This window comes from Anabrus simplex, chromosome 13, assembly GCF_040414725.1.
Source record: "Anabrus simplex isolate iqAnaSimp1 chromosome 13, ASM4041472v1, whole genome shotgun sequence".
In the NCBI taxonomy this organism is placed as follows: Eukaryota; Metazoa; Arthropoda; class Insecta; order Orthoptera; family Tettigoniidae; genus Anabrus; species Anabrus simplex.
In genome coordinates, this window is record NC_090277.1 from 92,667,852 (window position 1) to 92,812,030 (window position 144,179).

Here is a 144,179-nt window from a genome sequence, read left to right on the forward strand (position 1 = left end):
CGTTGTGTGCTCACTAGCCGCTAGATGGCACCATTTACTACGTTGTCAAATCAGTAGAGCTTGCGCTGTTGCAACGTAAACCTGGCCGCACCACTCTCCGTTTGTACCAAGAAAGAACAGCGTTCCGTAACCCATCTTTTGTCGTCTGAGGTTGTACCAGGAGCGAAAATTCATAGAAGACTTTCAGCACAATATGAGGATAATGTTTTGCCACAGCGAAGTGTTTACCAGTGAATTTAACGGTTAAAAAGGGGTCACACGAGCGTGAAGGGTGAGGAAAGATCCGGGCGCCCATCTGCAGCCGTAACTATTGCCATCATTGAACAAATGATCCTGAATAATAGGCGAGTGACTGTTCTATGAATTTCCGCTCCTGGTACACCCTCAGACCACAAAAAAAACTATTACAGAACGCTGTCCTTCCTTGGTGCAAACAGACAGTGGCGCGGCAAAATTAAACACCGCAACAGCGCAAGCTCTACTGATCTGATAACGCTGAAACCTACCACAGACGTAGACAGCGGTGCCATCTAGCGGCTGGTGAGCACACAACGCCATAGAACCAACCTAAAGACAATTAGGACAAATATTCAGATACGTATTGACTTGCCTACGTCATAATAATAATAACAATAATAAATATGTATTTTGAATTTTTTCAGGGTTGTCGAGGAGAAAGCATATTTATCAGCCCGTGAATGAACTACCTCGACAGTGGCGTATCTGAACGCCTATAATTCCCAGCACACTGAACCAGAATTGAAACCGCCAATTCGGGGTCAAAAGGCCAGCGCTCGACCGTCTGTGGCGCTCAGCATGGCAGGTACGTTCAAATAATATTGCTCAGTAAGTTAATTCCATAATTCCCATCATCTTTAATTCTATCCATTACTGTGAATAAAACGGAAATAGATAAATGATATGGGCAACCCCAGAAAATTATATAATGGTGTAATAGACGATGATGTCAATATTTGTACTGCTGGTGATTTGCAAAGAGGAAATGTGTATCCTTTTCAAGTTCTATAATGTTCACTAGAGCCCGGATTTTTATGCATTAATTGGTTAGAATGCAAAATTACTGAAGGGAGTAGCAAGTATAGTCTGCCTTCACAACGATTATGCTATGGGGTTTGCACAAACATGAGGGGTACGGCCTATCAGAACCCCTATAATTTATGTTACTCTTGCTATATTATGGAAGAGTGGGTGGCCGACACTTCCTACTAACCAAATTAGTTTGCAATCTAACCTGTTACTGCATAAAAATCCGGGCTTTAATGATCACATTTGCTGTCTACACCTTTGGCTTCTCGTAGGAGAATAAAATGTTTTGTATATTTTATTGAGTCTGACAGTTTATAATTAAGAAATTTAGATGATATTTAGTGGAATATATCACAGGTCGCTCATGCGGATCACTCTGCAAACACAATATAAGTTCACAGCAATAAAGGCCTCTTGAATTATCAGGCGTTGTGAGAGTGTGTGTGCTCAGTGTTTCGCTCATACATTGAACCAGGGGTCGTCAGTTAAATAAGTAAACTTGTATTAGTAAATGAATTAATCAGTACAGATTAAAATATGACAAATTATTTAACATATAATAAAACACTGGATAGTTCTTATCTGAACCTTCTCTACAAAGTAGGAATTGAAGCACTTTTCCACATCACTTTGCACGGTTCTAACCTCTTCACTTTAAATGTTACCTTTTCACGTCCCTCTAACTACTTTTCATGGGTTTCGGAAACGCCGAGGTGCTGGATTTTAGTCCCGCAGGGGATCATTTACGTGCAAGTAAATCAACCGAAACGTGGCTGACGTATTTGAACACATTCAAATACCACCGGACTTAGCCAGGATCGAACCTACCAAGTTGGGGTCAGAAGGCCAGCGCCTCAACCCTCTGAGCCACTCAGCCCTGCATTGGAAAACTCAAATGAGAAGCAAGCTAAATAAAATAATCAAAACTTCATTAAATATTTCATATATCTTAAATAAATGTAATTTTTTTTTAAATATTGCACAGTCGGCAGTCCTGGAGGTAGCTCTCGGTGGTTTCCAGTTTTGACATTAGAAAAAATCTACGGATGTATCTTAATTACGGCCTTGGTGGCGTTACTCCCAGGATCAGCCATTTTACATCTAATCATCACCTTAGGACTTATCCCTGACTTTGCAAATTCAAGAAAAATGTCATTCACTTCATTGCTATTATAAACTGAAAAACATTATCAATGGTAGGTTCTTCAAACTTTCCAAACTAATTATACATTAATTTATAAACTAACTGTAAGAAGAAACATCGTAATTAAACATTTTAATTACATGTTCTTGAAAGAACATCGACCTATTCTGTCAAATCTAATTCAAAAATAGTTTTAAATTTATAAATAATTGTATTTAAATACTGTCTAAATCCTTAATTACCGGTACTTGTAATTAGCTACTTAAGGAAGTCCTCACTTTTCTCCACATTCCAGATAGTGTCATGTTCAGCGTTCTCCTCCGGCACCACATTTCGAAAGCTGTAAGATTTTTTAAATAAATTGAATAACACCACACTCCTGCTGGAGTGTAGAATGAGCTCTTCAAGTTCCATATTTCAAGTATTTAGCCAGAATATAAACACAAATATTTATATATTTCTGAATATTTTAGAGTGGAATTTGATAGAGCCTGATGATGTCCTTTTATGAAAGAAACATGTCGTTTTATTTTTAATTACGTTGTATTTTTTCTGGTATAATCTATTACCATATCTTTCCTTTTTCGGAGAGTTTATAAATGTATTTATTCATTAATTAGTTTGGATAGACAGAAGAACCTAACAATTATAAATTATTCGAAATTTAAAAGCGATGACTTCAGCTGTCACAAATGATATGATACATGCAAAACGTATTTGTATATACCATGTTTGTTGTTATAAAAATTGAACCATAAAGATTATCATTCATTCACTGTTCTATATTCGTAGTTCTTTTTAGACAGTAATAGGTTAGACTGCAAACTAATTTGGCTATTACATGAAATGTCATTTAGCCAGCTATTGAATAATGTAGTGACAGTAACACGAATTCTAGGGGTTCCGATGGGGCGTACCCCTAATGTTTATGCAAGCCTTATAGCATAACTGTTGTGCAGAGTATACTTGTTACTCGCTTCAGTAAATTTGTATTCTAGTTATCATATTGTTTTCACCTTCCTCCTCATCTCTTGGCCTGGAAATATTTTGCACCATGGTTAAAGGAAGAAGTTGAATGTATTAAACTTCCTCTCGTTACTGCCAAATATACATCTCTCATGACCAAGTCAACATATCAAAATGGACGGGGCAGGAACGCACTTGTGAAGCGATATGGCTACCTGACGTACATCCAGAGAGTCCTGTGACCGAATCCCGATTACTTTACGATCGTTGAGGAGTTGACTACGTGGTACAGGCAACGTACTTGCGTGCTCGTATTCAGGAATCAGTGGGTTCGTGTCACACTCTTGTTACTCCTGAAGATGGTTTTTCGTGGTTTCCAACTTTCATAGCAGGCAAATGCTGGGCTTGCACCGTCCCGAAGAGAAATAAAAGAGTCAGCGAAACGATGAAATCACTTGAAAATTAAAAGCCTGATTAAACTGTACGAAGCCTGCCTGTTCAATCAATCACTTGATTCTATGGATTTCTCGCAATAAAATTCACACCCAAAAGAATAATTAATCCAGCCCAGGACCTGAAATTTGCCTATATTTAGGCTTAAATACCGCACACATGGATATTTCCTAAATAAATTAATTAAAGAGATTCCGGTACAATAATCTACATATTACTAAATCAGAATGTCTGTCCGTCTGTCTGTCTACCCGTCCGTTCCTTATACAAATTCATACCTCGGCCGATGATCTTAGATCTTAGGCCCCTTTAAACAACAAGCATCATCATCATCAACAACATCATCATAAATTCATACCGTTCCACTAATCTGAACCAAATTTTGTACACTTATATTTTAGGACCCAGCAGGTGACCCCATCTACTAGAAATATTAACATCCCTCTCCATTCCCTAGATTTAGGCCCTTTGGCTCATTAATATATGCTAATAAAGGCTAAATATTGTTTTTATCGTACAAGAACCAGACAAAGATTATTTTAAGCCTCACGACATGAAGACCAAAACTCTGCAGGGCACTACGGGCCCCGGAAAACGGGTTTTAAGGGCCTAAAACCAAACGTTATTGAGATATTGGCATCGCACTATGCCGCTCTAGGAATCGGCTCAAGAAATAAACAACCGTAACCATGGCAACGTCAGATCAAGAGTTGTGCAATAGTTGAGAGATTCTGATACACGTATGACTGTCAGAAAGATCACTTCGGGATTAATCCACCCCTAGGGGCGGAGGTGAGGAGAGAGTGGCATAAAAATAATCGAAAATAGTGTCGAATCCATAATTTTGGGGGTCGCTGAGGTGAATAGTGACCCTCCAAGATTTCCTTTAAATCCAAGTTCAGCCACATCAATACGGGGTGGCAATGGATGAAAAAGAAAATATAAAAATTAATCGAGATTACAGATGAATGTATGTATGTTTCAGCGTAGCTCTCAAATAACATAGCACACATACGGCTTACTATCTGAAGAAATGGCTGTAGGGGCTGGACTCCCATAACTGGGTGACACTCTGGATGCCGTTTAAGTCATAGTTCTACCCCAGTCGGAATGGAAGTTAAGAAGGGGTGAAAAATAAAGTCCAAAATAGCCGAGATTATGGATGTATGAGTTATATTCCAGCATATCTGTCAACTAATCTTGGTGAACACATGACTTACTATACTATCTGGAAACGTATTATGTAAGGTATGACAGCTCTGGCACTCCTAGTGCAAGGTATGACATTAAAGATAATGGAAAACGACGAATATTACTGTTGATTCCATAGTTTTCAGGATAAGTGCTGCCCGGGCAGCGCCGGGTAATATAGCTAGTTAGTCTATAATTAATATTAATTAATACTGAGAAAACGTAATCTTCTTCAGTAACATACAGAGCGGGTGTAGATCTTTAAGAATTGGTTCGATTGGAATCACATACATAAATATGCTACTTCCCCTTGGGTACGATCGTACTAAAGATCATTCAAGAATTTTGACACTCACCAGCAACCTTTCTCTGAGGAGAGTTACATCTTAACTGTTATGAATAAATAATCATGCAAACAAATTCAGTAATCCAACATTGTAAATATCAAATTATTATAGGTCATTGTATAAAAATGAGTTCAAGTTTGAAACTATGACTTGGAAACTAAGTATGTGGAATAAGTGATATGGGATACTGATGAAATGTCGACTGTCTAAGAGGACACAGAGGGGTTGCTATATAAAAATCGTAGGCATAGGAAAAAACAACCTCCCAAATTTACTCCGTACTATCAGGGATCGTTCAGGTCACGCCTTTTGGTCTTGAAATAAGTATCATCCAGATCTCCCTGAGTCACCAGAGAGGGTAGGTAGCTGGTCTTCCTCTGTGATCTTAGTGTCCTTATACCATATAATTGTCCTTCCATTCAGACGGACCTGCATGACACACCATCTTCCCTTAAACGGCTTTCCCCATACCATTTCATCCAAAATCAGGATAATCCAAGGACTGAGGGGTCAAATTTGTAGCTACAAACTTAGAAAACGAATCAATTGTGAAATACCTGCGCCTAAATCATTTCTAGAATTTACAAAAATGTTATAAGACGTAAGATTTTGAAAAATCATTTCAGAAACATTCCTTTTACGTATTGTGTCATGACTAGAGGCCGGATTTATATGCATTAGTAGGTTAGAATGCAAACTTACTGAAGCGAGTAGCAAGTATAGTCTACCTTCACAACCATTATCCTGTGGGGATTGCATAGACATTAGGGGTACGCTCCATCAGAACCCCTATAATTTATGTTACTCTTGCTACATTATGGAAGAGCGGGTGGCCGACACTTCCTACTAACCAAATTAGTTTGCAATCTAACCTGTTACTGCATAAAAATCTGGGCTTTAGTCATGATAATGTTCGGATTCGAATACCTGTACATCTAAGGAATTAAATGCATCACAGAGTACTGGATCATAATTCAACTATCTTCGTTAGATTGACCATAAAGGTCCATGGTAAGGAAAGCAGTGTACACGGTCATTCAAGTCAATCAGTGTGACAGAATCTGTAGATCATGTGAAAGGACGCCAGTTGTCTTGGAAGGACCTCCATAGGTCTCAGGGCAGAAATATAATTTGCTACGGTTTCCCCTTTCACCTATTCTTTCAGAACACAGTTCACAATGAGTTTCGTACAATGTTATGTTTAATTATTTTCGTCATGTAATCACTTTTTCAGTTTTATTTACTTAATACAAGGTTGTTGTTTTAGTTAACACTCCATAAATTGGTTTAAAGGTGTTTTACATGACACCGTATATCGTGCTAAACTTTTAATTTATATGTAACTAACACATCCCGCATTTGTTCTAGCATCTTTGTAACTTTCTTGTTATGGTCTACCCCTCCTGTTCTTACCCACTACACTTCTCTCAAAAGTTAACTGATAAACCCTTGGGTTCCTCAAGGTGTATCCTATCAAGGTTTATCGTATTCCTTTCGAATTCCACCAAATGGTTCTCCTCTCACAAACCCAACTTCAAGATTCTTCTCCACCCCCACATTTCAAAGGCACACATAATCTCCCATTCTGAGCCAGTTATTGACTAAGTTTCACCCATAAAGTCACACTCCGAAGTGAAAAACATATTTCTAGGTTGCATGTCCATGCTGCCAGCCTAGCTTGCTTATGCTAGTCTGGATTTTATATCCTCCTTACTTTTGCCATCCTCTAAGTGTCAAGCAATGTAAAACAACAAATTTGAATCAAGGAAATTGTGGGTTCGGAGCCCAACATCGATATCCGTGGTTTCCCATTTTCACACCACACAAATTCTGGGACTGTATATTAATTAACTCACCAACACACAACACAAGAGTCCTCATGGACACTGGCTTTCCATGTGACCATTAATCAGTACGAAGGCTTGCAGACTAGAAGCTGTCGCGTGTTCAGCGCAACGAATCCCCTCACTCGCTATTCTTGACTTTATGAACCGGGAGCGCTCCGTAAACCGCCTGTCAACTATTGAATTGTTCCTTCGCAGGCTTAGTGAACCTAAAACAAACCTCAGATTCAGACAAAACCCGAACACTCCGGAAGGGATAGATCAAGGTTCCTGATTCCTTAATTAATGGAAAGATTTCCTCGCTCCTAGCCCTTTCTTATGCCATCTTATCAAACTATCTCTTCCTTCAGTCGAATTACGGCACATTTTTGTCCTCTCACAAACTCACTTTCAGTATTCTTCTGTAACACCACATTTCAAAGACTCACATTCTCCCTCTTTCTGCGCTATCTATTGCCCACGAAAGTATTTAGTACATGCGAAGTTAAACTGTTATCAAAATAACACCTTCTGCCATCGTTAATATGAAAGTGTTCAACAACAATTATTTAAAGGAATTCATATCCCTAAACCGTATTGTTTTATACAATATAGATCTTAGGGTAAAGGGGGGGGGGGGGTAGTTGGTGGTACTGGTAATTTTGTGATAAATCTTCGAATAAGTATCCTATGACCGTCCCCCTTTCGGTGGGGGCGGTAGAATAACATCCACGGTTTCCCCTGCCTGGAGTAAGAGGCGACTAAAAGGGGCTCCAGGGGCTATGAACTTTGGAGCGTAGCTTGGTGACCACGGGGCCCTTAGCTGATTCATGGCATTGCTTCCATTTACTTGTGCCAGGTCCTCACATTCATCCATCCTATCCGATCTTCCTTGGTCAACTCTTGTTCTTTACCGACCCCGACACTATTAGGTTTCCGAGAACTATGAAGTCTTTCATTTTCACACCCTTCACGTCCCTTGTCTTTCTTTGGCCGATAGCTTCATTTTTCGAAGTGTCGAATCCTTTCCATTTTTTCGTCTGATTAGTGTTATGTAGAAGATTGTTGCCTAGTTGTTCAACCTCTTAAATCATTAATCACCAACACCACCACTACCACCACCACCATACTGTGGCCGCTAGAGTGATGAAGACCAATGGAAATAGCTACAGACATGTGTTGAGAACTCAGGAAATTAAATTATCAGTAATGTTGAAATGCTTAGTCTGCATTAGGAAAGTTCTTGATATGTATTCAAAGATTTATCATGAGCTTACCTGTATCAAGAATATACCTCCCTTCATTCTATCTAGTCAAACAGCATTTAGACCTCACTCACTTGAATACATAAGAAGAAATGTTACAGTGCTAAAAAGTCCAATGTAGAAAACCAGACAGTAATGTCCTTATCTTAAAGCATACGTATTGTGATCCGTGGTCAGCACGACGAATCATCTCGTCCGTTATCCTTGTCTCGTAAAGTCATGTTCAGCGTTCTTCTGCAACACCACATTTCAAAGGCTCGCATTCTCCTCATTTTTGCGCTAGTTATTATCCATGTTTCACTTCCATACAACGTCCCGCTCATCACAGAAATCTGTAAAACATATTTCTAGTGTACTTATGTATGATGCGAGCCTACATTGCTTGTGCTAGATTTTATATGCAAATGCTGAGGCGGTTTTTTTTAGAGTTTTGCAGTCATCCAGGAGTTTCCTCTTTAAGTCTGTACGAATTTCAGGACACAGCTCCGCAGTTAATTCTACGTAATCCCTCGTAGCACTAACACAACATAGTAGCAGTAACTAACGGCAGTACACGCAGTAGAGTAGCAATAGTTACGTGAGAGCCTTCACGCATATTAAATGTATAGGACAACCCTCTATCCCTGCAGTAAATGTAGGTAATTCACAGAATCAGCGATGAATTCCTAAGTTATTGTGATGTCACTACGTATGCTCATGAAATGAATGCCTGCAATCCAGTATCTTGGATATTTGAAGGGTATTCGGGGCGTATAACATGAAAATTGGCTGTCCCAAAACTAAACTGATGCCAGTAGTTTCGAATGCCAGGTAGAGAAGTCAAAACTGGAACTGGTGCATCGATTCAAGTATTTAGGATATTTATTCTCTAGGTTGGTACTATAGTAAGTGAAACAGAATCTAGGAGAATCAAGGTGCTGAATGCTAATGGAGTGAGTTCGCAGTTGCGATCAACAGTATATTCTGAGAAAGAAATAAGTTTTTCAGTCAAATGTGCATGTACGGGAGTGAAAGCTGCGTGGCACTGGACATCTTATTCATAACATAAAAGTAGCACACACTAAGATAGCGAAAATTATTTATGGGGCAAGGAGGAGGGAATAATGAGAGAAGGTTACTCGTAATGAAGAAGTTAGGACTAAGTTTGGAATAAAATCGGCGGATGAAACTGTACTTATAAACCAGGTTTTGTAGTGAGGTGAATGGAGGAGCAGAATTTACTTGAACATAAATGATAAGAGAAAATACTCTTATTATGTTATGATTTAATGACGGAAGGTATGATGTAAACTTGATGGTGCTACTCACAAACATTGTACTGTATTGTCACGGATACCCTGGTAGGAGATTAGTTTAAAATCCTTAATCGTTACAATTTTTAAATGTTATTCACTTTTATGCACCAACTATTTTTTTACACGTAGAGTATTATTTTTTACAATTATTCCTCTAATTTTATTTATTTGATTTTAATTAAATATTATCTTATCTGGAGATAGTGGGTTTGAGCCCCACTGTCGGCAGCCCTGAAGATGGTTTTCCATGGTTTCCCATTTTCACACCAGGCAAATGCCTTAATTAAGGCCACGGCCGCTTCCTTCCAATTCCTAGACCTTTTCTGTCCCATCGTCGCCATAAGACATATCTGTGTCGGTGCGACGTTAAGCAAATTAGCAAAAAAAAAAATTATATTTCATTTAATTATTGTCATATATTACAATGTAATACACGTGTATTTCAGTGCCTGGTTAGATGGAAGAGAAGGCCTAAAGGGCTTCATCGTGCCACGTAAAGTAAAATATTGCTTGGTTACTTACTAACTAACCGAGATCACACGCTGGCGACAAACATTAGTTTACTGAGAGAGGCATGCAGACTGAACGTTGAAAAGTATGAGATTCCTTTATGAAGATATAGAAATGAACTTATCAGAAACTTCCTCTTTAAGCTCGGACGAAATTCAGGATACACCTACACAGTAAATTCCATGAAATCTCTCGTAACACTAACGCCACATAGTAGCAATAACTAACTGCTTTACACGTAGTAGACTAGCAATAGTTATGTGACAGCCCTCGCACACAAATTAAGTGACTAGGAGTAATGATTATAGCAACCATCCATCCCTACAGCAGCTCGAAGCAATCCACAGAGGCAATAACGTACATTTAGATTTTAATCAAGCTTTTGATGTCTAGAGCCCCGATTTTTATGCAGTAACAGGTTAGATTACAAACTAATTTGGTTCGTAGGAAGTGTCGGCCAGCCGCTCTTCCATAATTTAGCAAGAGTAACATAAATTATAGGGGTTCTGATGGACCGTACCCCTAATGTCTATGCAATCCCCACAGCACAATGGTTGTGAAGGTAGACTATACTTACTACTCGCTTCAGTAAGTTTGCATTCTAACCTAACAATGCATAAAAATCCGGCCTCTATTGATGTCACTACCTAGGCACATAATAAAGACAGTAAATCGACGTACGGAATGTAGAAATATGTCTATTACTTCATGCAAGAACATATTAAGATATACATCCGGGATGTTTAGGCGGTAATAGGTTAGAATGCACGGTAATTTGCCTAGTAGGCTCGTTGCCCCCTTTTCAAAATGTAGTTGAGTAACATAACTTACAGGGGTTCTAACAGGCCTAGCCCCTAATGTTTATGCAAACCTCAAAGCAGCGCTGTTGTCGGGGCTAGGATAAACTTGTCATTCTAACCTATGAATAATGAATAATAATATTGGCTTTACTTCCCCTAACAACTTTTTGCGGTTTTCGGAGACGACGAGGTTCCCGAATTTAGTCCCGGAGGAGTATTTTACGTGCCACTAAGTCTACGTGTTTGAGCATCTTGAAATACCACCGTACTGAGCCAGGAGCTCTCACATTAACCATTACAGTGAAGTGGGGGAATATATCATCGCTTACCGGCGAGGAACTTAAGGCGAGTCTGACAAAGAGGAAATACCGTAAAACTAGAACAGAAAGGGGGGGAATTGTTTTAACTCTGGATAGCACTGTTGTTGAAGTCCATCAGTTATGGAACTTTGATTGCTAAATCACCTCATAGTTACACATAATCCTGTATTAATTAATATGGGTCCCGCAGGGCTGTGTTGTAGGGCCATTGTATTTTCTTATTATAAGTAAAGAACTGGAATCACAGATCGGGATATTTGCGGATGATGTAACACTATATAGAGTAGTAAATGGGTTGAAGGATTGTGAACGACAAATGTTATTTAATATCTGGAGGTTGAGACTGGCATGAAGACAGGGAAGTGTTAAGTTTCTTTAGTTTACATAATCTGTTATGCTAAATATTCATCAATCAGCATTTTACGCAATCACCTTGACTGAGACTCTTTGTCGTTGTTGATTCCTTTCTAATCTTTTGAATATTCTTAAATATTATCCTTGTTTTGTTATACTTTGTCTTTCAAGCAACCATAAAGTATGGGAATTGTTTGCTAAATTTCCTTATTAAATATATATATTGACTGCGTGAATTAGAATTATCCCCAACATGTACAATTTAAATTATTAAACAATCGAATCCTATTGATTTTACTAGATTTATCCATACTGATGCTGCAACGGGAATAATATCGTACTTCCCGACAATGTATCACGTTCCAAAACTGTGAACATTATTTTATGCTATTGATTCTATGTCACACGAACTCAGATCTCATGGGGATGAAGCGATGGACAAGAGCTAGGAAAGGGAAGGAGGCGACCGTGGCCTTAATAAGAGGCAGATCCAGCATTTTCTGAGGTGAAAATAGGAAGCCACAGAAAACCATCTTTATGGATGCCAACATTGAGGTTCGAATTCACAATTTCCAGAATTCAAGCTCACAACTACGTGACCTGCATCGCGTACTGAAGTAGCTCCTTTGAAATATTCTAAAAGTGCAAGGGTGGCACGTATCAATTTGCGGTCAACATACAAGTACTGACCACGCCCAATATTTCTAAACGTCAGACATTTCAGAGAATAGGGTGTTTCAACAAGACATGCATTTACTTTCATATATGATATATTAATTGTTTTAATCCATATCTAGTTCCTAGATACCGAATGAGTGATGAGCGATTCAGGTATTGGCGACTTGATGGGTGCCAACTCCCACAACTGAAGTTCTGAATACGGTTTTCCGTGATTTCCGGTTTCCATCGCAGGTGAATGGTGGGAGTGTACCTCAGTTAAAGACACGGTTGCTTCTTTCCTATTCGATCGTCCACAAAAATCCAGCCTGAGGTGGTTCGATGTTTGTTAATTAGAAAACATATTCCCGGTTTGAAATTATATCAACGTAATAAATTCAGATTGCATCAAAAATCTTCCAAGGTTTGGGTGATTAATTACGTGATTTATCTCCCGAGTTTCTAACCTGGTGACCTTTTATCGAATCCTGGCCACCTAAAGAGAACACACAGCGTCAGTTTTGGATTCAAACCCAGAATGAACATAGAGACGTACCATAATACCAGAAATAAGAAATATTACTTGACGATCTCTTTTAGGTTCCTAAATATTTATTGGCATTAATATTTAGAATTGACGCTCAAATCTCTTTTCACTTCGCATATCCTGAGTTGAAAGTTTTCAACTATATCCTTCAGGTGTGATGTTTTACGAACAGTGAAATGTCGATAAATCTAATATCTCGATCACTTACTGTACCAGTAATGGAAAAATTATAAGTTGCTATACATAATACTTCAGAGTTGAGTAGTTAGTGGCCCGTGGGTAACGAAGAAGAATATTATGGTCGCTAGAAAATTTTAAAGACTAGCCAAATTGGATGCCAAAATCAGGCGGTCTTGATATGGTATATAGAATAAGTAGTAGAGTATTTTGAATAATAGGTCTCCTTTACTTTCAGTACTCAGCTAGTTCATATAAATTATTATTAGTAACGATCAGACTGCGAATGTGAGATAATTCATTGGCGATATCGACAAAAAGAACCACCGATCCAGAAAGGATTGAGGCAAGTTTGCAGTTTGCTTCCCCTCCTTTTCAATGTTTATATAGAACAGGTGATAATGGAAATCGAAGAGAAATTTGAGAAGGAAATCACAATCCAAGCAGACGAAATCAAAACCCTGAGAGTTTCCGATGATATTGTTATTTTATCCGAGTATACAGCAGATCTGGAGAAATTTCTGAATGGGTAAGGAGTATAAGATGAAAATATATAAGTCCAGAACAAAAGTATGGTGTGCAGTCGAACGAAGTCAGGGGATGCAGGAAATATTAGATTAGGAAATGAACTCTTGAAGGAAGTAGATGAATATTGTCACTTGGGTAGTAAAATAACTAACGACGGCATAAGTAAGGAGGACATAAAATGCAGACTAGCGCAAGCAAGGAAGGTCTTTCTTAAGTGAAGGAAATTCCTAAGTTCAAACATTGATATAGGATCTGAAATTATGTTTCTGAAGACAATCGCCTGGAGCGTGACATTGTATAGAAATGAAACGTGGATGATAACTAACCCAGAAAGAAAGTTAATAGAACCTTTTTGAAATATGGTGTTACAGAAGAATGCTGAAGGCTGGATTGATATATCGAATCACGAATGGAGAGATACTGAATTTTAACAAGAAGAGGAGACAGAATGGATGGGCACAACTTAAGACCCCCAGGAATTGTTCAGTTGGTTTTTGAGGGAATTGTAGGCGGTAAGAACGGCAGAGGTAGACCAAAGTATGTATGACAAGCAGATTAGAGCAGATGTAGGATGCAGCAGTTAGGTAGTAAAATGGATATTTAGCCCAGGATAGCGTAGCATGGAAAGCTGCTTCAAACCAATCTATCAAATGATGACTTAAACAAAAACAAAAACAACCTCAATTAAATTCAGTGAAAGCATACAATTATATTATCCATATTTTACTAAATGATTTGAAAATATATATTTTATCACAAGAAGAGAAGAATGAAAAGTGAAACTGGAAACCAAGAAAAAATTACATGAGAGTTCAACGGTACTTTGGGCGGTGTATACGATCAAGTACACAGGAATATTATTATTGAGATTTACGTCCAAAATGAAGACATGAATTTACTTTATAAAATACTCAGTTATTCGTACTTACCATTAATACTACGAAGAAGCATAGAATATTGCAACTTGCAACAACAGTCTATTTAACACAAGACCACAACACACATTAATATTGAAGAAAAGACTAAGTTTCGTGACTCGATAGCTCAGTAACTGTCAGTTAGTAAAAAATACTAACAGATCTCTAGAGAAGTCATAACTTTATTTTATAAACATTAAATCGTTTTAGAGAAATTTTGACCGCTACTTTTTAAATTTCCATAACATATGAGGAGGTTTTTAATTTTTAAAGATTATACTATGAAAATTATGAAATTTAGTTTGATTTAAGAAACTGGAATGTTCTATAAACACATGAAATAATTTCTTACTAATCTAGATAATAGGAATTGAAATTTTCGAGGAAAAACAAAGTTCACTGCACTTGCTTGGTGTGGTGGGGGGATGGAGACAAGAGGGAGGCTTGCGCGAGTTTAAACAGACCGCCAGACGTAAAGGAAAGTCCGCGGAGATGTCGATAATATAACCGGTACCGCGATGTTACCAGCCCGACGAGGGTACGACGACTGCAGCTCTCCGCCGGCCAGAATCCAGATGCGTCTCAACCACTGCGCATCCGCCGCTCTTACACCCTCTCACAACCCTTCACTACCACACACTGGCAGGGTAGAGCTGTCTGGAAATCATTTACAAATTGGACGTAAGGAAAAAGCACAGACGTACGTGTGTATGACGCCACGATCTACGTAATGTAACGAATGATCAGTCCACACAAGGAAAAAATTTAATAATAATAATAATAATAATAAATATAGAAGAGGCTGCCTGGCCGAGGCGGTAAAGGCGTGCTTGGTTCGCCCGGAAGGACGTGGGTTCGAATCCCCGTCAGGAAGTCGCAACATTTAAGAATCGAGATTTCCACTCCCGGAGGTGCATATGGCCCTGAGATTCACTCAGCCTACACCAAAAATGAGTACCAGGTTAATTCCTGGGGGCAAAGGCGGCCGGGCGTAGAGCTAACCACTGTACCCCATCACGTGCCGAGGTTAACAATGGTGGAAGCCTTTACCTTCCACTCCTCCAAGGGCCTTCATGGCCTGTACGGAGGTGACAAAAAATAATTAATATAATCAATCAATTAATTACCATTAATACTACGAAGGAGAAGCATAGAATATTACAACTGGCAACAACAGTGTATTTAACACAAGACCACAACACACATTAATATCGAAGAAAAGACTAAGTTTCGTGACTCGATAACTCGGTAACTGTCAGTCAGTCATTTTATAAATATTAAATAGTTTTAGAGAAATTTTGACCCCTACTTTTTAAACAATTAGTATGATTATTATTATTTTATAAATATTAAATATTAAATAGTTTTGGAGAAATTTTGACTGCTACTTTTTAAATTCACATAACATATGTGAAAATTATGAAACTTAATAATTTAATAATTTAAATTAGTATATCAAAGCAAAGCAAAATCATCTCCGCAAAGGACATGAAGGCTCTGGAGTGGTGGAAGGTAAAGGTTTCCACTATTCGTAACCTCGGCACTTGTTGGGGTAGATTGCTTAGCTCTACGCCCGACCGCCTTTGCCCGCAGAATTAACCTGGTACTCATTTTTGGTGTAGGCTTAGGGAACCTCAAAACCATATGCACCTCCGGAAGTGGAAATGTCGTTTATTAAATTTTCGACTTCCTGACGGGAAATCGAACCCACGTCCTTCCGAGTGGAAAGATTACGCCTTTACCGCCTCGGCCAGGCAGCCTCTAATAAATAATAATAATAATAATAATAATAATAATAATAATAATAATAATAATAATAATAATAATAATAATGATGATGTTTGGCCTTCGGAGATGATCTAGCTCTTCTTTCTAACAACAGACAGGAAGCAGTTCAGGCCCTTGCAAAACTGCACGAAACTGCAGCTAAGACTGGGTGGCTGAGCTCCAAATATTGTATGAAAAATCTCAGTACATAGAAGGATACGCTCGTTATCTAGATGGCAAACCTCTGAAGATTAAACTCGGCAAAATTAATCAAGTAATGTAATGTCGTATGGCTTTTAGTGCCGGGATATCCTAGGACTGGTTCGGCTCGCCAGGTGCAAGTCTTTCTATTTGACACCCGTAGGTGACCTGCGCGTCGTGATGAGGATGAAATGATGATGAAGACAACACATACACCCAGCCCCCGTGCCATTGGAGTTAACCAATTAAGGTTAAATTCCCCGACCCAGCCGGGAATCGAACCCGGGACCCTCTGAACCGAAGGCCAGTACGCTCACCGCTCAGCCAACGAGTCGGACAATTCATCCAGTGAATTAATTCAAGTACCTAGGAGAAGTAATTCAGCCATCAGGCTTAAATCGTGAAACAAATAAGGAGAGGATCTCAAAATTAGAGGAGGCATATACCAGACTCACCTGGAACAGATAAAACAAAAAGTCAATATACAAGAATGCAAAATTAAGACATTACAACTCAGTTATCAAACCTGAAGCACTATACGCTTCGAAACCTTCATCATTGGAGGCAGGTCACTTACTGAAGACATAGAGAAACAGGGGAGGAAAATATTGAGGAAAATCTTAGGTCCAGTCTACTCAGAGGGAATCTGGAATAAAGGGAAGTCTCAGGAGCTTTATCAGCATTCTCAAAAGATCACCGACACGATCAGGAAAAGGAGATTAAAGTTCTAGGGCCACATTCTCAGGATGAACAACGCAAGGCTCACTAAAAGGATTCTCGACTTCGCTCTCTCAATGAAAGTGGAGAACAACTGGCAGAGTGAAATTGAATAAGACCCTTAGATTATTGGCATCCTACAAGAAATTGCTCAAGATTAAATCCAGTTCAAGAAAGTAGTCAGTAAAAATTACTTTTCTGTGAAAATGAATACCAGGACTGAAGAACGGCGGAAAATGTTCAGTGCCCAGATGAAGAGATTTGGGAGAAGAAAGAGTCAAGGTCAACTAAATAAGTTCTATCGCACTCCACAGATGCGAATAACGCTGTAAAAAGTATACCTGCATACATATGTCACATATCTTCATTATAGACTGTTGTACCTTACAGCGTTCAGTCTGAAAACCTCTGTGATTTTACTAAACGCCGTCACAACCGTCTATTTGTAACTAGTTCTGTGCCTCGTTTAGTTTTATACCTCTTATCTCTTAATCGTTAGGAACTGAGTCTAACCGCGGCCGTCTTTGTTTCCTTCTACTCCTCCTACCATCCGTAACATAGTCTATTATTCTCCTGGGTAACCTATCCTCCTCCATTCGCCTCACATGACCCCCCCACCGAAGTCGGTTTATACGTATCGAATTCATTCCGAACTTAGCCTTTATTTTCTCATTCGGAGTACTCTCTTGCCATTGTTCCCACCTGTTTGCTCCAGCAATCATTCTCGCTACGTTCGTGTCTGTTACTTCTAACTTATGAACAAGATACCCTAAGTCCACCCATCTTTCACTCCCATAAAGCAAAGTTCGTCTGAAAACACACCGATGTAAAGAGACTTTCTTCTGGGAGCTGACTTTCTTCTTCCAGAATACTGTTGATCGCCACTGCGAGCTCACTGCATTAGATTTACTGCACCTTCACCTTGGAAATGCTAATTTTAAAACCGGGCCTATGACCTAGATGTTAGGCCCCTATAAATAAAAAGCAAACAAGCTATGTTTCAAACCATACTCATTGTACCTATGAAATAATAATAATGTCTCGGAAGTTGAAGTACTATAAATTGCCTAAATATGTAGACCTCTAAATAGACCTAGGTATATCCAAAAGGGAGTAAAAACGCGATCCAAATTGATACACAATTTACTCTTAATTACAGTACATGTTTAATGTTTTTGAAGGTATAATTCTGGTGGTATGCCTCTGCTTATATGTATTGTTTCTGTATTGTAAATACTAGAAAAAGTTTGGGTGTGTCATAAAATACAGTGTGATCTTCGTATATTCCAGGATTTTAAATGCAGATAAGTGAAAAGTAAAATCCAGGCTCAATATGAATTTGTGAATATCCTAATCATAAGTCTATGAACTCCACATATGGCAATAAAACTAGCTTGTGGGTTCAAGCGCAGTGTGACCCTTTAGTGGTGCTCAATCAGGTATAAACAAAGCATTGAACGAACCGTAGCACCACAGAGCTACCGATATTATCGAGACGCGCCCTGCAGTACAAAGAGACTAAATTATGAACATGATGCATGTGTAGCGCAAGTTAAAAAGTAGTAAACCTAAATAATAGTACACCACTAAACGTTCGAGGGAAACTAGAAATGAACAAATTGGGGAAAAATGCTACAGTTTTTATACCTCATTGTTCTGATAAACGTTCCTAAAACAGAAGAGAAATACGTAACGCTACAAAAGCTACAGAACGGGGAAAGATTCCTTCACTGTCCAATAAGTTTCAAAACTATGTTTTATACTTGCTATTGTTTTTTTAATATAAAGGGATTAAAGTTTTAGATACAGCAACTTAATTATAGGCTGTTATGCCTTTCAGTGTTCAGTCTGCAAGCCTCTGTGAATTTACTAAATGCTGCCGTAATCCTCTATTTTCTGTGGCCAGGTTTCTTTTCATGCCCCTTGCTCTTTAAATAGTTAGAAACTCTGTCATGTTGTTCTCCCTCTACTTCTATTACCCATCATAGTCGAGTCCATTATTCTCAAAGGTAACCTATCCACCTCCATTTTCCTCACATGACCCCACCACCGTAACTTGTTAATTCGTACAGCTCCAGCAATCGAATTCATTCCTATCTTCGTCTTTATTTCCACAGATTTGTTTGCACAGGCGATCATTCTCGCAACCTTCAAGTCTGTTAGTAGTTACGGATGAATAAGCTACCTGAGTCCACCCAGCTTTCGCTTTCGTAAAGCAAATTTGACCTATGTAAAGGCAGTTTAATCCGGGAGCTGACTTCCATCTTACAGAATACTGTTGATCGCAACTGCGAGATCACTCCATTAACTTTGCTGCACCTCCATTCAATCTCACTTACTATTCTACCATGCCGCGAAAACACTAACTAAATACCTGAAATTATCTACATGCTCCAATTTTTGTATTCCCTACGTGATATTCAGTTTTCTTAGGTTTCCTACCTACTGACACCACTCTATTCTTGGACAGGATAATTTCCATATGATACTCATTACACCTAGTTTTTAAGTTTCAAAATGTTTGACAGTACGCTTTCAGCGCAGTCTGCCATTATCCATGTAAACTATGAATAATAAAGGTGATAGAATGGAGCCTTGTGGAACCCCTGTAAGTAACTTGAAACAAGAACTCATCCTTTATTTAGGATATTTTTTACGTCGCATCGACAGAGATAGGTCTTATGGCAACCATGGGATAGGAAAGGCTTAGGAGTGGAAAGGATCCGGCTATGGCCATAAATAAGACACAGGCCCAGCATTTTCCTGGTGTGAAAATTGGAAACCACTGAAAGGCATCTTGAGGGTTGCCGACACTTGGGTTTGAACCCTTTATCTCCAGGATTCAGCTCACAGCTGCGCGCCCCTAACTTCACGGCCAGCTCGAAGGGCAGAACTCATTCTACCATAAATTCTCACTGCAGCCCAATTGTCAACATACGTTGTAAATGCATTTGATTGCTTTTAATAAGCTACCCTTAACCCCATAATCACTCATTACGACTAACACCTTCTCCTTCAGTACTCTGTCATACGCCCTCTCTATATCTACTGTATGAAACAAACATAACTGGCTATTCCCTTCATAGAATTTTTCAAATACGTGGCGCTTAAACCAAAGCAAAATGCAGAAGTCAGTATTGCCTCACTAGAGAAGGATAGGGCTTTCAGGTAACCAATTTTGTTCACACGTTGAGACTTTGAACTGTGTAAAAGAATAAGCATATAACCGGGCGAGTTGGCCGTGCGCGTAGAGGCGCGCGGCTGTGAAGCTTGCATCCGGGAGATAGTAGGTTCGAATCCCACTATCGGCAGCCCTGAAAATGGTTTTCCGTGGTTTCCCATTTTCACACCAGGCAAATGCTGGGGCTGTACCTTAATTAAGGCCACGGCCGCTTCCTTCCAACTCCTAGGCCTTTCCTATCCCATCGTCGCCATAAGACCTATCTGTGTCGGTGCGACGTAAAGCCCATAGCAAAAAAAAAAGCATATAATTGCCGGAGGGATTATGCCAGTGGTCCTTATTTAAAGATAAAATGGCCCATTAAGTTCAAAAGACAGGAAATATATTGGTATTTTGCTTGTAAATACCTAGAGCACTGCTCGTCTAGCTGTCAGCATCCCTTAATTTCACGCAGTTGCGTCTGTTGTGAGGATTGTCAGACTCTCATTTTTCGGTTTACATCCCATAAGGAAATTACTTGTGTGGGAGGTCGCAACAACTCGAGAGAGTCAGCATTGGCACTAACAAAGGTGATGGTAAATTAACAACTCACCATATGCAGAGGCATGTGACAGTAAATGAATATACGGAAGATGCAGAGTACAAATTTCTATGGAACGTATCTTTTTAAATTATTTATTTAAAAAATAACTGAGCCAAGGTTGAAAACGGTAGAGTACAATTAATTACATTTTGCCGCAGGAACTAAATTACAGAACGTTAGTATAGGATAAAATAATTTGCTTTATGCTGAACTCTGATGCTAAAATAATATATCCAATATTCGATTTCGCTAGTCCGACTCGTTGGCTAAATGGTCAGCGTAGTGGCCTTCGGTTCAGCGGGTCTCGGGTTCGATTCTGATTAATTCTTCTGGCTCGGGGACTGGGTGTTTGTGTTCGTCCCAACACTCTCCTCTCCATATTCAGACAACATGCCACACTACCAACCAGGACAGGAACACGCAATAGTGATTACATCCTCCATATAGGGTTGGCGTCAGGAAGGGCATCCGGCCGTAAAACAGGGCCAAATCCACATGTGCGACGCGGTTCGCACCCGCGACCCCACAGATGTAGGAAAAGGCGGTAGAAAAAGAAATAATTCGATTTCGCTATCTGACAGGAGCTCGACAGAATAAACAAACATATATACTAGGCAGTAACTTCTTCTTTCAAAGATCATATAACGTGGACACAATCACCGTAAAGTGGAAGAGAACAAGCAAATTGATAAAAAACAACTTCAAGGTAAGCTCGCAGCAATTATTATAACATTTTTAGTAGTTATAGTTAGAAACCATCTGTGTGGACGTCGCAGCAATTGAAACTTACACTGAGTGTCCAAAAATCACGCGAAGGGGTGTTCCATTAGAAAATGTGACGTGTATGGTGGTTAGCTGCGGTGTAGCTGAGCAGTCTGTCACAGACACCAGTGTGGTGAAGACAGCAACAAGTCGCGAGTTAACCGACTTTGAATGTGGGATGATCATCAGCGCACGGCGCATAGGTAATACCATTGCGGAGATCACAAGCGAATTCGTGTTTCCGAGGTCAACAGTGTCAAGCGTGGATCTAAAATATCGCACACAGAATGTTACCACCCGCGTAAACCACCGCACGGGAAGGCCACACGTCTTGTGGCGACGATGGGACAGGAAAGGCCTAGGAGTTGGAAGGAAGTGGCCGTGGCCTTAGTTAAGGTACAGCCCCAGCTTTTGCCTGATGTGAAAATGGGAAACCACGGAAAACCATCTTCAGGGCTGCTGACAGTGGGGTTCGAACCCACTATATCCCAGATGTGAGCTCACAGCTGCACGCTCCTAACCGCACGGCCAACTCGCCCGGTTAGTTCATGATTATGCCGACGTCCATATTTACCTTTGTCTTTAATTGGTCCAATAATTTTTCTTAAAATATTTCTTTAATTTCCAATGTTTCTATCATACCTTTCTTATTCATAGCAAAGCATTCCGCCTCTGGTCCTATGATATTATTATTATTATTATTATTATTATTATTATTATTATTATTATTATTATTATTATTATTATTATTATTATTATTCATATCTCCCTCCAAGAAACTGTAGTACCTACGCCACTCTCACCATATGTATCATAAAAGGAAGCGAGTAACCACAGTTTGAACTTGTTGAGCTTAATAGAAATTTAGTTTGAAGATATCTGCTTGTATTTAACGAGAAGTCGACTGTGAATCTGCATTTTAAAACATGATAGTACGTGCTGAGGAGTCTCAAGACGGAATTACATAATAGTGACCATGAACTGATAAAGATCCTTGCATTCAAGTATCAACTTGAAAATATTTTAGAAGCAATGAATGAGTCTTCAAATTGTATCTGTCTCTTAGATATTTACTTTAAAATGAGGTTTCTTCTGAGGTCCAGAATGTTCTTGAAGATGTTTCTGAAAGAGGAGAGAATTCAGAGGATGGTTTTGTGCTTCGACCAAACGATGTATGGTCTACAAGAAAACAGTACCACAATTCGTGTTCAAGTATATGATGTTGTTGTTGTTGTTGTTGCTTGAGTCATCAGTCCATAGACTGGTTTGATTCAGATCTCGTTGCCACCCTATTCTGTGCTAAAATTTTAATTTTTACGTAACTGCTCTAATCTGCTTGCCATATTCATAATTTCGTCTAGCCCTACGTTTCTTACCACCTACGCTTCCATCAAAGACCAAATGAAAAAGTTTGGGGTGTCTTAAGGTGTGTCCTGTCATCCTTCCACTTCTTCCCTCGTCAAGTTTAGCCAAATTGTTCTCCTCTCTGCATTCGTCATTCGATCCACCCATCTCATCTTCAGCATTATTCTGTAACCCCACATTTCATAACCTTCTATTTTCCTTCTTCCTAAGCTAGTTATCGTCCATGTTTCATATCCATACAATGCCACACTCCATACTAAAGTCTTCAAAAACATCTTTTCTAATTCAAAAATTATTGTCTGAAGTGAGCAAATTTATTTCCTTAAGAAAGGGCTTCCTTGTTTGTGCTAGCCAGAATATTATGTCCTCCTTACTTCTGCCATAGTAATTTATTTTGATACCAAAATAAAAAGTATGTGTAATGAACAGATATTCCGGGGCTTACATTTATCATCCTTTATAATTATATCTGAAATAATATGTATTAAAATTGATCTTTCCTTTATCTTTCTTTCATTCTTTCCTAACCCATTTACCTTCCAGGGTTGGTTTTTCCCTCGGACTCAGCGAAATGTTCCATCTCTACGGCCTCAAGGGAAGTGTGTTGGAGCTTGAGACTTTGAGTCAAGGAGATACAACTGAGAAGCAGGACTAGTACCTAGGCTGAACAGAGGCCTTGTGGGAGGATTGAAAGACAGGAAGGGATAGACAAGGAAAAGGGAAGGAAACGACCGTGGCCTTAAGTTAGATACTATCCCGGCATTTCCATGGAGGAGAATTGGGAAACCACGGAAAACCACTTCGAGGATGGCTGAGGTGGGAATCAAATCCCCTTTACTCAGTTCACCTCCCGAGGCTGAGAAACCCGTTCCGGCCTTCGTACAACTTTCCAAATTTCATGCCAGAGTCGGGAATCGAACCCGTACCTACGGGGGTCGCAGTTAATCACACTACCCACTACACCACAGACGCGGATTTCCCTTTATCCTAATAAATAAAATTTTAATCCACGAAATCCCTGTGATTTCTATGTAAATCCCGCTTGGGTATTGGTGATTAACCAAAAGTCATCAACAATTCACCAGAAATTTTGTGTTTATCGGCTGAGTACAGTACACTCCGTCACGAAGTGATTCTCCCACGCTAGCCATTCAACTATGGTAAGTCCTGGGAAGTTGGTCGTTTTAACTCGAGGTACCACTTGGTGATAATCTAAAAAAAAAATTCACCTTAGACGTTTAAATAATGTTCGAAACGAACTTTAACATATGGTCATAAACAGTAAATGAAAATTGATGTGCACCAGGCGAGTTGGCTGTGCGGTTATGGGCGCGCAACTGTAACCTTGCACCTGGAAGGTAGCGGGTTCGAATCCCACTGTCGGCAGCCCTGAAGAAGGTTTTCCGTGGTTTCCCATTTTCGTACCTGGCAAATTCTGGGGCTAAACCTTTTCTAATCCACGGCAGCTTCCTTCCCATTCCTAAACCTTTCCTCTCCCATCGTCGCCATAAGACCTATCTGTGTCGGTGCGACGTAAAGCAACTTGTGAAAAAAGCTAACCTACGTCCACAGTCTGTCTGGAGAAGTCCGGCTCCATGGATAAATAGTTAGCATGCTGGCCTTTGGTCCCAGGGGTCCCGGGTTCTATTCCCGGCCGGGTCAGGAATTTAAACCATCATTGGTTAATTCCGCACGCACGGGGGCTGGGAGTATGTGTCGTCATCATTTCATCCTAATTACTACGCTCAGGTCGTTTACGGATGTCAAATCAAGAGATCTGCACCTGGCAAACTTAACACTTCGCCTGAAGTAGCCCCATTGGTCAAGTTAGAGAGACTGGGGGTAGAGATATTTTCCCATGGATCATTGCCCAGTCCAGAAACGTTAGGGGTAGAGGCCTCCACAGAAGCAGCGATGTTTTTGGTGGTCCGCGAGGGACAACCCTCGCACTTCCAATCTTGGTCGCTAAACGGACCGATAGCACTCCTCCATAGGAGCCTGTGGCGTCATAATCTTGCTAGAGGCCATTGACCTTGCTGATAAAACTCGAGGAAGTGGTAAGGTGGAACGAATTACTAAGAAAGTCAAGAGAAAACGCTACAAAACGAGTTGTATCTCACTTAATGCGGTAAATTTGTGGGCACATTATCAGAAGGGAGGAAGACTAATTTATTTTTAAAAATTCAGAAAAACGGTCGGCCGGAAACAAGATTGTGTGCATTGTGTGCAAAAGGACTTGACTGAGAATGGGCTGATGGTAGGAGATTTGTGGGTCAGAGGGAGATGTAAACGAATCTCCAAAAATGTCGATTTCATCTGAGCGAAAGGAAACAAGGAAGAAGAAGAAAAATAAGGATTTAAGTCTGTGCAAATCTATTCTAAACTGGCGAATGTAAATCACTGGGCATTTAAAGAGGCTTGAAGGGCACCTAAGATAATAATATAAAAATGGAAAATGTTACATGGGCAGAACAGGACCATACTACATGGAAGAGATTATAAAGAATTAAAACAGAAGGAAGGAAACCATCGGGACTGTTGAAATGCCGCCAATCGAACTACTGATAATCAGTCTTAGGAATGATCACCAACGAAAGAGAGTAGAACAGTGTTATAACTTTTCGAATGTGTTCTATGTAGTTCCATCACAAAACGAGTTGTATCTCACTTAATGCGGTAAATTCGTATGTTCGCTTCGCACTCATTAAATAGGCAAGAGAATTGGAGCCATTGTTCGTCATGACCTTGAGTGTTCTCGAGAAACTTACAAATTGACGGACGTAAAAACACTTGCTTTGCATAATGCTCAGATCGACCGTACTGCCCGCAGTTTACATTTTATACCGTTTTAAAATCCTCACTATTTTAGTCTTGTTCAATTTTTCAAACTGTTACCTCTATTATAAAGAGGTAACACTTTGTAATGCAAACTAATTTGGTTATTAAGAAGTGTTGACTAAACTGCTCTTCCATAATGTAGCGAGAGTAACAAATTCTAGGCGTTCTGCTGGGCCGTACTCCTAATGATTATGCAAATCTCATGGCATGGTTGTTATACAGACTAGGCTATATGTGTTATTCGCTTCAGTAAGTTTGCATTCTAACCTATTACTACATAATAATCTTGACTCTAAATTACAAAATATACTCACGTCAAAATACCTTTTCGAATCGAGCTTCAGTCTAAACCTTCCCAAAAGTCGAATGAATATCGCGTTATTCAAAGTGGACAGGAAAACATTATACTTGTCATAATGATATCACACGCATTGCCCGTCCTACAGTTTAGTATCACATTACTCAGAAATAATATGGTCATGTTAAATCTGTTAGCAAATAGAGAATTCGTCGTCAACTCTGGTAATCACCATTCCGACGACCAATTAACAGAATATCTCCCCGAGGACAGCGCTCATCAAGCACATAACTGTAGAACACACTGCCCCTCGGGGGAGGACGGAATTAAAACTAATTCACTTCTCTGTACTTGAGAAAACAAAAAATAACACTCCACCATGGGATGTTTCAGTGCAATCAGTAGTCTGGCTTTGAAGATATTTCCAGGTTTATTCTCAGGGGTAACAGTTTGAGGAATGAAATATATGGGATCGTATACTCGGTAAAGATTTCTCAAAGATCATTAGTATTCAATATCTTTGTTTCGTTCAGTAGTGTTCGCTTTGTATATTCCAATAAAAATCATGTCAGTTTATTAGCAAGATCGTTGAATTCTGATGATGCTGATAATGACGATGATTATATTTGTTGTTTGGAGGGGCTTGAAATCTAGGTCATCGGTCCGTAATGGTACGAGATGAAACAAAATACAATGATAAGTAAAATTTTAAAATTTATCCACTGACTAGAATTTTAAAAAGTGATGGTGAAAAATGAATATGAAATTAGAATAATCAGTGGATCTCATTATCAATGCCTCATTTTCTTAAAAAAATTATTTAAAACAGATTATAATGATAATTTATTGACTTTGAAGTGAAATCATATATTTCATGCGAATTAAATCTAAAAACACATCAAAAATAACTAAAGCAGAGTTAATAGAATAAACCCTCAGTTAACAATAAAATAAAAACGAATACAAAATTCACTTTTAAACAGGATAAAACAGGCCACTATCCCTCATAAAACGCATGACGTCGTCTCGTAGAAAGAGGGACGTGGTACTCGCAAGTTTTAGACTTCAGGGCATCTTTAATTATTTATCTGTTTTTCCGTAGGTTAGTGAGAGTGTGTCAGCCTCCGGATGTCAGGATGTCTGGTGGTCGCAGAATAGTGGCACAGATGGTCGGAGGCTGAAGAAAGAGCGTCCATGACTTCATATCATATGATATCGGAATGTAAATGACTCTGGTAATACAGTTAGTGTTTTGCCGAAAAAAGTATTTCAAATTCAACCACAGAGCGCCCAAGAGACATCCTGTTTCACTGTCATCTACTGGTATAAAACGGAACGTCAAAATTTATAGGCAGCCAAACTGGAAAACGTGAAATGGGAATGTGTGAACACGATTGATAAGATCATAGGGCGATGTGGAGTAACTTAATGGTTTTTTTCTCCCCTTGTCTTTCTTAATTCTTTGACTATGTTCCCTCTTTTCCTCCATCCAGACAGATTTCCGTTCCTTCATGTACTTCTCCTGAAACTCCCCAAAACTGCTTAATCATTTTCTTGAAAATAGCTTTATCCAATTTCTCGTATTTTGTGAGAACCAGCTCAAAATTATCCTGCTTAACTTCGATGATCCATCGTATGTGTATTTTGAGATTTTTGTCGAAATTAAAAAAACTATCCTCTTTCGTTAGCCTCTTCGGACCACATTGCCATAAATGGCATTCCTCCTTTTTCTAACAATGTCCGAAAGCTGCTTCTTATACTTCATCAAGGTTATCATCCCTGAGGACGGTTGGCAGCACTTCTCCAAGAGTAGCAGTCTTTCTCCGATCTGTTATTCGCCACGTGGAAACCGGCACCCAAGCTCCTCCATTAGTTGTCCGAAGTAGTTCATTCTAGGCCTGCCTCTATAATTACTTCCGTCCACGAAACCCTCCAATTTCTAGGCCAGTAGACTTCCATGCCTTATTATGAGTTCAATCCAGATATTCCTTCATAACAACTCATAGAATGGGTGTCAATGAATTCAAAGTTAAATGTAATTTAATTTCAATTTAAGGTACATGTTTGATTAATTGTTGGTAAATATATCTACTGATTAGGTAAGATAGTCCTTCAATCTATAGGTCTAACTGTTAGTCTTTTTGAATGTTAATTTGCTAGCAAATTGCTAGTATGAAGACGGTTGTCCTTTTACAGTTTAGATATTGGATGAGATGACATCGCGTAACGTATTCTGTTGTAGGTGATTTTCCAAGTTTAGTAATTGTTTCGTTACTCCCTTATTCATTTCATTCCTCACGCTGTGGGAAATGGGATAGAAAAATTCACACAAAGTGAGGCGACTGGTATTCACATCGTTGGGAACGCATTGTGGAATATCCAGAGGACTACCTTGAAGGTTTACCGTAAATCCTTTGGCAAACAATATGTGGCAATATGTGGTAATCCTACTCGGTATTATTCGTATATTCACCGCACCTTACAATCTCCACGCTGACTTCTATATTCCCATTTGTCTGACAGATCCCGCATTCGTGATAAAATATATATTGGTCAAGAAATATTCTCCAATGCTCGTATTATATACTTCACATGGCAAACTGCATGTGAATATCAGTTGTGAATATTTTCTTTTTATGTACTTCCTTGGGAGCCTACCACTCACCTTCACGTTCTTTTACACGTTTTAAAGCCGTCTTATAGACATTACTCTTTGTTCCAATGGGAATTACGAGAAAAACAATAATTAAATTATTTGACGTATCTATAACTAAAATCAATCAATCAATAAATCAATCAATCAATCAATCAATCAATCAATCAATCAATAAATCAATCAATCAATCAATCAATCAAACAATCAACCAATCAATCAATCAGTCAATCAATCAATCACCACCGATCTGCATTTAGAGCAGTCACCCAGGTGGCAGATACCCTAACTGTTGTTCTTCTAGCCTTTTCTTAAATGATTGGAAAGAAATTCCAAAGTTATTGAACAACGCCCATGGTCAATTATTTCAATCCCTAACTCCCCTACCTATAAACGAATATTTGCTCCAATTTGTTCTCTTGAATTCCATCTTTATCTTCATATTATGATCTGTCCTACTTTTAAAGACACCACTCAAACTTATTCGTCTACTGATGTCGCTCCACGCCATCTCTCCACTGACAGCTCGGAACATACCACTTAGTCGAACAGCTCGTCTCCTTTCTCCCAAGTCTTCCCAGTCCAAACTTTGCAACATATTTGTAACGCTATTTGTCGGAAATCACCCAAAACAAATCGAGCTGCATATCTTTGAATTGTTTGCAGTTCTTGAATCAAGTAATCATGGTGAGAGTCCCTACACTGGAACCATACTCTAGATGGGGTCTTAACAGAGACTTATTTTCCCTCTCCTTTACATCCTTACTACAACCCGTAAATATCCTCATAGCCATGTGCAGAGATCTGTATCTTTTATTTACAATCGTATTATTTATGTTATTACCCCAAAGAAGATCTTTACTTATATTAACACCTGGGTACTTACAATGATCCCCTACAGGAACTTTCACCCCATCAATGCAGTAATTAAAACGGAGTGGTCTTTTACAATTTGTGAAACTCTGTTATCGTTATAGTTTTCAGAGACTGTGAAATGCACAAATTTTATCTTGCAGAAGATCTTCTGAGTGTTCTAGCTGTGAGAAAACCCGTCAACCTAAACTCAGAATTGTATGAGATATTCAGCCCAGTAATGAGCATAGGATCTCAAAAAAGATGAGCCACTTACGTCATGATTTATTTACGCTGCAAGTAATGTTAGCGTTGATTAAAACCACCACCAACAGTGACAGACAACGAATACGCGAAACTTGACAAGTGTGAGCACAGCATTTCATGTATGATTTTATGTATGTAAACAGGATCCTCCTCCGTAACGTAACGGTTGGTGTTATTATCCGGCGTCCTCGGGAGCCCGAGCTCCATTCCCGGTACTGCCACCGATTTAAGAATGGCAGTGGGCTGGTATGTGATGAAAATTGTACATCTCCATTGAAGTTGTGCCTGATATGTCCTGGTTGAGAACACGAGTTTACTTTGCTATATGATTAGGGACATATAACTTTTAAAATTTCACAGTCTTATATTTCCTTCACAACACCAAAAAACGTAAAATCATGAATAAATTTCGGAGTTAAAAGAGATAGGGGTAGTAGGTACGGCTTGTTTGGTTGCTCCCATATTTAATAGCCTCTCACAATATGTAGAGCGTACAGATAATGCACCCTTTCACTTTAATCACAGGGGAGATAGAATATTCTGATAAATTGAAAAAAAATATTGCAGGGTTCATTAATTACGAGAAAATGAAATGCATTCTAGACTTCGGAAATAAACCAACCAATAAAGTAACAAGTTGAAGATAGTGGAGAGTGCGACCGAAGTCGATCTCAGGGATACAAACAAAGATATTGAGCCTTAGAGGTTGCTTCAAAATGTTTTCTGGCTGTTATTTTATGGCTTTAACCATCTTCCAATCACTGGATATGGAAAAATATCCCATATATATAAATTCGAATCCCCCAAACCAAACCCCATTGTACTACAGCCCTTGAAGGGCCTTAGTCTACCAAGTGACCGCTGCTCAGCCCGAAGGCCTGCAGATTACGAGGTGTCGTGTGGTCAGCACGACGAATCCTCTCGGTCGTTATTCTTGCTTTCTAGACCGGGGCCGCTATCTCACCGTCAGATAGCTCCTCAATTCTAATCACGTAGGCTGAGTGGACCTCGAACCAGCCCTCAGGTCCAGGTAAAAATCCCTGACCTGGCCGGGAATCGAACCCGGGGCCTCCGGGTAAGAGGCAGGCACGCTACCCCTACACCACGGGGCCGGCTATAAATTCAAATACCTAGGCAAAATTATACAACCAAACTGGATAAATCAGCAAGCAAACAAAGAAAGAATTACAAAATTACAAAAAGCATACTAAATTACCTGGAGCAGAGACAACAAAAAATCGATATCGCAAAACGCAAAATTGCGACACTACAACACACTTGTCAAAGCAGAAGTCTTTTATGCATCAGAAACTCTGATAATTGGTGGCATATCACAAATTAAGAAAAATATCAAAAACAAGAGAGTGAAATTCATAGAAAAATTCTAGAACCTAAATCCCAAATGGTATTTGGATGTAAAAGTAATCACGGGAAATCTATCAAGTGACATAAAAAATCACAGACACCATAAAAAAGAATATTAAAATTCTATGGTCACCCTATTAGGATGGATAAGAATAGGACAACAAAGAAATAAAGAAAAATCTTCAGGAAATTGGTATAAATCTTTCAAGAGAGAAAAAACAGCAATCTCATAAACAAATACAAATTTGTTGATCAATCTAAAATACAAGGTAGAAGATGGAAGGAAGAATGCAAAAGGAAGCAAATCGAAAGGATGAAGATATTTTGGTAATACAAGAAGAAACGTTGTGTTAAATAAGTTCACACGCGCTCCTTGGTTGGGAATTTGAAAACCAATAAATAAACTAATCAAATTATTATTATTATTATTATTATTATTATTATTATTATTATTATTATTATTATTATTATTATTATTATTATTATTATTATTATGCAGACCTGTGATGTAGCGGTAGCGTGTTTACCACTTATTCCAAGGGCACGTCAAGTATTTTAATTTTGCACTCAGTAGCAGAACGTGGTTCATTTGACACGAGATGTTCTCAAGTTCTTAGTTAAAGGAAGAAAGTGCACAGTGATAAGAGGACGCTAATGGCCGAGTATACAGTGGTTGTCATGGTTATAATGGTGTCATATAACTGATAACGCTATCTCAATATAGATCTCCAGCTGGAACACGTATCCATGATCAAACACTGTACACTGATGATATGCAAAATTACATTTACAGTAACTGCTATTTACAGAGAATAAGAAGACTTTTTGTAGAGAAGGTAATATATTTAGAACATGCAACAATTTGGAGATGGAATAACTAATGATGACTAGCACCCCGATGTTTATGACATTTCATATTTTTTCCTTTGTATTATTTCCAATGAAAATACAAGTTAAGCACGATTTTATATACGGATACGAAAATTATGCAATTTTCACGCGTCCTATAAAATCATATTTTGGCTCCTTTAAGGTTTTCTGTCATTTTTCGGTAATTTTTCATATTATGGTCATATTTCACCATGATTTTTCGTTTTTAGGCATCTTATTACTCCATTTACGCATATCTTATTTCGGTCGTCTCAAAGACGGATTTTTCACATCTCTATTTTTTGTCCGTAATTTCTTACAATTATCTTTCTTAGAAATATATATGTATGTGAATTAGGAGGGTAAGCTGTACAGAAAGAAACAGACGCCTAGAAAGCTCCAGACAGGTCAGCCTCAATTGAACTGTAATGATTTAACGTATTTCAAATATGTTTGACGATCCTGCGATGTTGACCGGTCTTATTTTCGTTATAAGTCAATGTTGCATGAAAATAGAAGATTGTTCGTAATTGGAAACTTTAAAATATATGTAATTTGCTATTGTAATTCTTTCGGGTCGCCCATCAAATGTAACATTTATTTTATTCTGTGCAGAGTCGGGAGTTACCTCTTGATTGAATAATTAAATAAATTCGAAATATAATAATAACAATAATATTACTACTTATTTACTATTATTGAATTTTCTACATTTAAAAAGTATGTTTTCAATATAATGGCATTTCAACAGCGGCAATATTTTGAAAATTTCTAAAATGTGACCAAAAACTTTTAAGTCATATTTATTGTCATATTTTAATACATTCCAGGTCATAAATGCTTACATACTTCTAACATTAATGATGACCAAACATGGCGATAATGCAAACCGCTATCGTGTGTAAATAATCTAGAGGTATGATATTAAATGTGATAATATGTTATAGTGCAGCATTAATTAACGAGCAACAGGTGTACCCCTGCCTGCAATACGGTGAAGTTAAAATATTTGCATAAACATTTGGTGAATACCTTACACATGCAAAACTTCCCACAGAACCACTTTGAGGTTAGAGGAGCATTCGAAATAGAACATTTCATCATATTATTAATAAATGTTCACTCTCAAACGCTAACAAGGTTTGAAACGTCAAAACTGAATGTCTTACCAACTAATGCAAGACCACCTTTAGAAAACTTTCCATCCTGTTATTTTCAATGAAGAGCACTTCAGAAATTTTGACGGGAATTTATTATAACAACGAATCAATGGTGTTTTCTTAGACATTCCCCCAAGGTGTGGCCCTTTGAAGTTGGCCAGAATTTATATTTCAGCCTAGGTCATTGTAACCATAGCCAAGGATCTAAGGCTGTAATAGAAACAGCCAGACGGAATTATTATTATTAATAGGTTAGAACGCCAACTTACTCTAAACTGCACGACGTTCATGTTATGAGGTTTGCATAAACATTTGGGGTACGGCACGTCAGAATCCCTAGAATTCGTTACTGTCACTATATTAATTTCCATTCAAACCTATTACTGACAAAAATTCCGGGTTCTAATGATTTACAAATAATTCCTTGCGTCGTTTCTTCACGTAAACTTTTTTTCACGCTCTACGTTGATATCTATATTTAAATATTCGTGAGGTAATCCCGTCACTAACTTTGTACAAAGAGTTCAGATAGAACATCAAATTTTACGGAAAATACCTTGTATGGGAGCACAATGGTGTAGTGGTTTAGTCGCTCGTCTTCCAAACCAAGAGTTGAACGATCGAATTTCTACGTTTTCTGACCGATGTATGACATAAAGAGCATCCATTTCAAGACCTAGACTGAGCCTGGTTGTCCCACCGATATCAAGAATATGTAGCAAAGCAGCATTAATAATAATAATAATAATAATAATAATAATAATAATAATAATAATAATATAATAATAATAATAATAATAAAAACAGTGTATATACAACTCCGATAGGTTGAATCATCTCATCTCTATTTGGGTCCCCTACTTTTGGGAATACAATTAATTGCCTTAGGATACGTTTAATTTAGTGATTTCTCTGTTATGTACTACCTTTTCCCTGTATTTATTTATTTATTTATTTATTTATTTATTTATTTATTTATTTATTTATTTATTTATTTATTTATTTATTTATTTATTTATTTATTTATTTATTTATTTATTTATTTAATTATTTCTCTCCACATTTTGCAAGATTATGCTTCATTTCCAGTGATTCTAAAACAGCAAATCGTGTTGATTTAATCATATGTCAATAGTTGGCACAGTGGTTTTGGGAAGACATCATTAACGATCAAAGAGTTAATATCCAGGAAATATTTATGTATTTTAAACGAACCCTTACGTTTTTCAATACCTTGGCCTTTCATAGAGAAGACTACCCTTCCGAATTTCGGAGAAGCCTAAGTGTCAGAATTTTGCCCTGTCACATTTTAGCACCTTCAACTTTCACTGGCCTGAGCAACGAACGACGCCGTCAAACTGAGCTCATAAGGACAACATTCTACCATGTAAGCCGTAGAGTCTGGCTAGACTGTTTAAGGTGTTCGTAATTTGGTATTGCCTTTATCAAATTAGAGTTATTGGAATGGATTCTATACGTTTGGGTAAAATTAGAAAAATCCACAATAATTATAAAATATACCCCCATCCTTCCTTGATAACACTTTACGTTATATAGAAATCCATGTAGGGTTTTTTAACTCAGAAATTATCATACGAACAACACTCGCCGTCACGAAGCGATTTCTCCAAGTAAAAATTAAAGAAAAAACATTCTTGTGATTTTACCAACAATGTATAGCTTATTTCGATCTCTGCAACCCGGAAAGTGATGCAACAAAAATCTAATATATTCATGCCAGGAAGCACTTTTAATGACTTTTCGCTTTGCTGAATTCTTTTGGGTCATTTTGTGGAGTAACTCTTCTCCAGATTATAATAAATGGTGTAAAACTATGTACACACCAATTTTCAAAAATCAAACGTGTAACAAGTGCATGTTTCAGAGGCAATATTGAAAAATCCTAAAACTTTAAATACTTCTCCTAAAAATCATGGAATTTGAAATGTAAACTTTTCGTTTTCGGCCACCGATTTAATGTACTGAAACTCAGAACGGAATCTGCCATCCAGAAATTGTGGTGAGATCTGTGATACGCATGAAGTATATTTTAAGGTTCACTGTTTCTGACTCTCATAACTACAGTTCATGTAAATGGCAAACTAGTAACGAATAATGTTCCGGATTCTGAAACGGAAGGCGTTGAAATTTCTCGGGTTATGTTATGTGACAGAGGCGACACTCGTGTGGCCCGGGCAAGCCTACCACCCAGGCGGAATATACGAGCTTGGGCGAGCTGCAGCAACGATGCTGCAGCTGCGTTAGACCACGTCATAGCCCCCTTCAGCCAATCACAAGACAGCTTCAAGCTAGAGAGACCTCCCTATCGATATAACACGTACTGAAGCAACTTAAAGTTGCTGATATATCTCGATTTCACTCTTATTTGTGATTTTATTTATTTAAAGACTCCTTAGTCACAATGTGTGTCTTAGAGTAGAGGTAGGGAGGAATAAATGATGTGAAGAATGCATTGAAATGGGAATAAATAAATATACATTTCGCATGTAGGATAACTTCTAAAAAGCAAATATGGCCTGTGAAATTAGGCATATTAACCAAAACGAAAAGTAGCATACGTTTAGAAAGCTTCACAATTACTTGATAAAACTTTCATTGAACCTTTCTATCCGATATTATAACTACGATTGTTATCATAATTGTACTCTGTGTGGTTTGCACTACAATGACTCGATGTGATTCTCATAGTACGTTGTTTTCCTCAGTCAATCAGGTACTAATTTTCCTTCGATCGAGCGTACATTTATTTATTTACTTTATTGTTCAACAGGCATTTCTGACCATTTACGGAAATTTTCCATTTATTAATCATCATGTTTTTAATAATATGCAACAAAATTAAAGTATGAAACTATTACTATACCCATCAAAAACATGGACAGTGGTGTGTGTTTCGAGTTTACATTTTAATGTCTCCTAAAATATAAATTAATCTAAGGAATAAAGTTATTTATACCGAAGGTACACAAGTATGATGCTCTATTTAACTTATGCCTTCTCTGCATTTGAGTAGCTTTCTGACTGACATTAAGCAGACACTTTACTCGTCGAATATGCCCACGTTTGGCATTTTATTTACTGCTTGGCATATTATTTTTATATTAATTTGTGTTTGTGTTTGACCTTTTAATTAAAAATGTTAAATTATTATTTCTTTTACTTCCAAATGGTGCGTACAGGTTTATTTGGCGAAGTAATTGTCGGTTATCTGTGTTATCTTTGAGCATTCTGTGTATATATTTTAGATTGGTTAATATTTTCTTAGTACGAAAATTTGTTGTTAAATCATTTTATGCCATATATTTTGAACTAGTTTTACAGATACAGAAATACAGATATCTTATAAATTTATCTTGAACAATTTTCCTTTCTTGTATATAATTATTACATGTATATTACGTATGTTTATTATTATGTATTATTATATGTATTATATTATTAGGGTGTGATCTAGAATAACTTGATAGTTACACAGTGCAAGGTAATTCTGTCATTGGATGTGAACACACTTGAGAACAGAAGAGTAGAATTTCAATGTCTCTAATTAGAAAAAAGTTTCGTTATTTATTGTATTTAAGTAGAGGCTTATGATGGTGCTTCTATCATGCACAGCGGACATAAGGGGATTCTGCAATTCATTGGGGAAACTTTAACTAGAAAGGAAAATAAATCACAAATAATCTCCTAAATTCCTACTCTGAGGGGGGGGGGGACGCAGAAGAAGACGGTATCCCCTGTCTGTCATTTGAGGCTACTGAAAAGGAGCAATCTCAGTGGGAAATGGATTTCAGGTTTCGATGCACCCCTGTGTATTACATCCACCGGTAATCCCTGCCTGTCGTACAAGGCGACAACAAGGGTCACGTGGTCATCGGTCTAATCTTCATTTTCTGATTTTCTTGAGGGTTGGTTGCAGATCGAATCACAATTTGGTGTTCATGCTGCTTCGGGAGGGGCTTCTTACGCGTGCGATTACGTTCCAAAGCCCAGCAAGTATCCCTAGTCCGTCCGATGGGAGCGCCATGTACTCAGTTGTAGTATCCACTTGACAACGCAGGTCCCCACACAACCGAATGCCAGAAGAGCATATTATTATCAATTTATTTTTGGTTAGGCTACGGAGGCCCCTGATAGGAGTGGGTGGCATTCGGGGACGATGATATCTGGCATGGCATTAAAATGTCCGAAGAATGTCCAGGATGTTCACCCATCCAAATATTTAAATTAAAGGTTTCGACGACCTGGGAACAAGCTCAGTGTGAAAGCTTGAAATCAACATCCATTAAATCACACATCTTGGTTTAGCAGGCTGACAACACAAACAGAAAACGAATGAAACCATCATATGACATAAATAACATGGATAATAATTATGCCTTGGGTCGTGCAGAAATCTCTCATGTCCTGGACATGAAGTGTTTATGAAATACGTAAAAGCTTAACTGTTCCATATTTAGGCTCAGATGGTCTGGACATACCGTGTTCCTGCTCAGCGTATGCGTCTTCATACACTAAGCTCAATTCTTGAGGAAAAAAGTGTACATAGGGGGTTTCTGCATTTTTTGATTCGTTTAATGAACATGTTGATTTACATGCATCAACTATATAGTGGTCTGCCAAATTAATTTACTCACAGGTAGGTATTCTATTTTTAAGGACTTCTGTATATTGTTCAAGGAACAGTGGAGACAGACCAGAACGAGTTAGTTTTAACTAACTAACTCCTATCTCAAAAATATTTATATTATCGTACTTGATGCTGCACCATGGCACTAGGTAAATATGATGCAGCTATCGCATTGAATGTGTAAATGAATACTAAATACTGGCCAGCAAGTTCGATGGCACAGAAGAAAGAAATTAAGAAAGAAGGAGATATTAGCAACTTAGAATATGCTCATATAAAGAGCAAATGAGGACTGGAAAGTCCAAGAAACTGATAGGAAAATGCATTTCAATGACTGCAACTGCGGCTCACGTCGGTGATGATTATCAAATTGTTTTTTCTAGGAAATTTATTATAAACCACGTAAAATGTGCATCCAATTCAGGAAGCGTAATTTTTAACCATTCCGTATGTAGTATATACTCCAAACATCATAAAATACATCACTATCCTTGTGAGTGTAATAATTTGGCAGACAAATGTACATATTGCAAATTTGTCATGTTTTGTTATGACTCACTCAGAATGTCCTAGAATTTTCTACTCCTTATTCCTCACCATTTCTTCAATTTATACTTTCCACTGAATAGAAAACGTTATGTTTCGTGTGGTTTCTTAATTTCTACTAAATTATTTTAATCTGCGTGGGAGGAAATATTGTACAATTATATAAGAGATCATAAAACTCAGACGGTGACTGTACGTGTATAATTTTGAAGGGCGGGGGGAGAATTTTCTGTATTTGAGTGTGTATTAGGTTCAATTAGGTCTTTCTACTACAATACCATTCTTGCCAGCTTCTCTTATGCTTACACATTGGACATAGCAGTAAATGTTTCCCTGGCGCCAGCATAACCATTTTTCAGTACCTTAATGCACAAATGCTCAAACCTCGAAAGTAGACCTAGACAGCTCAGTCGGGAATTCCTCGTTAGGGCGGAAACCGCAGTGCATTAGTAGGACAGTGTGCCTCTCCACTTTCACCGCACATGTATTATCCACTAGAGGGCACTATCCTGCACCCATCAGGTAGCAAACGTTGGCAGGACGTCACTTTGACTAAAGGGTGAGACCCAGTTTAACAGATGGAAAAAGGCTAATATTCATTCTATTGTTAAATATGCTACAATTGTTGTTGACAATTGTTGCACATATCCCACTATTGGCATGCTTCCAAGCAACAATACGCAACTTTAATAATTTCAAAATTTTAATTTTCAAATTTATAAGAATTTTCGTACTCTTCCTTTTTTAAAGTGTGTATCAAAGTTCCACCTACAAAATGAAACTCAATTACTAACATACACTGTGATTTAGATATTTTTGTCGCATTTTTATTTAAAGCACATGAAAATATTAATATTTTCACAAATAAGCATGTTATATAGAATCTAATGTAAATAATAAGACCCTGGATGACGTACAGATTGTAGAACAATACTATGGGAGCAAACCCTGAAAAATCATAATTATCCGTGGAACAGTAAGGGAGTTATGAAGGAAACAGTGATTTCTTGTTAAAAAGGCGGGAAATTTTGAATACTTTATTTCAATATGTTATAATTAGAATTTTGAAATTATTGAAGTTGCTTCTGATTGCTAGGAAGCATGCCAATACTTGGGTATGTGCGGCACTTTTTAACAACATTTGTAGCATATTTAACAATCGAATGAATATTGGCCTATTTTCCCCGGGTTAAGCTGCGTCTCACCCTTTTTGAATTTCATGTGAAACGATGAAACTACGTCAAAAATGTGCACAGTAGTGTCAAAATATATATTATGTAAAATGAAGTTATCAGTTCCAACATAGAATTAATTCTCTTAAAGAATACATTAAATTGAATTATTACTTGGATTCTAAAATATTATTTTCGAAAAATAGTTAATCATAAAAATAAGTACCATATATATTGACAGCTTACAAATTTATTCTCCAAATTTTCAAATGTATAATTCCTATCTCCTCAAATATATTGAGATATCATAATTATAATATGAGACGTGCATAAATAAAATCAAACTTCAGGTATTAATTTATTCAAATAAAGGTCTATTTTTACGTATATTTGCTGAATGTCTATAAACAAACTTTTCGCACTTAGTTCCATCACATTTTAATTCTACAAACACCAATCTATTTGTAACTATTAATTAGTAATCTCTTTTTTTACAATTTTCTTTGTGTCGTATCGAAACAGATACGTCTTACGACAATGATGGGATTGGGAAGGGTCGTATCCTTAATTAAGGTACAGCTCCAGCATTTGCCTGAAAAACCATCTGTCGACGGTGGGGTTCGGATCCACTATCTCCCGAATCCAAGCTGACAGCTACGTGACTAAAATGGCGCAATCACTCTCTCGGCAGTAGTCGTTCATTCTTGTTGTTGAGCATGGACATTCCCAAAAACTGCCGTGTGGTTGCAACTCTCTGAATTTAAATTTTCTTAAACGCAAAACTATTGATATATTGATTTTGAATTGACTAATGATTTTTAAATAATTTTCTGATGGCTCTACATTATTTTGGAGTGAAAAAAGTCAATTTTTAAAAAGAATATACAATTGTGCCCGCAAGGGTTAAAAGTGGTGGTACCTAGGCTATGATGGTGATAACAGTCACGTAAAATCACAATTCTTCAGTGTAAATGTTTTCGTTTTCGAAGTAACAGGTTCGATTCAACGCACTGTCAAATATGTAATGTTGTCAGGAGGGATGGTATATGGTTACAAATGTACATACAGCTCATTCCTGTTGGGGGATGTGCCTGAACAGAACCACAACAAAGAAATGACTCCGTAGCTCCGTGGCCAGAGACTTGGCTTTCTGTTCTCGGGTTACCGGATTCGATTCCCAATAAGGTCACGGGATATTAATCTGAAAGTATTAATTCTCTCTGCTCGGCGACTGGAGAGTTTGTGCTATGCCTTACATCCCTGAAACTGACATACAGCACTACACAAACATACAGTTTGCCATACATGGCAGACACTGCCCATTCTCGTAGGAATATCTGACTTATGATCCTTATATAAGCTTTCTTTCACATTCAATCCGTCTCAACATGCACTGGCGTAGGTAAGGGCGGAGGATAAGGGCGATATATCACCCCCCCCCCATGATGCGCTTGTACTCATTATTATAAATAGACACATATTATTTTTAGGAAAGTTATAATAAATTGTATAATAATGTTATAATGTTACGTCCCACTAACTACTTTCACGCTTTTCGAAGACGCCGAGGTGCTGGAAGTTTATCCCTCCGGAGTTCTTTTACGTGTCGCTAAAATCTACAGACGCGGGTCTGACGTCTTAGCACTCTCAAATACCACCGGAAAGAGCCAGGATCGAAATTGACAAGCTGGGCTCACAAAGCCAGTGCCTTACCCGTCTGAGCCACTGAGCCCAGCAATAATAAAAATATCAATTTAAAATGTGTTTTATTATTATTATTCGTATCGGCCTACTAAGGACCATGTTATTTCTGCTCTCTTCTTTGGGCTTTGATCTTTGCTCAGTGCCCATTCATCCCTTGCCTGTGTTGCTCATTTCTTTCCTGCATCCACGTCTTTCCCATCTTCATCTTTGGCCTTTCTTGAAAACCTTGGTGGTCATTTAGTTTCCTCCTGAGTGGGTTGCGGTCTTGTGTTCCCCATCTCGGGGAGGTCACTTTCCACCTCCCTGAACCAATCTGGCTGTCTCTTCTTGTCTTTAAAATAGTGGCCATAAAATGCAATTATCCTTCTCCGCATGACAGCAGAGATCATTGGGACATGGTAATGATGATGATGTTTTCTGCTTAAAGGGGTATAACAGCTAGGTCATCGGCCCCTAATAATACGAGGTGCAACGAAACGATAATAATTAAAACTTCAAAATGTTCCATGTACTGGAATCTAAAACAAATAATAAAAAATTGATCATATAATCCAAAACCATCAGTGGATCCGTTTCACCCTGCCTTATTTTCTGGGATGATGCTCGTTGTCCAAAGGCGTCCAAGACCCAGGTTACCGGCCTCTCATAACAGTTCTAATTGCTGATAAAGCAGAACGATGATGTTTCTCCTGTAGTAGTACTAATCACAGGTTATGCAGACCTAGCGTATGTTACACATATTGGCACTACACACAAGCGATCGTAGACCCATGGTGTTCCTCACACAGAGGTACTAATCATGAACACCGGCTAGATCCGTGGTATTCCTCATATAGTGATACTCATCACTATACCTCGGATTTGTACGTGGTAATAGGTTAGAATGCAAAGTAATTTGGTTTGTAGGAAGTGTTATGCAACCCGTTGTACCAAAATGTGGGAAGAGTAGCATAAATTCAAGATCTTTAGGCTGTACCCCTCATATCTATGCAAATCTCATAGCATGACCGTTGTACAGTGTAGGGTGTACTTGTTACTGGCTCAAGTAAGTTTGCATTCTAACCTATCAGCACCTAATAATCCGGAATCTACTCATCACAGGCGACGTATACTCATGGTGTTCCTCATATAACGGTACTACTCCCAGCTGGAAGCAGTGGCGGTACGAGTTCCTCAGGTAGTAGTGATTTTTGATCTAAGAGGGAGAACAACTAGTCAAATGAATTTGTACTAGTCGCAAGTAAGGTCCACCCATGGTGTTCCTCGTGTGATGTTACTAATCACAGGTAATCTCACGGTTCAAGATCCACCATTCCTTGGTCGACCCTTTTAGTCGCCCCTTACGACAGGCAGGTGATAACGTGGGTGTTATTCTTCACCTGCGTCCCGCATCCACCGGGGGTTTCTGGACATGAGTATACAGCTCATGATTATGCCGACGTCCATATTTATCTTTGTCTTTAATTGCGCCGAGAATTTTTCTCAAAATATTTCTCTAATTTCGAATGCGTCTATCAGACCTTTCTTATTCATAGCAAGACATTCCGCCTCTGGTCTTATGACATTATTACTATTACTATTTTTTTTTTTGCTATTTTGTTTTACGTCGCACCGACACAGACATGTCTCATGGCGACGATGGGTGAGAAAAGGCCTAGGAAGTGGAAGGAAACGGCCGTGGCCTTAATTAAGGTACAGCCCCAGCATTTGCCTGATGTGAAAATGGGAAACCACGGAAAACCATCTTCAGGGTTGCCGACAGTGTGGCTCGAACCCACTATCTCCCGATTACTGGATACTGGTCGCACTTAAGCGACTGTTGCTATCGAGCTCCGTTTTTACGATTATTATTATTATTATTATTATTATTATTATTATTATTATTATTATTATTATTATTATTATTGTTATTGACTTTACATCGCACCGACACAGATATGTCTTATGGCGACGATGGGCCAGGAAAGGGCTAGGACTGGGAAGGAAGAGGCCGTGGCTTCAATGAAGGTACAGCCCCAACATTTGCCTGGTGTGAAAATGGGAAACCACAGAAAACCACCTTCAGGGCTGCCGACAGTGGTGTTCGAACCTAATATCTCCCGAATACTGGATACTGGCCGCACTTAAGCGACTGCAGCTATCGAGCTCGGTATTATTATTATTATTATTATTATTATTATTATTATTATTATTATTATTATTATTATTATTATTCATATCTCCCTCCAAGGAACTGTCGTTATCTACGCCACTCTCACCATATGTATCATTAAAGCAAGCGAGTAGCCACAGTTTGAACTTGTTGAGCTTAATAGAAATTTAGCTTGAAGATATCTGCCTGTATTTAACGAGAAGTCGACTGTTAAGATGCATTTTAAAACATGATAGTACGTGCTGAGGAGTCTGAAGACGGGATTACTGCTCCGAGAGACGTGTTGAATGGAGCAAACTGAAACTTAACATACCTAATATTTTCACGTGCGTTCTTTCCTTCCACATCTGCCTCGACCTCAGAAGAGAAGGAACTAAATCCCTGTCTTTTACTCTTCTCTGTCACTCCATAAAGGGAACTCTGCCTAGAATTTAAGTGACAGCATTACCGCTCAAGTACAGTTCACCGACAGTCAGGCCATGCTACAGTACGTTGCTAAGCAACAGGATACAGATTGAAATCGTGAGCGGTCTAGCTTATATTTTTAGCGGTATATACTGCTTGTAAGACAGAGATTTCCTCTGTCATCAGTTCTTCATATCCGCCTCTGCGGTGTGGTGGTTATCATGATTAGCTGCCACGTCTGCAGGCCCGGGTTCGATTCCCGGCTCTGCCACGAAATTTGAAAAGTGTTCCGAGGGCTGAAACGGAGTCTACTCAGCCTCGGCAGGTCAACTGAGTAGAGCGGGGTTCGATTCTCACCCCGGCCAACCTTGAAGTGGTATTCCGTGGTTTCCCAATTCTCCTCCAGGCAAATGCCGGGAGAGTACCTAACTTAAGGCCACGGCCGCTTCCTTCCCTCTTCCTTGTCTATCCCTTCCGATCTTCCCATCCCACCACAAGGCCACTACTCAGCATAGCAGGTGAGGTCACTAGGGCAAGGTACTGGTCCTCATCCCCAGTGAGTTTCTATTAAGAAGAATTGTTGTCCAGTATGTAACATCATCTTTTCCTGTTATGGTCCAAAACCGTTCAGAAAGGTAAATCTTCATCACTAATTTTAATACGTATTCATTAGCGCTGTGTAGTGCATCACTATTAGAGTATACTACTTATAATTCATCTGCACTCTCACTAAAACTTCTTCCTCTTTCACAGATTGTAAAAGACATAAAAACCGTTGCCTCATATACTTCATAACTCATTTCAGCAATAAGCGACTGACATACTGAATTTCTAACATGATTACACAAGTAATTCATTGGGTACACTCAACAATGCTGCTGGTGGTCTGACGAACGTGACTTGGGACGTGGGGTCTAACGAGACAATTTATTACACCGCTTGACAATACTCCCTCTTTCCAAGAATCAACAACCTTCACTACAATGCCACTGACCTCAAGAAAAGAGCGAGGAATGTGGAGAGAGGTATGTGTCAGCCGAGGTCTCCAAGTTTATAAATAATTGCAATCGAACAAAATAAATTTGCGCCACGAAATACCCCCCGCGCCACCACTCTCAGGTTAAGGTACAGTCCCAGCATTTGCCTGGTGTGATAATGGGATACCACAGAAAACCGTCTTCAGGGCTGCCAACAGTTGGGTTCGAACACAAAATCTCCCGAATTCAAGCTCACAACTGCGTGACGCTAACCGCACAGCCAAGTCACTCGGTAAACGATCTGAAATTCGTTGACGTGTCTTAAGGTGCAAAACGTCTGAAGTACTAATTTACGATGTCGAAAGATGCTCACGAAAGGCCGACTACATGGCTTTGAAATATGTATGTACCGCAGAATTATAAGATTCCGTGCGTAGGCAACGCCACCAGCAAGGAGGTAGTTAGTTCAACCCTGAAATAATGGCAAGTCCTAACACTATTCTAACTAATTGGATCAATTGGACACGATTAAGTACATGTCTCATACTTTCATAAAGTCATTACAAATATCAATATCTGCGATAATTACTCACATTCGAGGTATATCACCCGTTTATAAGGGCAACGTAATACATCTCATCGTTTCCGACAGATCAGGCAATTTATTTCAAACACCCAAACAGATCATCCATTCTGAACCAGCAATAAATAACGAGATTATCTGTTTCTGGACACTTCTTATACATATTACTTGAGATTTTAGCTAAATGATAATGCAACAGTGGACACTAACTGACAGTGAGTTAAGTATTTAAGCAAGAATTGCGTTTTTTAGAACGATGAAAAAGTGAACGTAATCTGACAGTGAAATATTCTGTCTGGTGGGGGGTATAAGTCCTTTAGCATTGTAATCCATTCAGCAGGAATATTCAGCCTGTGGAGGCCACGACCCGCTCTACAGCAGCGAGAACATAAATAGGTGTCCTTGCACTTGAAAGACTAGGAGTTAAGCCGGCAACTTGTCCGTCCACGCCGTTAAATGGCAATGCATACCTTCCAGGCGTTCCAAATGACAATACGAACTGACATTTTTCCCCTCCAGGTAGCTGTATCAACAAAAGCGCCCTCAACCTAAGTGTAGATCTCGTAGATATTTACGTGAAATGAGGTCCAGAAACATTTTGAAGGTGATTCTCATGAGGGTGACAATTTGTCCTAACTAGGAAACAATAATATAAAGACATTTTTTTTCTTGGCTAGTTGCTTTACGTCGCACTGACACAGATAGGTCTTATGGCGCCGATGGGACAGGGAAGGGCTGGGAGTGGGAAGGAAGCGGCCGTGGCCTTAATTAAGGTACAGCCCCAGCATTTGCCTGGTGTGAAAATGGGAAACCACGGGAAACCATCTTCAGGGCTGCCGACAGTGGGGTTCGAACCTACTATCTCCCGAATACTGGATACTGGCCGCACTTAAGCGACTGCAGCTATCGAGCTCGGTAATATAAAGACTAATACGAAACACTACGTTTATAAGCGATAAAACAAACCACTATCCCTCATGAAACAGATGACGAGGTCTGCTGAATGCTCGTCATCTCGCAGAATGGGGGGAGATGGTACTCGGGAGTTTTGGACCACGACGCAGATCGATCAGGTCCACGCACTCCGTAAGGTGTGTACCACGGTAAGATTATCGCCGCAAGTATACACCGGAGGGGGTTCTCCTTTCGGTAAATAGGAGTGCATTGCTATTCCGTGGCCGATCCGAAGACGGTATAATACTACTGGTTCCCTCCGAGAAGCCCGAAGAGAAGTCCTCCATACTTTATTTGTCCCTTTTATCGCTCTCAGCTTATTTGTAAGTGCAGTGGCCTGCCACTCCATCTCCCAATGGAACATAACCAAATATCTCATCTGAGAGTGAATATCACTTGCTGGAGCCTTGTAAGGCAATGGGAGCAATGTAACAGCCTCCTTGACAGCCTTACCAGATAACTCGTTTCCCTCTACACCCATGTGGCTTGGGAGCCACATAACGTGATTCTGGTGCCGGCATACGAACACTTGGCCAGCAGGTCGCACCAAAGGGTGCCCAGCAACCTTTTGGTGCTGACTGGGATTATAATGCCAGATGAGGTCACGTAATATTTCACGTGAATCTACAAACCTGGGATGAATCAAAATTTGAATGTAAACCAGCTGACTTAAAAGCTGTGTTACTTACATCTCCATGTCCTTCGGCTTCTTCTTATATTAGTTTTATCTTCATTATTATTTACCATTAATGATGAAACGTGAGGTTTGCATCGCCAGTAACAGAATCTCCAGAGCGAGTTCTCAGGTACCAGGTTATATTGTCGGCTCTCAGATCCAGTCACGACTGCCCCTGCCCTCCATGACGATCCCGCTTATATACCCTTGTGGGGTGCGCATGTAAAAGAAGAGCGCAGTCAGGAGCAGACGAGGTTGGCCCACCGAAACGGGTTACTAACCTTTTTACCATCATGTGAGGGTAGCATCATCAGAACCATTGCTTCGGGATTAAAGGTGAACGACTGAATATTCAACGAGATACTGGTGCTGTCATGTCACAAAACATTAAAGAAAAACGTTTTCTTAGGTTTTACTGCAGTAAAAAGGTCAGCAGTTATATGAATCTATTGTCTTATATGATGATGATGATGATGATAATAATACGCAAGTGAATGTCTACACTGAAATACAAGCTAAATCATTTAGAAGAACTCGAAAGGAAAATTATACAGAAAATACTCAGTCCGCTAAAAACTACGTAACTCCGGAAGTAAAGAAGTAATATTGAAATATACCGGAACATAGAAACAATAAAACAAACAATGCGGAAGAGGTGATTGTTACTTTTTGGATAAAGATACAGAATGGATGAGAACAGATTAACCAAACAGATCTTCAAACATGTTTGGAACAAGAAGTCAACAGCAACCTGGATTCATTAAGCGAAAAAAGATTTGGAAGCAACAATATAAGCCATGAAGGAGCAACAGAGAGAGATTTTTAGAAACAAAGTGTGTTAAAAATTCGAAGGATTTGAAGGCCGGGAGGCAAATAGAATAGGCTGAAAATGATCCGAGGAGAGGAAAAGGAGACATAGTGAGCAGGTGAAGGAATTTTGGAGGAAGAAGAAGGAACAACAAAGGATGAAACACTGAAATTGTCACGTGGTCCCTGGAACACCCTAACAGAGAAATTAATTAATTCATTAATTAAATAATAATTATAATAACAATGCGGATGTCCAATACTTGCCCATTCCTTTGCGGGTTCGGCTATCATGTGCTATGAATCTTCGTAGCGAGTATTTTACGTCCAGATGTCCTTTCTGACATCAACCTCATCAGGTGAGTTAGTGAGATGAAATGATTGACGTGACATATGGTAGTAGGAAGGGTGAGGGTAAAACACGACGCCGGCTCATATTCTACCCCTGTCGAATAGCACCGACAAGGCTTAACGTTCCCATCCGACGGACGAACGACCATCAACAGCAACCTCTGCCCTCACACCACATGAGCACTGCGGAGAGGTTTTTGAATTGAATCCAGGCTTTTGGCAAGCAATCAAGTGATTATAAATTATATACCACCACCTCGTCTACCCTGCCGGCCAACGTTCAGATTTTACCCTTAACGAACATGGCTACTAGGAGAGATAATAATATTGATAATAATAATATAATGTGTAGCCGGATGGTTAAACGAACACAAAACCGGTAGTGTTTACACTCTAAGATTTATTGACTAGCACTAACTACTTATACAACTCTCTCTCTCCCCCTGTTTTCACTGTTCACTCACAGTAGGCATTCATTCTGATACTTACTTGCTAACAAATTAACACTGCGAGGACTTCTGCAGCTTCACATGCAATCTAGGGCAGTTCATGATCACACTCACTGTACAGCCGTTAGCGGCCACAGGGTCCACAGTTAGCGCGCACGCAATACAGTCTCACACGTCCATATTAACTGACCATCATCGCTCAGTTGCGCTTTTGAACACACTACGGCACTCCCAACGGCCCACAGCATTCGCTCACTGAAATGAACTGAGCTGTCTGAACTACTGTAGCTCGTCCACCCTGCCTTAAATAGGGAAGCCGAACTGGAGCTATATGGAATTTCAAAACACTGGTTTCACCATTTCTGCTGTTTCTGGTGTCGTTAGGGAGGCCTAAAAGGAGATCACGGAGTAGTAGCAAAAGGATCTGGCCTTGCGGGCATATGTCATCCTGATTGGTTGTTGCTATCGCGAGAGAGCGGTAACATCACTCCCTACCAGTCCAGGCCAGATCGCCTTTCCCAAGGCCTTACATTAAGATGATGGTCACCGTCACAATAATAATATTGGTTTTACGTCCTTAAACCTAACTGTAAGGTTTTCGGAGAGACGAACATTTTGGGAATGTGGTCCCATTGAGTCGTTTCACATACTGGTATACTGACCGACAAGAGAATGGGGGTATAATTCAGCTCTTACGAACACCGTCCTACTGACGGGAGATTCAACAACAAATCTAGATTCAAGAAGCCATTACTTAATCGTCTACTAAGTATGGAGCACTGAACATTGCGCTAGCGATCATAAGACACTTAGACATTTTAAATTGGACCACAATATAACATATTAGGCATAAAATCCCGGTATCTACTAACAGAAGAAAGGACGGACAAGAGCTTGATATTGCGGGATTATAAGCATTACAAATAATTTTAACACAAATGTACGTTTTACCGTAATCTTTGTAGAGATTGAAGTATACTTCTTATTTCATGTTCAGTGCAAACAATACATGGTGAGAGATTTTTATGTACGGAATAAGAAAGGCCAAACGGACACCGTTGGGTTCTCATCACATCTGATTCTTTACCAATTGAGCTATGACGGCCTACGTCATAATTGGGTCCATCATTGCAGAAAATGCATGAGTCAACATTTTGTGCGGAAAAATGTTTCAAATTTCTGCTATGAGCCATTCACTGAAGCCCGGATGGTTAGGCGGTAATAGGTTATAACGAAAACCTATTTATCTGATAGGAACTGTCGTCCACCCGCTCTTCCATAATGTAGTGAGAGTAACATACTGTACATTATAGGGCTTCTAATACGCCGTGACCCTAACGTGTATGCAAATCTCAAAGCAGCACTGTAGTCCGGGCTAGTATACTGTACTTGTTATTTCCTTCAATATGTCTCGATTCTGACCTATTAGACCCTAACCATCTGAGATCTAGGTAAAAGTCATGGAATTCTGTATTTTTGTGAACTAATAGAGTACCCTTTCAACAGTGAAAGCATGGTTTCGTATAAAATGCTAACTCATAGCCTTTCTTCAAGGACAGATTCATTTGTTCTGATGAAAATCATCTCACCTACAGTTCTGCCACTACCGCCAGATAAACTGTACAGTGCGTGTTCGTACCCCACTCGAGACCAATTGAAATGCGTATTTAATTATTATGACCGTATTAAACTTTAAGATACAAAGTCAGCTTATTATGTCGTATTCAGTGCATGCAGTAAATACCGAAAATATAGTAGGTATAGGATGAAAAACAGCCAACCGTAAACCATTGCGATCCGAAGCCACTCATTCGCTTATACGTACACCAAATTCCTCTACGAGCTGGTTTTATACATTTCACTTCTATATAAAATAATAGCTGTGAAGGATCAAGAGAACTAGCACACGTGTTCGGTAACTAAATAACGAGGCAGACATACAACGATGCAAGCTCTGTTTACGACTGAATGCAAATTACGAGTAGAGATTTATTTTAACTAGATGAAATTGTAGACCGTGGGATTTCTAGCTGATGGTACAAACAACTCTAGCCAATCAACAGTGTGGCTCTGTGGGGAGTCTCGCAATCACAAGGATGTCTCCTAGAGTAAACAATCCAGCCGGTAATTCCTAAGAAATAGATTCTATTTACTCCAAAGCGACATAACCTACTTACGTTGAATAATCTTCTCATCGTTATAAACACGCCTGAGAGTACAAACAGATCATTTACAAGGAAACAGAACACGAGGACAAATCTGTTGTCGTATGGAACTGTATCTACACAAACAAGTTATTAAGTGAAAATTATCGTACATGCGCCGGAGATTTCAATGCAGTCTGATTGTATGGCAGAGTAGGTGTTTTATTTTTAATATTTCTCGCACGGGTTTTGTTGCGAAAATATTGCAAACTTTCTGCTGGGAAGTAAGGAGACAATCAGTCAGTCACTAAGACAGTTTCCATTTAGGGCTGTCACTGAGGTGGCAGTTTCCCTATCAGTTGTTTAGCCACTCTTTCTTAAATTATTTTACTCCATAATATGAAAGAAAACTCATCGACTAAACGGCCCCAATCACGCTTGATGCCAATAAGTGTCATATCCCATGGGATGAATTTAAAAAAATGTAACGTATTGCTGCAGCCAATCAGGAGCCATTTCTGACGCACTTGACCAGGAGCAACAGAACACCTTGTTTAATTTATATTGTTGTGTTCTTTGCTTAATCTGTGGATTCGGTATAAATAATATAAATGTGACCATTGTATATTTAAAAACAGCCAGCAGTTTTATGACGACTGTAGTGACATTTATGCCTTTCAGATGGAAGTCTTTAGAGCTTCAGTACCAAAAAATACCACTTCCATACTTTTACATGAATATTTACGAAATTGCCGATGTTTTGATTGAAATATTTCGTATGATAGTCCATTTGGTCCATCTGAAAGTCATAACATTTGTAAAATGAATTTTCAGTTGAAATTTTCCTCTGTAAAATTATCGATCTGGACGTGTTTTTTTGTTTTGGAAACGAAATTCACATTTCTCCTCTTGAATTTCAAAATTATATTCATTTTAAGATCTTTCCCCCCTTTTAAAACTCTTATTTTAGTCAATTAATATCATTCGAAACCGTCCCTACACTGACACCTCAAAACATGCTGCTTAGTCGAGCTGTCTCCATGTCTTCCCAGCGCAAACTTTGCAACATTTTCGTAACACTATTATTTTGTCGGAAATCACCCAAAACAAATTATGTTACTTTCCTTTCAATCGTTATCAGTTCTTCGTTCAAGTATTATTGATGAGGCTCCCATAGATTAGAACCATACCCTAATTGGCGTCTTTCCTGTTGAGCATCAGGCACTCAAAAACCTATATAAGGCCTCCTAGCGGATGACTACATGGCATTGTCTGATATTGGCATTTCAAGCGAGGCACCATTTGTTGAATGTATTTTTGGTTAGTTGGTATGTTAGTGCTATACCCTTTGAGAGATTTTGTTCCATATTATTATTCATTCATCGATTTGACAGTCTTGTCCTGTATATCTTCCTCCTTGCCACCCACTTCTGATACGTCCTCGTGCATCTTGGTAAGAGCCCGAAGCTGTGATTTCCAATTTCCTTGTCGAAAAAAAAGTCAATGAAGAACAATATGAACTAAATCTCTCAAAAAGAGAAGTACGACTGTCGTACCAACTAACTGAAACATACACAAAAAGAGGTTCCTCTTTCACAAAACCAAACTCAAGCACTACTATGCAGTCATCCGCCTGGAGGCCATACACGTTTTTGAGTGTCTGGTCTGATCCTCTCTTGATTCATCCTTTTAATATGTCCATGAAAAGTCACTCACCTTTTCCTTATCGTCGTCGTAATGATTTCGATGTTCGCTTAGAGTTCTTGGTTTAATCTCACACGAAAAGCATGTTGGTCCTTTTGCGACATTGTTGGACCCAAGAATTCTCGAAGGGATATTCTGCTTCCATTTTAAAGACTGAGTCTACCACCCTTGTCGGCGTTTCCGCTCCATAAAATCACTGAGTTCTGACCCTTATGCACGAAAATTTGGCTCGAATGGAGATGGACTTGTGCGTGTGTTATGACATAATTTGAACCCTTTCTTTTAATTCCTCCTTTGCATATCTATTGGGAGTGAAAATTTTTCCCAGGTATTTAAATTTATGAACGCGATATATGTCCCTAAATTGATTTACACTATTTTCTGTGTCTATGAATATTATTATTATTATTATTATTATTATTATTATTATTATTATTATTATTATTATTATTATTATTAGTATAATATATTATTATTATTATTATTATTATTATTATTATTATTATTATTATTATTATTATTATTATTATTATTATTATCTCAAAACTTACGTGGAGTCAGGAGGCATCCGGACGAAACCAAAATGAGCCTCGGTGGTTCCAGCCACTCCAGAAGTAGCTGGGTCAAGCTGAAGAAATGTAGGTAGGCGTGTGTGTGCTTGTTTCCTTGTTTGTTTGTTTCTTTCTTTCTTGTTTCTTTCCTTCACCGTTTGCGTCTTCTAGGGACCACGTGCCAATTTCAAAACTTCATACTTTGTTGTACCTTCTTCCTCCAATACTCCTTCGTCTACTCACTATGTCGTCTCTTTCTCTCCTTGGAACGCTTCCATTTATAACACTTTATTTCTAAAATGCTCTAAAACCTCTTTCTATTGCTTCTTCGTCCCTTATAATCTTTCCTTCCAAATCTTTCTTGATTTGATGAATTCCAGGTTTTGTTGACTTCTTGTTTCAATGATATTTGATGATATGTTTGGTTAACCTGTTGTAATTCCTTCTGTGTAAGTGTCCAAAAGGTAGCAAACATCTCTTCAGTATTGCATCTGTTATATTTTATATATGCTGATATATTTAATTATTACTTCTCGATTTCCAGATTTCTGTAGTTCTTAGCGGACCAAATATTATTCGTATAATTATTTTCTCAAGCACTTCCAATTTATTCAGGTTGTACTAGACATTCATTCGCGTATGGGCATTCCGGATTGACTACAAAATTGTAGTTTTGTATTTTGAATTTTTTAGATAAACACCTTCGGTTGTATGCCTACATATACCCAGTTATACCGTACGCTCTTTCCATCTTCTGTATCCTTTCTTCTAAATTGTTTTCTTGAATCTTTTCTCCCAAATATTTGAATTTCATTACATTCTTTATTAGAACAATTTATTATTAGAAATACTGGGGATTTCTTATGTTTGTCATAAATTTGTCTTTTTCTACAGACATTTTTAGCATATGTTTAATAATAATATGTATTATTTATTCTGGCAAACCCTTTCTTACACTTAACCATTATTAACCTAGAACACTGTTAATAATAACTACTGATGACAATAATATGAAAACAATATTAAGAATAATAACAGTAATAGTAGTAATACAAACGTACGTATAAGACAAATCATATCATCTATATAACACACATCGTACGTAAAATAGGCCTACATTAAAAATACAGTATATGAATAATGAGTACTATAAATACTACTTAAGACAAAGTTCCGAAAATGTATAAATTTCTAGGTACAATATACCGACACATCGCCCTCAATTGAAAGGTGAAAAGAAGGATTAGTGAGAAGAAGAAGGAGAACAACATCTGTGAAAGGAAGAGGGAAATAATGATGAAGAGGAGGTAGGAGGAGGTGTTTTTTCAGGTCAAAACTGGATGATTCATGCATGTTTTCCTAGTATTTCGACACAAGCATGCTTCTGACGTCCACTGGTAAGAGATTCTACTGTCGGACTGCGGTAACGGTGAAGTAATTCGTGTAGAATGCTGTTCAATGTACAGGAAGGGATAAACATATGGTGTTGTAGGATCGGGTATTTTTTATGGTCTGTGGAGTGGAGCTTGATGCGATCTCGAAGTTAGGGTGGTTGAGGAGTTCTAAGAATATTATGCAAAACAAAAAAAGCAAAGAGTATGAAGTGTTCGTCGTTCTTGCAGGCGAAGACACCCGAGCCGTGTGTTCGACGGGGTGACTTAGTGAGCGTAACGAGATAAATCTTACGCAAACAATCTGTGTACACTGTAATTTTGTTCTCCATTCTACTGCTAGGTTGGTGTAAATTATTTATTATTATTATTATTATTATTGTTGTTTGAGTCATCAGTCCATAGACTGGTTTGATGCAGCTCTCCATGCCACCCTATCCTGTGCTAACCTTTTCATTTCTACGTAACTATTGCATCCTACATCTGCTCTAATCTGCTTGTCATATTCATATCTTGGTCTACCCCTACCGTTCTTACCCCCTACACTTCCTTCAAAAACCAACTGAACAAGTCCTGGGTGTCTTAAGATGTGTCCTATCATTCTCTCTCTTCTTCTCGTCAAATTTAGCCAAATCGATCTCCTCTCACCAATTCGATTCAGTATCTCTTCATTCGTGATTCGATCTATCCATCTCACCTTCAGCATTCTTCTGTAACACCACATTTCAAAAGCTTCTATTCTCTTTCTTTCTGAGCCAGTTATCGTCCATGTTTCACTTCCATACAATGCCACGCTGCACACGAAAGTCTTCAAAAACATCTTTCTAATTCCGATATCAATGTTTGAAGTGAGCAAATTTCTTTTGTTAAGAAAGCTCTTCCTTGCTTGTGCTAGTCTGCATTTTATGTCCTCCTTACTTCTGCCATCGTTAGTTATTTTACTACCCAAGTAACAATATTCATCTACTTCCTTTAAGACTTCATTTCCTAATCTAATATTTCCTGCATCACCTGCCTTCGTTCGACTGCACTCCATTACTTTTGTTTTGGACTTATTTATTTTCATCTTGTACTCCTTACCCAAGACTTCATCCATACCATTCAGCAACTTCTCGAGATCTTCTGCAGTCTCAGATAAAATAACAATATCATCGGCAAATCTCAAGGTATTGATTTCCTCTCCTTGGACTGTGATTCCCTTTCCAAATTTCTCTTTGATTTCCTTTACTGCCTGTTCTATGTAAACATTGAAAAGGAGAGGGGACAAACTGCAGCCTTGCCTCACTCCTTTCTGGATTGCTGCTTCTTTTTCAAAGCCCTCGATTCTTATCACTGCAGACTGATTTTTATACAGATTGTAGATAATTCTTCGTTCTCGGTATCTGATCCCTATCATCTTCAGAATCATAAATAGCTTGGTCCAATCAACATTATCGAATGCCTTTTCTAGATCTACGAATGCCATGTACGTGGGCTTGTCCTTCTTGATTCGATCCTCTAAGATCAGACGTAAAGTCAGGATAGCTTCACGTGTTCCTACATTTCTTCTGAAGCCAAATTGATCTTCTCCCAACTCAGCTTCAACTTGTTTTTCCATTCTTCTGTAAATAATACGTGTTAAAATTTTGCAGGCATGAGATACTAAACTAATGGTGCGGTAGTTTTCACACCTGTCAGCACCGGCTTTCTTGGGAATAGGTATAACAACATTCTGCTGAAAATCGGATGGGACTTCTCCTGTCTCATACATCTTGCAGACTAAATGAAATAACCTTGCCATGCTGGTTTCTCCTAAGGCAGTCAGTAATTCAGAGGGAATGTCATCAATTCCAGGTGCCTTGTTCCTATTGAGGTCACTCACAGTTCTGTCAAACTCTGACCTCAAATTGGGTCTCCCTTTTCATCAGCAGCAACAGCCTCTTCATGTTCCAGAACCAAATTATCTACATCTTTACCATCATACAACTGTTGGATATGCTCCTGCCATCTTTCTGCTTTGTCTTCTTTCCCTAGAAGTGGTTTTCCATCTGAGCTCTTAATATTCATACACCTAGATTTCCTTTCTCCAAAGATTTCCTTGATTTTCCTGTATGCAGCATCTACCTTTCCCAGGACCATACAGCCTTCGACATCCTTGCATTTCTCCTTCAGCCATTCTTCCTTAGCTGCCTTGCACTTTCTATCCACTTCATTCTTTAATCGCCTGTATTCTTTTCTGCCCTCTTCATTTCTAGCATTCTTGTATTTTCGTCGTTCATAAATCAGGTCTAGTATCTCCTGAGTTATCCACTGATTCTTAGTTGAGCTTTTCTTCCTTCCTAACATTTCTTCAGCAGCCCTACTGACTTCATTTCTCATGACTCTCCACTCTTCCTCTATAGTGTTTCCTTCAGCCTTTTCATTTAGTCCTTGTGCAACATGTTCCTTGAAACAATCCCTCACATTCTTTTCTTTCAACTTGTCTAGATCCCATCTTTTTGCATTCTTTCCTTTCTTCAATTTCTTCAACTTCAGATGGCATTTCATGACCAACAAGTTGTGGTCAGAGTCCACGTCTGCTCCTGGGAAAGTTTTGCAATCCAACACCTGGTTTCTGAATCTCTGCCTAATCATAATGAAGTCTATTTGATACCTTCCAGTGTTTCCAGGTCTCGTCCACGTATACAGCCGTCGTTTGTGGTGTTTGAACCAAGTATTGGCAAGGACTAAATTATGATCAGTGCAGAATTCAACCAGACGACGTCCTCTTTCGTTCCCTCGTCCCAATCCAAATTCTCCTACTGTACTACCTTCTCTTCCTTGGCCTACCACTGCATTCCAGTCTCCCATCACAATTAGATTCTCGTCACCTTTTACATATTGTATTAAATCTTCTATCTCCTCATATATTCTTTCGATTTCTTCATCATCCGCTGAACTAGTAGGCATATAGACCTGCACTATTGTGGTGGGCATTGGTTTGGTGTCTATCTTGACGACAATAATTCTTTCACTATGCTGGTCGTAGTAGCTTACCCGCTGCCCTATTTTCTTATTCATTATTAAACCAACTCCTGCATTTCCTCTGTTTGATTCTGTGTTGATAATTCGGTAGTCGCCTGACCAAAAATCTTGTTCTTCCTGCCAACGTACTTCACTTATGCCAACTACATCTAACTTTAGCCTATCCATCTCCCTTTTCAGATTCTCTAACCTACCACAACGATTCAAACTTCTAACATTCCACGCTCCGACTCGCAGAATGTCAGTATCCATCTTCCTGATGATCGCCCCCTCTCGTGTAGTCCCCACCCGGAGATCCGAATGGGGGACTAGTTTACCTCCGGAATATTTTACCCGGGAGGAAGCCATCATCAGTACATCATTCATACAGAGAGAGCTGCATGTCCTCGGGAGTTAGTTACGGCTGTAGTTTCCCGTTGCTTTCAGCCGTGTAGCAGTATCAACACAGCTAAGCCATGTTGAGTATTATTACAAGGCCGTATCAGTCAATCATCCAGACTGCCGCTCTTGCAACTACCGAAAGGCTGCTACCGCCCTTTCGATGAACCATTCGTTAGTCTGGTCTCTCAACAGATACCCATCCGATATGGTTGCACCTGCGGCTCGGCTATCTGCATCATTGGGACACGCAAGCCTCCCCACCGCGGCACATTATTATTATTATTATTATTATTATTATTATTATTATTATTATTATTATTATTATTATTATTATTATTGTCTTATGACATTATTCAGTTATATCTTACGTTGATCCCATTGGTGGTTTCTGTCTGGTATGATTTGGTTGCTTGTTCACAACAACAGTTCCAACCAGACGTTATTAATATTCCCCTTACAATTAACAGGTACGCAACACACACAGCACATGTGATGATCCAATATTGCCGTCAAGGACCAGAGAACATACTCCACTGTCTGGTGCGGTTATCAGACGCAATTAGAAGCGACCAGCGGGCTATAATGAGGAACAGGTTCAAGGTCCGTGTTAGGTCGTACTCGTGTAATTGTTCTACTAATGGGTGAGGATGTACAAGTTTAAGGGGGCACTAACAAGGGAGAGACTCGATCCTCTATGCAATTGGCTATACAGATCTCTGTAGATTCCAAAACACACCTTGCCGTCAGTAAGTGGTTCTATTATTATAATAGTGTGGTATAATTTCACAATTCTTCAGTCATCACGAGCCAAGGACTTTCATCCTTCCAGCACTCTTGACTGTCTTAATGCCCCTAGTCTTCAAGATTCATTTCAAAAGAATCTAATCCAGTGCGCATTATAATATGCACAGACTATTGGCGTGACAGCGTCCATGAAATCACCATACACTCACTTCTAACTTTAGTGTACCGACATCATGTGTTCATCTTCATGCTAATAGCTTAGTAACGAAAGCTCCCTTCCGAATATCTGAGATAGGCCTACTGTTTGATTTTAAAATATGAGATATGAGAGAATAAATAACACTGCGAGATCCTCAGATAAAAATACGGAACAGGAGACCAAACAATATGTCCCTACATTCACTCTAAATGAAAAATGTTATATAATAAATAATATATATATATATTATTAGAGACTCCGTGGTTCAGATGGCAGTGTGCTGGCCTCTCACCGCTGGGTTCCGCGGTTCAAATCCCGTTCATTCCATGTGAGAATTGTGCTGGAAAAAGCAAAGGCGGGACGGGATTTTCTCCGGGTACTCCGATTTTCCCTTTCATCTTTCACTTTAGCAACGCTCTGCAATATCATTTCATTGCATCTGTCAGAAATTAATCATTTCCCCAGAGGAGTGTGGCAGGCTTCGGCAGCCGGTATAATTCCTATCCTCATCGCTAGATGGGGATGCATTCATTCCATTCGTGACCTAGCCGAACGACTGGAGACAGGCTGCGGAATTTCATTTTTATGATTAAAACGGAAGATCATCAACTGTACACTGGCATGTGCGAAGGCAAATGTTCTCTTAACAAGCATATAAGACGTAAAATAATGAACTGTGTTAATAAAATTATACACACTTTAAAATCATTTTCTTCTTCCGTTTCACCCTTTTTTCGTTTTGCCTTTGATTCTCGTATCTTAAAATTCTCTCCGGTATTATTCTTCAATTCTCGGCGTTGAAACTTTAATAATAAAGATGCGTGTGAACACTCCTCTACCCGTAGTCTATTTAAAAAGACTTGAGTGAAGGCTGAGAAACTGAAAACACTGCTTCACCGCTAGACACAAAATAATTCTGGGATGAATAATCGAGGGTATTTACCCAGCAAATTTCTCCGCACGCCATGAGATCATTCCCACCAACATATCCATACAAATGTAGTTATGATTTGTGCTTCTACAGTGATGTGAATTTAATTTCTATTTCATTATACACTGGCGGAAAGAATATCCAAACACTAAGAAGGGGTTGTGCTAGATTATACATCTAAAGTTAACCTCGATTCAAATTCCCCGCAAGTCGCATTAACTTGGAGCTAGTAGTGGCCCCATGACTTTGTACATCAGGTGTGCGAGAGCGTTAGTTACCTGTGAGATTGGATGGAGTGACTGTGAGTGTGTCAAGAATGTCTTTACGAAATCGAAAAGGCCAGTATCAATAGCTCACTGATCCCGCATCCCTGGCAGCTGATCTTGTACACGTGTCCGATATAGCAATCGTATTTCAGCTGTTGCTAAGTGTGCGCTTCTTTTGTTCTTTTCTTGATTATGTAACTAGTTATATAGGGTGTTAAGTCTCCTGCGTTTTCAAAGGCGCAGCGTGTCTTTACGTAACAATTATCATATGTTTTCTCAGTCAGGAGGCGAAGTTCAAACACGGTTTCAGAAATATTCTCAGTAGTAGATATCGCATATACATTTCAGGAGACTGGAAATATCGAGCTTAAGATACTTAAATAAAGCCGGATAGGGTTCTCACCAAAGAAAATTAGATGACACTTGTCATCATTTTGAAGGTTCTTCTAAATAATTACTTCGTCGTCTTGCACAAATTGGAATTTCATAAGGGTCTGGACAGAAGTATATAAAATTTATACATTAAAAGCCGTATAAAATAAGAGGCACACATTTTGTGATTGAAGCACGGAAAATGTATACAATGGACTAAGAGGTTCACATGTAATATTCTTCCCGGACAAGTCTTGGGTCCAACCGCATGGTCTTTACCAGTCAGCTGGTGAAGTTCAAACACAATCGCAACCTTTGCTACAACAGAGTGCTGTTAAAGCTGACTTTTAACACGAAGTGTTCCTCAATGATGCACAATTTCATTGTCTGGTGTGTCATCAGTGAAGAAAAAACTGCCTCTGTGGATCATTGGTAGAGTGTCGGCCTCCGGATCCAAAGATAGCGGGTTCAAACCCGGCAGAGGTAGTCGGATTCTTGAAGGGAGGAAACAATTTCACTCCGTATCGTACCAAACTTGGTGTTTACATGACAAAAAAGTCATTAAATCTCAGCCACAGAGGCCCAAAAATATTCGGTTTACTCTATTTACGATCTAGTACAGCTAGAGTAAAAGGGAACGACGAAACTGACGAACAGACAGCCAGATGGTGTCAAATTAAAATGTGTGCTCACGGGATCAACAAAAGGATGTCTTCGCCTGCTTCATAGATTCATAAATATAAGAATTATTGAAACCCTGTATTCGCATCAGAAGGCGGTGGTGAAGGTTGATGTTGATACAACGAACTACATAGAAATCCGACGAGGAGTTCGTTATGGCTTTGTTTTGTCTCCATTATTGCTTAACATCTATTCAGATGCTACATTTAAGGCAGCATAAGCCAATTTGGAAGTGGAGTTTAAAGTAAATGCAGAACTAATAAGTAATTTCCGATATGCAGATGACACAGAGATTCCTTCTAATACTATTGAAGCCTTGCAACTTTTCCAGGACGAAATTAATACAGTTGAGGAAGAGATGGATCTAAACATCATATTCATCTGAAAATTTACGTTATGGAGGTTAGCGTAACGGAAGTGTAACCCTAGCAACCACGCAGGTGATGATGTAAGGTATGGATGCATGGCCAGGAAATTTAACCTAGCAATCGTGCAAGCAGTGATATAAGGGGTGGATTGTTGGCCAAACAATGTTACGTAGCAACCATGCAGGCTGTGTCTTAGGGCAGGTGTTCATCCCTTTGATGGATGGCCATGACCGACAGACACATTTATAATCAGTTGATTTTCGCGAAGGGAAAAGTAGTTCCTATTTTCAACAGGACTCTAACACTGCGCGCAATGCTAATAATTCGGTGGAGAAATTCAGAGTGTGTTTTCACAGAGTAGAGTTATTAGTAGGGATTTGTCACTCCCCCCCCCCCCTTGGTCTCGGTATTTATCCGCTACGATTATTAATTTTGCGGTAAATTTAAAATTTTGGACTGCAAGACAGCACTGCCAGTTTCACGGCACTGAAATGAAATGAAGTGTCTGAACCACTTTAGCTCGTCCAACCTTCCTTATATAGGGAAGCAGACTACACAAGAAGAGAAACATAATATATTAATACAAAATAGTCGGTCCGTTATTGGACATAATAAATTTTCCAGCTAACACAACATAATATTTGTCAGGAATTTACCGGATGCCACAACGTGAACAAGATTGAGTGATGAATAGTTTTTCTAACGATGTATAAAAATGTGTGTAGAAAGAAGGTTCAATGTCTTCTCTCGTGAATGCCGCAAACTAGCGCGTTCTCGTTCATAATAAAAACACCCTGCGCTGGAAGGAAGCATATCTGATCATCCTGTATTAAGTCCTGCTTGACGGGAAATCTCAGCAGGAACCTCGTAACAATTGTTCTGAAGTTTTGGAATTATATACTGAAAGGAATAAATTTAATTTTCTGAACAAATCTATCAATAATTGACTGCCGTTTCTGTGTTCTTTTAAATAATAGTATTCTCTACAGTGTATCGGCATATTTCCCTTGTTAAATATGATTGACTTCATCTCATTTTCAATACTGATCCGAAAAAGGCGATCAGTAGTACAGTAGCTGCATTTTCCGGAGCTTTATTCAAAGATAATACATAGAATAGTTTTTTTCTGGATCCATTAACTAATTGTCAGATTTACCACTATAAACATATTCGCCACGAGCCCTTAACGAATAATTTTCAACCACAATAAATTTAATGCAGCATTGTGTGAATAAGTAGCTTCAAAATGAAATAATCGTATTTAAACAGTAACAACTGTGACAATTAAAGCAAAATATCCCACAGCGTGTTCTGTTCAAGTGGTTGGAAATGAATGGAATTAAATGAGCATGACGGAATATTCGGTATGCCGTTACCAAACTTATAACAGAATCACTTCACAGCTGACTGCTTCAGTGTTATTGACAACACATTTATGACATTAAATATAGTAAATTGCCTCGTAAAAGAAGTGGTTTTAGAACCCCACGAGCGTTGACTAATAATTTTGAGTAAATACGAAATATGTCATCAGAAATAGAACCTACAGTATGTAGAACAAACCCAACAATATGTGTTTCAACACACTTCGGTATCTGGCAGAATATTTATTTATTTACGATGAGGACTGCTAGCAACAAAAAGTCAGTTTCAATTCATCCTCCTTTGTTGTTTTCTACTCCCTCCTTTCCAGTATTCCTCCTTCATTGCGCTTTGCTTTATTTTTTTATCCTCAGACACTTTGGACCAGGTTTCCTTTCCATCCTTCCTTGGAATAGTTCAGTTCTTAAACTTTTTCCCTAAATCTCTCTTTCTATAGTTACCTTTCTCTACGCCTTTCTTGATTTCATGTATCCAGCCCTTTGTTTATTTTTATCCCTAAGGTACTTGAATATTTGTTTTGTCAATCTTTTATCATCCATTCTATAGATATGTCCACATGTCCACAAAATAGCACTCTACTTTTTTAATTATTTATGTTATATTTTCAATGTGCCGGTATACTTATTAATTAATTTCAAGTGTTCTGCTGTTTTCATTGGACCTAATATTTTTCTCATGACTCTCCTTTCTAGTATTTCCAGTTTATCTAAACTACGGCATAGTTCAAGACTGGACATTCAGTTGTTTAAAGACATTCTGGTTTTAGCTCTGTGTTGTAGTGCCTCATTTAAAATTTTGAGATAAAAATTATAAAAATACTTTGTAATGTCATACGCTTTTTCATTCTTGTACAACCTTTCTTCTACAGCAGCTTCCTATGAATCATTTCCTTCATTTTTTATTTTTCCTAAGTATTCAAATCTTCACTTTCTCTATTCGAACACTATGCGTTGTCAGCTACTTAGGAGTTTTCTAGTTTTGTAACAAATTGTTTTTTCTCAAACTTGGCTATTTCTTCCAAGACATTGATTTGTGCTGTTTCAACTGTCAGGATTTCTAAAAGTATAGCAAAATCTTCTGCAAATACCAGGCAATTAATTTCAACATTTTTGATTTTTCTCCCGAAAATAATTGGCGAAATATATTTATTTTTTATTTAGAAAGCGGTAACGATAGAATTTGTTTAGGTTTCTTACAAATAAGAGCATAACATTTTTTGAGATTGTTACTGTATTATTAAAAATATAATCGTGCTCCAGTGATGAAAACGCATAATGTAAGTAATAAAAACACCTGAGTTAAAACCTAAGAAAATTCATAACATCTACTAAAGTATGTTAAAATAAAACTATCAACTGATGATTATGAGATATAAAGGAATGTTATGAATGTTATGTTACTATTCTTCTCCTCCGTAGCCAATATTAATAAACTTTAATAAGAATAATATTTAATAGGCGTGCTAGAGTAGTAAGATCAGCAGTGAATGTTCTCAAAAGTACGTTCTGATTGGAAGAAGCAGTAATATTACCCATCTATAAGGATTTCGACTACATTAGAGCTATTTCATTGATCAGTATACCATGGAAGCTGTTCGCTGGTATCTTGGAAGGCAGAGTTTGATCAGTGGTTTTCATCCAACTTCCTCACAACCAGTATGTTTTCAGACCACAGAGGGGCTGTCAGGATCAGAATTTCAGTGTGTGCCAGGTAACTGGATAATTCTGCGAGGGGAACAGATAGTGATGCTCTGTAGTCTTATAGAAGGTATATCACAGAATACCATGGGAAAATAATATGTTATCCGTACTGAGGGACTATTAATGGGAGAGATGACGAAGTTCGTGATTTCCCTACAAAAAATAAATTTTAGGAATTATTGTTAAAAATATCACCAATCCTCCTATTATCATAAAATGGCATAATATTTCAATTTCCGCCACTTTTAAAGGCCGTATGGACATTTTAATGGGCTGCCTTTCAGGTGTCTCTGCCAAGACCACCTCACACACTGATGGCATTTTATTGCATATTTTGGCAGTATTTTGCCGTTCCCGTTCGAAATTTGGCTCCAAGGTTTGATGAGTGACGGTAGTATGGTGTCAGCGCTTTACGTTGTTCCACCGTTTACCCCCTAATCTTCAAAAAATAACAGGTGCATTGAAAAATTCAAATGCCTTTTTTCTCACTTTTCATTTCAGTGCTTCTTGCAAAAAGCACCATGTACTGCAGTTATTGTCTGATTGATATGAAACTCTCTGTAGTTGTAGTAATACTTTTTACTAACAAAATATATTTATAGAGAATTTTACTTGTCGATTTTAATGAACGTTACATGCATTTTATTACGACAGTATATTATTTTCTTATGGAAATGAGCAACCCAGCAATTTAAAAATGTCTACTCTGATACATATTTGAATATAAATACATTTTGAAAGTAATTTACGTTGATATATGTATTTTAACACCCTTATCAAACTTTGAAGTCATAGAAACCAAAATTTTATCGGAGGGAACTTTTTTCGGTAACCATAAATAAATGTCAAAAATAATAATTGAAGAATATTGAATCAACCCACCCTTTTGGAACTTGGTTTAATAGATAATATTTACTTCTTGAATGAACTCACAAAATTTCATGCTGATATCTGCAAAATTGTAGAAGTTGAAAATTTCGGTTCCCTTATGGGTTAAATTATTAAAATCAATCATAAGCATTTATGGTTACAATTGGAGTGGAGAGAGAATTGATACTAGAATCAGTGCTTAACGCCAGATTCACCTTTTTTGTTCATATTTTACATGGATCATATGGTGAAAAGTGGAAAGTGGCAGGGAGGGGTTAAGTTAGGTGGATATGTAGTAATCAGTCTGGCTGAAGCTGACGTCTTGGTCTTAATGGCAGATTGAGTTGAAAGCCTGCAGTCTAATATCCTGCTACTTTAAACTAGATGCAATGAATATTATATGAATATTAGCCTTTAAACACTGAAGTTATGTCAATAGGTAAGAAGCATAATCTAATTGAACATCATGTTGGTAATAGCTGCCTCTGTGGAGCCGTGGTAGAGTGTCGGCCTCCGGATCCCAAGATAGCGGGTTCAAACCCGGCAGAGGTAGTCGGATTTTTGAAGGGCGGAAAAAAGTCCATTCGACACTCCATGTCGTACGATGTCGGCATGTAAAAGATCTCTGGTGATACATTTGGTATTTACCCGACAAAATTAATTAAATCTCAGCCATAGACGCCCAAGAGAGATCCGGTTTACTCTAGGTCCGTTAGATGGCAGACAGAGTAAACCGGAACGTCGAAATTGACGAGCAGACAGCCAGATGGCGTCAAATCGAAATGTCTGCAAACGGTAGCTGAGGCCATACGATTATTATTATTATGATTATGTTGGTAATACAAGACTCGAACTGGCAGATCAGTGTCAAGTATTTAGGAGGTGCGTTCTCCCAGGATGGTAATATAGTAAGTGAACTTGAATCAAGGTGTAGTAAAGCTAATACATTGAGCTCACAGGTGCGATCAACAGTGTTCTCTAAGAAGGAATTCAGCTCCCGAACGAAAATATCTTAATATCAGTCTGTTTTCTGACCAACTTAGCTTTACGGGAATGAAAGCCTGGTGAACTCAGGATTTTTATTCATAAGTTAGAAGTAACAGATATGAAGGTAGCGAGAATGTTTGGTGGTAAAAACAAGTATAATTTACTCGGAATGAGGAGATAAAGGCCAAGTTACGAATTAAATCGATTGATGAAGCTGTACACTTTAACCCACTTCGGTGGTTGGAATATTTGATGAGCATATAACTACGAGAAAAATGGACCCTGTATAGAGGGTAAGAGAAGTAGAGGGAAAGACCAAGACGACGATAGTTAGACTTAGTTTCTAACGATTTACATATAAGAAGTATAGAACGAAACGAGACCACAGAACTAGCTACAAACAGAGGAATGTGGAGGCGTTTAGTAAATGTCCAGAGGCTTGAAAGGCATAACAGTCTACAGTGAAGATGATTTAATTCAAACGTCATACATTCCTTTAAGTCAACTCTATGTATCTTAGTCTTGATAAATTTAGAGCAGGCTCTCCTAAACAACGCGAATTAAACCCGGAGCCTTGTGTACCGAAAGCCACGACTCTGATCATTCATCCAAAGATGGATGTTATTATTTGATTATTATACTTTTTATTATTATTTACGCATATTACCCAAATCTCTCAATGAACTGTTTCCGTTGGGTTATATCTATCATATATGAATATATTATTTGTGGGATTGATTTCAAAAGTGGCAGTAATGGATACAGCATGTATGCACAAAATAACTAATGTAGCGAGCTGTAATGGACAGAGAACCCTGCCAAAATGAACATCAAAACGTTCGTTTCATGTGAGTGCATCAATACATTTTCAGCCTGGATGTGACATTTTTTCAAAAATATTCAGAGTTAGTTTAATGCGATTGATTCGAGAGGGTATTCAATTGTGCTGAAATTAGAGCTGGAACATTGTGAATATTTCCGAGGACATTGTGTTTTATCTATTTTTCTATCCACGTGTGTATCTATAAAATAATTGGCATGACTTATCTTCCCAGCACGCTGAGTATTCATTTCGAAAGATCATAGAACAGGTGCGTACCTTTTGAATTCAATGTAATATGTGACAGTCACAGAACTTCGCTGACTAAAGTTAAGAGAACGCCACGTTCTACGTATGTACGAATTAGACCTACAAATTTTCTCCAGGCATACCTTTCTAACCAGTCCAGTGTTATGTCACCTATCCAAAATTCAAACAGTCAATTTACCAGCTACATTTCCGGCACATGCAGACAACCCTAATTTAAAACTCCTTTATAATCAGTACTTTCCTACAGTGAAACAACGAACGTTCATCTGCTGCTTCATAAATTGCCTCGCCATTGAAAGGAAATATCTACAAATCCAGTCATAAATAATAGACCAAGATTACATATGTACGTGTTATTTTCGTTTCTATTCATTGTTAACCTGTATTGCTCCAGTGCCATGTATAAGGAGAACAGTTTTGTTTAAATTTACCCTTTCACGACCCGAAATTTTGGACATGATAATAAGCTTTTCGGCTTCTATCGTGTCAAGCGTACGAGATGGAATTCTTTACCTTTCTCAGAGAAATTAGCTGCTCATCCTTTAGAAGAAAATATTAATTCTTCACGATGAAGAACCAAACCAAACCAAACCCCATGGCACTACAGCCCTTGAAGGGCCTTGGCCTACCAAGCGACCGCTGCTCAGCCCGAAAGCCTGCAGATTACGAGGCGTCGTGTGGTCAGCACGACTAATCCTCTCGGCCGTTATTCTTGGTTTTCTAGACCGGGGCCGCTATCTCACCGTCAGATAGCTCCTCAATTCTGATCACGTAGGCTGAGTGGACCTCGAACCAGCCCTCAGGTCCGGGTAAAAATCCCTGACCTGGCCGGGAATCCAACCCGGGGCCTCGGGGTGAGAGGCAGGCACGCTAACCCTACACCACGGGGCCGGCTCACGATGAAGACTTCTCCAATAATGTACGTTTGAATTTTCCAACGCTTACCGCTTCGCTATAGTCCAAATATAGTGAAAGTAGGGTTTTTCCTCTGAAGACTTGGAGCAAAGTTCTCTGCGAAACGTACAGAATTTCATCTTGTTTTCCAACATGGCAAACGCTTATTATCATGTCTACAGTTTATTTTTGTTTTCTAAGTCTTTTATTCAAACACTTAAATTAATTGAGGTATTGTTCGCCATAATTCCCATTAATTATTTTTTTGCCATTTGCTTTACGTCGCACCGACACAAATAGGTTTTACGGCGACGATGGGATAGGAAAGGCCTACGAATGGGAAAGAAGCGGTTGTGGCATTATTTAAGGTACAGTTCCAGAATTTGTCTGGTATGAGAATGGGAAACCACAGAGAACCATCTTCAGGGCTACCGACAGTGGGATTCGAACCCACTATCTCCCGGATGCGAGCTCAAAGGTGCGCGCCCCTAACCGCACGGCCAACTCGCCCGGTAATTCCCATTAATACAAGCTGGCGCATAGGAAAAGACTTCCAACCTTTTTTTAGCCAAGTATAAGTACATTCATATTCAAATCATGTATATATAGTGTCCGTCAGATTGGCTCCTCAGAACCACGTGAGGTTCGAAAGAGATCTTGTGCAGTACCGTTGGTTAAGAAAATCAGGGAAGCGAGATTCTAGTTTCATTGTGATGCGAGACTCAACGAGACCAATGTGGTGAAAATATTGAATGAGAATAGACGCGCGTTTTCCGCTTGATGGGTGTTGTCAGAATATGGCACATAGTCACTAAAGACTGGAAATGATGAGGTTGAAATTTTATTTCGTAATTCTAAATGAAATTTACACATCTTCAAGGTCATGTGTTCGAAATAATTTCCACTACTGGAGAGTAGACGTGCACGGCAGTGACCTCAGCGGGGCAGAACTCGCCAAAAGTCTCTTGGATGCCTAAAGCATGTTCAAGTTTAACATTGGTGATTTTAAACAATGTTTTCTATGAAGCAATATATCGCGGAAGTTTACTAACGTTGGAAAGATTGTAATTCCTTCACAACAAAAATTTTTCACCTGTTCACTATTTGATTTTGTTTCCACATATACGTGTAATATGCAACACAAGAAGAATCAAGCGGTCACGAAGTGCTATTGACGACAGCTCTACTGCATAATTTAATGACTTTGTTCTGAGATAAGAATCTCGTTGATAGGTACTCTGGTGTTTCCTATTCAAAATGAGGTATGGAACTCATTGTTCGCATGTGTTGTCGCGAAATTTTTTTCTATACAGAGGGAAATGTCCAGAATTTCAAACATGCAGCACAATACTGGAATTATAGAGTGTCATGGATTGTATCACAGACACAGACAATCTGTTATATTACAAACTCAAATGTTCTTCTTCCAATATCTAGCGCAACAAACGACATGCATGAAAAGTTTACAATTATTGTGTGGTTTCGTTTTACTGAAAGTTCTCTCTTCTTCACTGAGCCTTATTATCCTGAGTGACCACCTCTGGCTATGCTGAGCTCTCTGACATACTATAGCAGGCTTATTATCAGTATGTCACCTTTAGGTACCATTCCTTTTAGGCAACACTTATAAGGTCTGGGAATGTTTGTGGAGGTTGCGGGCGCGATCAAAAACAGCCATCTTCATCCTATCCCATTCAGGTTCAATGCAGTTCATGTCCGGTGAATTGGATGGCCAATTCATATGATTGATACCTACCTCTCTCATGAAGTTATTAACAGTTGAGGGCGAGCATTGTTGTCGACGAAAAAATAATAATGAATTCAGCACCGCATTCATTCCTAAAGGTTTGAAAGAATGGTCATAGAATTGGTATTAAAGTGTTCGAATGTCATTTACAATCACAGAGCAAAATATTAACCCACCAAATGCATACATATCTCATGAACATGTTGCGTCCTTTATTTTGTCGTGTTGTATCTGGCCTAAGGGGTACGCGTTTTTAATATACACACATGACATTACGCCATTCATTGTTCGCTCATTTAAGATGCTGAATGGTACACTTTTCTTCTCGATGCTGAATGGTACACTTTTCTTCTCAACACGATGACGATAATCTAGTGGAAAACGTCGTATCGGTCGGAATGACCTTAACTGGACACTGTGCAAATTTTTGCACATGCACGGATCCCGGTTCCCCTTCTAATTGTTGAGCTGTAGATGCTGGTCTTCTCTGCGTTGTTACGCGGATATACCGATCTTGACGTGGCGTTTCCACTCTCAGTCGACTTCTCCTCACATTATTAGTCGCACGGTACCTTTTCCAGCTTTCAGAGACTGCACTTTGGGTAACCCATAGCATACGTGGTACTGCAGCTCCTATATGCCCACCATGTATCATTGCCGCAATTCCGGCTCGGTCAAACTGTGAAATAGGCATTTCGCTTGAAACGTAAATACTGTAACTGAAGCTTGTACTACCACTATATAGACTACTACTAGTCGTCACCTAAAATGCCGTAGTTCACCCCAGGCTAAAAACAGACCGTACACAGTAACATCTTCTGCACTTTCATCAATAAATTGTGTGCAAACAGTGTTCTTTACCACTTAAAACAGTATAACACAAGCCTGAACACATAACGTGCCTTATCCCACAATAATCAGAACTTTTTGAAACGTATAGAAATAAATTCGAGTTCAATATATCCATGTTCTTTGAACGCGCACAGGCCTAAGAAATATTCTGAAAATTATGGTCGTATTCTTCGTCAAAACGTCCCTTCGTTTCGTCGCAAAGGAACACCACAGATATAAAGCACTGGACAGACATCATAATTCGTCAGTCTGAGTATTCATGATGCCAGCAACAGGAAAAAAAGAGATGGTACTGCACAATAACGAACCCCTACGACAGAAAAGACTATCGGAAAATGGGACAGTGTAAATACGTAATGTACCGATATTATGTTATTGTTTGTTAGTACATCAACGTTCATTTATCGGTGGACTAATTGTTACTGACGGCAAAAGCTATAGCGCGCCGTCTTCAGGGTTAATACTTAGTACATCCCGGGTGTTAATGCAGTAATAGGTTAGAGTGAAAAATTGCTGAAGCAATTAACAAGTATATACTATCCTGCCCAAAGAATATGCTATGAGATTTGCATAAATATTAGGGGGTATGGTTAATGTTACTCTTGCTGCATTATGGAAGAGCGGGTTGGATGACGCTTCCTAATCAACAAATTAGTTTGCATTCTAAGCTATTAACTTACGACCCAAATGTTTGGAGTTTAATCATCTTATCAGTCTCATCCTTGGCTTTGACAATATGGAAGTGACCGAGGTATGAGTTATGATAGTAATACCATTTCTTATGCAGCCAGTCTCTGCTATGATTAGTGTGAAAATATTGTTCATAGGGTCGGTTGATGTATGCATTTCAGTGGGCTTGGCAGACTCTCATGTAATAGCAACTTTTGGCTCAGAGAGGAAAGCAACGGCAACTACCTGACTCCGCACTTCCCTAGTACGCCTCTTCAGTGACACCTAGGCTATTTATGACAGCTCTTGGCGTAGTTGTGGTCGATCAACCCAGCCTTCCGGCCGAATACCCAACAATGAAACCCAATGACGCAACAGACCCGATGGACCATGGCCTACCAAGCGACCGTTGCTCAGCCCAAAGGCCTACAGATTACGAGGTTCCGTGTGGTCAGCTATACGGATCCTCTCGGCCGTTGTTCTTGGCTTTATAGATCGGGACCGCTACCTCACCGTCAGATAGCTCCTCAATTTTAATCAAGTAGGCTGAGTGGACCTGGAACCAGCCCTCAGATGCAGGTAAAATATCTGACCTGACCGGCAATCGAACCCGGGGCCTCCAGGTAAGAGAGAGGCACGCTACCCATACACTGCGGGAATACCCAGCACACATACCTTAAATATTACAATTACGCCCTATCACTATTTACATCCGATCTCTAAATTGTAGTTTCAAAGATTTTTATGCTTTGTCCTCGACGTTAATATTGTTATAGTCTAGGACAACATATATCTTACCCCTGTTAATATGTGTTAATGCAAGTATGTATTTGTGTCACAAGTCTGAACAATGTTATCCTTAGCTTACAATATATATCATGAATTAACTGAATGATTGTATGAATGAATGACAAAATGAATGAACTGCGTGACTGAATTGTATTTACGCATTAATGAGTGGATGAAAACTCCTCTCCCTCAATCTCGGATAGCCGCCAACTGGGTAGAGAGCATTCGTTATTGAATGAGTAATTGAATTCTTGAATGAAAAAGGTCTCTCTCTCTCTCTCTCAGTCACAGGTAACCACCAAATTAGGAGAGATTCTAGACAGAAAGAAAGTAGATCATGCATTTAAGTCACTAGTAATGATTCAGTGTTTTAAAAGTTACACGTAACGGGTGGTGTTTCTATCTCTGAACTGCTCCTACAATATCCGGGGGGAACATAGTCACATCATTGTGACAGGACGGACGAAACTTCAAACAGAGCGGGATTGATTTCCGAAGTACACACACATGCTGACTTATCACAAGCTGACGGTGCATGCAAAAGCTTTAATGTTCCACCAGATTTGAGAGCGACGGAGCGGAACAGGTAATCTTACAGCCTCCGAACCGATATTATATTTTTGTTCTCCTCACAGTCTGAAGTTTGAGGCTTGCGCACGTTAAATTTGGCTCCCAAAAACGCACTTATTGGCTTTTTCTTTACCCGTTATGGTCAGTTTGGTTACTCAGGCGGGGCTTACCAAAAAGGGGAGCTTAAAAATGCAATAACGTTTAAGAAACCACAGCTAAGAAAAGCGTGTTTTTAAAAGGTAGGTATATTAGACGCAACTTGATCTACCAAAAATATTACTGAATATATAACATTTGCGCCATGCGTTGATCTTTTTATTTAATCAAAAGGAAAAGGCTGTTGAAAGTCATTGTTTGCTGCTAGAAACATATGGTGAACACTCTCGATCGACTACAACATATAAGACATGGTATCGACAATTTAAACATTTAAACGTGGTGTTTTCTATGTGAAAGACAGTGTGCGCGCCGATGGACCATGGCCTACCAAGACTCTATGAACTCCTGAACTCTCGGCGAAACCGTTAATGCATAGCGCTATCACCAACAAATGATTCATTTAAATCACCCATTGATCGTTAGACGATCGGAATGGGCCAGAAGACATGGCAAAGAGATTTTCTTACGTGACAATGCGCCGTCTCACACAGTAAAACCAGTGAAAGACACCTTGAAATCGCTCGGATGGGATATCCTTCCGCACCCGCCGTACTTCCCCGACTTGGCACCATTTGACTATCACCTCTTCGCATCAATGGGGGACGCGCTCACAGAGCAGCACTTCAACAATTTTGAGGAAGGTGGAAAAAGGCTCGAAGAGTGGTTTGCCGCAAAAGACAAGCTGTTCTTTTTTCTGGCACGGTATTCATAACAGCTACTAATTTGAATAAACAAAATGAACTTCTCTTGAAAACTACGTGTTTTCTGTACCACAAAAACCGGAGAAAACTTATGCATACACCGGGTATGTTATTTCTGTGTTTTTGAAGGCACGGGACCGTCTGCATTCCAGGTCCTGCAGACCCTAACGTCACGTCTGTGAGGATAGATTTTAACTGCTACTCGTTTCAGCGAGTTTTCATTTCAAACTATTACTGCCTAAAAATGTGTACTCTACATCTTACGTTGTGCGAAATCGGAAAGAGATCAATAGTCAACGAATGTTTCAAAACGCATGGTTTGGGTACAGTCAGGTGTAAAATATTTGCAATGTGGCCTAAGAAGTCACAACTCACCATCAACTCATTTTGGCCAAAGCCAGAGAAAGGGCCAATTACTGATGTTTGATTCAATTATATGATAAATATAACATCGTAGTATCACTGACGAGAAACGAAAGAAGCATTGTATTTGAGAAGAATATAAAGAACTTTATATAATTAAAACGACTGGGACTGAGCTCGATAGCTGCAGTCGCTTAAGTGCGGCCAGTATCCAGTATTCGGGAGATAGTGTGTTCGAATCCCACTGTCGGAAACCCTGAAGATGATTTTCCGTGATATCCCATTTTCACACGAAGCAAATGCTGGAGGCGTACCTCAATTAAAGCCACGGACACTTCCTTACCACTCCTAGCCCTATAAGACCTATCTGTGTTGGTGCGACGGAAAGCAACTTGCAAAAACAAACTACTAACATGAGTCAGTTTTATGTGGCCCAGATAGAAGCAGGACGTAGGTCTATAGTGTGGCGTGGAGCATAATGTAAGTTAATTACAGGGACATCGGAACCGTTCTACAACTTAATTACAGCGCTCTTTCGTGAAATCTTGTGCCACGCGAGTTTCACATTTCCACTGATCAGACCAAAGTCCAAAACCTGGAGTGTGGTGATGTGGTGTGAATTAAATCCAAAAATCCAGCAAATATCTGGAAAGAGAATGCACTGAAAGAAGACAAACTGTGATGATGAGGATGTTTTTTATATTTCCACTTGCATCATCAGTGAAGCGCTCTCCACTTCATATTTTCAAGTCTATCGTTATGATAAGCGTAAAATTGTCTATTAAATAATACCAAGATCATGGATTAGAATTGGTATTCGGAGATTGCTATGAAAAATTAATAAATCTTCATATATTTGACCCGTAATGAATTTGCCCGAATTGCCAGAGTTATGAGGAGAAAGACCAATTTTTGGCCCTCTAGAGAAAGATATGGGGAAAAGACTAGTACGGTGGAGAAAATTGGACGCTAAGGAAGGATGAACAGAAAATAAAAGAGGCATTTGAGATGCTGATTTGGAGAGGAATGGAAGGAGCGAGGTGGGAAGATACAATAACATATTATTTTTATTATTATAATGAACAAATGCATCGCATTTGGGAAATATCCCGGAGGCAATGCTCACTTATAGTAGTGTAATAATGAAGCGAAGTTAAAATATTATTACCCAACAACAATAATAATAACAACAAGAGTACAACAATCAATTCCATGGAAAGATAATATTACAAGAAATACACAACTCAAGTACAGCATTTCCAGTGCTTCAACGCTACGCCTTACAATACTATAGGTTGAGCAGCACAATGACTTACTACCAGCTTAACATACAACACCGTCATATAAGAATTCACACGCACCTGAAGTATTGAACAATTTTACACTATGACTTCAAGTACATTGAGCGATCCAATTACTATCTTTTATCTTAGCATTGTAAATACAACATATTCAAATAAAAATTCACACATACCTGCATTCAACAGTTCAGATGCATTAATAGTACAATTAACAGTGGACTGAACGTTAAATTAACATATTAGACCAGGGCCTCTCAAACGCTCAAAATCTCACGCGTGCATATCGAGGCGCAGAGACTCCGTGCACTGTGCATCGTTCCGAACTCGGCTCAATTCGGCTTGACTCGGATGGTGTAGTGAGTGGGCTGAGAGCGACGAAGCGTTCGGTGATAGACGGCTTGTTTATCAATGAAATAGATAAGCGCAATTCAACAACATAATAATGGAGCAACCTGTTTCAAAGAAAGCAAAGACTTCCGAAAGTCCATTTCAATCGAACTGGGAACTTTCGTATTTCTGTGTCAGTCGTGACGATAAAGCCAAATGATTAATCAGTGGGACAATAATTATGTGATAAGTTAATGGAAAAGATTTTCCAATACGAAGGCTTAGGTCAAATTCTACGAGAATTTGTCGAAGGAAGATTTTCCTAAGCTGCATCGAGAAGCAGCTAAGATTATTTCTATATTTGGTTCCACGTGCATATGTGAAAGGAATTTTTTCCTGCTTTGACTTGTACGAAAACTATATTGCGCGCGAGTAAGCCTATTTCTGATTGTAATTTAAAGAAGGCTTTCAAATTGCTGTCAGCCGGTCCCTTGTTCCAGGCATAACTGGTATCATTGCAAAGATAAAGGAAAAGAAGAGCTAGAGAAGATAAATTGTCTGCTCAAACCAAATTGAAAGAAGAGTGTTTTAACACAGGTAACGTCCCATACAACGGTATCCCCACTCATCGCACATAAACATTTCGCAGTGATGGGAGGATCAGCGGGGAAGGTGGGGAAGGCGAAGACAGGCCGAACGGGTGAGACAGGTGTAGGGGAAGTGGAGTGGGAGTTTGCACTCTGGTCAACCTAGTGAAGTCGTCTCCTACACCTTGCGCCCGTGCACTGCACGGCGCATGCACCCTGAGAGGCCCTGTATTAGACCATCACATAGAAATTTATACACAATTTACAGAATGCTGCACTCTGTTCTTAAGGCATCTCAGATGTTTTTAATTTTAATTAATTATCGTCTTCTTTTCTATGGCGTGTCTCAGGCTAGAGAGACTGGGAAAAGACTCTTAAGCCAGCTGCAGGCAATACATTCAAATCATCAGTTCCCCGATTTACAAGCGAATGTTTACCATGGTTTTCTGTGATCTGAGTTTTTACCTTTGGCGATGATCTGTCCTGCTTATGTAACAGTGATATTCCAGTAAAATGTTGAACTCTACCCAAGGTGGCTTTACAGTGTATGCATTTATACATGGCACATAACCGTGTTCGCTTTCTTCTAGTCCCCAGCGTCTCTCACCCGAGTTTCTCTATCATATTTGTCGCAATACTTCTAGGATTGAAATGATTAAGCACGAATCTTGCAGATTTTCGCTGTACCATCTCAAATCCATTAATGAATCCTGTTTGTTATAGATCCCATACGGCTGCTCCAACGAATGAGGAAGAGTTCAAGAGAGTGGGAGAAGAGAGAACAAACTGTGATTCGAAACAGAAAACAAAACTGGACAGGACATAATCTACGATATGATTCCCAATTACGAGTAGTAATTCGAACGAAAAGGGGAAGAAGGAGACACCAGTTATAGGCAATATTAGAAAAGGAAATGAAGGATATGCAGAGGTAAAGAAACGCGCATAAGACAGAAAGCCCGAATTTTATGCAGTAATAGGTTAGAACGCCGGCCCCGTGGTGTAGGGATAGCGTGCCTGCCTCTTACCCGAAGGCTCCGGGTTCGATTCTCGGCCAGGTCAAGGAGTTTTACCTGGATCTGAGGGCTGGTTCGAGGTCCACTCAACCTATGTTATTAGAATTGAGGAGCTATCTGACGGTGAGATAGCGGCCCCGGTCACGAAAGCCAAGAATAACGGCCAAGAGGGCTCGTCGTCCTGACCACACGACAGCTCGCAAACTGCAGGACTTCGGGCTGAGCAGCGGTCGCTTGGTAGGCCAAGGCTCTTCAAGGGCTGTAGTGCCATGGGGTTTGGTTTTAATAGGTTAGAACGCAAACTTACAGAAGCGAGTAACTAATATAGTCTATCTTGCACAAGGGTTATGCTGTGAGTTTTGCATAAACAGTAGGGGTACTGCCCATCATAACCCTTACAATTTATGTTACTTTCGCTACATAACGGAAAAACAGGCTAGACGACGCCAACTAATAATCATATTAGTTTGCATTCTAACCTGTTACTCATAAAAAATCCGGGGTCTACTGATGATACTACTTTGTCCATAAAGGTTGTAAGGTAACCGTCGTTACTATCATCTTGGGCTTAGTGAAAGCTTTCTAATGACACCTACGTGACGGGTTGAATTTTGTTGCGAGCTGTTTGTGCTTACCTTATATAAAAAAATTCTCCCCTTCGAATTGGTGCTCTTTTCTCCGTCTGCTGTTGCGAACTGTCGGCTTCCCGGCTGCTTGTACTACTGCTGTCACTGCTCGCCTCTATGGCGCATCCACTCTGACGTCACGCCTATAGTATGTTCTCGATCTACCCCGCTGGCAGATATATATGGCCTTGTGTCATTCATTCGGCAGGTCAGTTGTGGTATAACCTTGTTAAAGACAGTGGGAGCTGGAACTCTGTACACGGCTGGACCGTGTCCATTTTACTTGTAAACTTTGTGCTGGACTTCTGTCAAGGGTGAGCATACACCTTTTCTTTCTATCATTTAACGTGCCCTACCTTGCTATACTTGGGCTTCGCCGTAGTAACGAAAATTGAACTTTGGTCCCTTCGGGACACATCTGAGTATTCATGTAGCGCAAATGTTCTGCCTTTTGGACATTTATATTCCTAAAATGTGGTGTAAATGGTGTACTGGACAGCTGATTTAAAATTCTAGTCCATAAACATTCCTACCTTCTGAGATGAACTTTTGCATCGCGTCTGTTAGTGCTGGGGACTTGGCGGCTTGATCCTTATCCTATCCCATTCCTCCGTTTCTTATTTCCTTATTCCATCCTTTATCTTCTACCTATCTTTATTTCTTTTCTTATCCCATCCATCTGTTAATTTTGCGTAAAAATGGTGCTTGCTTAAAAGATGTGGTCTGCTAATTTAATTTGTATGTTCATCGGTTAGCTTCTATTTTATTATCGCTTCTGCGATGCGTGTGTGTTTTAATCCCTTCTGGGATCATTTGTTAGAATTCGTATTTTTTTTTCTAATCTACCAAAAGGATCACTCCCTGAAACTGGAGATTGGTTTATTTCAATTCTGTATCTCTAGAATTGTTTGGCATGAGGTTACATTACAATGTCCTATTGTAAACATTGTATCAATTTGTGAGCTTATCTTGCAAGTGTATGACACTACCAACTTTGTATTCTACTGGCACGAGCCTGAAACTTTATTTGATGTACCTCCCTTTTAGCGTATTGTGTAATATAATGCAAAGAAACTGATTTCAGAATCTATGGGTTCCCCCCCATTCTTTTTCTTTATCCCCTGATTGAAGTGTCGGAATATATGTCCAAAGATTGTAGTGATTGGTGCTTAGGAATTCGATTATGACGATATAATTAAAATTTATATCCCCTACGTGTCTTAAAATCAAACTTAACGCTTTTATTACGCCATATGCTGGTTCATACTATTTGTTCCGATGTAAATATAATTTGTTACCCCTTTGAGATTGGTATAATATATTTGTTATTTTCAAACTTGTTTTCCAAAATTCTCTTTCACGAGTTCCTTTCCCCTATTACTTCTGTTTTCACGTGTACCTACCACGGCAATTCTCTTGGGTAGTGGCCCTTTAACTTGTTTATGCACATGTATGGAGCTCTAAATTGCACTGTTTACGGTAATGTTGACACGATGTATTGAACTGTTATATTCTCATGTTGCACGCTTCTCGGCACTCTGCCCGGTTGTGTACTGTCAGTTCTGAGTACTTTGATATCTTGTTGTCTAGTATCCCGATCAAGGGCACTCTCTAAAAAACAAATCTCAATTACAACGCTATTTATAGCAAGTTGATAGTAAGCAAAGACACTACCAAGTACAAAGACCGTAACAATTTTGATGAACTAATTGCCGATTTTGTAAAACATTGGTGCAAATTTTTAAAGGTGACATTCGTTTATTCACAAACTCTGCTTGTATTCGTTGTAATGTCACTTATATTTGTTACGCTGTCTATGTGTGAACAATGTGAGATAGGGATATTTTAAATTGGTCGACGCGTTCACTCGCTGTGGCGTTCTGAAATATATTTAACACACGCAACCGAGGGCTGGAAGCAAGGGGTGAGGTTTCCAATATACACGGTGTTTGAGAGGTAAGTAAAAATAACTTCATCCAAGGTGGGGTTGTTTATCTGCATACGTAAAATATGTTCGTTTTTATTTAGCGAGTGGTTTGTCAGAGGAAGATGTTTGAAGTAGAGTGGGATATTTGTGAGGTGGATAGTAGCTTCGTTTGCCACTTACCTTATACCACCCACCGTACCAGGTTCCAGGCAGTAAGCATACGTAATGTTCAAGAAGACATTATAAGTACTTTCTGCATATAGGAATGGAAAGTTTTCAGACTAGAAAATCTTGTAATGTATATCAGCAAAGGCCTAAGTCGTTCATCGTTAAATACTACCTGAGCTACAAACATCAAGGTTTCAACTTCACTTTTATTTTTGAAATTGGCCTTTATCGTGACGTTATATGTATCCAAGTACTTATCTCCAGAACCCTGTTCTTCTTTTTCTTCTATTTCCTAGCGTGTATCCCGCGAAACGTGCAGCTGCCGCTTTGTACTTAGAGTAATTACAAAGTTGAAAAAGATTGGTATGGTGATTTTGATAATGATGATGATAATTCCGACGGACATTTCGCGGCTACGGTATAATGTCGCGACATTTGGCTAATATATGGTTACCTAGAGACATCAAGAATTGAATGTATTATTTAGCGTTTGCCGAAACCAGCCTCTGATATACAGGATAATTTTCGTAAAGCCAACTTTCTGAGCGTTTACTATAATGAGACGCTGTGAGGTCAAAGCATGAAGGAAGGATCGCTCAAGAAATTAGATGAAATGGAATTTAAAAATTCGGGATTTTCACAGTAACATTACACTGACCAACTATTGCTCTTAGATAAGGTATTTTCTGCCTATTCTGCTTCTAATTAAATCCATTAGATAACAGTAGTGTGAAAATCAACACATATACTAATATTGAATAGCCGTTTTATATCCTTTATACCATGAAAGTATTTCGAATAATTAATCTACGATATTACGTCATGGACCAATGTGAGTATATTTAAAACCCACGCCGGCGTATTGTTTTGGTTTAACATAGAGAGTAAAGCAGGGTATTCACTTTAATGTCGGTAGTATATCACAATTATCTGGCCATTTCGAGAGGTTCTATTCAACGCGGCCGCAGCAGCTGAACTTGTGGTCCTGCTGTAAGTATTGACCTTATCATGAGCTATGGTTATGGCTGGAACATGACCCACGCTCGAAATATTTAAAGCTTTAATAGACGTGCTTTAATTCACAGTAGAATTTACCGCACTCCAGAGGAAGCTATACAAAGTAAAAGGAATGAGTTATGTTCGCGATGGAAGGATTGTGTGTTGGTAGGGGTAACCCAGACTGAGCTTGTTTTAGAGCAGACACATTCGAGGTCACTTTAAATGTTTCACTGTGTGCTAGACTCTGATGTTCTCTGATTCATGTACTGATGGAGTGTGTTGCTTGAAGTCACTTTAAATGTTTCAATGTGTGCTAGACTCTGATGTTCTCTGATTCATGTACTGATGGAGTGTGTTGCTTGAAGTAGAAGAAAAAGAAGAAGAGTTTTGAATACATATGAAGTCATAATAAGGTCGAATTTAAAAAATAAAAGTGATGTTTGATGTTTGTAGCTCAGGTAGTATTTCTCCCGATTCTTATTTAGTCAAATCTCTTGCCGTGCCTTGCGTGTGTCAGCCAGGCCGTTACGATTACAAATTATCTCAAATTTTGACACACGTAACTCAGTCAGAGTAGATGGAATTACATCAGAAAGTCACCTTGGCAAATAAACGAATTGATGACAACATATTTTAAAAAATACCTGAGAACAAGTGCCTATAGCCTAGTCCTAAAAGTAATAATTATTAATATAATTTATAGCACCTTGAATTCTCATTATAGATGTAGTTGGTTTTTATTTTAATGGTGTGACTTAATGTTTTTTCTAAAAGATAAATCTCATGTTTTTTTGTTTAAACGGGCCTAAAATCTAAGTCACCGGCCCATAATGGTACGCGACGAAGTATAACGATACGATTATCGAATTTCGAAAACCATCCACTGACTAGCATTCAAAAATACGACAATGAAAAATAATGATTTAAACAATCAGATGATCTGATACGCAAAACCCATCCTTCCCATAAAATAACATAATACAATGGTATAAATGGGAAAAAGGGACTGCTTTCAAAGTAAAATTATATATCGATGATACTTGTTGTCCAAAGGGGTCGAAAGACCAGATCTCTGGCTCCTCATAATGATACTAATCACTGCTAAAGTGGAGCCATCGCGTTCTTCGTATAGTGGTACTAATCATAGGTAATGTAGACTCATGGTGTTCCTTATATACTGGCACTAATCACAGACAACATCTAGACACGTGCTGTTCCCAACATAATGGTACTACGCATAGGAAGCGCAGACCCATGATGTTCCTCATATATTGATACTTATCACAGGCAATGCCCAGAGCCATGGTGCTCCTCTCATAGTGGTACTAATCATAGGTATTCTCATGGTTCCAAGAGGAACATCCCTTAGTCGCTCCTTTTAGTAGCCTCTCACGACAGGCAGGGGATACCATGGGTGTATTCTTCGTCTGCGTCCCCCACACACAGAGTTTTCTCTGAAAGCCTCCTCACTGTCTACATATTATTATTCTATTGAAATAATTATACTTATTATTTATACTTTTGGTAGATGTGTCGATATTAATATAATTAATCGTTCTGAGGCTGACATAGAAACTGATGACCCTTCAGTTCGATATAAAATATCACCTACAGCTAATAAAAGAGGACAGTAATAACAAAGACAATGACAAATAAACCAAACTGCTCTTTGTGGATGTGAGAAAAGCAACACGATTTTCATGGACTTACTCTATTACTATCTTAATTTTCTCTCGTAAAGGTACGATGATACGAGATTGGGTCACGTTCCATAGGTTAAGAGGCTCTGTTCAAGGTTGTGGTGATAAAAGGTAACGATCAATCAATCAATCAATCAATCAATCAATCAATCAATCAATCAATCAATCAATCAATCAATCAATCAATCAATCAATCAATCAATCAATCAATCAATCAATCAATCAATCAATCAATCAATCAATCACCACAGAACTGCATTTAGGGCTCTCGACCGATTAGCAGATCCCCTATCGTCTGTTTACCTAGACTCTTCTTAAATGACATCAAAGAAGTTGGAAATTTGTAAAACATCTCTCTTGTTAATTTATTCCAATCCCTAACTTCTCTTGCGATAAAGAAGAATTTTCTGCCATTTGCCCTCTTGAATTCCAAATTTAACTTCATATCATGATCTTTCCTACTTATAAAAACTCCATTCAAGTTTATTAGTCTACTAATTTATCAGATCTGTAATGAATCAGCAACGCGTTCTATTTACAAAAAAAATTAATTCATTAAGATAACAATCACATGTTATTTTGTGCACTGGGTCCTCTTGATCACACGCCTTCTTCATTATTTTTCATAGCTATTTTCGGTAACTGATGCAAACCTTCTGTGTTCTGAAACTCGCGTCTTATATAGGCCTATTATGTTTCCTACCCATGATGATACTCTCAAGTTCGGATGCCGTTCACTGGCTCTGTACAGCTCAGTTCGTTAGGCATTGCCCCGTGACTGCAAAATACATTTCCCAGCTTGCGAATTCCCAGACGTCATCAGACTATGTATATGAAAAAATGTAATCAAATCAGACACGTATGTATAATTATAAACGATAAATTTTGCTAAAGTACCTACTGTATGCAAGTGAAAGCTCAGGTAACTTTTCAACATATATCCGTGCCATAGAGATTCGAATAGTAGTTTCTCCTCCGATTGAAACAGATACAGTTCCAAGCTCTGTTATAAAGTTAAGGTTTGTCTGACGAGCAAAAATCCCACTATGTTTCGTTGATGGGAGAATTCACCTCATAATAACCTAAAACAACAGGATACTAGGTACTGTTATTAGTTTTATAAAGAAGCCAGTTCCTATTTTAAAGTCTCGTTTATGTAAACTTCAAGGCTCAAAAAATCACACCAAAGAGGATTTTTAATGTCCAAGAAAGATGTACTCATTCTTTATCGAGATACTAAGCTTGGTTAGGACTATGTTCTAAAATAATACTAATAATAAAATAGTAACGCTAATTATAAATGTGGATATTATGTTGTTATTGTTTGAGCCATCAGTCCATAGACTGGTTTGATGCAGCTCTCCATGCCACCCTATCCTGTGCTAACCTTTTCATTTTCACGTAACTATTGCATCCTACATCTGCTCTAATCTGCTTGTCATATTCATACCTTGGTCTACCCCTACCGTTCTTACCACCTACATTTCCTTCAAAAACCAACTGAACAAGTCCTGGGTGTCTTAAGATGTGTCCTATCATTCTATCTCTTCTTCTCGTCAAATTTAGCCAAATCGATCTCCTCTCACCAATTCGATTCAGTATCTCTTCATTCGTGATTCGATCTATCCATCTCACCTTCAGCATTCTTCTGTAACACCACATTTCAAAAGTTTCTACTCTCTTTCTTTCTGAGCTAGTTATCGTCCCTGTTTCACATCCATACTATGCCACGCTCCACACGAAAGTCTTCAAAAACATCTTTCTAATTCCGATATCAATATTTGAAGTGAGCAAATTTATTTTCTTAAGAAAGCTCTTCCTTGCTTGTGCTAGTCAGCATTTTATGTCCTCCTTACTTCTGCCATCGTTAGTTATTTTACTACACAAGTAACAATATTCATCTACTTCCTTTAAGACTTAATTTCCTAATCTAATATTCCTGCATCACCTCCCTTCGTTCGACTGCACTCCATTACTTTTGTTTTGGACTTATTTATTTTCATCTTGTACTCCTTACCCAAGACTTCATCCATACCATTCAGCAACATCTCGAGATCTTATGCAGTCTCAGATAAAATAACAATATCATCGGCAAATCTCAAGGTTTTGATTTCCTCTCCTTGGACTGTGATTCCCTTTCCAAATTTCTCTTTGATTTCCTTTACTGCCTGTTCTATGTAAACATTGAAAAGGAGAGGGGACAAACTGCAGCCTTGCCTCACTCCTTTCTGGATTGCTGCTTCTTTTTCAAAGCCCTCGATTCTTATCACTGCAGACTGATTTTTATACAGATTGTAGATAATTCGTCGTTCTCGGTATCTGATCCCTATCATCTTCAGAATCATAAATAGCTTGGTCCAATCAACATTATCGAATGCCTTTTCTAGATCTACGAATGCCACGTACGTGGGCTTGTCCTTCTTGATTCGATCCTCTAAGATCTGACGTAAAGTCAGGATTGCTTCACGTGTTCCTACATTTCTTCTGAAGCCAAACTGATCTTCTCCCAACTCAGCTTCAATTTGTTTTTCCATTCTTCTGTAAATAATACGTGTTAAAATTTTGCAGGCATGAGATACTAAACTAATGGTGCGGTAGTTTTCACACCTATCAGCACCGGTTTCTTGGGCATAGGTATAAAAACATTCTGCCGAAAATCGGATGGGACTTCTCCTGTCTCATACATCTTGCACACTAAATGAAATAACCATGCCATGCTGGTTTCTCCTAAGGCAGTCAGTAATTCAGAGGGAATGTCATCAATTCCAGGTGCCTTGTTCCTATTGAGGTCACTCACAGCTCTGTCAAACTCAGACCTCAAAATTGGGTCTCCCATTTCATCAGCATCAACAGCCTCTTCATGTTCCAGAACCAAATTATCTACATCTTACCATCATACAACTGTTGGATATGCTCTTGCCATCTTTCTGCTTTGTCTTCTTTCCCTAGAAGTGGCTTTCCATCTGATCTCTTAATATTCATACACCTAGATTTCCTTTCTCCAAATGTTTCCTTGATTTTCCTGTATGCAGCATCTACCTTTCCCAGGAACATACAGCCTTCGACATCCTTTCACTTCTCCTTCAGCCATTCTTCCTTAGCTACCTTGCACTTTCTATCCACTTCATTCTTTAATCGCCTGTATTTTTTTCTGCCCTCTTCTTTTCTAGCATTCTTGTATTTTCGTCGTTCATCAATCAGGTCTAGTATCTCCTGAGTTATCCACTGATTCTTAGTTGATCTTTTCTTCCTTCCTAACATTTCTTCAGCAGCCCTACTGACTTCATTTTTCATGACTCTCCACTCTTCCTCTATGGTATTTCCTTCAGCCTTTTCAGTTAGTCCTTGTGCAACGTGTTCCTTGAAACAATACCTCACACTCTTTTCTTTCAACCTGTCCAGATCCTATCTTTTTGCATTCTTTCCTTTCTTCAATTTCTTAAACTTCATATGGCATTTCATGACCAACAAGCTGTGGTCAGAGTCCACGTCTGCTCCTGGGAAAGTTTTGCAATCCAACACCTGGTTTCTGAATCTCTGCCTAATCATAATGAAGTCTATTTGATGCCTTCCAGTGTCTCCAGGTCTCGTTCACGTATACAGCCGTCGTTTGTGGTGTTTGAACCAAGTATTGGCAAGGACTAAATTATGATCAGTGCAGAATTCAACCAGCCGACTTCCTCTTTCGTTCCTTTGTCCCAATCTAAATTCTCCTACTGTATTACCTTCTCTTCCTTGGCCTACCACTGCATTCCAGTCTCCCATCACAATTAGATTCTCGTCACCTTTGACATATTGTATTAAATCTTCTATCTCCTCATATATTCCGATTTCTTCATCGTTCGCTGAACTAGAAGGCATATAGACCTGCACTATTGTGGTGGGCATTGGTTTGGTGTCTATCTTGACGACAATAATTCTTTCACTGTGCTGGTCGTAATAGCTTACCCGCTGCCCTGTTTTCTTATTAATTTCTAAACCAACTCCTGCATTTCCCCTGTTTTATTTTGTGTTGATAATTCGGTAGTCGCCTGACCAAAAATCTTGTTCTTCCTGCCAACGTACTTCACTTATACCAACTACATCTAACTTTAGCCTATCCATCTCCCTTTTAAGATTCTCTAACCTACCAAAACGATTCAAACTTCTAACATTCCACGCTCCGACTCGCAGAATGTCATTATCCATCTTCCTGATGGAAGCCCCCTCTCGTGTAGTCCCCACCCGGAGATCCGAATGGGGGACTAGTTTACCTCCGGAATATTTTACCCGGAAGGAAGCCATCATCAGTACATCATTCATACAGAGAGAGCTGCATGTCCTCGGGAGTTAGTTACGGCTGTAGTTTCCCGTTGCTTTCAGCCGTGTAGCAGTATCAACACAGCTAAGCCATGTTGAGTATTATTACAAGGCCATATCAGTCAATCATCTAGACTGCCCCCCTTGCAACTACCGGAAGGCTGCTACGCGCCTTTCGATGAACCATTCGTTAGTCTGGTCTCTCAACAGATACCCATCCGATATGGTTGCACCTGCGGCTCAGCTATCTGCATCATTGGGACACGCAAGCCTCCCCACCGTGTCAAGGTCACATGGTTCGCAGAGGAAGGTGGATATTATATAAAAATAATAATATAAGAGAATTAGAATAGAGGCCTTGAAAACTGGGTTCACAAAAGAATCCTGAAGGAGTCTGAAGAGGTTCCGAATCGAGTTCGATAGAGGAAATCAATTAATCTAGATACATTCGTTACTTGTTCAGTTATATTTTGAGGGGGCCGTGTGAGAAAGAATAGAGATAGAACAGTGCGTTGTGTAGTTAATTCACAGAAGTTTTCATACTGAATGTCAAAATGCATAACTTCCTATAATGAAGATTTAGGGGATTATGTATCAAAAGAATAATCCCTGTATCATGCATAATCAGTAGTGGAATTCCATGAAAATACACACTGTGAAATGGAACAGTGAAATCGAAAACGATTTTAAATTGTCAGGTATCCCAAAATAAGATATGCAAATCAGGGAGATAATTATGTCCAAAATTCACAAACAGAAACAAACCGGAAATACGACCAGAACGAATTCCACCAAAGAAAGAAGACAACAGCAGAAGAATTACGAGCACAAAGGAAAACAAAGGCCTGTAATTAATTTACGTAATTTAAATTGAATTATTTGCAAATAATAATAATAATAATAATAATAATAATAATAATAATAATAATAATAATAATAATAATAATAATAATAATAAGGCAGAGGAGGAACGGAACAAGAGGAATGGCAATAAGGAGTTACTGCTGAGTTCTAGTTTGCTTAGAGCGTAGAAACGACTATTACTATTATTATTATTACTGTTATTATTAATGGCACAACTTAAACACTAAATTTGGAACAGCAGACCGTGTACAAAAGTTTATAAATCTTGGTGAGTCTATCCAGTCCAACGGAGCAAACAAAACAAAATACCTGGAGCTATCAAAACAAACTGGACCTTAAAAAGGTGTTTTTCTATAAATACCAAAATTCATTATTAAAACACTGTCGTCAAACCGGTATCTCTCTATGCATCAGAATTCCGTATCATCACTAGTATTGTGGCCTCGCGAAGTAAGAGTAAAACAGAGAGGGAGAATCTCCACAACATACTTGGTCCAAACTGAAAAAGGGGCATCTGATAAAAAAAAATCATACAATAAATGCAATCGCACCTAAGGTTACCTACGTCGGATGGACGAATCTAAATGGACTAAACGCATTTTTAACAATTTTGGCTCAACCCCCCCCCCAAAAAAAATACAATTCCCTGGTACGTTAACGTCAAGAAAGAACTCGAAGGAATGGATCTACGGCCAGAAGACACGCACAAAGAGGACTTTTTCAGAACAAACATTTTGAGTTTTGGGACTTTCCGGGATGAGAAATGGACAAGTGGTAAAAGTGGACGGATTGAAGGCCGTGTTGCAAAGCAGCGCGCTAATGAAAACATATTGCATAAAATTATGGACCTAATCATGGTCCCAAAGCTGACCGATTAGCGAATAATAATAATAATAATAATAATAATAATAATAATAATAATAATAATAATAATAATAATAATCTTTCGCATGTTTGCTCATAGTTTACATGGATCATCCACTGAAAAGTATTAAGTGGCGGGATCATGTGAGGTAAGTAGAGGATAAGGTATCTAGGAGAATAACGGACTCTGTTATAGAGGGTAAGAGATGTAGAGGAAGACCAAGACGACGATAGTTAGACTCCGTTTCTAACGATTTAGAGATAAGAAGTATAGAACTAAACGATGTTATAGAACTAGTTCTGAAAATAGGATTTTGGCGGCGGTTAGTATACTTACACAGGCTTACAGACTGAACACTGAATGGCATAACAGTCTATCATGGAGATGTATAATAATAATATTTCCAATACTCATTTTTTTGTATTTCAGATAAATATAAAAGTTACAATACCTCAGAACCCTATGCTGAAGCGAATGACAGCGCGACACATATGTTACACAGACGGGCTGTCGCTCTAGTATGCTGAGTCACACGCAATTAAATCGCGACCCACTGTTGTGTATGTGCCAGGAAAGGAGCACAGGACATTGCATATTACACCTGGCTTCCCTCACCTGCAAAACCCAGTTAGCGTAACGGGCTGCCTGAATTCCTCTGTCTCCTCGTGACCGGATGTCATTATCGCCAGTAATCCGTTCTCACAAAAAAAAGCAAAAAAATATAGTACCGCCCACACGACCGATGTTATTGTCTATTTATGTGCTCACGTGTTCATTGTGATTAGTGTGGAACACTGCCACGCAAAGCTGAGGATTCCATAAGTGGTGTAATTGTAAAACATTCTGCTAATAACTCGTGAATGTTGGCGTTCATTGTGTACAGGCTGTTTAAATTTCTGTCCCGAGACTGTATCCAGCAAATACACATGTACAGAGTGTAACAATAAGTCACGATCAAACTTTGAGAAAACATGTTTTATGAACATAGGTTCAGAAACGCTTTATTTCCATGTTATCACTCATATGGTGAGATTGGGTCGTTTATGGCTCCAGCCACACTTTACACCTTTACCATGTTACTTCCTTTACTCCCCGACTGCACCATTCTCGGTAAATATCCGGCGTTACGAAACTTTGTTAAAACTCTTACCGTGGTATTGTCACCAACGCTAGTTCTTCGTTTCGAAACCGCGGTTTCTTAACGCTCGTTTTTCTCGGTAATATTCCCCACGGAAGCAATTCAAAGTAGTATACAGAAGGCTGTGATAAGTTCGAGAGTCATTTGTCTTTGTAAAGTATCCAATTCCCAGTAGTTCACGATTCGTCAGGAATCGTCAGCTGTTTTCATTTCTAGAACGAATATTATTTAATTTATTTTACACTTGTATAAAATAGTTTTACCCACCTCTGTGGTGTAGTGGTTAGTGTGATTACCTGTCACCCCCGGAGGCCCGGGTTCGATTCCCGGCTCTGCCACGAAATTTGAAAAATGTGGTACGAGTGCTTGAACGGGGTCCACTCAGCATCGGGAGGTCAAATGAGTAGCGGTTTGTTCGATTCCCACCTCAGCCATCCTGGAAGGGGTTTTCCGTGTTTTTCGACTTCTCCTCCAGGAAAATGCCGGGATTGTACCTAACTTAAGGCCACGACCGCTTCCTTCCCTATTCCTTGTATATCCCTTCCAATCATCACATCCACCCACAGGGCCCCTGTTCAGCATAACAGGTGAGGCCGCCTGGGCGACGTACTGGTTCCCTCCCCAGTTGTATCTTACGATCCAAAGTCTCACGCTCCAGGACACTGCCCTTGAGGCGGTAGAGGTGGCATCGCTCGCTAAGTCTGAAGGAAAAACCAAACCTGGAGGGTAAACAGATTAAAAAAAGAAGATAAAAATATTTATAATCATTTTTCTCCTTGTCAGCATTATTGTAGTCATTTTTTATTATGTATTCAATTACAGCCCTTAATTTCTAAGATGAATTAAAGTGTGTTGCGTTAGTTTAGTTTTCAGTTAATTTATGAGTATCAGCCTATATGGAAAAGGAAAGGCGAACGAGAACGCCAAATTTTAGTACATTTGAAACTGGGTAGATTACATCTTGGCGAAGCAAAATTATTTCTATGAGTTAAGAACTCGAGTTGGTCACCTATTAATTGTAACAAGGAGGCTGTGGTCTCTTTTCCTCTGTTCATCATCCTCAAGATACGGTGGATATACGGTAGGTGGTGCCAAATCCATTTTAACGATAAAATCAAGGCAATTTGAATGCACGTAATGGGAGATTACATCGCTCACAATTTTGATGCGTGTAATACACAACTTACACGTGAGATTATTTATCGTACGTAGGCCTTAAAGACTCGGTTAGGTACTTAACTGCTCGCTCACGATACGTTAAATTTTAACCGTGGTAAAACGTCACAAAATTCAAAACCGAGTTTGATGGAACAGAAATTCAAATGAAACATGGTAAGTTATCAAGCTATCCATTTTGCCGCGGTTAAGTCGTAAGCGAGTTTGACGCACCCTGGCATGATCACTGTTGCCTTTCCTTGTGTCTTCCCCTCAGCCGAAGGCTAATTGTTGCCTAAAACTCCTTTTCACTAATTTTGTCCGTCTTCGTTCTACCCAGGTTTGAAATTGTAGTGGTGCCATAATTGATCCCTCCTCACCATTTGGGTAAATATAATGTGTTTTAATTTTCTTATATATTTCAAAATTTGGCACCATAAAGTTAAACTCTTAAAGCAAGTATTGAGGATCAGACGATTCTATTCAGTGGTAGTTCTCGAGAAAAGGGTTCTATCACCGATGCTGATTTTCCGAACTTTGTGAAGGGTATATAAATTGATGAATACGGTGGGAACAATGAAAGAAGTGAGTGGGTAATGATTCTGAGCTTCAATTTGGACGTTCTGAAGGAGAATCGGAGAAATATTACTTTAATATGTTACTTGCAGCTGCCCAGTATTCCAAAAATGCAGTTCAGTTCCTTGCAGCGGGTGTCCAGACACTGTGAAGTACTTTCACCGATTTGAAAATACTTTCTTTTTTTACGATCTGCTTTCCGTCGCAGCCGATACACAAGGTCTTCTAGCGACGATGGGATAGAAAAGTCCTAGGAGTGGGAATGAAGCGACTGTGGGCTTAACTGAGGTACAGATCCAGAATTTTCCTGGTGTGAAAATAGAAAAAGACCGAAAACCATTTTCAGAGCCGCCGACAGTGGGGTTCGAACTAACAATCTCCCGAATGCGAAATCATAGCTATGCGAAACAAACCGCATAACCATCTCAATTTAGGAAGCATTTTCATAACATTCTGTTGTTCTCCGTGCATGTATGTGATTGGTCACCATTCGATTCCACTCAGTGATCAGGTGATACTTCTACAGATTTATCAGATATCATTCTGAGATCTTCAATTCCGTGTAAGATTGGTAAAGTGTTCAGCATTTACTTGGATGATAGTAAAAAAACTGATCTTCTCTAATAATCAGTGGAATTTCCCGAGAATTCTTATCTTTACAATCTCAGAACTATCGTACATTAAATCAGTCTCTGATGAATATCTAGGATTTTAAACCGAACTATTACATATAAAGAACAATGTGTATAATAGACATGATACGAAGTTAAACAGAACAAAATTTTGGTCAGGGGATACTGTTATAATATTCATCACTGACCATCGTATTTTAATCCCACATAGAAACATTTAGCCTGAAGATATTATCATTACATTAGGTTTCATTAGATTAATGGGAACATCTCCAAGCTATATTGTTCATTAATTTATATTACACCTCTCTGACTGGATTGATATTAATGAAGTATTTCAGAGTAAATTTAATGAGTATGCTCTTGTTATTAATTATGCTAAACTATTCCGTTGCCTTGTCTTTATTTTAATTTCGTAGTTATCAAGTTGTAACAATACGTCAACATTAATTCAGTCGCCCAGAGGGGTAATAAATCAAATATTATTCTGCACACTATTCTTTGTTTTATTTTTCTTAATAGGTTGACTTAATGTATCCTATCCCATGACAAGTCTGCGTCTCTATATTCTTGTCTACAAGAATTTTCTTTCTTAGCCTTAGGGGCCCCGTTTCTGATTGCCAGCTAGCAGGTAAACCTGTCTCAGTCTTTTCCTCCTGTTAGAAGCAGATTCTGCCATTTTCGCCCTTCCGAAGGTCTTCTTCTCTGCTGAATCTGACATTGAACTTCATCAGAACCCATACGCGGATTATCAACGCAGTCATCAAAACAGCCCCACTGCACTGGTTCCCAGTACTTAGCCATGTCCTTCCTCCAAATCTACGCTGCATCAACAATCTCATCCGAGAAGCAAATAAAGTACACGCCAATAAGTCGTTTACAAGATATCCAAAGAATCGCTTCAACCCGACTGACATCGAAACAAACTCCCATGACACCAGATCAAAGTTGACTACCAACCCAACACAGTCCTCGCCCGGATTTTAATTACCACGGATTGTTTGGGTCTCACAGAAACAGAGTGCGCACTGGGCATGGAAGAAGTGGCTCTGTGATGCATTCTTGGGGTCTTCCACCTCCTCCAAGCTGTGACTGTGATGAAGAATTCCACACAATACGACGCATGACCTTCAGATGCCCACATAGAGCCTTCCGCGGAACTATCGACGACCTTCTGACGGCTATTCAGCGGCTGAAACAACAGAACATCCTAGTTTAGTTTTATTCTTTTATTTGTTAACTTATGTATTTTCTTATATTGTTTATCATTCCTGTGTTTTTGTATTTTTCATTCTATTTTTCTCTATTATGCTCGTGCACATAACTCTCCATTTCTTTTTTACGTTTTACCTTATCTGTGTTGTAAAATATTTGTTGCTTTTACAACGGTACGCAGTTTGTGCTCGGCTTAACTTGTACCGTAAGCTAAATAAATAATCAGAACCCATTTAGTTGTCGCCTGTTCAAATTTAGAGTAGGACTTTTGGATCTATTGTAGTGGTCTCTGAACTTCGTCCTTACGTCGTGATTTTGCGTAGACGAAGTTAGAGATTCTGGAAGATTATACATGGTCAATCACCTAAGAATATCACCGCGAATATTTCCGAAACGAGATGAGCAGTTGATGAACTCTTTTCAAAGAATGGAGGTATATACAGAGTCACAAACTATACAGGATGTACAAAATTTCATGGCCGAACTTTCAGGATAATCCTCACACGTAGAAGAATAAAATATGTTATATGAACACGGGTCTGGAAACGATGTATTTCCCTGTCAGGACACATTTTCTATAACTCAACAGAGCACATTAATAATGGGAAACACACAGAAGCAGAACGTACAGTACGAACACTTTCTAACACGAAATGTCCAAAATTCCCTTCGTTAGCGTTGATACATGTGGACGCGATGATGTATACCCGTGAAAATATATCAGCGCCTGAATGGTTCGCTACCAGCACATCTATCAGCTGTCCATGCTGAAAAGGGTGGTTACTCTGGAAACTAGTAGGTGGTCATAATAATGTGATTCGACTGTGCACATTGTGTTCAGAGATATTTGAAATTCGTAACTAGTAAATGTAAAATGAATGTTGTAATCGGGGCGGGGTCAGCTAACTTTTTCTAAATCATTTAAAAACTGCACATTTTGTATTCTCACAGTATTCTAGATTCATTGAACGTAATTATGTTAAATAATGGCTAGCGTGTAATAATTAATAATTGATTTCTCGCTCACATTGACAATTAAAGAAGAAAAGCACCATGCCGTATGATTACGGTGGTGATTGTTGAACAAGTCTACGGCAAATGAATTACCTGAAGGGACCTATTTGAGACAGACAGAAAGGATCAAACATAAACTTGCTCGACGGCATATTTCATATTCGGACATAGTATGCAACACAGCTTCACAGAAATGTTCGGTGGTTTGCCGATAAGCGCAGGCGTTAGACTATTTCATTTAATCTATGGTCTTCATACTCGGTCATACAATTTTGTAGTTCAAAACGCACCATCTGGGATTCCAGTATCTTGGGGCCTACTTGAGACTTGTTCTTAAATAACTGTCACTTCGACGACATCAGCATTAGCGATGAGATGCCAAAGCAAATTCCGATAGAGAATCTACTCAAATCAGCAGTCCTGAGGATAATGTCCCGTATTTTCCTACTGCCATACCTGGCTTTAATTTCCCATTTCTGCATCGATGAAAACATTTGATAGGTTGATGTGTCATTAGATCACTTGCTTAAAAATACATGAGGCAGTCTGAGTACGTTGATCACACCAAGTCGTTCTACTTCGACATGCAAAACTTTCTTAATAACATATTTGGTGTTTATCCGCCAAATTATTTAAAACTCGGACACAATTCGCCCAACAAAGATTCGTTCCTGTACCAACTGAGTAGAAGGGAACTAAAAAATTGGAAAGGAAGGAGCCGAAATGACATGAACTCAAAATTCCTCTCGTGGTAGATGAGTCCATACAAATTAAGGGGGTAGGTACGGGTTATTCTGCCCGAAGGCAGGTCCGAGCCTCCACAGAGGTGTTCCTGAGCCGGAGTTTACGTGCCAGTTCCTTTCCGCTCCTCCATTCCCTTACCCCCACCAACAGCGCGTGGCAATCCATCCAACTCCTGACCACGCTCAACGTTGCTTAACTTCGGAGATCTCACGGGATCCGGTGTTTCAACACGGTACGGCCGTTGGCCCATACAAATTATCTACCAGTAAATATAAAATAGCATTTCTATGCGTATTTTTTATTAACCTGACGCTTGGATTTTACACTGGACAGGACAAATAATAGCCGAAGTCAGGTTTAGGTCAATTTTTATCCGTTTATTACAGCGTCACTGGAAAGAGTATAGAGGGATATTCATGAAACTTATCTATAAGTTGTTTAAAATATTCAGCAATTGCAAGGCAGGAGGGGTCTTCAGAGGACATCTTGAATATAAAAATCCATATATCTCTCTTTTCTCATGACAAAATTGATTGAGAATGTTACTTACAAACTTTTTTAATACACATTTCTCGGATAGTGTGAAAACAAAGGAATATATCAGTGGCAGTCTTCTGGGTGTTTGCATCCAAGAGCCCATTACTATCTGCATGCAGAGTTGCTATGGAGACCAAACCGACAACGTTTTAAGTTCATGGTACACACCTCTGTATTGTTTAAATATTATCTTGCATACTGAGTTTTATACCAGAAAGGAGGAGATAAATTATTTTAAAAAACTGAAACTGCACAATGCCAGAGAGACACAGAAAATGAGTTCCCCTGTCAGGGAGAGGCTGTACTCATTTACGCCTTACGTAACGACTACATCCTAGAACTACTGTAATCTCTTTGTCATATTCATACCCTTGTCTAATCCTAACGTCATTCTTCTTCTTCTTCATCATCTGTTTACGCTCCAGGGTCGGTTTTTACCTCGAACTCAGCGAGGGATCCCACCTCTACCGCCTCACAGGCAGTGTACCGGAGTTTCAGACTTTGGGTCGGGGATACAACTGGGGAGAATGACCAGTACCTAGCCCAGGCGACCTCACCTGCTATGCTGAACAGGGGCCTTGTGGAGGAATGGGAAGATTGGATGGGATAGGCAAGGAATAGGGAAGGAAGCGGCCGCGGCTTTAAGTGAGGTACCATCCCAGGATTTGCCTGGAGGAGAAGTGGGAAATCACGGAGAACTACTTCCAGGATGGATGAGGTGGGAATCGAACCCACCTCTACTCAGTTGACCTCCCGAGGCTGAGTGGACCCCGTTCCAGCCCTCATACCGCTTTTCAATATTCGTGGCAGAGCCGGAAATCAAACCCCGACCCCCGGGGATGGCAACTAATCACGCTAATCACTACACCACAGAGGCGGACCCTAACGTCATTACCGCCAACATTTCTCTCAAGAACCAACTGAATGATTCCTGGGCGTCTTTACACGTTGGTGTTATGTCACTATCAATTATTGTGGTCAGATTTTTCTAAATTGTTCTTCTCTCAACAATTCTACTCAATATCCCTTCATTAGTGCCCGGCCGAGGCGGTAAAGGCGTGCTCGGTTCGCCCGGAAGGACGTGGGTTCGAATCCCCGTCAGGAAGTCGTAAAATTTAAGAAACGAGATTTCCACTTCCGGAGGTGTATATGGCCCTGAAGTTCACTCAGCCTACACCAAAAATGAGTACAAGATTAATTCCTGGGGGCAAAGGCGACCGGACGCAGAGCTAACCACTCTTTCCCATCACGTGCCGCGATTAACAATGGTGGAAGCCCTTACATTCTACTCCTCCAAGGGGCTTCATGGCCTGTACGGAGGTGTCTTTGTCTTTTTATCCCTTCATTACTGATTCGATCTGACCGTCTCACCTCCATCATTCTTCTGTACCACCAACTTTCAAAAACTCCTATTCTCTTTCTTTCTCAGCTAGTTATCGTCCATGTTTCACTTCCATACAATGCCTCGCTCCAGAAAAAAAGTATTCAAGAACAACTTTCAAATTCCTACATCAATGTTCGAGGTGAAACTAGCTATTCTTTTAAGAAAAGCCCTCCTTGTTTGTGCTAGTCTGAATTTTATGTTCTCCTTAATTTCTCCATCGTTACTTTCTTTTACTATGTAAGTAACAATACTCGTCTAATTTCTTTAAGACTTAATTTCCTAATCTGTTATTTTCGACATCACCTGACTTTGTTCGGCAGCACTTCAACCTCTTTATTTAAATTTATTTTCATCTTTGTACTCCTTGCACAAAAGATTGTTTCAATACCATTCAGCAGTTTCTTCAGATTTTCGGCAGAGTCATATGCTGTACAGGGTGGTGGGAAACAAAACGTGAAACAGGTTTATGAGCGTTGAAGGGTTGGCCATCCTGACAAATAATTTGAAAGAAATAGTCTGATATCTCGCACCAATGTCATTTTATCACCTGCTGAAGTTAGCCAATCGGATCTCTCCGCTGGAGTTCTTAATTCAGGTGCTGATTTAGCAACAGTGGCGCGCAAAGCCCTTTTGAATTCGGCAAATCATTAGCAAATTTCAGAGCTTTTGTTTCCTATCCACGCATTTTTATCCCCTCTACAAATTCCTCTTTCATTTCCATTACTGCCTGTTCAGTATAAATTTTGAAAAAGCAGAGGGAACAAACTGAAGCCTTGCCTCACTACTTTCTGGCCTGCTGCTCCCTTTCCATAGCACTCGATTCTTATCACTGCTGAATGATTTTTGTATATAATCCTTCCTTCTCGTTATCTGTTCTCGATCACCTAGATATTATTTTTATTATTACTGCCAATATCAGATTTAGTATGAGGCTGTCAATGACATCCATACAGTGTTTTCCGAATTCCGAAGTGAAATTACATGAAAATTCCTACAACGCGCAATGTTGAACTTGCAACATTTACAGCGTAAAACATCAAATACAAAATATACAGTGGTTGAACTATGTCATGTAGTAGTTTAAATTTGTATATGTGAAGGCTACTCTATTGGTTTTTAGTAAAATTTCATATCAGTAACATTTTGAACTTAATGAATATACACTCGTTGTATTCCATTCAAATATAGACGAGATCTTTCTATTAAAATGAACCAATATAACGAAGCAAAACTTTCATTAAACGGCTGGCTGATACGTCGTATTGGAATTCAATTAGTGAAAGCAGAAACTACAGTCAGTGCCATAAAGAATGTATCTTCATTCGGAAAGAAAGTCACAGAGTTACAATGCGTTTGAAACGCGCGAATCAATGTCGAATCGGAATTTGGCAAGCGTTAAAATTATAGACTTCAATTCTTTAGTCCTTGCGAAACTTGCATTACGTCACACGACACAGATAGGTCTTATGGCGACGATGGGATAGGAAAGGTCTAGGAGTGGGAAGGAAGCGGCCGTGGCGTTGACTGAGGTACATCCCCAGCATTTGCGTGGTGTAAAAATTGGAAAACACGGAAAACCATCTTCAGGGCTGCCGACAGCGGGGGTTCTAGCGCAGATACCTTCCGACGTTGCCTGAGTTTCGTTCTGTTCTCTGCGTCGGTTTTGGCTGCCACCTCTTACTACCCAATTTGTCATTTATATGTTACTACATTTGGTGGTACTGACTTTTGTATCTCTTCTTAATGGGAGCCATGTTTTCATCGCAACATTAAATTTGATGAGGTATTTTTCAACATTTCTAGAAAATGTTTGCCATCTGTAACACAAATCTCCTCCAAGAAAAAATACAATTCTCAGACATTTACTTCAAGCCCTAGTTCGTTTCTCTACGTTTCTAAATTTAGAAATTATAGCGCTTCAAAATCTTATAGTCTAATTTGTTATGACTTCACGTCTACAAATATCGGGAAGAAACATTTTGTTTTACAGACTTTGGATAATCCTGCTTTGTATAACACAAACTTGTTTCATTAGAATCCCAATAAAACGAAGGGATTTATAAGTGTTGAACTAATCTCTGTTTTCGTACCACTGCTAGAGTTGATAGGGTGGCTCTATGGGTGCATGTTTCAAATCACATTAACTCGTAAAAGTCGACTCTGAAAGCCGAGGTGGAAACTGCAATCTTGGGATCATGGATCTGATATTGATGATAGTCTAAATTATTAGTTGATTCTGATTAACTTGTACAAAATGTACCCAAAATTAATGGGTTATTCTCACTTTAAAATACGAGTTTTGTCTGTGTTGAGGGAATATAATTTATTGTACCTCCTTCTTTCAACTTAAGTCTCAGACATGGCTGGTTCCTAGACTTTAGAGTAATTACTCACTTGTCTGCAAGTTGAATTCACTGCAGTGCTATTTGCAAAGAAAATAAAGGAACCCAAAACTATTTCAATTCCCACTGTGAGTTTTTTACAGGCACTTTCAATGCACGCTAACAATAACAACAGAAGTATATTTAAAACATCTTTCTCCGTCAATCCATATTATAAGTGAGGAAAACTAGGAGAATAAAAACAATAGATTACTTAAAATAATCATGAAGAATGGAATTAAATCTGTAGCGACTGCTCTTGCTTCCATAAAATTCAAACAAGGACCGTGCTTTCAGGAAGGAAACTGGTGAAGAGATGGAGATGGATATGGTTTATTTTAACTGAAAAATTTAGGGACACGTGTTCCTGTCGTACATTTATAATGTTTTTTTGTTTTACGTCCCACTAACTACTCTTTTACGGTTTTCGGAGACGCCGAGGTGCCGGAATTTAGTCCCGCGGGAGTTCTTTTACGTGCCAGTAAATCTACCGACACGAGGCTGGCGTATTTGAGCACCTCCAAATACCACCGGACTGAGCCAGGATCGAACGTGCCAAGTTGGGTCAGAAGGCCAGCGCCTTAACCGTCTCAGCCACTCAGCCGGCTGTGTCTTACATTTAACCAGCGAATACATAAATAACACAAAATAAAAACATTAAAATATTAAATAAATGAAGAAAGGGACATATAAATTACTATGCTACCATGCCATATTACTGTGCATAAAATATATATTATAACTAGAGCCCGGATTTTTGTGTGTTAATATGTTAGAATGCAAAGTTTCTGAAGCGAGCAGCAAGTATAGTCTACCTTCACAACGATTATGCTATGGGATCTGCATAAACATTAGGGGTACGGCTCATCAGAACTCCTATAATTTATGTTACTCTTGCTACATTATGGAAGAGCGGGTGGCCGACACTTCTTATTAACCAAATTTAGTTTGCAATCTAACCTGTTACGGCATGCAAATCCGAGCTTTAATTATAACACACGATATAAATTAACGTTTTGCTTCGTAAGTACAATAATTCAATACCTTATACAACAACGATAATAATAATAATAATAATAATAATAATAATAATAATAATAATAATAATAATAATAATAATATATACAATTAATGGACCCATGATACAAAATGGAATGTGGATAGGTTCACTGATGCCGTGCACAACAGACGCCTGAAATTATATGGCCATATCTATAGAATGGACGGCTACAGACTCACAAAGAGATTATATAAAGTCTATACATACTGGCCGTGAAAGCATCAATGGTATCACCAAACGATTATTTAAAGTAATCAACTTAGAGGAGGTCAAAATAAAGTGGCTAGAAGAAAGTAAGGCGGATCTTCAAGAAATTAATATCACGGACTAAGTCATAGAACATCATAGATTCTCTAGTACAATAGTAGGCAATCACAAATTCGTGCAGAAACTTAAAAAGAAAACTTGTATAAAGAGCCCCACACAATGCAAGATGCACCACTGTGCATTCATGAAGAGATTTTGGGAGGATAAGAAGGCGAAAACCATCAGGTCCAGTTCAAACAAACTCGTTGAATGGACATAACGAAGAAAGAATGATATATATATATATATATATATAAAACCCTAGTATTATTTACAAATAATAATAATATAGATAAACCTACTATTATTTACAATGTAATGCATAATTCCAGAAATTTCTTACACTGACGAAAGTTACAGTTGTCATGTTATGAGTGTGGGCGAATAACATTACAAAATGGAGATCGTGATAAGAAAAGAAGAATACGTCTGGATAAAAATATAAAGAGTTTAATGAGTTGATACGTTGGAAGGTACCAGTTTGGATAGGGAGGATTTAAATCTTGCGAGTGTTTTGCCACGTAAATCGAGTCTCTTTGTAAGATTATCAATCCGGAGACTGGTTGAATCGTCACACATAGTTACAAGAAAAGTACACAGAACAGATGGCAGCATCTAATTAAGGCCTACTAAGCAAGATAGGTAATTAAGTATTATGCCAATGGATTTCTGAATAAGTTATTCACATCATCTAGAAATATTGGACGTGAAGTGAATATTGTTACCAGAGCACATATTTTGTTGACATGTCACAAACATTGGTAACTTCCACATAAATCCTGATAATTCCGCTAGAATTTTAAAAGATGTATTGATTATGTGATTGTTTCGTAATTTTTCGCCACCTTTTACTTTTAGGCCTCCTTTTAGCAATTAGTTAAATTTATTTCATTTGTAAGTCATTTTGGTTTGTTCCTATTTATTGTTCTACTTTTCTGTCTTTACGTTGGGTAATCCATATATCTGAATCTAAGCTCACTGTACAAATAATTAGTGAATCCCTGGAGAAATCATTTATGGCATAATTCAATACCGTGCAATTCCGCCACTGGACTTGATAAACGCCTGGATTCAGTTGGGAAGTGAGTCCATAATTTTGCTAAGGTACGTCGTATCCAGGTTAAGCTACTTGTTGAGGATTTGATCGCGCGATTCCACCAAATTTCAGGAATGGTGACGTCGACGTTTTCTCCAATGTGTTCCAAGTCGGTTGATTGTGACCGATAATTGAGATTTAATAGCGAGATCAGTAATATATGCGTCCAGCCGGATGAGCCTTGCTGTTGTCATCTTGAAAATCCGGGGTAGTAACAGCATACTCATCATGCAGATGTTGACTGATACACACCATCTGATCACTCTGAATTTCTAAATAAACAGGCTGGTTCATGTTAGTGGTCACCTCAGTAAACGGACCCACCTCCGCCTTGAACCTGACCTTGCACACATCCGGGATGAAATGCTTCCTTTGGCCTTCGGTGCACCAGACGACGTGAATTATTGGAATACAGGCAAAAACGTGATTCGTCAGACTAAATTACTCAAGACGCGGAGATTTATACGAGGGTTGCAACTTCAATAGTGGCAACACTGCTGTGGAGACGCTATGCAATGGAATCTAATATTGTCGCTGATAGGACACGTTGGCTACATACCTACCTTATCTCAGAGCAAATGGACTCGCCATTCCCACATCACCTGCGAGCGCACAAGCGAGAGTAACACAGTCACTTGTGAGCTATTGGTCTAACGTAACGTTTTCACTATGTTTTCCCAAGAGGAACAACGGAGTTGGATCAAGATTGAATGTGCCAGAGGTCGTACAGCACGACAGTGTCATTAAGGTCTTCAAGAGGCTTGCGGGGAATCTGCATTGCCTTACAGATCAGTGGCACGTTTGGTAAAGGCCTTCAACGATGGTCGGCAAATTGTGGCGGACATTCATAGGGCAGGTCGTCCTACGAGTGAAGAAGAAGTGCATGTTGTTGCCGCGTTACTGGACAGTGATCGAAACCAGACGATTCGTGAGCATTCGCTTCAGAACCGTTGCAGGACAGTAAACGTTGCTAACATGTAACTCTTTTGTATCTGTTGTAAATAAATAGTTGCTACTATTTAAGTTCCAACCTTTGGATGCCTGTGTGAGCAATGGCCTTTTGCAAGGTGACCGATTGAATATGTTCATCGCATGCAGTTCGCGCCCCAATGCGCTCTCTCCAACAGGCTGGGATGGGTCTTCATTCACTGACTGCATCAATTCCTCTCGGGTTTGGAAGCGACTTCGATTCATAAGCCGTGAAAAACGTCTCCGATCCCTCTCAGTCAGGAACTTTTTCTGACCACAGTTCTGACGTTGTGTATCGTGGCCACGTGTAGTACACCACTGCTTGTAGATACGATGAACAGTCCACTGTAAAACACCAACAAAGCAGCAACTTCATGCACCATATGGCCATGGGCACGGCCAAACACGATTACTCATTTTTGCCACTCTGTCAAATCCTTACATCTACCCGTGTTGACGTGTACTATCCGCTTGATGTATGCTCGCGTAGAGGGACTGCGCATGCGGTTGAGCACGGGACTCGTTCACTGCGACATTTGAACAGACTTAAAGATCCATCTGCGCGTTCTCCCTAAAGTGACTCTTTTCTTGTCCTTTGAGTTTAATTCGAGCTTTCACTGCGAATAGTTGGTATCTTATACCTAGAATAACCAGACTTCAATTAGATCTGCATAAATATTACGCAACTCTCCGTAAATAACTCTAAAATATGGGAGAACATACTTGATACTCGTCCAAACTGTTTCACCGGTTCTACGTCATCAGTCACTTTTAAAAACTATAAGAGAATGCTTTGCTACGGTTCCTGGGTCAATGATTAGCCATATTATTTCAATATTCAGTTCAAAATTACTCGTCTTCCAATATGTAATTTTCCACATCACCTGCCCCAATAATTGCTCGTTTCTATATAATGAAGTGTAGAATCAAAGTTCGATCGCAGAGCACGGAGTGAGTTCTGCAAAGCAGAATATAAATTATTTCCTTTGCTTGGTGAATACAGACGGGACCATTAGACAGATACTATCCCCAACTGAAGCACCTCAACCAGATTGTTAAGCAATATATATATATATTTCTTCAACGCTACCTTTCCACGTGTATAGCAGGTGCTGTAGGATGTGTATTGGGAACACCAGATACAATTGCGAAACATCAATCAGTCAATCAATCAATCAATCAATCAATCAATCAATCAATTGTTACGTAGGGTGGAATTTAGGAAGCGACTTTAACTACAGAAGATCATCTGTCATTATATTTTTAAACTCTCAAGTCGAAAACCAACGACCCTGCCATGCTTTGTCATTCAAAGACTCGAGTTCGAACAAGTTTAAAAAAGTCGTAATCCAGTATTGAACAGCAGAGTATTAGGAAGGTGCTGGAAACCCCGAAGGGTGCGTGGTAGGTACAGAAAAATGCAAATATGATGAAATGAGAACAGATACACTAATCTCAACACCAAGACATAACATGTGTTTTAAAAGAAAACAGACATTAACAAGATCAATAGAATTGGGTTCGAGAGAACAACATGTATCAAAAGAGAGAGTTGAACCCTCATATAAGAAAATGTTACACAATTGTTAAATCGACCACCAAAAATTACAATTCAATAAAAAAGCAAGCGTGTGATAGTTAATTAAATTATTCTTCCCAGTGGAAATTAATACAATGCTGAACTACCTAAAAACAACATGCAGCGAAGAGGGAATGTGTAAACGAGGGGAGGGAGGTCGAATCCTGCATCGGTATTTATTTGAATTTTTTGCTAGAGGGAAGCATTGGATCACTGTTCTTTGTTTAGGATTTCGTGTAATAATTTTGAAAGCAAGTCTTTGTACACATGTTGTCATACTATACATTCCAAAGAATTAGTTAAATAACTAAAAATTGTGTTCTCGCTAGGGAGGAATGAAGGCGATATTACAAAAAGAAAAGAACAAAGTTCAAGTTAGAGGCTAAAGGGTGAATGTCCAATGCTTGAATAAAACATAACAGTCCGATCGACCAGCATCACACGATGCACAAATCCAGTTGGTCAGGAAATATCAACGTGCATAAGACACGCAAGTCTGCCGATGATCCTCCACAAAAGACCGCTATCAAAGCCGGACTGTCTTGAGAGGAAAATGATTGGCATATTTATAGCAGCACAGACGGAATGTCCTCGAACAGTGGAGGCATAGAACAGCTTCAAGGAAGTTCGATTACGTGAATAGTCACATGTCAAAGAACCCGATGGAAGATCAGCATGATTAGTAGGTTGCTGGGAGGCGAAGATGGCGGTTGTAGGCGAGTGTTGAGCAGGTAAAGAATTATTTTTCTTGTTATTTTAGAGGGCACGTTACACAATCAATCAATCAATCAATCAATCAATCAATCAATCAATCAATCAATCAATCAATCAATCAATCAATCAATCAATCAGTAGTGTCTCCCAGGTGGCAGGTGTTACGACCGCTCTACTACATCTTACCTTCTGCCTTCTGTCGCATTCATCTGCTTGCTCGCCCAGCTGTTCACTAACTGCCCTGCTCTCTGACACTGCTGCTGCTTCCTCGTTGTGACGTCACACCTACGTATTTTTCATCGAGTAACTTCTCGAATATGTTCACCACCTATATAAGCAAGCTACTCCTTACTCTCGGCGGTCAGACATTCAGTTGGAAAACAACTATAGTGGAGAGAGCGGAACTGTTCGCCAACGGCTGGTCCGTTGCGACGTTTTACCTCTTTTTATTTGTGAATTGCTGCATTGATTTACCAACAGACTGGGTGAGCAAAAAGTTACAACCTTTTATATCTTTCGCGGTCAATATCAAGATTTGAACTTTGAATGTTAAATTATTTAGTGGTTTCATGGTTTCTATTCTAACTAAGTCCTTCAGACTGGAACCTTTATCAATCTCATACGCCAGAATAAACTGTGCTTGGACAAGTGAGAGTAGTGTTGCCACACCTTGAACTTTTTACTGACCCGAGTGCTCGTTTACATTGCCAACGTGATAGCGTCTAAGCAGCCTGGGAAGATCCCCCCCCCCTCTTCATTCCTTTTTTTTCTCTTCTTCCCTCCTTATTCCGCTTCCTTTTTCTTTGCTTTTCTTTCCTTTCGGATGTTGAGTTCTAAAAATTCTGGTCCTCCGATGTGCTATAACTCCCCTGCCCTCCTTTGGGTGCAAAATGAAGATTGTAAGGGTGGCCTTAAATCATGGTTTATATAAAGATTTAGTGGCTTTGTTTCTTAATTAAAGTGTTTGTGTATTTATATAGGTGTTGATTCTAGTTTTCCCTGTCGAACCTTGGTCTTGGGCTTTTCTTGAAAGTCATAATAATAGTTCCCAAGAAATCTTAATAACTATTATTATTCTTGATTGTGTCTTGGTTGTCAAACGGGCTGAGCCCTTGTCAAAAGTTTGTAATTCCCCTTCTTTGCTTGTTGTACCCTGCTTATTCTAGTCATTTGAAGTTTAAAATACAACTTGTTTTAAAACTGTTACCGTGTTTTAGCGGTAGTTATGCGTAAAAGAAGGTGCGGGTGTGAATGGGTTTCAAGCTACGAAATTATAGTGCATGTAAAATTAATTTAAAATTTAACAAGGTTATATTTTCTTTTCAAAAACAAAGCAATAACAGACATGGCAGGTACAATGTAGCAAAACAAGGGGAGTTACAATATTTACAGGTTTTGGGCTTCACGCCCTGACTTCAGCGATCAGCTCAGTTTTACCACAAACACAAGTTTTAACAGAGGGGCAGAAAACCCCATTCATCCCTAGGAGCCCCTGGCTCCGAATTACACAGAAAAGCCTCCACGAGGCATATGACACTCCATTTTCAAAAGAGCGATCCGCTCTTAAAATTTAAGCCTCTCAAAGGCCACACCAAACTCTACCTTCAAGCTGTCCTCTAAGGACGTATTCACAGGGGTAAAATACCCAACCTACTGAGGTCTATTACATGAAAAGGAGGTTTATTACATGACCTCTAAAATAACAATTTGAGAGGAGGCTAACCGCACTCCTGATACACTTTGATTTTTTAAAACCTACTTTGGCACTAGGCCGTTATTACAAGGGCTAATCCCATACTACAGAGGTGACTTAATAGCAATTTACATTACATTACGGAAGAATTGGTTGAGAAAATAAGTTCACCTTAAGACGATGTGAGTGGGAGCTCGAGAGGGTTAAGCACTCTCTATCCCGATATGTCGTTTTAAAATAGAATAGATACCAGTTGTTTTTACATTTTAGGAAAAGGTTACATGGTTGAACGCTTAGAACCCGCCGCGAGTGTTAAACTGCCAACCAAGCAAGAAAAGAAGTTATTAATAGGCCATTACCTGGTGTTGAACGGCAGAAGAAGAAAGAGGCGCTTCCCGCCTCCTGCTATGTACTTAATACACTGAAAGATGGAACAGAAGTGGCTCGGAGACCCCAAAATCAGCAGTTTATATCCTCTCACGGAAGATTCTAGGCGTTAGGGGAAAGAAAACACCCTCCCACAAAAATTTTATTGGCTAAGGAAAAGAAACCCCTACATAGAGGAAGAAGAAACACATAATTGGTGGAAAATTAATTAAAGAAATTCGGGATTGGCTAGATCCAAAATAAGGGGAAAAAGAGGGGTATACAGCCAACTTAAACAATGACAGAAAGAAATTTAACCAAGACAAACTCTTGAAATAAAAATTTCTCCAACAAAATAGTTCTTTGACTCCGCACTAGGTCGCACTATTGTTGATCTTCAGTAGTGTCCTCTAGAAGAGAAAGTTCACACTTCTTACTTCAAGCGAAACAAAAACACATCAAAAATGACACAGTTCACAAACTCAAAAATTTCCAGGTAGTGACATCTTCTGAGAAATTAGTAGATTAATAGTGTAGATAAAGTTCAGACTTCCTCCAGAAGAGGAGTTTCAACTGGCGCAACTTTTAAATAAACAGAGTAGAGGTGTACCGCCCGGTACAGACCTCCCCCCCCCCAAAAGTTCCTCCAGGGGTGACACATGAAATCAGTTTGAAACAAGTTCCAAGTTATAAAGTGAATATGAAAATAGATTACAAGATTTTCAGAATGTTGTGTGATTCAGTTTCCCAATTTGTTGTTGCAGGTGAAGTAAAGTCTTTCTGTTTTTAGAAGTTGAATTTCTGAAGATAAACTTTTAATACTTGAAGGTGATGAAAAATTTGGCAATGTCCACCAAATATGGTGTTGAATTCCCAAGTGTAATCATTACTTATGGTGACTGTCCATGTAGTTGATGTAGATTGAGTCGGATGGCCAGACCGGCCGTTGCAGCTTGCGTCCAACGGAGGCCGCTCGGACCCCTCAAGTACCCTGAGATACCGCTCGCCCGCACTATGAGGGGAGCAGAGGTGTTGAAGTACGCCGCGCCCGCGGTGAACAGATACAGGCTGCGGGCATGTAGCAGGTCGTGCGCCGCACATCAGCCTTGGCCGGGAGGAGAGCTCCGGCTCGCCGTGCACATGTCGTCCTCGCTGGAGAGGAGGGGGCCCATCCCCCTCCCCAGTCGCTGCACAGCGCTGCGCGGCTGCGGGGGCGCTGGAACATTAAAGCTAGGCGGCAGAATTGTGTTGGACTATCATCTTCTTTGAGGGTACAGGCTTGTGGAGAGGTTGAGGGGCCAGCGGCGTGTAGATATCCATGGCATTTACTATTATGAAGCCACAGTGTAAGGTGGAGCAGGAGACGGGAGCGTGGTAATGGCCGTGGCAAGAACAGGATGGCAGTTTAACGGGTCGGGGCAGGTTTTACACAAGGCTTACATCTAAAACCAAAATATTACAGAAGGGGCAGAATGCCTTAAAAGTGAAACTCAAAAAAAATATAACCTTCATATCCTTTCAAAATACTATGAAGCAAGTTAACACAGAAATTACACCGGTTTCACCTGGGACAGGTGAACTCTAAATATCCTCTCGGTGGCTGGATTACTTAGCAATAAGGTAACCGGCGTAAGAAAATCGAGAATGATACAAGGCCCATGAAATCTGGGGGCAAGCTTGCCCGCGGGAACAAAATTTTTGACCATAACCTGGTCGCCTACCTTCAAAGGGGTGGGTCTCCGTCCACGATCATACCTTTCCCTAACCTTTTCATGAGACACTTTAAGATTGGCTTTAGCCTTCTTCCAAAGATCTTTAATGTTGTCCGGATCTATTATCTCGGGTAGAATGTCATTCAGAGACCAGAGGTTAGAGAGCGGCGAGTTGGGAACAAACTTGAACATTAAAGAAGCTGGAGTAAATTTGTGTGATTCATGGACCGCCGAATTCAAAGCAAAAGCTAACCAATGCAGGGACGTGTCCCACCTAGAATGATCTTCATGATGATAGGCAATAAGTGCGGACCTGAGATTACGGTTAACCCGTTCAGCCAGAGATGGTTGAGGGTAATAAGCGGAAGTAGTTACATGAGAGATGGACAAGTCAAAACAGAATTTACGAAATAAATTAGATGTAAAAGCCTTAGCATTATCAGATACAATGTATTGGCACGGACCAAAAGAAGCGAAAATAGAATTTAGGCAAGTAATGGTGGACTGAGCGGTAGCCAGCTTAGTCGGAAATAACCAAGAAAATCTGGTAAAACCATCTACACATACAAAGATGAATTTGTTGGCATTTCCCTTCGACTGGGGGAAGGGTCCTACATAATCAATATACAGGCGTTCCATGGGGCGCGACGCTTGATGAGAAGACAAAAGGCCTACTTTAGTGGACATGGTGGGTTTACTGATCAAACAAGATTTACAAGCTTTTACAAGTTCCCGAATTTCACCGTCCATACCTTTCCAGATGAACATTTCACGAATCTTTTCACGAGTTTTAAAGATACCCAGGTGCCCCCCCAATGGGGTCTCATGATAGTATTTGAAGATCATAGGTACAAGAACCGCTGGAACAACAACTTTCATCAACTTATCATGCCTCGAAGGGCAACATAGAACACCATTCCTCAGAACATAAGGGACAGCATGTTCCCCAGAAGAAAGGGTTTCCATTATCGGAGCCAGCGTCGGATCTTCACGTTGGTATTTCTCAATATCCCTAAAAAGCATGGGAGCATCTGTTAAGATGGCATTAACACCAGATAGTATGGACTCGGAAGGTGATGAACTGTCGACCGGTTCGTGGGTCTCTACGTCGTTATGAAACATACGGCTGAGTCCATCGGCAACAACATTTTCGGTACCTCTGATATGCCGTACATCGAATTGGAAGGCAGAAATACGGATGGCCCAACGGGCTATACGACCTGTACGACGCGGCCTACCTAAGACCCAGCTTAAGGCTTGATTATCTGTCTCCAGATCGAATTTGACGTGTTCCAGATAGAGACGGAACTTTTCTAAGGCGAATAAGACTGCCAAACCTTCAAGCTCATATATGGAGTACTTTGCTTCTTGAGCTGACAATGTCCTAGACGCATAGGCGATGGGTCGCCTCCCTAGTTCAGTCTCTTGAAGAAGAACTGCAGCTACTGCTGACGACGATGCGTCGGTTTGGACGATGAATTTCTTCGAGAAATCAGGCATAGCAAGTACAGGGGCATTACAGAGAGCTAATTTAAGGTCTTCAAAAGCGGCTTGTTGAGACGGTCCCCACTCGAATTTGATGCCTTTCCTACGGAGAAGGTTTAAGGGCGCCGCTCTATTAGCAAAATTAGGAATGAACTTCCTGAAGAAATTCACCATGCCAATGAACCTGGCGATACCTTTAATGTCCTTGGGAGGTTTAAAATCACGGATGGCCTGTGTTCTAGAATGATCGACTGCTACACCATCAGGTGACACAATATGCCCTAGGAATGACATAGAGGGCTTAGCAAAGGCAACCTTGGACAACTTAACAGTTAACCCAGCCTTACGAAGGCGATTGAGAACTTCTCGCAAATGATCTAGATGTTCTTCAAAGGTTTCGGAAAATACGACGACATCATCCAAGTAGTGATATAAGTACTCAAATTTGATGTCGGAAAAGACCCTATCTAGTAGCCTAGTGAGCACAGCTGCCCCCGTGGGGAGGCCGAAAGGCACGCGGTTGTATTCGTATAAATTCCAGTCCGTGGCAAACGCTGTAAGGTGTTTAGACTCTTCGGCAAGGGGAATTTGATTATAGGCCTGATTTAAGTCCAAGATGGTGAAGAACTTGGCCTTACGAAACCATGAAAAACAAGAATGAAGGTCGGGAAGGGGCACAGAATGTAACACCACCTTCCGATTGAGAGCCCTGTAATCAATGACAGGCCTGAAACCTCCTTGAGGTTTCGGTACTAGAAAAATAGGCGAAGAATACGCTGACTTAGAGGGCCTAATAATACCGTCCTTCAACATCTGATCGATGATTTCTTTCAGAGCCTTCATTTTAGGTGGAGATAGCCTATACGGTGGAAAGCGAACAGGAATCGAATCCGTGACCTCAATTTTGTATTCAATAAGGTCAGTAACACCAAGAGTATCAGAGAACACCTCGGGAAACGACTGACACAATTTGCGAATACTATCAGCCTGCTCCTCAGGTAGATGTCTAAGGTCTAACAACATCTCATCCTGGGTAGGCGAAATAGATGAACATGATGCAGAATTACACTTTAATAGAGGGATTTTACAATTAGAGGCAAATTTGAATGTGCACGACTTACTCTGAAGATCGAGCACCAGACCAGTGTGAGACATGAAGTCCGCTCCCAGTATGATGGGGCAAGACAAATGCTTGGCCACAAACAATTTGATTTTCCATGTAAATTTAAAAACACGAATTTTGAGATGTAAGGAACCTAGAATTTCTAATGGAGATGAATTAGCCGAAACATATTTAACAGGAGATGAGTCATAGTCAGGGAGTTTACAAACAGATTTCAATTTAGAATACCAATCAGCCGAAATAATGGAACAAACGCTGCCTGAATCTAAGAGAGCTGTTATAGGCTCGTTATTCAACTCAATCCTAAGAAAAGGAACAGGTGCGGGGGTATCCGCCGCAATCCTAAGACACTCTCTGGGGCATTCAAAAAAAGAATTTGAAGATTGCTCATTCCCTGAATTCTCGACCCTTTTGCCCGGGGCTGAGCCTTGGAAAGCAGAATTAGTCGACTCAGCCGAAGCCGCTAGTCACTTTTTATTATTGGCATGGGTGGAATTTGCACCAGAGCAGGAGGGGGTGCTATTTGAGTTTGGGCAATTCTTGGCGATATGTGAGAAAGCCCCACATTTAAAGCAGCCTTGTGATGAACCAGCTCCATTCCTAGTCCCACTTGGCTTGATCAGTGGACACTTGTTGCGCAGATGGTCAGGCGACCCGCAAGCATAACATTTACGGAGATTGACTGGTCGGCGAGGTGGAGGCCGAGTGTTACTAAAGGAAGGCGGGGGTTCTTTCGCGACACGCAAAGAATCGGCGTATCTAACTCCTTCCGCTGAGACGGCCAATGCTTCAAGTTCAGAGAAGGTTTGCGGACACGCCGCGAAACACAAATATGACCTATAGGATGGTGAAATACCTTCTACAATAGCCTGCACAATCTGATCTTCAGGAAAGTGCAGAGCAAACACCCTAGTGTAGAATTTGATATCTTGTATGAAATCAGCCAAGTTTTCATCCAAGCGCTGTACACGGTAATAGTACTTCTGAATCAGGGAGGACCTGGCCCTAGCCGGGATGAAGTTAGCTAGCAAATGGGCATGGAAATCCTCAATAGATGATTGCTCGGCAATGGCTCTTACGATTTTATCAGAGAGAATACCAATAGCATACGGATAGATAATTTGCAAAATTTGACATGGCGAAAGAGAAAAAACAAGAGCATGATCCTGAAATTCCACTAGAAATCTTAAAAATGAAATTACATCACTGGTGGTGTTGACGGAAAACTTAGAGATACCTCTAAGCAACATTGCCAATGGATGAGGCAAGCTACTGAACCCAGGTGACATAGTCGTTAAAGGTTTCAATGGCAAAGAAGTTAATTCAGAGCGGATGTTACCCAATGACGCACGGCGTTCAGATTCGTTGTTCGATGGGGCAGAGATAGTTTGAGCAGCAACGGTTATCCTATTGACTTCTCCCTGAGGAGGCTCTTCATCACTACCTACGTTCACTGTGGCGGGTTGATCAGTTTTGGGAGGAACTTCGCCGGTTAGCAATTGAGTGACCTTATTAGACAATTCAGAAATAGTTTCAAGGAGCGTATTAGCGTCCTTCCTCTGAACGTCATTCACCTTTAGAGACAACAGATCATTAACTCTATTTGCAAAGTGATACAGCCTGCCTTGCACACGCTAAATTTGATTAGGAGACGGATCGTTTTCATCAAAAAAGCTGACTACAGATGCTAGCCCAGTAATATTCTCGACGATCGTGGAAAGAGAATCATCAATTTCTTTCTCTCCCAAATTGGGGATGGAAATGGGCAAATCAAGGGACTCTCTAAGCTTGTTGGTGTCGATTGCAACCGTGCCTCCAGATTGCACATTTCTGATAGTTAACTCGTATATCAACTCCTCTTTGCGCAAATAGTTAAGGAGGAGAACATCGCGAGGGCCGGGCATGATGACAGAACAATTTTGAAAAACTCAAAAAATTCCAGCAACTGAGACAATTGTTAGAGTTCGAATCAAAGCAATGTTTAGCCGTCAAAAGGGGCTAAATTGAGACCCATTCAACCACGCTCTGCTACCACTTGTTACCGTGTTTTAGCGGTAGTTATGCGTAAAAGAAGGTGCGGGTGTGAATGGGTTTCAAGCTACGAAATTATAGTGCATGTAAAATTAATTTAAAATTTAACAAGGTTATATTTTCTTTTCAAAAACAAAGCAATAACAGACATGGCAGGTACAATGTAGCAAAACAAGGGGAGTTACAATATTTACAGGTTTTGGGCTTCACGCCCTGACTTCAGCGATCAGCTCAGTTTTACCACAAACACAAGTTTTAACAGAGGGGCAGAAAACCCCATTCATCCCTAGGAGCCCCTGGCTCCGAATTACACAGAAAAGCCTCCACGAGGCATATGACACTCCATTTTCAAAAGAGCGATCCGCTCTTAAAATTTAAGCCTCTCAAAGGCCACACCAAACTCTACCTTCAAGCTGTCCTCTAAGGACGTATTCACAGGGGTAAAATACCCAACCTACTGAGGTCTATTACATGAAAAGGAGGTTTATTACATGACCTCTAAAATAACAATTTGAGAGGAGGCTAACCGCACTCCTGATACACTTTGATTTTTTAAAACCTACTTTGGCACTAGGCCGTTATTACAAGGGCTAATCCCATACTACAGAGGTGACTTAATAGCAATTTACATTACATTACGGAAGAATTGGTTGAGAAAATAAGTTCACCTTAAGACGATGTGAGTGGGAGCTCGAGAGGGTTAAGCACTCTCTATCCCGATATGTCGTTTTAAAATAGAATAGATACCAGTTGTTTTTACATTTTAGGAAAAGGTTACATGGTTGAACGCTTAGAACCCGCCGCGAGTGTTAAACTGCCAACCAAGCAAGAAAAGAAGTTATTAATAGGCCATTACCTGGTGTTGAACGGCAGAAGAAGAAAGAGGCGCTTCCCGCCTCCTGCTATGTACTTAATACACTGAAAGATGGAACAGAAGTGGCTCGGAGACCCCAAAATCAGCAGTTTATATCCTCTCACGGAAGATTCTAGGCGTTAGGGGAAAGAAAACACCCTCCCACAAAAATTTTATTGGCTAAGGAAAAGAAACCCCTACATAGAGGAAGAAGAAACACATAATTGGTGGAAAATTAATTAAAGAAATTCGGGATTGGCTAGATCCAAAATAAGGGGAAAAAGAGGGGTATACAGCCAACTTAAACAATGACAGAAAGAAATTTAACCAAGACAAACTCTTGAAATAAAAATTTCTCCAACAAAATAGTTCTTTGACTCCGCACTAGGTCGCACTATTGTTGATCTTCAGTAGTGTCCTCTAGAAGAGAAAGTTCACACTTCTTACTTCAAGCGAAACAAAAACACATCAAAAATGACACAGTTCACAAACTCAAAAATTTCCAGGTAGTGACATCTTCTGAGAAATTAGTAGATTAATAGTGTAGATAAAGTTCAGACTTCCTCCAGAAGAGGAGTTTCAACTGGCGCAACTTTTAAATAAACAGAGTAGAGGTGTACCGCCCGGTACAAAAACCATTCTCCTTTTCTTGTATTTGGTCAGTTGTACGTTCTCTCTCATTCTTTACCTTTTTCTTTTCCCTTCTTCTTTTTTTTAAAAAAATTGTACTTACCACGGACACCCCTCTCGGGTAGCCCGCCGTGGCGTCCACTGGCTCTGCTGATTGGTGAATAATAAAATCTGATATACTAGGTTTCACCCAACGAGGCATTGGGCGCAAGTCTTTCCGTGGTCCGACAAGTCACCACCAGTGAAATAACTTTGGTTTACCTTGAGCGTTGTAGTGTCCTAATGATTATCTTTTGACGATCTTTGTTGTTGTGGGTCGACCATCTCATTTTCTATGCTAAGGATTTCGTTCCTTTTGCCACTGGTATGAATAAAATATTTATTGGCACCCCACATTGACTTAACACGCCACACAGGTCCCCTATGAGATGTTTGATTCATGTTTTTTCAATAAGGTATCAAACGTCTCCCTTGGTAAATTCACTCATCCGAGGGAATAAAAGGATAAGTAAAAATTTGAAGTTGTCAGGGGAAGCATTTTGTTGAAACAGTACGAAATTAACGATTCATCAAATTTCCTGCTTTATGCAGAGTGCATCGTAAGTATGCCGATGAAAAGAATCAGGGATGTTCTTCATTTTATGTTAAGGATGATAGTGCGATCGGATTGGCGCAGAAAAAATTTTCTTTCCGAGAAAATGATGTTATACTGTATTTTTACTTCCTGGTGCGTGACTCAAATGGACAAATTCGCCGTATTTGCTATGCCAGAGCACAAGCCGCTACTGTGCTTCAGGTAAGGGGAGAGAGGGGAAATGGTGTGTATTATGGAGACAGAGGTAATGTTTCGTGCGTATCAACAACGTTCCTCGTTCGACTTCCACAGGATTATCCTTGTCTCTTACAGCCAATATCTACAGTCGCAACAGTACAAGAATACACTGTAATTAAGACACACTTGTCAGTCAAGGAATGCACCAGATCATTTCTCCTCTTGTCTGTTGGTCGCAGATGCAACACTGCCGTCCCACGATTGTGTGTTCCTTCAATCACAACATTGTAAACGGAATGAAATACTGATTGAAGGAAACAATACGCCAAATGGATTGATTACTGTGGATATTCATTATACTCCCATTCTAATTCGACCTTTGGACTCTGTTCAGGATGTGGTATGTGTCGCTCATTACCTCTGTCTCCCACCTCCCACTTCCCACTTCCCCTCCCTGCCCTTCCCTCCTCCTACGTACAGCATGGTTCTCTGACATAGATAATACGGCAATTTGAATCGCGAGAGGAAGTAAAAAAGTAACCTTATTGTTTCGAAAAGAAGAATCCTCTCCACAGGATATTTAGACCTATCGTATGTCGCACACAATGGCATCATTCACAGGCAACACAAACCCATGGTGTTTCGCACACAGTGGAACTAATCACGGGCACCGTTATTCCCGTGGTGTCCCCCACTAAGTGGAACTAATCACAAGCAACGTATACTCATGGTGTTGCTCTCACAGTGCTACTAATCATAGGCAATGTAGACCCCACGGTGTAGGACACATTATGATACCAACCACAGGTAATACCAACCCATACTTTTCGTCACATAATGGAACTACTCTCAGGTAACACACACCCATGGTTTTCGCACATAGTGGTACTTACCACGGGCGCAAGCCAAACCCGTGGTATTTCTCGCATAGTGGTACTAATCACAGGCAACGTACACCCTTCCTGTTTCTCGTAAAGTGGTACTACTCATAGGTAGCGCAGGTTTATTCTGAACCCAGGGAAACCGACACATTCCAGCACAGCGTTCCGGTACATGGACATTAGTTCGCGCAGCCGAATCCCCGCTCCCCCACTTCGGTGGAATAGACACGATCGTAGACCCTATTAACCACAGAACCGTGGTGTTCCTCACCTAATGGTACTAAACACAAGTAGTTTCATGGCTATAATGTTATCATCCCTTGGTCGCCCCTTTTAGTCGCCTCTTACGACCGTCAGGGGATACCGCGGGTGAATCTTTCGTCTGCGTCACCCACACACAGGGGTTTAGTAAGATTGCATAGTTCTCTTTAACGGAGGCAGTTGTCTTAATTCACTCTAAATAATTCATTTACAAGGTAATAATGTCCACGTCTACAATAACCATAGAAAATGTATTAACTTACCTGACTTATCTGTTCGAAGCCACTTTTATTAAGAATATTCAGATAATATCAAGATAACATATCTGCTTCTTACCACGGACTGTTTTGTACAGTTTAATAACCCGAAAGTAAAATGTGCCTATTTCACGAATATTATGACAAAATGACTTACCTTTCCCAAGGATAGAGAGCACTGACCGTACAAGGAAACTTCAAAAATATAAGAAAACTAAATATTGACTTATCTTTTTCTCCTCGGGATGAGCGAATTATTCCAATCCCTAAACCATGTTCAAATATACGAATATTTGCCTAAATGTTTCCTCTTGTATTCCAAATTGTTCTTGATTCAAGTGTAATGGACTAGTATAACTTGGAAAATATTCTCTGACCCAGGGGTAAATAATTAAAATGTTGAGCTCGATTATTATTATTATTATTATTATTATTATTATTATTATTATTATTATTATTATTATTATTATTATTATTATTATTATTACGTGTGAGGTACAGCAATGAAGTTATTCACGTCTATCAGTGTTAGTATTTATGTACTTATGTAAGGACTTTATTTGGTATAAATCGTGATCGTATTACCTGTTAGGTTATATCATGATACATCTGCTGTGTGTATATTAATATGAGTTTATTTAATGTAAGAGCACGTAATTAATAGTATATAATTTAGTATTACCTGTCAATATGATTTAGGAATCCAGCGTAATGTTATGCAACACGCGGTAGTAGTCCATCGTGCCACTGGAATTGTGTAGAAAATCCCTTTAATTGTAAATAGACCGTTAGAGACTCTCGAAATTACGAGAAAACATGTTGTGTCATATTCTTCTAGAAGCCTGCCCAGGCAATGTATATAAAGAGGCAGTCTTGGGAGTTGAGTTGAGTTGAGTTGAGTTGAGTTGATTTGTTTAACGAGACTTTTATTGGAAATCGTTAGTCAAGTATGTGAACGTTGTTGCGTTGATAATTGGTTGGCATACAAGTGTTGTTGTCTTCTTCTTCTGCTTCTCCTTCGTTACAGTGTTTTGTTCAAAGGGCAGTTATTAGTGTGTGTGTGTGTGTGTGTGTGTGTGTGTATGTGTGTGTGTGTGTGTGTGTATAAAATTTGAAAATAAAACTCCACATAATTGACAGCGTCTTTGTAGTTACAACAATCTTCATATTATGATCTTTCCTACTATGAAAAACTCCATTCAGGCTTATTAGTCACCTAATGTCATTCCAAGCTTAGCCGAACAGAACGTCCCCATTCTTCCAAGTCTTCCCAGCTCAAAGTTTGCAATATATACACATATATACCTACAGGGATCCCGATGGTTTACTGTCACCCCATCACCACAGGTAATTAAAATTGGGAGGACTCAGCCATGTGCTCAATGTCGGATACACTTCTTGTCACCAATCACTGGTGCTGTTGCAGAGTGCTACGCGAATTTGCATATATTGGAACTCTGGTAGTGTGTCGAGGAGGTGGAAAATATCATCAGCACTACCTGAACATAAATTTGATTATTCCGACTTGAGGGTACATTCTTTTGCAAAAAACAATGAACTGTATAGTTTTCCTTATTGTAAATATGATAAATTAAAATAAAAATTCAACATTATTTTAAGCAGATTTACTTTTTATTTGGAATTGTCTTTACGGCGCGCCGGCCGTCTTATGGCGACGATGAGATAGGAAAGGTTTAGGAGTGGGAAGGAAGTGACCGTGGCCTTAATTTAGATGAACATGGGAAACCACAGAAAACTATCTTCATGGTTACCGATAGTGGGGTTCGAACCCACTATCTCCCGGACGCAACCTCATATCCTCGCACCCCTAACCGCACGGCCAACTCGCCCGGTACACAGATTTAAAACCTACACATTGATGTAATGTGAGTCACAACATTTTGAAATTTTTGCCCTTTAACTGTAACTACACAGCATTATAACAATTCAGTACCTGCATTGCTAAAGTCCTTTAATTTTATGGATGATAGACAACTTTACTTTAATTCAGGAGATCTTCCGAATCGGTTTTCATTTCCTTAAAGCCCTAAAAAATAAACTCTAATTACAGTTCTGCGAACAATTATATGTCATATTGCATACTATACTTTATTTACTGAATATTTCTGAAACATTTTGTATGCTTTGATAGGGACAGACATACACCAATAATTAATAATAAAATCCTCAACCTTTCTTGCGATCTTTGTAATATTATACAGTTGTAACAGAGAGAGAAAAGGCTAGGCAAACGTATGGTACAGGTTTTAACTGTGTAGCGATAAATGTGTGCTACAGGTAAATATAATCTTTGTGGTACACGTATGTAACGGCAGCTTCTGAAATGGTTACACATATTCAATTCGTATTCATGTTGGGCAAGAGAATGTAAATATTAACCCGTTTCAAGTTTCAATCTAGGCAGATTTCTCCTGTCTCTTAAATTTACTTCTTCCACAATATAACATTCTGTCCTGTGGTTTCCCCGTTAAACCAGAGAGAACGCCGTCCGATGCGGGTCTGTTTATTAGGAAGCTCTGACGCCTTCTGCAGGAAATCAAAGACTGGCTCTTCCGGCGACGGAACAGCAGCCTTTTGGAGCTTCCGAGATCAAGCGAGACAACGCTGCAAGGCTTATACACTTTCATTCTCCCTTGGCGTAGTTCTAAAGACGGTGGTCAGTCATTTCCTGCTCTGGCCAGAGTTTAGCCGGAAAAAGCCTACAAAGAGTGCCAATGGAAAGCTTGCGGTTGATATTTCTGAGAAAAATATGAGAAGGGTTTGGCAATGGTAACTTAAAAAATAAATTCTCTAAAAGCAAACTTGGACCTTACTAAAGAGTAAACTTTGTAAACATAAGCTATGGGAACTGAAGTCTTAATGACACGATAACTTGGGACCAAAGGATACTTATATTGTTCTGTTTTCCGGACGAGTCACATCTGTGCGGAAGTAAATGGATGCAACATATGCGCAGTGATTGCGGGTACAATTAAGTGAGAACAATGACAGGAGATCATTTGAAATAAGAATATGAGGAATAAGTTAAGACTGAACTCTCTGGGCAAAGCTTTGCAAATTAAATGTGTTCTGTGCTGGGGTTATGGGAGACAAACTGACTACGTTGGGTTACACAGTAATATAATGCATTCAGTGCAAATGAAATGGCGTATGGCCTTTGGAGCCAGGAATCTCCGAGTATATGTTCGGATCACCAGGTGCAGGTCTTTATATTTGACTCCCGCAAGCGGCATGCACATCGTGATGAGAATGAAATGATGATGAAGGCGACAAATACACCCAGCCCCCGTTTCAGCGAAATTAACCAATGATGGTTAAAATTCCCGACCCTGCCGGGAATCTCACGCGGGACCCCTGTGACCAAACGCCAGCACGCTAACCATTCATCCATGGAGCCGGATAACGGACTCATTAATGAAGAGTAGAATAATCAGAGGGAAACCAATCCGACTCAAGTTTTAATGAAGGATGGGGGAGGGCGGAAGGTAGAACTACAAGACGCCAAGGAGCAAGATGAAAATAGAGGAGTGTAGAAGCGCATAATTAATTTACAGAGGTTTGCCGATTGTATGGTGAAAGGCAGAAGAATCTATAAGGAGTACATATGCTTAATTAAGGCCACGGCCACTTCCTTCCCACACCTAGCCCTTTCCTATCCCATCGTCGCCGTAAGACCTATCTGTGTCGGTGCGACGTAAAACAACCAGCCCAAAAAAACGTATGTTTGTACCTAGCTTTACTGTCAAAAATTGGTAAATTAATTTCCACAAGGTGATGAAAGATAGCATCACTGAAGAGGCGTACTAGGGAAATGAGGAGTGAAGTAGTTTCCCGTTGCTTTCCTCACCGAGCCAGAAGTTGCTATTACAGTCTACCAAGCCTACTGAAATGAATGCATCATCCGGTCCTATGAGCAACATTTTCACAGCATTCATAGCAGCATAAGGAATGCCATTACTGTTTTTTTTTTCCTTTTTTGCAATTGGCTTTACGTCGCACCGACACAGATAGGTCTTACGGCGACGATGAGATAGGGAAGGCCTAGGAGTGGGAAGGAAGCGGCCGTGGAATTAATTAAGGTACAGACCCATCATTTGCCTGGTGTGAAAATGGGAAACCACGGAAGACCATCTTCAGGCCTGCCGACAGTAGGGTTCGAACCGGATGCAAGTTCACAGCTGCGCGCCCCTGACAGCACGGCAATGCCATTACAAGCATTGTTCATCCTTCAGACACTTTCATATTGTCAAAGCCATGGATAAGACTGAGACAGGTCAATGAAAGTAACAAAATTACTCTAGCCAATACCAGAAGACACAGTGCACTGTAAACACTAGGTCCTGCCAGCATAGGCATTACGGATATATAAGGTCCACAAATTACAAGTCTCTTTTCGTAGTGGTCACGTTGGTCAATATTGTGATTAGCATAAAGTAATTGTGCACCAAACTGTCATAGGTAGATGATAACCTTTTTTGCATAAAGATACATACTGAGTCACTTAGACCTAGGCACAGGGATGTTAAGGGACGTTTTTTACAGAAAAATATGGGTAATTTCATTCATTGACCAAACTGACTCCACTTGTTACCAATTCATGTTCCTTTCCGGGAGCACATGACAGACAGCCACATTTTACTCACCTAGGTGCATAAATGAATCACAGAGCAACTTATGGTTTATGCAGAACGTAAGATCCCTGAATGAAATTAGGCTTAATTATGTGGTAGATGTATTCCACTAGTCAACTAGTGAAATACGCAGACATCTTATGGATGACTTATAGACAGAGAATTACTTGTTTCCTGTTATGCATGTTTGGTGACTAACAGTTAAATTTCCTCCTGTTATCTATCTGTCATTTCAAATGTATAAATAATACCGTGTAGTTTTCATGTTCTCTTCTTCCGTATGTGTTTTGTAAACATGTATATATTGGTTAGTTAAATTAATATTATTATTAGTGTTATTTTTGTTGTTATTATTTCTGTAATTGAAGGAGTAATGACTCTCTTGATAATAATTAAATAAATCAAATCAAGCCATAGGAACTAAATATTTGTTTGGCTGCCAAAATTGTGACCATAAACCATATTAACTAAATATTTACTCAGCCGTCAATACTGTCATCGTAAGATAGAAACTAATTTTTTACAGTGATGCCAATACCTGGAGGACTCGGATTCTATTCTCGTCCAGGTCAGGCATTTTTACCTAGATCCGAGGGTTAGTTCGAGGTTCACTCAGCCTACGTGATTACAGTTGAGGAGCTATCTGGCAAGGAAATGGCGGACCCGGTCTAGAGAGCAATATATAACGGCCGAAATGATTCGTCGTGCTGACCACACGACGGCTCGTAATCTGCAGGCCTTCGGACAGAGCAGTGATCACTTGGTAGACCATGGTCTTTTGGAGCTGTTGCGTAATGTGGTTTGGTTTTTCTGTCAATATTATTATCACAAGTCACATGAAGAACTGCATTCATAAGTTGCTTTCAATCATGCGATTTTAATCCTTTGGAACTAATGGATGTGACAATATTAATACTTTAACAATTTAAGGGGACTATAGATTCGTGTGATAATAATGCGGGGAGACGGAAGATTTCATTCGAAATATTCCGTATGAGCTTTTCTAGAATTGAAACAACCCCATTTTTAAGAAGCCAGAAACTTACATTTACTTGTCTAGTTTATTTAACTACAATGCGGTATTGTAGTCTTGATCCTTGGCTACATTTGTCTTCAGTTAAAATTTCCAAATCTCAATATACCAGTCCCCAATTGAGATATGAACACGGAATCACACTTGTCTGAGAGCGCGCTTCCCGCAGGCCATTCCCACGAGTTCTATAAACCTGTAACGCATGGCTGCTACATGGTGTTGCCTCTCTCCAGGGGCGAGCGAGAAACACCTCACGGATCTGTCAGGACGTTACCCCCACTGCTGGGAGCTCAATGCGGCTGCCATCAACACGGCGTTACTGTTTGTGGTACAATAAGCTCCCTCTAGAGTCGAACACAGGACGCAAACACCTGGATGTCCACCCACACTGTGCTATTGATCTCGTCATACTGCTGTCGAGAGCAAACTTAGGGTAAGGTGGCCTTCTCAAAGCTCAATTTTGCGTCATTATTTCTTGAAATATAGCCTAGACTTAGTATTTTATCACGTAGAAATTTATAAGGAAATTAGAAACCTGAGTATTAATAAATTATTAATAAAAGTCAACAGAAACATTGGAATCAAGAAGTCAAGAGATATTCGGAACGAAAGAATATAAGAGAAGAAGGAATTATAGAAAGAAGTATTTTTATTAAATACGAAGTGTTAACTGTTGAAGGAGTTTAAAGTAAAAAAGAAAAGAAAACTGGTATAAAGTGGCCTGCAGAGAGAAATAAGAAACACAGCGAAAGGAAAGAGAAGCATCGGAAAGAAAGGAGGGGTAAATATCGGAGGCTGAAGAATTGAAATTGGCAAGTGGTCCGTACCAGACCATTAAGGGAAAATAATAATAATAATAATAATAATAATAATAATAATAATAATAATAATAATAATACCGGGCGAGTTGGCAGTACGGTTATGAGCACGCGGCTGTGAGCATGTAAACTGGGAGATAGTGGGTTCCAACCCCACTGTCGGCAGCCCTGAAGGTGGTTTTCCGTGATTTCCCATTTTCACCCCAGGCAAATAATGGAGCTGTACCATAATTAAGGACACGGCCGCTTCCTTCCCATTCCTAGCCCTTTCGTATCCCATCGTCGCCGTAAGACCTATCTGTGTCGGAGCGACGTAAAGCGAATACCAAATAATAATGATAATAATAATGATTATAACAATAATAATTGATAGAAAAATTGGAAATTTAAGCAAATAAAATTACTGTTATTATCTTTACGTCGCACTAACTACTTTTACGGTTTTCGGAGATGCCGAGGTGCAGGAATTCTGTCCCGGAGGTGTTCTTTTTACGTGCCAATAAACTACAGACACGACGCTGACGTATTTGAGCACCTTCAAGTACCACCGGTCTGAGCCAGGTTGGAAACTGCCAAGTACCTTAACCGTCTGAGTCACACAGTCCGGCAGAAATTAAAGAAAGAAAATACTTGGACCAATTAAAAACAAAGATGAATATGGACTCTGGTCCAGAAGATCTCTGATGCCATGAGGAGAAGGGGAATAGCATTTCATGCCCACTTGCTAAGTATGAATCCAGCACGATTATCGAACCGGACATGTACGTACTTTAAAGATAAGAAGACACAGCCATCTTGATTCACACGAGATGGAGATCATTTATGAAGATATAAAAGAACGCAATCCACTCAGGAGAAAACTAAAAGACCACAAGGTTTTCACGAAAAAGAAAAGAAAAGAGCAAAACCGACAAGGAATGAAGGAGCAATGGACAAAGATAAAAGTCTGGAGAAAACAACTGAAATAACCAGGTCGTTAGTAGTCCAATACGAACAAAGATATAGTAATATTAATAATAAGAATAATAATATCATTTTATGGACACACCAAGAGGATGAATCCAAACAGGCTGGCACACAGTATACTTAGTCTACAAGAAAGAGGGCAGCACAACCGTTATGGCTAAAGGATGTTCACAAGGACTTGAGGATTCAGGAGGGAGATATACGGGAAAGAACAAACTTTTGGGAGAAAATTGCTGAATTGAGGGATGCACAGGTTAAACTTGTCAAGTCACGCAACATCTCGGTTGAAGAGTGACAAAGTAGAACTCAACGACGTAAGAGCATCTTGAAGGAGTGCAAAGAAAGTTTGAGAGATATACGATTTGATGGATTGTGTAAACGTGGTCTATAGATGACATAAGAAATAAAATAAATCAATCAATATCCGCCTCTGTGGCGTAGTGGTTAGTATGATTATCTGGCACCTTTGGAGGCCCAGATTCGATTCCCAGTTTTACAACGAATTTCGGAAAATGGTACGAGGACTGGAGCAGGATCCAATCAGTCTCGAGAGGTCAAATAAGTATAGGGGGTTCGATTCCCACCTCAACCATCTTCGGAGTGGTTTTCCATGGTTTCCCACTCATCTTCCAGGCATTTGCCGGGATGGTACGTAAATTAAAGGCCACGGCCACTTCCTTCCCTCTTCTTTGTTGATCCCTTCCGATCTTCCTATTCTCCACAAGTCCGTGTTCAGCAGAGCAGGTGAGGCCGCCAGGATGAAGTACTGGTCCTCCTATCCAGTCGTATCCCCGACCAAATATCTCAAGCTACAGGACACTGCCCTTGAGGCGGTAGAGTTTGGGTCCCTCACTGAGTCCGGGGGAGGAACCAACCCGGAGTGTGAACGGATTAAATAATATCAATATAATAATAAATTAAATAAATATATATGGAAATTATGCAAACTGTGACGTATGATCTTCACCCTTATAAAAATTTAAAATAACATTGATTGGAGGACGTCTAGTCCATATTAAAGAACCTAAAACTACTTTCTAGCAACGTTGGTAAAAGCAAAGCAAAGTCACCTCCGTACAGGCCATGAAGGCCCTTGGAGGTGTGGAAGGTAAAGGCTTCCACCATTGTTAATCTCGGCACGTGATGGGGGTAGAGTGGTTAGCTCTGCGCCCGGCCGCCTTTGCCCTCAGGAATTAACTTGGTACTCATTTTTGGTGTAGGCTGAGTGAACCTCAGTGCCTTATACACCTCCGAAAGTGAAAATCTCGTTTCTTAAATTTTACTACTTCCTGACGGGAATTCGAACCCACGTCCTTCCGGGCGGACCGAGCACGCTGTTACCGCCTCGGCCAGGCAGCCCCTACCAACGTTGGTACCGTAGCAAATTTTCTTTTGATATTACCCACTGGCTTTACTCGCCCGCCCGGTAGTTGACGTGTGAAATTAGTGTGGCCTTAACGTGTGGTAGCGAACAGAGGTGTTCACGTGATTTTCTTGGCTGGCAAGGTAAGACCGAAAATGATTATGGAAAGTTAAAGTTCGCCTCCTCAGCTCAAATGACATTTTTCATAAAAATCCCAATATTTCTGTTGTCAGTGATAATGGATATTATGTGCTCCACATGTTGCATAAATTCACCAGATCTGTTTTGCTGCCACGTGGTAGGCAGCCCTACCTGCACAGATCAGTAGTGATTGATCGACTCTAACAAGGGAAGAGCACGTACCGGGGAATAGTTGATCTACGTAAATTGTACACACGTTAACTGAACCCAAAATAACACAACGACCAGAACTACTTCTTTCAGAAATTAATTCATGCAACCTACAGAAAGCGTTAAAGTTCGTATGTTTGAATTGGTGCGCTCGGCTATGCAGAACTACACTGTGCGTCTATCTAAGCTCTTACAACATTGGGTGGTACAAATATACAGTGACATTTCTCTCCAATATTGATGTCTATCTCTTTCCATGTATGTTTTTTCTCATATTACAAGAGTACATTTGTGAATCAGTCACTACTGATCTGCATTATGGGCAATCACCCAGGTGGCAGATTACCTATATGATGATTTCCTAGCCTTTTCTGAAGTGATTGCAAAGAAATTGGACGTTTATTCAACATCTCCCTTGGTAACTTATTCCAAACCGTAACTCCATACCTATAAAGGAATATGTGTCCCAAATTTTCTCTTGAATTCCAACACCATCTTCGTATTGTGATCTTTCCTACTTTTTAAAACAATATTCAAACTTATTCGGCATTCCCCGCCGTCTCTCCCCTGACAGCTAGGAACACACCACTTAGTCGAGCAGCTCATATTTTTTCTCCCAAGTTTTCCCAGTCCAAAATGTGCAATTTTTTGTAACGCTACTCTTGTGTCGGAAATCAACCAGAACAAATCGGGATGGTTTTCTTTGTTTTGAATAATTAAGGAATAAAATATCAAAATATTTCAAACTCAGACTGGCTATAGCTCATTAAATGTTAAGAAAACTGTATTGCTCTTATGGACCTACAAGGAGTGAACACACCCCCTCTTAGACACCCAAAATTCCTCGTGATTAAGGAATATTATAATGTACTTTAATGTAAATGTAGGAAATATATGAGGCACATTTTGCCCGTGAGAGATTAATAACTACTTAACATTCACTAGTTTATAAATACTGTATATTCGCAGGGAAGAACCACAATGGTGGGAACATCCATCGCTTTGTTGTCTTCCTCCATTTTCCTTTGTGTTGCTCTGGTACATGTAACTTGTAACCCGTTACGTTTTGAATCGCCGTCAACTTTTCACTGCTCAAGAAAAGTCATCTGTTTATTTATGTATGTGTTTTAATATCTTGTAATGTACAGCAGTGATTACTGAAGATTCTTATGTTGTGATGTGCAGAAATACATCATGGCGTGACTTTTACTGATAGAGAAATTCTATGTGATTTTTATCTGTGCTTGGTTTTGTTATTTAGACATTTAGCTTTTGTTTCTTAAGCACATTTTATTTTTGCCACATGTTTATCAGTTTGTCACGAGCGCATTTCATTGTTACCATTATTTTCGTGGGGTGATATGAAGGCACACTAGTACTCCGCATTGCCTGGGCAAATTTATTAAATGCAATTACCTGCATCGCTCACCCCAATCCTATGAAAATTATATGTCGTCTATTTTCTCCCAGTTTGTCTTGAACTTCAATATTGAGGCTTTGTATGTGCATTAGTTTACCGTTGTAGCTGTAAAAATCTCGACAAGCATCCGCCCTCGCCGGGCCTTCAATCCCTTTACCCTATACTTTTAGAAAATGGCTTGCATCCTTCATTCGTCCTTCTTTTATTCTAAATTTAAATACCGAGTTACACCAATAAATATGCCCCAATTTTTCCCTGATGCCGTTGAGCAGAGCCGTTCAGTATGACAACACAGTTATATCGTTTTCTTAACATGGAATGACCATTGGTTATTTTATTTCCACTGTACTTCTTAAAGAATGCATAATCTACGTCAAAACTCAGGGCTGTGATTTGGACACAGCTACGTTCAAAGTTTTTATCAGTACATTTTCCTTGTATGTTCCTTCAAGTGTGTTGTCATGTTTACAATCCACCGACTATTTCTCTTCTTTCGTGTTCTTCAATGTATTTTCTATTCTTCCCCTCCATCCCCCTCCAACAACGAAGAAATCAAAATTTATAAACAATCTCCCTCCTACGCTAGATAAAGCTAATGCTTGCAAATGCAGACTCAAAAGAATTGTACTTAAGTCATAAATAAAGAAAATTTTTCCTTCCCCGTTGTTGGAATTATCTTTGTCATCAGTCAAGCATCATCTCAGGCCCACTCCCTACCCTTCTTCTTCGCACGACGGATATTACAAGAGCAATTCTCTTCTTCTTCATTCTCCGGTGGTGAACATCCATCACTATGTCACAGGGTAGATTGATGGATTCCATCGAGAAAGGTATTGAAGTAAAAATAAGCTTTTGTAGTAAAAGTGGAAGGGTTTGTATTTCTAAAGGAGGATGTATAGACAAATTTTCTTCTCTTTCTACGTTTATTTCTTGGCAATTTCTTTGAAATTATGCTTTGATTTATGGATCGTTAATGTAAGGCAAGATTAGTGGTGATGGGGATTTCATAGTTTTACGAGCAATAACACAAAGAACACGTAAGGATTTTAGGAAGGAACTTTCTTGTATTGTTCTGGCTAATTAGGATATTTGAATTTATTCCTATGAGCAAAGCATGTTACCAGACTAGGCCTCGTGGATGTTTGCATACATTATCCTGCCTTCCGTCGTGTTTCTTATAGACACGCCGCTGAAATAATGCACTGAGCAGATATTCGTAATATTCGCTGCGTTGTACTACTGTGACTCGAGGCATAGCCCTGATGACGTAGAGCAGTTTGGAGACGGATCTCATGAAATACAATTTACAAAGTCTAAGTCACGAGTACGATGTGAATAGAATAATTTCGAAACCAAAATTAATGACGAATTAAAACGTAAGGAATTCGAATACCAAGTAGGAAATACAGAACTGGAATGGGTTGAGCACTTCAAGTATTCAGAATATGTATTCTTCCACTTTGGTAGTGATATTGAATCAAAGTATAGGAAAATCAATGCAATGAACTCCCAAATGACGTACGAAACTGTTTTTTATACCAATCTGTTCTTTAGATAGTCCTTTATGTACAGGAGTGAAAGCTGTGTGGACTGAGGACCACTTATTCAGAAGCTCGAAGTAACAAACATGAAAGTAGCGAGATCTATTTGTGTTACACACAGGTGGGAAAAATGGCAGGAGGTTATTCGGAATGATGTTATAAAAGCCAATGGCGGAACGAACTCGATGGATTAAATTGTGCGTACCGGTATGTACTAGTTTCCATGATACAGAACTATAAGTCGGATGGCGAAGGACAGGTTACTTAAGAGAATAATGGACTGGAACATGGAGGTTAAGAGATGTGGCGTGTGACCAAGGTGATGATGGGTAAACGCAGCTTTGAATTTTAGAAAGCTACTTAACTAGTTGCAAATACACTGACTGACAGAGCAAATGCAACACCAAGAAGGAGTGGTCAGAACTTTATGCCAATTGCAGGGCAGACTGACGTCACTGAGGTATGCTCATGATGTGAAACGCGCCGCTGTGCTGCGCACGTAGCGAACGATAAATGGGACACGGCGTTGGCGAATGGCCCAATTCGTACCGTGATTTCTCAGCCGACAGTCATTGTAGAACGTGTTGTCGTGTGCCACAGGACACGTGTATAGCTAAGAATGCCAGGCCGCCGTCAACGGAGGCATTTCCAGCAGACAGACGACTTTACGAGGGGTATGGTGATCGGGCTGAGAAGGGCAGGTTGGTCGCTTCGTCAAATCGCAGCCGATACCCATAGGGATGTGTCCACGGTGCAGCGCCTGTGGCGACGATGGTTGGCGCAGGGACATGTGGCACGTGCGAGGGGTCCAGGCGCAGCCCGAGTGACGTCAGCACGCGAGGATCGGCGCATCCGCCGCCAAGCGGTGGCAGCCCCGCACGCCACGTCAACCGCCATTCTTCAGCATGTGCAAGACACCCTGGCTGTTCCAATATCGACCAGAACAATTTCCCGTCGATTGGTTGAAGGAGGCCTGCACTCCCGGCGTCCGCTCAGAAGACTACCATTGACTCCACAGCATAGACGTGCACGCCTGGCATGGTGCCGGGCTAGAGCGACTTGGATGAGGGAATGGCGGAACGTCGTGTTCTCCGATGAGTCACGCTTCAGTTCTGTCAGTGATAGTCACCGCAGACGAGTGTGGCGTCGGCGTGGAGAAAGGTCAAATCCGGCAGTAACTGTGGAGCGCCCTACCGCTAGACAACGTGGCATCATGGTTTGGGGCGCTATTGCGTATGATTACACGTCACCTCTAGTGCGTATTCAAGGCACGTTAAATGCCCACCGCTACGTGCAGCATGTGCTGCGGCCGGTGGCACTCCCGTACCTTCAGGGGCTGCCCAATGCTCTGTTTCAGCAGGATAATGCCCGCCCACACACTACTCGCATCTCCCAACAGGCTCTACGAGGTGTACAGATGCTTCCGTGGCCAGCGTACTCTCCGGATCTCTCACCAATCGAACACGTGTGGGATCTAATTGGACGCCGTTTGCAAACTCTGCCCCAGCCTCGTACGGACGACCAACTGTGGCAAATGGTTGACAGAGAATGGAGAACCACCCCTCAGGACACCATCCGCACTCGTATTGACTCTGTACCTCGACGTGTTTCTGCGTGCATCGCCGCTCGTGGTGGTCTTACATTCTACTGAGTCGATGCCGTGCGCATTGTGTAACCTGCATATCGGTTTGAAATAAACATCAATTATTCGTCCGTGCCGTCTCTGTTTTTTCCCCAGCTTTCTGTTTTTTCCCCAGCTTTCATCCCTTTCGAACCACTCCTTCTTGGTGTTGCATTTGCTCTGTCAGTCAGTGTATATGATTGGAGAGGCAGTTATTTTATTCACAGAGGATTGCAGATAAAACGGTGCAGGGCAGAATATTTTGTAATGCAGATGTACAAGTATGGATGTACGTATGATTCTGATTCATCTCTACTTTTTGTAGGTCTTTGTTGATTAATGATCCTCTCGAAGTGAAGGGTCTAACACACTTTCTGGTTCCTGTGGTTATACCTACTACTCTCAATGTCTTATGCTCTACAGACATTTTCATAATATTACCGAAAAAGTGTAAGCGATATTTCATAACTAATGAGCAGGCGTCCTTTCGTCTGCACGTAAGTTCAATAGGAAAACTTGCATAAAATATTAGGGGTTTTAAAGAGCCTTTCCCCTACAGTTTCTGCAACCCTTTCAACAGGAGTGCTCTGCGGCGTTCAGGAAATTCTTTACTCGTTGATATCTAACCTATTACTGGTTATAAATCCGCTCACTATCCATCACCATCTCATAAAGGTACTTCACTTTCAATCTCCCTCCAATGCCTTCATTAATTATACAGTGACTTTCTCTCACCGGTTGGCCGGCAAGCGCTCCCAGCTTACCTGCCTCCCGTGACTCATCACTTCCCGTTACACAGCTCAGTGACTACACGGGAATGCCCGCACTTCACAGTCCATGTCCGTGCATATTAAGTGTTGATCTGACGCTCCAAGAGTTCTCGAGTTGTGAAGTGTTATTTGGGGTATAATTATAATTATGCCTCCATACATGTATACGGTTGAGGAAATTACGTGAAAATAGAGCCTTACAGGGAAGTCGTTAGGTGAATTTTAACACAGTTTCCAGGTGTACGCCCTCCAAATAGAGACATTCGTGAAAAAATTGAGAGGAACTGGTTATTTACTCGATAAGCATCGGAGTGTTTAAAAACTCGTACTTAAAGAGAAAAACTAAATGAACTAGCAGAAAGATTAGAACATACGCCTACAAAAACCCTAAGACGACTAGGACAAGAAGCTGGGGATTCGAAGAGCTCAGCATGAACGGTTACGAAAATGTTGAACGGATCATATGCGGAGAGAAATAGCCTCAGTTACTAAAGGCGAACATAAGCTTGTGAATCGGGGTTTCCTACGACGATGATAGAAATGTGTGGGTGCAGGAGAAGGACATTTCCAATATCCACTGTCATAAGGCACGAGCTTGTTTTCTTAATCCTTAATTACTAATTTCCTTAAGTCTTATTATCTTAATTTTAATTGTTATCTCACGTCATGCATGGATAAAGTGAGCGAAATGCTGTCATTGTTGTTATGCCACGGAGCGGGTAGTGATGAGTCAACGGGCGGCAGATAAGCTGGGCACGTCTACCGGCCAACCGATAAGAGAAACTCACTGTATTATTATTTGTTGTTAAACCGAATCTCCATCTTAACACTATGATCTCCATGCTATGGAGTTTCTGGTATTATTATTCGTCATGTGGCCACGATATATCAGCGCTGCTCTAAAAGCTGTCTTGTAAGACATACAGTTTTTCCTGACAGGTATGCGTTGATCTGGAAGTACATCAGTTCATGCAGGCGCTATTCACCGGATATTGAATGTAACCACTATAGAAGAGTATTGAGACTAGACGCTTGAAAGTTCTTCACTTTATTGTTTGGATACCGTGAATATTTAACTGATAGGGAGTGAATGTGTCAGGAAACAAGGTGGCTGTATTCCAACACCTCTACGATTACCCTAATGACATAACTTGGATATCTTCAACTACCCCACGGGTTGTCGCTAACTCCACCTCGAGATCTCTCTTCTAATAGTGTTCATTCCACCGCACACTTCTTCTTCCTATCGTCTCCTTCTTCTTATTCTTAGCATTTATCCCACTTAATTGGAGGGTCAGTTGTTCTGCACTTCCTGTTCCACTTTACGCGGTCTTTTGAATCTTCAGGAGAGACTTTCGCCACATGCATGTCCTCCCGCAGGGTGTCGAGCCAGCGATTCTTTGGTCACCCTCGTGATCTGCATCCCTCATGACTTAAGTGTAATGCCCTCTCGCAGATTAAGAAACGTTTCTGCATAGCACGTGGCCATACAATAGCAAACGATTCTCTGGCATTTTCTCAGGGATTGGGGCCACACCAAATATCATCTGGACATCCTCATTTCTGACGTAGTCCAGTCTAATAAGTCTCATTGGCCAATGAAGCATTATCATATACATGACATGCAGCTGTTTTTCGTTTCTCCTTGTAACTGGCCAACACTCAGTTCCATGCAGTGCCACTGATCTAATGATGGTTCTATAGATTTTGGATTTCAGGTACATTGTCAGCAGAAAAATCTCAATCGCGTTAGCACTTTTCCTCCAGCAATTCTGCAGAAGTGAGAGTAAGCAGCGATGCTTTGTCAATTGAATATGCTGGCTGTAGTGAGATACTAGTCTTTATCACATTACAAGTATAGCTCGTGAAAATGCTCTTAACATAACGGAATAATCGACTAGCTTGGTATAATATAATTCCACAAAAGTATTCATAAGTATATTGCAATATCCGAACATCATCCCTCTACCGTCCGACTCGCTGGCTGAATGGTCAGCGTAGTGGCCTTCGGTTCAGAGGGTCCCGGGTTCGATTCCCGGCCGGGTTGGGGATTTTAACCTTCATTGGTTAATTCCAATGGCCCGGGGGCTGGGTGTCTGTGCTGTCCCCAACATCCCTGCAACTCACACACCACACATAACACTGTCCTCCACCACAACAACACGCAGTTACCAATGCATGGCAGATGCCGCCCACCCTCATCGGAGGGTCTGCCTTACAAGGGCTGCACTCGGCTAGAAATAGCCACACAAAATTATTATTATTATTACCCCACTACCATTCTGTGCCTCTATAGAGTGGATAAACGAACTTAACATTGTTGAACCAGCCGAAGAATGTGATGGAGTTTAATATGTAGCAAAGGAAATAAAGAACAGTGAGGAATTAACCAGTGGCCATACACCAATTCACGTTAGAAGCACAAGAATGGATACTCCAAACTGTCTTACTTATTTCCTTCCTTCAGATCGATCAGTCCGAGAAAGAATGTTCTATATATTTGTCTGCTTCTTTAAGAATGCGCCAGTTCTTAGAAATAATAAGCTTAATTATATTTTTTATCGAAACTCACAATGTCCAAAAAATGTGTCTCAGGGGAATGATATAATGAAGAATGTTGGAATGTTCAATTTCAAATTTTCATCTGCACCATACATGTATCTTAGCTTCTCCTCCCTTCATAAGAGATGTTACATTCCACAATTCTTTATTTAATTTAGTTGTCACAAATATCCACTCCCTACTTCAGATGAAAAGTATTAAATTCCTCATACTCTCTAGGAATGTAGCAGTAGGCTTCTTCTTGTCCAAAAATGTCCTCCCTTTGAAGAGTATAAAACAGAAGGAGAAATAGAAGGAAATTACAATGGAATAAGAGAAATAATACATTTGGAACTTTCACTTATGTAGTGGCCAGTAAAGCCTTATTTTTTAATTTTTTTTTGCTAGTTGCTTTACGTCGCACTGACACAGATAGGTCTTATGGCGACGATGGGACAGGGAAAGGCTGGGAGTGGGAAAGAAGCAGCCGTGGCCTTAAGTAAGGTACAGCCCCAGCATTTGCCTGGTGTGAAAATGGGAAACCACGGAAAATCATCTTCAGGGCTGCCGACAGTGGTGTTCGAACCTACTATCTCCCGAATACTGGATACTGGCCGCACATAAGCGACTGCAGCTATCGAGCTCGGTCAGCCTTATTTTTATATCAATACTATTATTTTTATGACCAGTAGATGACCCTGTAATGTCTGCTAATAAGAATAATATGAATATCTCCCCCAAACAGCTCAAGGAAGCATATGGATACCCAAAGGTTCCTAGGTAGGTACATATAAATGAAAATCGTAAACCAAAATACAAGTTGAAGATAAACAGGATATATATGCACCAACAATATCCTACTTCCAGAGAGCCTGCAGCGTCAGGAACACATGAGTGAGAGAACTGCGTCTGGGTGCTAGACGAACCATTCCCAGAAATGTTGTCGAATGGCGGCAATCGTACACGAGAAATTCACGAGATGCAGCACTATTGCAGTTATTTTCGGCAAATTCTATTACAGACACTTAAACTCATGCGTTGTAAATAGGCTTTTTTCTTTCCCATAACCTCACTAACAAACACTTCGCACAAAAATTCACACGCAAGAACACTGTTGAAAGCGATTACCATACGCCTGCAAGTCACGGCTAATAACAGGGACGAGTTATGGCTAGCAGTCACAGGTGTGATCTGGGCCCTGGTGCTGGAATGTTCAGTAATCAGTCACTCCCTCCTCATGGGGAATATGAACCAGAATTTCCAAACTTCTTGTCGATTTCGGTACATCAGCATGAATCACGAAGATGAGGTACGTTCGTGGTTCGCAACTAATGGAAACCGTAGATAAAACAAGGGGAAATATACGATGATATTTTTCTCCAAATTTTCATTCTAAAATTCAGGGAGGGAAAATTACGCGTGCAAATACGGTATTTTACTTCAGGTTTCTCAGAAAATATATTCATGCTTACTAAGCTTCTAAATTTTATTCTATCCTCAGTGGTTTATATTACCTCATCACTTATTACTATTAAAAACCGTACCGATTTTTAATGGGTAGTGATAAATTTAGAACTTTCTTTGCAAAGCCTGTTGTTCTCCATTCTGCGCATGTGCCATGGAATTTTAATCGCCTTTTTCTAATTTTTTCTGTAATTATTTCGGGAGACTTAAAAATTTGTACTGTTTTTCATATAAATTCCATGTTCCTATTTTCGTCTTATGACTTTTCTGAGAATTTTCCTGCCTTGTATTTCGATGTTCTTTATTTGTGGATATTTGTTATCTGCCGCAAGTTATCAGGGTTTGGATGCACGAATTAACTCTGGTTTCAGGAATGTGTTATGGTGCCGTCATGTTGTAATTTAATCTAGATTATTTTCTATATCTGTTCCACGTGCTTTTTCCGAATTTTGTTGATTAATGGCTTATAATAGAATCTTGATTTAGTTCGTTATGAATACTGCATCTTCTAAAGTTAAATTTGGAGTTCGGTTTTGGCCATAATACCCTGAAGTTTTTGTATTGACTAAATTGATCCTATTCTCTTCTTGGAAAGGATTTGAATCGGTTATTTGAGAAACCACACACGTCCACTACTACTAGTTTTGAAAAAAATGTTAAAAGCTTCCGATGTTTCGAATTTGTGTCTGGTTTTTATACCAATTTTATAATATCTTCTGTAATAAATCTGATCATTTATGGAAAAATAAAAGGAGAAATTTATTGGGCATGCGTGATTTCTCAAATAAATAAAATCTTGTTAGAAAAAAGAAACGAGGTTATTTAATGCTTACTGACATATAAATTTCAACAATAAATTTCCCTTCATACAACAAAATTAAAGTAAATATTCAGAACATTTTTGTTTTTGTTCGTCTTAATATCACTTACAGTGAGTGGCCAAAAGTCATAGGAAGACACTGAATGTGACGTTAATAACGAGTTGCTCCTCCGCGAGCCCTCACAACGGCAATGCGTCAACTCTACAACGTGTTGGAATCGCTGTGGCGGCATCTGAACCCACGCATCGTGCACTGCTACCCGCAACTGGTCTCTTGTAGTTGGTGCGGTGTTCATGGAGCGTACATCAGCATCGATAAATGCTCCATTGGATTAAGATCTGGGGATCTGGAGGGCCAATACATGGTCTTAACTTCACTGGAGTGCTGTTCCAACCACCTGCGTACCGCCACAGAGCGGTAAAATAGAGCATTGTTCTGATGAAACAAGGCATCTCCAACAGGATACTCTAGGGCCAGAAAGGGATGCAGATGTTCTGAAAGAACGTCCACATAACGTGCATCTGCAGCATTCCCTACAGCCGGACAATGGGGCCTAATTGCGACCAAGAACGCCGCCCAGACTACAACTGAGTCACCTCCCGCCTGGATACAACCTTGTCGACACATAGGATCCATAGCTTCATGGGGCATACGCCACACTCTCACGCGCCCTTCAGTTCGATACAGCCGCACTGTTCCATGGTCCGTTGCCGATGTCTGCGGACAAATGCACGTCGTTGAGTTCTTTGTCGAGGTATCAGCAAAGGGACACGAGTTGGTCGTCGGCTGATGAAGCCTATGCAGTGCGCTTTTCTTCTTACAGTCCTGGTAGAAATGTCTTCCTGACCCCAAACATTCAACTGGGCGGTGAAATGACTCACATTTCCCGTTAATTGCCCAGTATGGTTCTGCGGAGGCGAAGAGATGTCCGTTTGTTAAACACCTGTGGTCTTCCCGTGCGGCAGTTTACGCGGTGGTAACATTCTCTCTGCAATATTGAAGATCCACCCTCGACACCCGAATTCGCGTGTAATCTCCTCAATGCTATGACCCATGACCCATCCCACGTTCAAAGTAGGTTAACTCGCGACGTGTTGCCATCATCACGACACTAATCAGCTACGCCACAGCTAGCCGCAGTGCTCAGGAGTCATACACGGCACATTTTCTTATGGGACACCCCTTCCCGTAACTTTTGGCCACTCAGTGTTTTATATTTACTCAGGGACATCATTCCTGTTAACAATAACGCCAACGGAATGTCTTGTCAAGCCCGTTATTCAAGTTCCCCAGATATGTCCGGCCTATTAAGGGATGCCATGACTGAAATTTTGAATTTGTACTATTCATCACTACCTTATTAAAGCCAAACTGAAAACATAAGGTAAGGTAAGGTGTATTCTGCCCGAAGGCAGATCCGAACCTCCGCAGAGGTGAGCCGAAGTTTACGTACGGTACTGTAGTGTGAGCAGCTCCTTTTCCCTCCTCCATTCCCTTAGCCCCACCAATACCGCGTGGCGACCCATCCAAATCTTGACCACGCCCAATGTTGCTTAACTTCGGAGATCTCACTGGATCCGGTGTTTGAAGCATAAGCACGTACTAAAAACATACAGCCCTGCGCAAAATTTGGAGTTCTATAGTTAATTGGTTGCAATGTTACTGACAATATATTCCCATCTATTGCAAGAAAAATGCTCCTTGCGGCACAGTTTTCAATTTTTTGGGCTATAATTTTGCAGACTTGTCCAAAATAATCATACATTTAAGAACTACTCCGGGTTTTGCTTTCAGGTATGAAATTTTGGAGACATCATTTTCTTAATTTTCATTATTCATTCAATAGGTAAAAATCTGGGTTCGTGCTGTTTTAGGAGCAAGGATATGAAGAATATGACAATAAAATTCAGAACTAATTTAAATTCTTATACATATTCAAACATTCTCAGAAAATTTCAGGTGATTCCGATAAAAACTCTGTTGCAAGTAGCATTTCATGCATGGCAATGAGTGCAAACATTTTTTAGGTTGATAAAAGCAACTGAAAGTTCGAAAAACGTACTTCTTTAAAACTGCCATGGACTGTAAATTACTCCCTCAAATGTCTTTCCCCTCTTAAGCACTGGGTAGGCCTGCTGCAAGGTAAATATATTCCTGATGTATTATTGAAATTGTAGACCGAAAGAACTTTGAAAATATTCTGCTTGGTAGCGTGAGAGAAAGACACGTACGGTTGCTCCATGTACGCCGAACCGCTGCATTTTAAATCCGGAATTTAGAGATGTCTATGGCGTTAGGTAAACATTGATAAAGGGATTCAGAAGAGAAAGAATTGGAGAAATTTTTAAGGTTATAATTGGTCAAGAAATCGCAAATTTTGTGATGACTCCCCTTAAATGTAAGCCAGCAGAAAATTTTCGAGCTCCCAGTGAAACACTTATAATGAGGTGGACATGTATGCTTCCATTCTGAGAGACTCCTGCGGCACTAGATTCCGGCACCTCGGCGTCTCCGAAAGCTGTAAAAGCAGTTAGTGGGACGTAAAGCTAATAATAATAATAATAATAATAATAATAATAATAATAATAATAATAATAATAATAATAATAATCTTAGGAAATATATTGTCATTCTGAAAAAGTATCTCACACTTTTCGGAAAAGACGACTGAAATTTCATGGACACATTATCAGAATGAACAGCAACGGACTAACTAAAAGTATTCTCAACCTGGCCCTTTCATCTAGAACTAAGAACAGCCGGCTTTGTGAATGTGAAACATATCTCCAGGATATCAACATCTCAGAAGACATTACACAGGACAGATATAAATTCAGAACCAAATTCTGACAATCATCAGTTTGAAGACAAGCCCAACACCAGAGCTACTATTACTTGGACAGAAGAACAATGGGAGAAGGTCAGCGAGAGGATGAAAGATTTTGTAAGGGGAAGAAGGCCAACACATCAGCTAAGCTGGTTAAATCGAGCTCCTAAGTAGGGCATAACGATATAAATAAATAATAATATATAGTTGGAAGATAACCGTACGGCAGTTTCTTTCGTCTGCGAGCTGCACCAGAATGAGAAATGACTTGAACATGGAAGTTGTGAAGTCAATACAGTAAAGGAGACAGTAGAAGTATTAAATGATAAGGCGCCAGCTCAGTACAAGGGGAACGTTTCGGCGTCAGGGAGACGGCCCAAGAGCAATGAGAGGGTGACATCGAAGCAATTACTTCACTCTGAAAATTGGTGGTGGGTTACTTCCCTCTTCGTGGAATAGAGAGTGTGGGTTGTTCAAGAGTAATAAACAGAAATTAAGAGGACGTCTGCAAGGATCCGTGAAACCGCATATAAACTTACTGACTAAGGGGAGGCTTAAGTGATATGGAGAGAACTTGATCTAAAATCATTCCTCGGTGAAGAGATATTATAATTCCTTTCCCCTTATTTTACCAGACACTTGTTTGTCGTACACTTAATAATAAAATTATCTGCTACCACAGCCAATAATTTCCTGGATGGAACCCAGAGTATAGGCAGCCACGCAACACGGTATACACATATATAGATCCACATCGTCCTTGAAAATAGCTACCGTTGGCTGCTGTCCACGTCTGCGAACGTTGGTATAACTGTTGAAGAACACTCTGAAAATTATTTGCAGAGAGATCCTCTACGTCTGCTCTTATGTCAGTGATGATAAAATCTTTGTTTAGCTTTCAATCAGGGGGAGAGGGAAAGAAATCGCATGGTGCGAAATCAGGTAAGCATTGAGGCTCTGGTAAAACTGTGATCTGTTGTATTGCCAATTCCTGCTGGGGAAGCGTATAGTGAATAGCAGAGGAGTTCCTGTGTAGCAACAGACAGATTTTACTGCCCGTAATGTTAGAACTATTAGGATAAACTGAATCGAGTAGACAGTGGTTGGAACTATTGTGGCAATATCTTTGATACCGTGCGTTCACTCTGATATGTTTATGGCCGCCAAGTACACTCATAACTCGAGTGTGGATGTTTAAGCAATAATAGGTTAGAATGCAAAATAATTTTTCCAAATAGGAACTGACTTCTAGCCCCCTCTTTCGTATTCTAGCGTGAGTAGCATACTTACTAGGAATTCTCAAAAGACAGGACTCATAATGTTCATGAGAAACTTAAATCAGAATTGTTGTCCGGGCTAGTATACTTATTACTCGCTTAAGTAAGCTTTCTACATTTACCGACCAAGAGAACAGTCTACTATTATTTTCATATTAGGGACAATGCTGTCACTCTCTACTGATTGTAATGGTGAAGACTTGCTACCAGAATAGGAGATAACTAATCAGACGAATTTATTTTTTGAAATGAATATCATAACCTCCAGAAGGTTCACCATAATATGGGCGGTATAATATATTTCTAGCGTACTTGGAGGTACTCAGAGTCAGAAAATGGGAGGAGATTGTCAGTTTTAAACAAAAGATGGTAAAAAATATTTGTAATTTGTAATTTGTAATTTTGTACAACCTCAGAAGATGGCTCTTCATACTATGATTCATAGAGCTCGTTAAAAATAAACATTTTCCCCCAACTATCATGTTCTATTAAAAATATGGGTGGAGTCACATAAGGGACTGTTCTACTGGGTATTCCTGACAACACAGCACAAGGGTTGGGGATCAGGGAAAGCAACCGATAAGAGATATCAGAGATGAGATTCATTTGTAACACTGCCATGTTTTTCCAAATTGTATTGCAAATTTCCTAAGGTCAGTTATTTATTCAAAAATGGTACGTGTATTCGCACTAATGCCACTTATATTTATTTAGCATACTTGCAGAAAAATATGTCCATAATCTTTTACATCGGTCAAAGCAACAGGCACCCTTGTCGAGATGTTTTTTCACTGCGCCAAATTTACTGGTGCACCCTTTAGATGGAACATTCGGAGACCTAGAGCGATATCGGGATATCGAAGATTACAAATCTCTTCGTGTGATAGTGAGAGTATTTTTGAGTTGTAGATAGGATGTCAAAAGGTAGGGTGTATAAATCACTGGTAAAACCCCAATTACAGTATTGTATTAGTGTACGGGACCCTCACAAGTACTACTTGATTTTTTTCTAGTTGCTTTACGTCGCACCGACACAGATAGGTCTTATGGCGACGATGGGGCAGGAAAGGGCTAGGAGTGGGAAGGAAGCGGCCCTGGCCTTAATTAAGGTAAAGCCCCAGCATTTTTCTGGTGTGAATATGGGAAACCACGGACAACCATTTTCAGGGCTGCCGACAGTGGGATTCGAACCTACTATTTCCCGAATAGATTCGAACCTACTATTTCCCGAATACTGGATACTGGCCGCACTTAAGCGACTGCAGCTATCGAGCTCGGTACTACTTGATTTAAGAACTGGACAAGATCCAAAGGAAAGCAGTACGAATTCTTCTAAGTGATTTCCGATGAAAGACCAGCGTTACAAAAATTTTTGCAAACTTTGTGCTGGAAAGACTCGGGAGTGAGGAAACGAGCAACTCGAAAAAGCGGCATGTTCCGAGCTGTCAGTGCAAAGACGGAGTGGAATGACATTATTAGACGAATAAGTTTGAATGGAGGGTTTCTTCTTCTTGTAGTGCCTGCCTTCTCAATTACTGAAGGTTGGCCAAAATGACGGTTAAGTCTGTACAATGTTCGCTGTCATCATCAGTCTACTTTAATCTCATCCTGTTCAATCCCATAAGCCTCTCGGCATATTTATAGGAAAAGGAATTTGGAAATGGATTAATTTTTTAAGGGAAATTTTCGATAAATTTCCAACTTCGTTGAGATCGTGTGACAGAAAGGTATATTAACGCTTGCGTCGGGTCATTTTGACCCGCAGTTGCAAATAAAAATCTATAAATGTATTCATGGCATAATATGAGCGAAATTATTCATTCTTATACGAAATATGAAGTCCTGTTTCTTAGCTGAATGATCAGCGTAGTGGCCTTCGGTTCAAAATGGTCTAGGTTCGATTTTTGGCCGGACCTACGATGTTAACTACGAATGGTATATTTCTCTCGACTGGGTATTTGTGTCCACCTTTATACACACGTTATACACACGTTATATACCACACTAATAACTATTACAGAACATTATATACATTATAATATCCTGCTGCAGTTATTTCAAATTGATGCCATGTGGGTGAACTGTCCACTTGTGAGATCGAGGCATTGCATACGAGCCGGAGGAAATAACCAATGAAGGTCAAAATTAGTGACCCAGGCGGGAGTCGAACCCATGAACCTTTTAGTATAAAGGACAGAATGCTAACCAGTTAAACAGTAGTATAACGTAACACTTTCACATGCAAATTTTAAAAATCTGTTTAGACGCTCTCAAATTTTCTAGTAATTTGTACGTGCATCTTCTAGCAGAACATGCACATTCGTGTCGGGTCAAATTTTATGTCAACAGCAGATGGGCAATACGTTATTAAGGGTTAACAAGAGACGAGGTATACAAATGACAGGGAATCTGCCACCTGGGTATTGGTCCTAAGTGCAAATCAATGATTTATTGATTTTTCAGAAACAACCTGTAATAATATAAAGTCTGTTCTCCCTCTATGCCGCCCGCAAAGTGAAACATCACTTAACAGATGCAGAACGTTTGATGGCAGATTACTGATATTGCGTTGGTTGAACAGGGAGCCAGACAGCCGGAATCGTCTCGACGGTGAAGTAATTACAGTACATTTAGTATAACTGTGTGATAATAACCGTGTAGAGGACTGAGGCAGGGAGAGAGAATGATAATGTGAACGCTCCAGTAGGTATAACAAGGGTATTCCCCTCAGTAGCACGTGACAGAGTTCCTCAACCAGACGTTACAGGTTTACAGCACTCAAGGGAGAGTCCGTCTCTCTGTTTACAATAGGGAGATACAGTCCACTGTGCTCAGAAATTTGACACTTCCCATTGTCTATTGAATATGCACTAATAATCCTATTTACTGACAACTATTGTGCTTCCGTTGACCATAAGAATTGTGGAGCGGACGAATATTTAACTGTAAAAGCTCGTATTCCTTGGAACCATTGATTTCTTTAAAAGGTAGCGGCATAAATTTTGAAGTAGAATATTTATATCGTTTCGGAACCATGCTTGAGGCGGTTTAGTTTCATCATCGAAATTGTCAAGTGAATTTTTGTAGATTTCTTCCTTGTGACGTTGACTGATATTTCACGAACCATTTTCTAGTTTTAGAGTTTTTGTAATGTGTTTATTTCGTTTCAGTTTTAGATTATTTTGTTTCGCCTGCTAATTTCTCCTTGTGGCAGTCCATATTGTGTTGGAAGTACGCGTACCCCTTAAATATTTCAGGCTGTTTAATTAACCAAAAATTGGTGCATTTTTATATAGTCCGGGTAATATAACTTCCGAC